The sequence below is a fragment of the Solanum lycopersicum genome, chromosome 8, assembly GCF_036512215.1.
Source record: "Solanum lycopersicum chromosome 8, SLM_r2.1".
Lineage (NCBI taxonomy): Eukaryota > Viridiplantae > Streptophyta > Magnoliopsida > Solanales > Solanaceae > Solanum > Solanum lycopersicum.
In genome coordinates, this window is record NC_090807.1 from 63,293,223 (window position 1) to 63,395,288 (window position 102,066).

The 102,066-nt window shown below is 33.2% G+C and overlaps 14 protein-coding genes across 39 annotated transcripts in view; 6 read left to right on the plus strand and 8 right to left on the minus strand.

Moving 5' to 3' along the window:
- The window catches only part of LOC101261945 (two-component response regulator-like APRR2), a 5,727-nt gene extending 3,014 nt beyond the window's left edge, over window positions 1-2,713 (minus strand). Inside the window, exons 1-8 of one of the 2 annotated variants that reach the window (NM_001317085.1) lie at window positions 2,615-2,713; window positions 2,142-2,172; window positions 1,864-2,061; window positions 1,022-1,101; window positions 838-904; window positions 494-540; window positions 343-420; window positions 1-245 (exon numbers count right to left, since the gene is read on the minus strand). The exon at window positions 1-245 is cut by the window's left edge and continues 307 nt beyond it. In NM_001317085.1, the coding sequence (NP_001304014.1) occupies window positions 1-245; window positions 343-420; window positions 494-540; window positions 838-904; window positions 1,022-1,101; window positions 1,864-1,993 (647 nt within the window). In that variant the 5' untranslated portion in view covers window positions 1,994-2,061; window positions 2,142-2,172; window positions 2,615-2,713. The remainder of the gene's footprint in view (window positions 246-342; window positions 421-493; window positions 541-837; window positions 905-1,021; window positions 1,102-1,863; window positions 2,062-2,141; window positions 2,173-2,614) is intronic. The other variant, NM_001279317.2, reaches the window with a different exon arrangement.
- A 17,470-nt stretch (window positions 2,714-20,183) lies between these two features.
- Window positions 20,184-27,595, minus strand: LOC101261439 (probable methyltransferase PMT14). Of its 2 annotated transcripts, none has more exons than XM_004245821.5 (7): window positions 27,232-27,595; window positions 25,451-26,130; window positions 24,480-24,690; window positions 22,652-22,934; window positions 21,130-21,516; window positions 20,930-21,007; window positions 20,184-20,774 (listed from the first exon to the last, which is right to left on the minus strand). In XM_004245821.5, exons 2-7 carry the CDS (start codon window positions 26,099-26,101, stop codon window positions 20,534-20,536), a joined length of 1,851 nt encoding a protein of 616 aa, XP_004245869.1. In that variant the 5' UTR covers window positions 26,102-26,130; window positions 27,232-27,595; the 3' UTR covers window positions 20,184-20,533. The 2 variants fall into 2 exon arrangements, with proteins under 2 accessions (XP_004245869.1, XP_019070799.1); XM_019215254.3 differs by having other exon boundaries at window positions 27,462-27,587.
- A 2,874-nt stretch (window positions 27,596-30,469) lies between these two features.
- LOC101261143 (uncharacterized) lies at window positions 30,470-35,394 on the minus strand. Its single transcript, XM_004245820.5, has 9 exons — window positions 34,843-35,394; window positions 33,885-34,012; window positions 33,718-33,789; window positions 33,395-33,540; window positions 33,188-33,302; window positions 33,029-33,109; window positions 31,608-31,745; window positions 31,336-31,423; window positions 30,470-30,834 (listed from the first exon to the last, which is right to left on the minus strand). The coding sequence occupies exons 1-9, from the start codon at window positions 35,135-35,137 to the stop codon at window positions 30,701-30,703; spliced, it is 1,197 nt and encodes a 398-aa protein (XP_004245868.1). The 5' UTR covers window positions 35,138-35,394; the 3' UTR covers window positions 30,470-30,700.
- Window positions 35,395-37,454: 2,060 nt separating this feature from the next.
- LOC101260847 (vacuolar protein sorting-associated protein 55 homolog) lies at window positions 37,455-40,605 on the plus strand. Its single transcript, XM_010327247.4, has 5 exons — window positions 37,455-37,690; window positions 39,301-39,433; window positions 39,537-39,576; window positions 39,970-40,054; window positions 40,145-40,605. Exons 2-5 carry the CDS (start codon window positions 39,335-39,337, stop codon window positions 40,335-40,337), a joined length of 417 nt encoding a protein of 138 aa, XP_010325549.1. The 5' UTR covers window positions 37,455-37,690; window positions 39,301-39,334; the 3' UTR covers window positions 40,338-40,605.
- Window positions 40,606-41,318: 713 nt separating this feature from the next.
- Window positions 41,319-47,967, plus strand: LOC101260254 (phosphoacetylglucosamine mutase). The gene is made up of 9 exons (XM_004245817.5): window positions 41,319-41,738; window positions 42,389-42,651; window positions 43,922-44,041; window positions 44,439-44,581; window positions 44,661-44,903; window positions 45,556-45,974; window positions 46,056-46,231; window positions 47,115-47,211; window positions 47,583-47,967. Exons 1-9 carry the CDS (start codon window positions 41,678-41,680, stop codon window positions 47,735-47,737), a joined length of 1,677 nt encoding a protein of 558 aa, XP_004245865.1. The 5' UTR covers window positions 41,319-41,677; the 3' UTR covers window positions 47,738-47,967.
- A 1,661-nt stretch (window positions 47,968-49,628) lies between these two features.
- On the minus strand, window positions 49,629-50,176 carry LOC101260559 (uncharacterized). The gene has a single exon (XM_010327246.4). It carries the CDS (start codon window positions 50,076-50,078, stop codon window positions 49,770-49,772), a length of 309 nt encoding a protein of 102 aa, XP_010325548.1. The 5' UTR covers window positions 50,079-50,176; the 3' UTR covers window positions 49,629-49,769.
- Window positions 50,177-52,576: 2,400 nt separating this feature from the next.
- On the minus strand, window positions 52,577-55,922 carry LOC101259963 (transcription factor MAMYB). The gene has a single exon (XM_004245816.5). The coding sequence runs from the start codon at window positions 53,793-53,795 to the stop codon at window positions 52,836-52,838; it is 960 nt and encodes a 319-aa protein (XP_004245864.1). The 5' UTR covers window positions 53,796-55,922; the 3' UTR covers window positions 52,577-52,835.
- Window positions 55,923-56,106: 184 nt separating this feature from the next.
- LOC101259471 (UMP-CMP kinase 3) lies at window positions 56,107-61,276 on the minus strand. Of its 3 annotated transcripts, none has more exons than XM_004245814.4 (8): window positions 60,952-61,276; window positions 59,667-59,691; window positions 58,964-59,018; window positions 57,716-57,833; window positions 57,330-57,486; window positions 57,148-57,228; window positions 56,839-56,946; window positions 56,107-56,512 (listed from the first exon to the last, which is right to left on the minus strand). In XM_004245814.4, the coding sequence occupies exons 2-8, from the start codon at window positions 59,679-59,681 to the stop codon at window positions 56,396-56,398; spliced, it is 651 nt and encodes a 216-aa protein (XP_004245862.1). In that variant the 5' UTR covers window positions 59,682-59,691; window positions 60,952-61,276; the 3' UTR covers window positions 56,107-56,395. The 3 variants fall into 3 exon arrangements, with proteins under 3 accessions (XP_004245862.1, XP_010325547.1, XP_004245863.1); XM_010327245.4 differs by having other exon boundaries at window positions 59,667-59,721; window positions 60,952-61,231; XM_004245815.5 differs by having other exon boundaries at window positions 59,667-59,725; window positions 60,952-61,225.
- A 726-nt stretch (window positions 61,277-62,002) lies between these two features.
- LOC101259183 (SUPPRESSOR OF ABI3-5) lies at window positions 62,003-74,313 on the plus strand. Of its 18 annotated transcripts, none has more exons than XM_069288574.1 (18): window positions 62,067-62,198; window positions 63,043-63,124; window positions 63,713-63,847; window positions 64,047-64,087; window positions 64,323-64,532; window positions 64,644-65,064; window positions 65,147-65,218; window positions 65,334-65,426; window positions 65,504-65,583; window positions 66,278-66,431; window positions 66,887-66,971; window positions 67,532-67,623; window positions 67,706-67,774; window positions 69,613-69,783; window positions 71,048-71,231; window positions 71,840-72,787; window positions 73,085-73,266; window positions 73,919-74,313. In XM_069288574.1, the coding sequence occupies exons 3-18, from the start codon at window positions 63,800-63,802 to the stop codon at window positions 74,099-74,101; spliced, it is 3,033 nt and encodes a 1,010-aa protein (XP_069144675.1). In that variant the 5' UTR covers window positions 62,067-62,198; window positions 63,043-63,124; window positions 63,713-63,799; the 3' UTR covers window positions 74,102-74,313. The 18 variants fall into 18 exon arrangements, with proteins under 18 accessions (XP_010325541.1, XP_019070786.1, XP_004245861.1 ...); XM_069288577.1 differs by having other exon boundaries at window positions 64,347-64,532; XM_004245813.4 differs by lacking the exon at window positions 63,043-63,124 and having other exon boundaries at window positions 62,005-62,198.
- Window positions 74,314-74,784: 471 nt separating this feature from the next.
- LOC101259567 (pentatricopeptide repeat-containing protein At3g29230-like) lies at window positions 74,785-79,682 on the plus strand. The gene is made up of 2 exons (XM_004246132.5): window positions 74,785-79,157; window positions 79,277-79,682. The coding sequence occupies exon 1, from the start codon at window positions 74,849-74,851 to the stop codon at window positions 76,766-76,768; it is 1,920 nt and encodes a 639-aa protein (XP_004246180.1). The 5' UTR covers window positions 74,785-74,848; the 3' UTR covers window positions 76,769-79,157; window positions 79,277-79,682.
- LOC101258887 (expansin-like B1) lies at window positions 77,943-79,443 on the minus strand. The gene is made up of 5 exons (XM_004245812.5): window positions 79,245-79,443; window positions 79,028-79,134; window positions 78,740-78,921; window positions 78,460-78,592; window positions 77,943-78,291 (listed from the first exon to the last, which is right to left on the minus strand). Exons 1-5 carry the CDS (start codon window positions 79,384-79,386, stop codon window positions 78,088-78,090), a joined length of 768 nt encoding a protein of 255 aa, XP_004245860.1. The 5' UTR covers window positions 79,387-79,443; the 3' UTR covers window positions 77,943-78,087.
- A 6,196-nt stretch (window positions 79,683-85,878) lies between the features above and the next one.
- Window positions 85,879-89,209, plus strand: LOC101259278 (F-box/LRR-repeat protein At3g03360-like). 3 transcript variants are annotated; one of them, XM_010327238.4, is made up of 3 exons: window positions 85,879-86,866; window positions 87,369-87,536; window positions 88,724-89,209. In XM_010327238.4, exons 1-3 carry the CDS (start codon window positions 86,099-86,101, stop codon window positions 89,009-89,011), a joined length of 1,224 nt encoding a protein of 407 aa, XP_010325540.1. In that variant the 5' UTR covers window positions 85,879-86,098; the 3' UTR covers window positions 89,012-89,209. The 3 variants fall into 3 exon arrangements, with proteins under 3 accessions (XP_010325540.1, XP_025888178.1, XP_004246179.2); XM_004246131.5 differs by having other exon boundaries at window positions 85,917-86,866; window positions 87,369-87,520; XM_026032393.2 differs by lacking the exon at window positions 87,369-87,536 and having other exon boundaries at window positions 85,906-86,866.
- A 1,482-nt stretch (window positions 89,210-90,691) lies between these two features.
- LOC101258396 (haloacid dehalogenase-like hydrolase domain-containing protein Sgpp) lies at window positions 90,692-94,111 on the plus strand. 3 transcript variants are annotated; one of them, XM_004245811.5, is made up of 5 exons: window positions 90,692-90,845; window positions 92,854-92,965; window positions 93,107-93,258; window positions 93,374-93,635; window positions 93,717-94,111. In XM_004245811.5, the coding sequence occupies exons 1-5, from the start codon at window positions 90,811-90,813 to the stop codon at window positions 93,906-93,908; spliced, it is 753 nt and encodes a 250-aa protein (XP_004245859.1). In that variant the 5' UTR covers window positions 90,692-90,810; the 3' UTR covers window positions 93,909-94,111. The 3 variants fall into 3 exon arrangements, with proteins under 3 accessions (XP_004245859.1, XP_069144684.1, XP_069144685.1); XM_069288583.1 differs by having other exon boundaries at window positions 90,698-90,845; window positions 92,851-92,965; XM_069288584.1 differs by having other exon boundaries at window positions 90,803-91,141.
- Window positions 94,112-94,271: 160 nt separating this feature from the next.
- On the minus strand, window positions 94,272-100,747 carry LOC101258089 (phragmoplastin DRP1E). Its single transcript, XM_004245810.4, has 15 exons — window positions 100,426-100,747; window positions 100,209-100,272; window positions 99,151-99,258; window positions 98,823-98,924; window positions 98,250-98,300; window positions 98,100-98,161; window positions 97,806-97,896; window positions 97,624-97,688; window positions 96,460-96,654; window positions 96,242-96,361; window positions 96,088-96,158; window positions 95,524-95,749; window positions 95,168-95,218; window positions 94,731-95,099; window positions 94,272-94,562 (listed from the first exon to the last, which is right to left on the minus strand). The coding sequence occupies exons 1-15, from the start codon at window positions 100,552-100,554 to the stop codon at window positions 94,434-94,436; spliced, it is 1,833 nt and encodes a 610-aa protein (XP_004245858.1). The 5' UTR covers window positions 100,555-100,747; the 3' UTR covers window positions 94,272-94,433.
- Between the last annotated feature and the right edge of the window lie 1,319 nt (window positions 100,748-102,066).

A 102,066-nucleotide genomic window follows, 5' to 3' on the forward strand; every position in this document is an offset into this window, starting at 1 on the left:
TCATGGCAGTCACCATCATCGACGGATCGCACTCCTTGTTTCAATTGTGGGGTTGAGGGAGCAGGGTATTTATCACAGCCCGATGACTGTTCAGTATTGCTTTCCGCTACTGCAGTGGGAGGTTCTGTTCCATTTGAACTTTTGTCATCTGCTTCACCCATTTCTAGTTGTAACTGCAGCATCGAGAGGACAGAATCTTTTACCGGCTCAAGTGATTTGGACACATCCTTTCTAGTATTGAATGCCTGTTGCAACCAAATAAGATCAGGATTTCCTTTTCATATTATAGGAATACTGATTTGAAAGAACATAAGCTTATTGACTGAAGTCTCCGTTAGAAACCTTGTGAACTACATGCTGCCATATATTTTTGAGTTTATCATCTGACAATGGTTTCTGAAGGAACTCAACTGCGCCTAGCTGCAAAATATCGAACCACATTATTACCAGAAACAATTAGCATCAAATGAAAATATGAGCCCCAAGATCTCACCGCAATACATTTCATCATGGTACTAAGAGAATGTATATTTGATGTCACTGCACGAAGTAAACGAAGCTCTCTTAGACATGTTTAGCATTTAAAACATAGAAGACCACTTATTAAACGGTTCTTAACACAAACAAAAGGAATGAATGAAACCAAAGATCTAACTAGATAAAGCAAGGATTCATTTCCATCCAAACAAAGTTGGAACACAGGAAGTTCTTTTTTATGTTACAAGTTCAAAGACTTAAATATTCTAGCAATTCTAACTCCGCCAATGTTATCATATCTGCTTAAACCAAGTCTAGTTGCAATCGCATCACTTATTTTTTCGTATGTTTAGCACTCACTTATAGTTGGTAGATCTTTGGCACTTTCAAGAAACCGTAGAACCCCATCACTGTTGCCTGCACTTACCTGTGCCAATTAACAGACAAATTCATCAAGTTAGAATAACCTTTCGACCTGTGCTCATATTTTATTGATCGACTACTGTTATAGCTGCAGAAAGAACCCCAAAAATGAAACTAGTACCTCCACAATGGCAACATGAAAGCCCTCGGATTTGCTTGAGATTGCAGTCAAAGCTTCGCTCTCGTTGCAGAACGAGTAGACTGCAATTACATGGTGTGTTATAACACATGAAAACAATAATGACCTTTCGTGAAGATTCACGAAATGAAACAAATTCAAGACCTCTACAAGTGATGCAACAAATTTGTGACCAAAAAAACAAGCTAAGGACTGAGCAAAATGTCACCCTAATCATATATTAATAAGTTTGAAGCTTCAAAAGAACTACTTATATTCTGCTAGTCACATTACTTACAAAAGTGATTCCGAGCATTCAACAACCAGTAATTACCCCAAATTTTGAAACAACATACATAGATACTCCGTCCGTTTCAAAAAGAATGATTCTTTCTTTTATGACATCTTAATTTTCAACTTTTTCACATGATAATTGGTATGTTTAAGACTACAAGATAAAAGATCATTTTGATACATTTAACATAAGAGTTCTTTATTGTCTTAAACTCTGTATCAAGTCATACCAGCCAAACAAATTGAAACAAGTATAAACTTGCAAGAACCATAAAAAGAAAGTTGAAATTCTATACTGTAAAAGAGTATCTCTGCAGCACACCAAGAAAAAGTAAAAGTATGAATCTTGAATTACTTAAATGCTTTTCATCTTAAAATAGAACTATTTCCCCTTGGTAGTAAATGTAAAGTTCTTTCCACATATAAGGAGAAATCAACAAAGAAACAGACCAAGCAATGCACAATTAACTTGCAAAACCAAAACAAGGAACATAGAGGGTTAAACACTAGGTGCGAGTAAGTATTTTTCGACTATTTTACAACTACTTTACCTATGTAGTCCATTTTCTCAAGCCTTGATTTCATCTCAGCAGCAGAGTTGCTATCTTCATCAAGAAGTAGGACTTTAAGCCCCTTTGGGAAATCTTTCCAACCCAATAATTCATTCTCAATGCAAATCATTTCTAAAAAGGCATCCTTTTTAGTCCCTCCAACTCGGTCACTTTTTAATCAGTCATTAACTATTCAATCTGCACACCCAAAAATGAATTCCCCTCAGACATTAAAACAATATAATCCATGGTCTGCAGAGGGTAGAATGTACGCATACCTTGAACTAAAGAGGTTGTTTCCGATTTATGCTAAAAAAAAAACAATCTTTAGAAAAAAAATGTCATAGAATCAACAGAAAACCTAAAAAATACAAAATCATCTTCTTTTTCCAACAAACCTTATAAAGCTTGAATCTTTAACATCACATAACAAAAAAGGGAAGAGGTAAAGACTGTATTTTTATCTTAAAATAAGAAGAAGAAGAAAAAAAACATAAAAGCAACAAAAAATGAAAAACAGAAAACCCCATGTGAGAGATCTTCAACATATTAACACCAAAATGTGAAAACACCAACATCACAATTTCAAGAAAACCTTTAGTTTTCAAAATTAGGTGAAGAAAAAGCACAAGCAAGAAAGTTGTTAACTTTGTTCTTGTTCTAGATGCATGAACATGTAAAGAAGAATCACAGTGATACATGTAATGCATGTAAATTCAATAATAAATTAGTATATATTTTATATGTATACCCTGTATCTCTTGGGAAATGAAGAAGACTTAGCTCATCTGTTCTTGTTTTTTTTTCTTCTTTTAAGGGTCGTTTGTTGATTATAGTTAGGTGGGTCGAATGAAACAAGATAAAAGGGAAGGGGGGGTCAGGTAAGGGGTTTAGGGGAGACAGTGAGACTGTTGAAAACAGAGATAAGCAGAATTCAAGAAGAGAGAGGTTATTGGGGAAAAATAAATAGACTTATAATGTCGAATCAGGATCAACTAGGAGGCCGTGGAGTTCAACGTGCTTTTTAATTTGGTCTTACATGATATATATGTACGATAATTTTAATACACGAAAGTAGACATACGTCTTCTATCAGATAATACGTTTTTCATTTGATATCCTATATGTGTTATGTCACGTAAATTGTAGCTTGCAGGGCGTAGATATCAGCACAAGATACATTGATGTATAATGCTAATATACATCAATTTTTTATATTATTTTTCATATAGTGTTTTTAAATATTTTTATTTTCAATGATATTTCTCGTAACATAGCCACATATCTAATAAAATATTTTTATTTTTGTAATTTTTAATTTTTAAATACGAGGGTTTGTGACTGACCAACGTACGGACTACTCTACCACGTATATACAACATAGTTGGAAAGAATTTCTTCAAATGCCTACTTTTAGTTACTTTCTTTTACTTTTATAGAAAGTGAGATCATTATTTGCTAATCAGCCTTACTATTCTAATCATTCACTTTGTATAAGAATAATAATAGTACCTTACTATTTAAATTATGTCACAAAAATAACTATCTTAAAATCTAAGGAAAAGATTCACCCTTTTTTGTTCCCTTTTCACTCTATTTTTTTCGCTATATATAACTTTTGATCGATGATTAATCTAAATTTTAATAAAAAAAATTACTACAATTCATCAATAAAAAAAGGTATTTAGTTTTTTTTTATAGATGGTGTTGTATTGTCCATCCGAATTTTTATATTGACAGCATTACTATAAAATAAAATACTTTAATTTTTTTTATAGATTATGTCGTATTGTCCATCAGAATTTTTAAATTGACAGCATTACTATAAAAAAATATTTAGCTTTTTTTTATGGATTGTGTCGTATTGTTCATCAGAATTTTTAAATTAACATGTTAAGAGCTTTTTGCTAAAATCATTTCTCGACTATGACTCAAATTTAATGTACATTTTTATACTATCTAAAAAAATATATTCTTCAGATTATTTCTGTTAAGAAACTAATTGAACCAATAAAAAAAATTAATTGTTCATCATGTCTTAGCCACCACAACAAGATCAAAGTTACCTAAAAAGAATATGGATATGCATAGGAAATTAATCTTTCATACTCAATTAAATTTGTGTATCTTAGTTTATAGGTTTTTTGTATTATCAAGTAAATTGACTTGCAACAATGCACAAGTTTTAAAATATTTATATAGTAGGTCCCGATGGTAGAAAGATTATGTAAAAATTTATTTTACAATGTAATTCGCATTTTCTATAATGTATAGAAATATTCAAAATTTAGTGAAATTTACGTAGCTATTTAGTTATGAAAAAAATTTAATCACTTGAACCTTTTGAAGTTGGAGTGTATTCGACCATTAAAGAATATTTAAAATTTGAATATGATCAGACACTCAATTTCTAAAAATTAGAAAAATCACTCAACTTGACTAGTTGATCATGTGTACAAATATTCATTCGATTTTGACACATTCTTTTGTTAGTGCCGTGAGTTTCTTAAAAAAAATAGACAAAATAATAAATCTTGCAATTTTTTAGATAATATAAGGATTTTTTTTGTTCACTTAAGCAACACTACGATGTATTCTAGGTTTAAGTCATACTTGAGAGATAATTTTAACTAAAAACTTACATATATGTCGTCAAGCATCTCTCGAAAAAAAATATACTATCTTCATTCATTGTACGTGTTCTTTATTATAATTTTCATTTTCAATAGTTAAGGCTTGAAAATTTTAATTAACGATGAAAGAATCATATTTATCGTGTTTGACTTGGTGGTACCGTTTTTCTCGATAATGCAACGCAATCAACTTATTACCATCGAATCAAACTTTTGCATTTATTCTTTTTGCTTTTTATCATTTATGGAGAACATGATTTTCTTTTCTAAATCTCTTAAAACGACATATGTAGAGTTTTATTTTTTTTTTTAAAAAAAAAAAAATTCATGGAGGGAAGGTAAAGTAGAAAAAAAAGTTGTGGTTAAATTCCTTTTCTAAAAGATAGAATGGATCTTATCCTTCATACATATTCCCCTCCCCGCTCTAGTCACGTATAGTTTAGGATGGTCAATCGAACAGTCTTTATAAAAAATTATGAGATATATATATATATATATATATATATATATATATATATATATATATATATATATATATATATATATATATATATATATAATAGTCAATCGAACAGTCTTTATAAAAAAACTATAAGATATATATATATGTACACATACATTAATCTTGGATGTTCTTAACAAAATTTCTAGCTCAACTTAAAATATATGATTATCGAAATTTTAAATCTAAAACGTCTTAACAATTTTCTGAAATTTAAGTGGGAAGTGGAATTTCTGAAGAAATTTTAGGATACGTTGGAAAAAGTTATTTGAATAAGAAAATAAAACTTTTTAACAGCCTATTAGTTGGAAAGTTGTTATATATTGTATTGTATTGTGATATTAGTTTAAATAATAATATTTATTTTAATTGTTATTTAAATTTAATTGTGGCAAATTGTTAAATTCATCATTATATAACAATAAAAAATTTCAAGTAATATTAAAGTGATCGCGCTGTTACCTGTTTTAATTAATCTTTGTTTGTAATCTAATAACTTTATTTTATTCTTTGATCTACCTTTCTAGTTTCTATATGATTACTATACTTTGTATCATATTTTTTTCCTAAGTTTTTCTTTTAAAATTATTAATTTACATTATATAACGGTGAAAAAAGATACTGTAATAACCATATATAATGTTACTAGTTTCACTCAAAAACTCACAAAAATAAATTACAAAAAATTTAATGACCTATCTTATTTTTGTTAAAAAAAAATTAGTTTCTCTTATAAATTTAATTAATATACTATCATCAACATAAAAAAAATTTATATAGCATCGAATCATATTTACCAATATACAAATAACACCTATCTTATTTTTGTTATTAAAATTAATGTATACGACTAGTGCTGATAAGCAAAACTGGATAAGAATAGAAAATTAATTAATGAAAAAAATATTATCGAATTCACGAGCTCACTATGACTGACACCTTTTTCTCACGTGAATTTTTTTACTAATTTCAGCATTAATCCAATTTATTTATTTATTTATTTTAATAAAAATTCAGTTTCACAAATGTACAATAAAATCTATGTAACATAAAAAAGGTAATAAAAACATCGTCCTTTTTTTAAAAAAAATTAAATGCAAAAAAAATTAAAAAATTAAATATTGATGGCTCCTTATCATGAATGAGTCAGATGGCAAAGTTAGCATTAATTTGAAGTGTCGATGTCATGTACAAGGTTTACGTGATCATATTATTTAAAGATTATAAAATTTTAAATTTGTGTTAATTTTGATTAGTCGAGTTATAATCTAGCACTTGATTTATTATGAATTTAAGTTTTACTAACTTGAGATTAAACGGAATTGAAATAGAAAATAATATTGTGTCTGGTTATATTTTTTTCGATGTATTATTGCTCCGAAATAAGAAAAAATGGACCTTTGATCAACAACTCGAAATATTAGGTAGTTAGTTTGAACATTTGAATAGTACACAAAAAAAAAACGACTCGTTAGTAGAAATAATGTTTTTTTTAGCCATTTTGCTAGTTGGATGGCATTTTAAAGCCAAAAATCACATTACAACGAGGATATTTAGAGTAAAACATAACCAAGAGTATATTTAAAATAGTTTAAGAATAGTTTTAATTTTACGCTCCTACGAAATTTAATGGTAAATTTATTCTTTTTTCCTTATAAAAAATATCTCTACAGTTTCTCATTGAAAAATAAAGATATATTTGAGTCGATTTTAGTAGGAATATGTTTAAACCCTATTATTAGAGAGAGATAAATTCGAACCATTTAACAAACTTAGAGACAAATTTGAATTTTTCTTCTCTTTTAAATAAATGAAACTATGAAAGTGTGCTTTACATGTAGAATATGGTTCAATATAAAATTATACATGGTGGAAGAATTCATTATATTACCCTACTTATCACACTAAAATTCAAATTTTATAATTTTAAATTAAAATTTTTATCAAATTTATTATTTTTTAAATTTTATTATCTTAAATATATTACGTGAAAAAATAAATTTAATGAATTACTAAAAAAAGAAAAAAATATTCTTTTTTAAATAGATAAAGAAGTCAAAAAACTCGAAAATAAATCAGCTAGTAATACATTCCCTATCAATTGAAGTCAATCTCCTCTCTCACTTTTTCAAGGTTTAGGTGGGCACATAGCATGATATAAATTAAAGATATGATTGCGTGAGGATAAATATTACATTGCGCTATATATTTTTGAAAAAATTCGGAGATTAGGTTAGTTCTGCTCGAAAGAATATAAATAAAACTATGCAAGAAAAAGAGCTTACATATCATACACGAAAGAGAGAAAATAAAGCTATTAACATATTCATCTTAATTAAAATGCGAAAATTATCAACATGAGTTACAATACTATGAAAAATATAACTCTTTCACTTTTAATCAATAAGTCTCTACCGATTCAGATATTGATTCTTAATTTTTATTAAAAAATAATATAACCTATATAAGACTGCATAAAAATACTACAAACTAAAAGGCTAATAATTTTTTTTTTTTAAAGATTCCCCTTTTGTTGAAAAGATGTAATTCCACAAAGCCAAAACAATATCAATGCAAACAAAAAAGAGAGAATTAATTTTTGATATGCTAATCAAAGTTAGGTAGGGAAAAGTTATCTAAGTAATTATGTCTACCACCTTTGACATATATTAAAAAGTATACTCATCATGATGACCTTTTTGCTTTTATATTTATAAATTCACTTTTGATTTATGATCTTAATAAAAATAGCTATAAAAGTTATGTTTGTCAATCGAATAAATAATTTTTAATTAGTTACGATCAACATTCACTTAAGCAATATGGTAAGCACACCACAATGTACATGTTTAACAATGACTATTTTAATTAAAAATAAAATAATTGATGAACTACTAATTAAGTTATTTAATGGAACATTATGCACCTTAGATAATTCTTGTATTATTATTTTGATTTTTCACTTTGAATCTTGTAATACATGAAATTTTATTCTTTATGATTAAAATTATGTGAATATTTATCAATTTATCAAAATGTACTTAATATATTCATCATATCGACGTAATTTTTTTTAATTATATCTTTAATATTAAAGAGTAATTGAATTAAATTTTGAGAAGTAGAAAATATCACGTAACTAATTAGTTAGAGTTGAGTTTTAAAAAATAAAATATTATCGAATCTAACACATGAGTATTGTGTAAGCATCACAATCACATAAACACACAAATTTCAAACTTGACCAAGAGTTGAGAAGGACAGAGAGAAGTAAACATACAAATGTAACAAATTAAATGTACAAAACATGGAGAATCACGAGACGTAAGTTTCACAGAACTAAAATTCAATCGATACGTAAATTTATCTAGTCTCACCAAATAAATTATGTCCCTATATATACTACATGCCCCAATATCCATCATATACAACAAATTTTAAAGCGATATAATAGAAATTACAATTACAATAAAATATGAAGAAACATAATTATATTGATAAATATTGCGGATACAATCTTGTTCTTCCCTTGATTCTACTCTCCTAAAATTCATTCATGATTCGAGGGCTGTTAGTGACATATTTCTCGAATTAGGATTAATTTTACCTTTATATGAATATTCCATTAATTCGTAGAATATTCGAGATGTTGATCTTTAAAAATACTCAATAGTTTATCGGATATTTTGAGATGCATTTTAAGGTAATTTAGTACCCTTTATATAGGCATGAAGAAGAGTTTAGGATTGACTAGCCTCCAAGAATACAAATTGTAATTGAACACATCTTCTAGAGTTTCAATTCGAATTGAACACGTCTTACAAAATCTCACAAAATTTCAATGTCTACAAATATCCGGCTTGTTAGAGTATAGACTCGATGAAACTCAAAGACGAGGCTCGAAGTACTTATTACTCCACCTTTGCAATTTCAGATTTTAAAATTTGATTTATGAGAGAAGAGATGAAGGACAGATTTGGTCTCATTGGGCGTGCCAATTTGTTTGCACCAAATTCTAAAGAGACAGAAAAGAAATTATAATCACAATAAAATATGAAGAAACATAACTATATAAATCTAATCTCTTAAGATTTATCTATGATTCGAGGTCGTTAATGACATATTTCTCAAATTAGGATAATTTAAGAGATTTATCTATGATTCGAGAATCATTAATGACGTATTTCTCAAATTAGGATGATTTAATTTGACATCTATATGAATGCTCCATGAATTTGTGGAATATTCAAAATATTGATCTTTGAAAATATCCAATAATTTAAGGGATATTTTTAGATGTCTTTTAAGGAAATTCTGTACCCTTTATATAGGCATAAATAAGGATTTATAATTGAATAGCCTCCAAAAATCTTAATTAAAATTGAACAAACCTTCTAAAATCTCAATTCAAATTGAATACGTTTTGTAAAATCTCACGACATTTCAATATCTTTACATATGTTTTTCAAAATATGTTTTTCCCCAAAATTATTGCCTTCTTGTGAAACTAAGCACTGTTCTTTTTTTGGGGAACTTTTAATTAAAGGCTGACAATTTTTGGAAGCATAGTCTTTGAATTAAAGTTATGTACTTTAGGATTAGTTAGTAAACGTTTTTTGTCTAATAAAAATATGTTATTACGTTATTAATGGTTCAATTGAACTAAATCTTAATTCAAATGTTTAAATAGATTTACATACAAATTCAAAGAATACTAAATATTTTATCACTTTAGATGTGTAATATAGTTAGATTAACTCTAGTTTGTAATATCATTATTCTATAAATTTTGATATGTCCACATATATTCAGATACTTTCAAATACATGTTTCTCGACATATATAGAATCAAAATTAGATCTAATTTTTTTCTATGTAGGCAGAGCCACCTTACAATTAGAGGGTTCATTCGAATCTTCTTTGACATTAAATTATATGATTTATAAATTATTAAAATAATTTTTTTATAGATGTCAAATTCCTTTCAGCTATTTCGTGTATTTATTTTTTCAGATTTTGTACCCCTTTATTGAAAATCCCGACTCTGCCACTGATTGTATCCAAATAGATTCACATGTATCTAGGATATTTAATTAACCTCATCTTTCCCCTATCTCGCTCGTCACTATCTTGATATTTCAAATACATGATAGATACAAATCACACTCGATATACGCCATAGAAGAAAAATTACTTATTCTATTACGTACGTTAAAACAAAAGAACATGTACCATCGTTGAGCTTTCAATTAACTTTCCCTTTTCTTAGTTTTGGGTGTGAAATAAAATTTATATTCAAGAATCAAATTTGGAAATATTCTACCGACAATTTGTCTTTCATTTTTATAATGTTTAAATCTCCTGTATTAGTTTTTTTTAGCAATTGAATTCTTAAATTTTAACGCAAAATTGTAAATTTATGCATTAAAAATTGTTAAAATTATAATGAATAATGGATATGAACCCTTTATTGTTAAAATACAACAAATTCAATGCATAAAATCATAAAATAAATTCGTAAAAAATTTAAATTCAGAAAATCAATAATTTTACCCAATTCATTTTGTTTATATTTTTAATTTAAAGTGGTAATGGAATCCCTTAAATCTTTGTCACCTAATCTTTAATCTCATCTAGTCATTTAAACAAACATTTTAAAGCAAACTTAATCATTTTCAAGGATTTTGTCAAACAATTATTTTCAATGTTTAAATAATAATCATCTCAAATCTACCTTGTTGGCTAATTAACATGGAGTACTATAATTATGTATTAATCCATTTATGTCTATACATCTAGCTAATCCTTATCTAGTGATAATTACTTGGCTAATAACTAATTTCATGTTAATTGTGATTTGTGTGTATGATCAATAAGTGGCCACGTTAAAGTTTTTTTGTACATAGGAATTAGGTAAAAAATAAACTCATTACAATAATTGAAAACTAATTCATCAATCACTAATCAAACGCGTGTGTTCTTTTTTGACGTGTTTGATCAAACTTTTGAAAATTCAATTTTTTATACCTTAAAGCATTTTCTCAGAGATTTTTAAAGTTTTTAATGAATTTAAAAAGTATTTTTGAGCAATAACATAAGTAGTACTATTTTTGTTTGATGGAGAGGAATTTCAAATTTATGTTTTTTTCCTAGAACAAAGGCAAAAATACATATCTTGTTCAAATATTTGTATTTTCCTAATTACTATCTCTATTAATTTAACTCATATACCTCGAAAATATATTTAGTAGTAACACTCGATTGACTTACTTCACGTATTCTTTAGTATTAATTTTATTGATTTGTATAAATCCCGGATATATATAATTTTATTGTTGATAGTATAAATTTAAATTTTTTTATATAATTACCATATAATTATTTGTATATGATTTATGAAAAAATCATAATAAATTACAATTAATGTTTGTAGATTGACAAGTGAAAATATAGAAACACAATTCTGAAAATTTTTTAATGTATAAATTCAAATTTGCATAAATTTACCTATTGAATATTCACAAGAAAAATATACAAACGGGTAGAAATATACAACCACAACTTCTATAGCAAACAAAATTATACCTATAAATCACAACTATCGAAACTATAATTGTAAAACCTTATTATATCTATTATGTTTGCTATGTCTGAAATTCTCTCTTTCATTTTTATTTTTCTATTATATATTATTTTATAATATGTTAAAACTTAAAAAAGATTCAATTCAGTGAGAGATTAATTATCAAATTAGATGAGTCACGAAAGACAATATTGTCTATAATTGGTGTCTAATCATGTTTTAAGGGGTGGAACTGTGAGATGAGATCTTTAATGTTTATAATTTTCTCACTACTAAAAAAATAAACGAAAGCAAAATCTTCAATAATTTGCGAATAAATTCAAATTAACCATCAATAATAAAGATTTTTTTTTTTGAATAACACGAAATTATATTAGCCGAGATAATTTTTAAATTTGATTACTCTTTCTTTGTTCTTTCTCGAGTGAAGTGACGACTTACACTAAGCCCCGCTTCCTTGAGCTCTAGCTACATCTACCAGCACTATATTTTTTAAAAAATAATTGTCAAATTTCATATTCTGAACGTATATTTATGTCTGCAACTTAGGTATCAAATTCAACGACATGCGTTCTATAGGTCTACATTTTTTATTTACGTCCCTAAAAGTTTACAATTGTTCCATCCTAAAAATCGTCCTAAAAAAACACATTTATAAACATCGATAATTATATATGTATGCCAGAGGGGTTTACCCATTATTGACAAGTATAAGCACATGGTTTTCTCAGTTAATTAATACTCCCTCCGTCCGCAATTATTTGTATTTTAAAAGGGAGTAGCATTCAAGTAGTAATTGTACTTTAAAGACAATTATAATGCTTGAAGGTTTTCTGCAAAAAGGAGTTTGTGTTACCATTAATCTTAATAGAAATAATAAAATGTAATTATATTATAATAAAATATATTTTCTTCGTTTTAAAAAGAATGTCTCTATTTTCTTTTTAGTTTATTTGAAAAGAATGATTTCTTTTCTTTTTTGGCAACACTTTAACTTTAACTTTCGACTTGACATGTTTATGACCACAAGATCAAAGGACATTTTGGTACATTTGACATAACTTTAATTTAAAACCACAAAATTAAAAAGTGTTTCTTTTTTTCTTTAACTCTGTTCTAAGTCAAACTAGGTCATCCTTTTATCCATTTTAAAACGGAGGGAGTAATATATATAGTTAACCATTTTCTTGATTTGGATAAGATGTGTAGTCACTCTGATTAATCAGTGATTAAAGTTGATTTATTATCTTGACTTTTCTTTTCTTTCTTCTTTTTTAGATTTTGAAAATTCAACTAAATTGTTATTAGGGATGACATAATAAAAAAGCAAATTAGTTGAGCTCAATTAATAAAATTGAAGTAATCATAAATTGGAGTTGTTAAAGAATGACAAAAGTACCATATCAGTGGTTAATAAGATAGATGGACTTCTTATAAGGCTTAGGCAATTCTTCTTTCTTTGAGCTAACTTTTGGGGTGTGAATTAGGCCTAAGACCTAATTTTACATGGTATCATAGCAGGACCCATTTCACCTGATGTTGGATTGCCTATGCACCATATGCTAAGCACTGGGCGTGAGGTAGGTGTTAAAGAATGACAAAGGTTCAACATCGGTGATTAATGAGATGAGCGGGACTCCATATAAGGCTTGGACAATTCTCTACCCTTTGAGTTAACTTTTGGGGTGTAAGTTAGGTCTAAGACCTAATTCCAGAGATGTTAAGAATGACAAAAGTCTCACATCGGTGGTTAATGAGATAGGTGGACTCCTTATAAGATTTGGGGTGTGAGTTAGGCCTAAGACATAATTTCACATGGTATCAGAGTAGGATCCGTCTCACCCGATATTTGGACCCCCAAAATCAAAATTGTCCACGCACCAGATGCTAAGCATTGGGCGTGTTAAAGAATGATAAAAGTCTCACATCGGTGGTTATAATAAGATGGGTGGACTTCTTATAAGGTTTGGACAATCCTCCTCCTTTTGAGCTAGTTTTTGGAGTGTGAATTAGGCGTAAGACCTAATTTCAACAGGAGTATATTTCCTTTTAATTTCCTCACCAAAATGTATCAATTTTAAAAATGGGTTCATGGCACACCCATAATAGTGTATTTATACGGGTAAATTTCATAAATTTCACTATTTTCGATTCTAATTATTAGGATCTACTTTGTATATTATATTTTGAGCTCGAGATACATGTATCATTATCTACTTCTATTTATCAAGATTTAGTTTTGAAAATTTGGGGCATGCAAACATCTATTGACATAATTAAGAAAGTGAGAGATGGTGGATATATATGCCTGTTAATATAAAAGGTATATATATTCAAGTTATTGCTATATATTTTGAAATGTTATTTTTTTAGAAAAATAAACACAATTATATTCATCTTCCAAAAAGACACCAAATGTTATTTTCAAAATGTTATTATTTTCTCTATCGTGAGGATTCAGTGGAAGCCCCACTATTTTAAAAGACTTAAATCTTTGTCTCCATTTTTATAGAACTTTATATTTATTCCATTACTTTCATAAATGACATTTCAAATATCTTATCAACAACTAACCAATATAATATAAATTGTACTATGTGCAAATTTATCGAACACGTATAATATGTCGCATTTATTGATTTGATATAAATAATATATTAAGTGTAAATTCAATTGTTTTACGTAGTCATGAATCATGATAGTGCATATATACTTCTTTCGTTTTAATTTATTTTATGTTATTTTTTTAGTTCATTTTATTTATTTTTTTCGTGTCTGATTAATTACTTCCTAACTTAATATAATAATAGTTAAATTACACCTAATGGCGGAGCCATATATATTCGAGAGGGTGTAAATCAACACCCCCTTTTTTTACTTTTCACCCAGTACTTGGAGTCCATTTTGGAGCTCGAATTTATAATTTCAACTAAGTACGGATCAATCTCTGCAGGGCCCATTCAGGAGTGACATTCTCAAGTTCCAATAAGATTTTTTCCATACACACAGCTCGAATACGAGACCTCTGTAAAGGGTGAAACACTCTCACCAATGCACCACAAGTCCCCAACCTACGCTGGTCACCCCTTTGTTACAATGTAGCTTAATATTGACACTTTTTGTCTTATAAGCTATTTTACTTTGTAATATTGAAATTTCGGCTCCACTACTACATAAAAGATTCCTATATTATCAATGTGCGTTCGTAAATTAAGTACTTGTAGGATCCAATATTACCAACAAATAGAAAGAGCAATTTATGTAGGGTTTATTGGTTTGATTTGGTGTTGTTCGGTTGACCTCATTACTCAGGAGGGGTGAAATTCATAAATAGTTACTTTTTAGTTCTTGTAATTAAAATTTTAATTTTTTATAGGTGAAATTTTAAGATCTTGACGATAATTATTTATGGACCCTATTTTGGTTGTTCACTTTTTATTTTGTTTTATGTGGTATAGTTTGACAGGATATAGTTTTTTAAAAAATATAGAAAGAGTTTGTAGTGTTTCAAAACTAATCCTTAAAATAAATAATTTTTCATGAATAAAATATTAATATTGTTTAAATATTAATAAATAAAAAGATGTGTTTTTTTCTAAGACCGACTAAAAAATATGTTATATAAATTAGAATAGAAAGAGTATAAAATTTGATTTTGTATAGTAACAAAAGAAAAGATTAAAACTATAATTACATGCGTGTGCGTGTATATATATATATATATATATATATATATATAGTTATAATTATAGTTATAGTTATAGTTATAGTTAAGTTTCAAAACAATTAAAAACCAATTGAATTAGTTAAATTATATTTATTTAATAAAATTGATTTAAATCGAACCAAAACACCTCTAGTCAAGAATGTTATGGTATTTTAAAAATCAAAACAATTAAAACTCAATTAAATTAGTTAAATTTTCACTTAATAAAACCGATTCAAATTAAATCACGAACCTTTGTCAAAATTGTGATTTTTGAGTAAGGGTCCAAAAGAGTGAAAGATAGACACTGTTATAGCAACATGTGAGATGAGTCATGAAAGGACACATTTTCACTCTTATTTTGGTGTCTTATACTTAATAATGCATACAAAAGAAAAAGTGTGTTGGGGAGGGGGGTTGTGGGGGGGGGGGGGTATGTTTTTTTAAAAAAAAAAAAAAATCAATTTCCACATTATTGTCTAGGATAACACATGATGGTGTTTCTCTGTTTTGTTATAATAATAGTTTTTTTAACTATTAAAGGAATTTTTCTACTTCTTTTTTTCCTAGCTATTTGGGTTGTGAAAATGACATAACATACATATATAGAGAGTATCAAATCACTTCATACTAACATGGAAAAAGAATAATATAATTCTCTTCAATCATTTATAACCTATTTAATTATAAGGTACCCCAAACATAAATGAGGATTTGTTGTATTATATAGAACTAGTGAAATATTTATATTTAGGTTAGTGTAGGATATATATAAAAAATATTGTTATTTCTCTTCAATTGTGATATGGTTTTTTACTTTTTTAAACATATAAAATAAGAATTTCTTTTTATATCTTTTTATTAAGTGTAAACTATCATATTTATATAGTAAAATAAAATATCGTCGTGGTGAAGTAAACGAAGTAAGAGGTCATATTTTGAAATGACAATGTATTTATATCGCATTGAAAATATTCTTTTACGTTTTAATTTTCTCTGTCTTTTGTATGAGTACTAATTTTTTATACAAATTTTAATTACGTAAAGAAAATCTCTGATTTTTTAATTGTATTTTTATTAATACATTTATTTATCATAATTTGTCAAACACTAATTAAATATTTATAAGAATTATGAAAAACGATACGTACTAACAGTTATGAATAATATTCAAGATTAGAAGGTACAAATAAGATGAAGAGATATAAGTTATAAATCATTTAATTGTACAATTTTATTAGACATTAAATGCATAAATAATTACGTATTGATTCTATTTGTAAAATAAATAAATGAAAATAAAGAAAAAAAAGGAACAAAAAAATATAATAATCGGTGACTGCATAGGAATTATAAATACATATCAAACAACGAAGAATAATGACAAAAATAGATTGTTACATACTTATAAAAAAATGGTATTATGAAATTTATATCTTACTTTTCAATCACTTTTCTGTAAGTATAATAAAAATGAAACTTCTAATAATCATAATTTTAAGATAGCGGCTTTCGTCATCGTTAGAATCCTTGCTGTTAAAATGAAATAGTTATATTAATTGTGCTTCATAACAAAAAAAAAATAGAATGGTAAATGACCAAATAATTAGCATTGACAATACATGTAAGTAAATTATTTATACAAATCAAAATTTTAAAAATTCTAACAAAAGTATATAATTAATTTACTAATACAAGTCAAAGTAAAAATAATCTCTAATTATGCTTCATTTTTTCTCCTTCTACCATTTTCCTTCGCAAGTAGATGTCACCATATTTTGCTTCATATATCAAACTCTTCATCATATGCTAACAATTTAATTAAGAAAATTATATGAATATATAAAATATCATATATCAATTAAATTAACTATATCAAAAAACAATTAAACTATATGTAATATATGAGTATATTATTTTTTTCAATAGTACTAAACTAAATAATAATCATCTCTTAAAATCTAACAATTATGTAATCAAATTACATTATATCTCGAAAACTAACTATTAGAAAAAACAATTGCATACTAACAATACATTTAAATGTGAATTTTCATGAAATTTAATATGAATTTATAGGCAAAATAGAGGAATATCATAAACTTACAAATTTATGTTTGGAGGTTATCAACATAAAAATATGAGGATTATGAAGATTATTAAAAGTAAAAATTAAGAGGTGTAAGTCATGTGTTATAACTCCTTCTGAATAAATCAAATAATAAAGAGAAAAATACAAAAAAATACAAAAAATATTATCATTTATGATTAGCGCTGAGAAAAAAAAATATAAAAATGAAGGAAAAAAGGTTTGAAATATATTTGATCTTTGACCGAAATTGTTGTAACAATCCCAAATTTTGAGCGGGACCTATTATCCGCTTGTACTATTTAATAGTGTACTTTAAAGATATATAAGTGCACAGCTGGACAAGTTACTATTTACAATGATATAATATTTATGATGTCCAGGTGAGCACTTATATATCTTTAAAATATATTATTAAATAGTTAAGTGGGGAAGGATTGGAATTGTTTCAGTAATTTTGATCAAAGTTCGAAATATTTGATAATAGAATAATTCATAAAATATTTATTAATTTTAAGTATTTATTTGTATAATTCACAAAACCCTTCAATGACCTCTAATGACCAAGCTCTCTCGCCTTCAAAAGCGAAGACCAAAAGAATCGTCAGGTTATATATTGAAGATACATTTGAAGAACGAACACATATTTAATTCTAAAGTTCTTTCTTAATCTTAACCCATTTGTTGTTCAATTACTGCTGAATGATCAAAAACAACATTTTAATTAGAGCGAAAAATAGCCATCCTCGCTAAATTAACCTAAATCTCAATTATGATTTAAATAAAATTTTACCAAAATAAAATTTTTATTCTATGTAAATGAATTTCATTCTGCATCTTATTATAGGGTTAACTAGTGAAATTGAAGTGTTCTTTTTTTTTCAAATGATAACATAATTGAAAAAATAGGCAAATGTCCTAATATGGGAATAATTAGATGGGGAAAATTGTATGGTTGTCTACCACTTAGAGTAGAAAAGATAAAACCTTTTTTGGCCAACATTAAATCTTAGCATAATGTACAAATAATATTTAGGTCAAAATAAAGATAGTGATGAATCATAGTTTTAATTGAATATTTATTGATTTCTCTTACATCCTTTTTTTTTGTTGTTGGTTGGTTAGGTAGGTACAAAAGTACAGTGACATTCACATAGAACAGCACATAGTTTTGAGTTGTGATTATTAATTGTTGTACTGCTTTATTTTACTCCACAAATTTTATCACAAAAAGAAAAAAGAAACTCACCGATTGTTCTATTATTTTATTGCTTGATGTCTGAAATTTATTAACTCGATTAACTTAACTTTACTTGAATAGATTATTTTTCTCGGGTCCTATGCTAAGAAATTTCATTGAATATATTGTCGTTGTTGCTGCTCAAGTATGCCACTAAGGTGAACGTCCTGATCAAAACGTTATGTATTTTTAGAGTTCGAACTCAAAAGTTTTAGTAAAAGCATAAAAATATTTGATTTACTAATATACGTCTTAAAATATTTTGATACCTTCTTTTAGTATGTTCAGAAATCTTAATATTTTTAAATTCCAACTCTTTTTTAATTAATTTTACAACGCAAAACCACTTTTACGCTACTAAAAATTTCATATTGTAAATGTGTTTCTCTAATCCTACATGTCAATTCATATTTTTCCTTAGAAGGATATACACTTTTACACATAATAGTCTCGCTTTCTAGTCAATTAATCCAACTAATCTTTTGATTAGGAAAAACATATGTCATAAGTGAACGATGACATATGTTTTCTAATCACAATAACGAGGTTGGTCCATCTTTTAGTAGACTAAACTGACTAGGAGAAACATGTGTCATAAGTGAACGATGACATGAATTTTGACATGAATTTTCTAATTACTACGAGGTTGGTCCATCTTTTAGTAGACTAAATTCACGTACATAAACATATAAGAAATAATTTCGTTCTTCAAGTGGAAGATCCGCTAATTATACGACTAAGAGAAAAGGTGTCATGTTAGAATTGGATATACAACTAAGAGAAAACATGTCATGTTATTAAAATTAAATATATGATTAAGAAAAAATAAATCATGTTAGAATTAAATAGTCAAATGAATTCTCTGATCACCACAACGAGCCTGGTCCCATAAGAAAAAATATATCATGTTAGAATTAAATAGTCAAATGTATTCTCTGATCACCACAGCGAGCCTGGTCCCAAATTTAGTAGACTAAAGGGTGACAAAAGTTGGAACTACTTTTTTTAGTAAGCATCTGTAATTGGATAATCAACGAATAATCACAAAAACAATATAATTAGTGTAGTCCCACAAAATAATATCGGGGGAAAGTAAAATATACGCATACCTTACTCTTACCTCAGAGTCAGAGATACATAGATTGTTCCCAATAGACCTCGAGTTGAGAAGAAACAGTCTAAAAAGAATCGGAAAAATGTACAATACCTCCCTAGAGTATGACGGAAATTCAAGAGACACTTTAACTAAACTAAGATCCTATTGCCTCCTAAACCCATTCTTCTTGGTAATTATGTGCACCTTTATGGCTTCCGTGGCATCTCAGTTGCATGGAGTAACGGAGTGTGCCACGAAAGACAAAAGATGTACAAAATAATATAAAAAATAAATTCAGGACCTTAATTTAGTTAAGATGTTTCTCTGAAATTTCGATCATACTCTAGGAGGTACTTGTGCATATTCCCAAAAAGAATCACCAGAAGTGAAAGCATAACAAAGCATATTAAGTCATAAAACAAAATAATACGATAGTCGGGGCACAAGAATCAATGGAAAACAACACAAAAGAACAAGAAAAGTTTAAATAAATTAAATTACCAAGATTAAAAAAAAAAATAGGGATTACAATTGTTCAAAATTCAACTCTGTAATTAGTGGAAACAACTATTAAATTTGCTCCCAAACATACATATCACTCTAATGAACTCTTGCTTTGCTTCATTATTTGGAGAAAAAAGATCTCCAAAAATCACACATTAAAGGAAAAATAACTAAAATTGCTCTACATGGGAACTTGCACTACTTGTTGTATGCCATATTTGAGAAGAAAAAAAACCTTCATATCTCTGCCTGGAGATCTTACCTTCCCAATTCAGAATTCTCAGGTTTCTCTCGATGTAATCGAATATTGGCATCACTCAATCGTCATTTGGCGTGCTTTGGTCTTCATCGCCTTCAACGAAATATTGTTTGACAGCAACAAAGATTTTCTCAGGTACCAAGGGTCCATCTTCATGATCTAATAATTTAGTGTCCCATCTCAAGCCCGCGGCGATTTTCCTAACCTTGTTCAAGACTTCAACTCCATCTCGAAGAATGACCGCGCCTTCAGGACGCAGAACACGGTCCATTTCTAGGAGAATATCTTCAAATTCACACCTAATCCACAATCATATAGCTTTAATAATCAGTATCAATTTTTTCTAATCTTTTCTGTGCAATATATCCCGACTAGTAGATAGTAGCTATAGATGCCTCCATTTATAAAAATGCGAGCATAGATCCATTTCTCTAAAGAGTTTAAGAACACTTACTTGTCCTGGTACAGAGTGAACAAGCGATTAGCATGAAGAAGGTCATACGTTCTCGGGTATGTAGAGAAGCCTTCACACCTGCAAGGAGAAAAAATTCGAGATTATTCCATGTATCAGGAACAATAATCATGGAAACTAGCAAAATGTTTTATCATTTACAAATAAAATATAGTTGATAAGAAACCATTAGCGATACATACCAGTCATGGTATATGCCAATTAAGCCCCTCTCGTATACGACACCAAGAGTGTTTTCAGCAATAGTTGGCACAACGTTCATCACCCACAGTTTAGGAGAGTCTAGTGCTGCTGCAAATCCTCCAAGTCCGGCATTCATGTCCATTATGTTGTGGTATCTAGTGGTGCCAAGTAGGCTAATGCTCCTCTTGTAAGAAGTGACGTGTTTCTTCCAAAGCTTATTATCCTCTTCATAAGATTCAACTGTTACCCCAGAAACCAAGTCATTAGCTATACGTGGGGGAACTGCAAAAAGCCTAGCAGGAAACTTCTTCAATTCTCCTCCAGCTACTTCATCAGAATTCTTCACGTCGGGGTAGGGGGTTATGCATGCATCCATTTTCTTATACCTGAATCACCAATTTATACAAAGTGGAAAGAAAAACACAAATTAGGACTCGGACAATTGGATAACAATCTAGCATTCAATATTTATGGTGATAACCCAAAGGACCCATGGTAATGCTATAGTCATGAAACACAGGAAAAACCAAGTCACAGATAGGCATGAAATATTTTCTCCAATACTTGTCATGACTCATGAGTGGCTCTCGCCTTTTTCATTTTTGCAACCTGCGTTCCATCTTATGCTCTAATTAGCTCTGATTTAACACATAAGTTAACAAGTGAAAGGAAAAGACCCACCAATAATTGTACATCTTTACTAATGTTGTTGGTTGAATACTATTACCTGAATTTTGTCAAAGGAAAAAGTCACATCAAAGTTCATAGGGAGGCACTTACCCTTGAAAACATATAAATCGCATAGTGAGAAGTGTTTATTTGCTTGGTGAAAGACAAATTAAAAATCGTAAGACCTCTTATACTGGCTGGTCGTTTATCAACAGGCTACTTTTATGCAGTGCCTCAACAGACATCAATATACTGACTTTCAAACAGGTCTTGTAAAATCTACAAGCTAGAAGGATAAAAGGGGTTGCACAGTTGCTACAGAAACCAACTATTTTCTCTATATCAACCTACTGTATAAGTGCAGCATGGTCCCTGAAAACGTAATCGAGTTAATACCTAAATAAAAACTCTTGCAAAGGCGCGCTTAAGCCATGAAAGCGAGGCTCAAAATGTGTTGAGCGTTTCACTTTGCTAAATGCACGCCTCAGTCCTCATCAAAGTTTTAAGGCATACTTTTACTTGCCAATGAGAATCTTCTGAAGAGGCACCACTAATCAATTGATGTTTCACTTTATTGTTACAAATATTCAATTTCTTTGTTCATATATTTGTCATCCATGCTTATAATTATTAGTCTTGGTGTAAATATATATCTGTAGTTTTTCTCCCTTTGTGCCTTTTTCCAATAAAGCTCACGCCCAACAAACCTTAGAGCTTTTTTGCACTTTTTGCTTTTAACAACACTTATAAATTGCATGAGTTGCAACTCTTGTGAGGAAACACAATGAAACTAGAAAGATTAACAGTTTGCAGTATAAATAAAGTAATTTGACAAGTTGTCTAGTAACTCACCAGACATTATCAGCATCCTTTGTTTGACATATGTTGGCGGATGCTCTTCTGCATGACTTTCCATTTATGTTTTTCCTCCATATAGCCACATCACCTTTTTCGTACTTCTTCTCCCAGCAAAGAAGCTCAGCATGCTCTTCGATCCTTCTTTGCTCGGCTCTACAATTCTCCTTGGTCCTGTTCCAGACTCTGTGATAGGTCTTCCAATTGAGTGGAGGACCAGACAGTATCCAGTATCCACCAGGTCTCAGAACTCGATCAACTTCCATCATGTACATACCCTCTGCACATACAAGACAATTATCAGCAAGCTAGAAATTCACCATTTAAAGTTAAAAGTCAAAGTCGTTAACGACAATTTCAATTTTCTTAAACTGAAGTAACAGTCACTACTTACAATTATTACTTGAAAAGTACATCACCTAATTTTATTCAATACATGATTTCAAAAGGGTCTTCCTCTACACATAGGAACTTACTGTTATACTGGAAATCTATTGCTCTATAGGCTGTTTCCATTTTTCATTTTTTTTTAAAAAAATGATATAAATTTATGCTACAGGCTCATTCCAGAACCCAAATCTCTGTCAAATCTTATCCTTGTGATTTGATCTTAAGGTACACCGTTTTGCTCTTCTCTTATTTGAAAAATCCAATGGTATTAAATGACTCCTTTCCAAAGGTGTGGTTTATAGAACTTGCAATGCTCCGGACAGCACTTGAAGAACAATACAAAGGGCAAGTACAACATGAAAAACATTTAATGGAGTGCGGAAGTTTTAGAAAGGTTCTTCGTCCATCACCAACTCTTTACAGTATTTACCAACGGTAATCCTCTTAAATGGTTAATTCCCCCTTAACAATTATGTACCAAAGCAGGTTGAAGTTTTAAATTGGATCTTGCAAGTACCTCCCATTGTAACGTCTCTGTGTTTATTACTCTTTAAGCCCTTAAAACTGTTAAAGTTGAACTCATATTTCAATTTATGCATTCAGAGATAAATAACGTTTCTGCATTTTATCTGTATCATATAGGAACCACAAATTTATAAATACAGACCAAAGAATTTGACATCATTTGGGCAAATGAAATATACTACACCAAACAATACCGTCCAAAACATCGCAGCAACATCAAAACTGCACTGTTTAAGAACTTAGAAGGCAAAGGCTTTTCCTTTGAATAAATAAACAGTTTCATTAATATACACCAAGATGATGATACTTTAGAGTTAGTTGACAAAGGCTTATCTGCCATACGGCAATCAACACATAGTTCTTTTCTGAAATTCTTTAGTAATGTCCTCAGCCTGTTTCCATCTCAAGTTTGGCAGTTAACACTCTGTAATTACTCAAGCTTAGCTCAGAGCAGTGACCAAATATCACAAAGATGCCATATGGATGAAGAACTCTACCTTCAAATATCTCACATAATCAAATAGTCAACAGGTTTTGGAAAGTAGAAAAATGATGTCCGTCAAAAGATATGCCACTAGCTCAAATATATAATTCAAAAGAAAAAAAAGGAAATCCAAATTTTTACTGGTGACTGGATAATATTTATCTAAGTTGGAAAAGAAATGCAGTCCCTATTAAAGGTGACATAATATATTCAATATCGAGTAGAAATGCCCATTATGGAGTCAAACATACTTCCAGAGTCATCAGCACCTATACAGTTGCCATTTTTTTTCTTTTTTCCTGATAAGTACTGTTTCCAAAAGGTTCATAGATCTTAAATCAGTCTTACAGAAAAGATAACAAGATCAAAAAATGGCCAACAACAGAAAATTCGGTAAGATTGTTAATTTATAGCTTGTGGATATACCTTTTGATGCCCAGGGAATCAGACACCGAGAACAATGAGACATGTCAAATGATCTTGATGGGAATGGAAGGCTTATGGAACCAAGAACTCCAATAACAGCAGGTACACCTCGCTCCAAAGCAAATTGCACTTGTGCTTCATGATTGTCCTTAGGTGCAAATGACATCGCCAGAATATTCCTCTTCAGCAAGTAAGCACCCCAGCTAGCAACCTTATCATCATGATGTGAATGCAACAAGTTTTCAGAATCCAAGAAAACAGACCACTATGCAAATGCATGATACTTAATGGAAAATTACAAGAACTAATGCCTTTTCCTGTAGAATATATTTAATTAAAATAAGAAAAGGGGGAACCAATTGCAATAGTATCCTTCCAAGCAACTTATCAGGGAGAAAAGTATTCTCACAGGAAGAAGCATTTAGATAATCAATTCAATTACCGTAGTGATTAAAGCATCCCATTGTCTTTCAATAGTGTAACTATTATAAAAAGCACTCTTACAAGTAAATGTGAACTAGTCAAGTATTGATATATTAATAGAGGTTTTGAAAGATGTGTCAGAGGGGCCTTAGAAATGCAGTTTTTGCTCATTCATGAAACGTGTTCAACATGTTTGTGAAACTTGTTTAGACATGAATCAGGTAAATTCTCCCTTATCCGTATATAAAATGTAACTGCCGAGAATAATCAGCATCATGGAGATGGCTTTCTTAATAGAAGTAAACAGTAAAAAATGAATTTAACGTTAGAGTGGAGGTATCTGCAGCTACAACTGATACAACAGATAAGATATTGAATGACTCCACACACTAGAAGCATTTTTGTAATATATCCCAGTAGCTTCCCCTCTGTAGACTTCCAAATTATACCTCACAGTTTCTAGAACTCACACTTCTCCAGCTTGTCCCAGCTCTAAGCTGGTAGAAGTTCAAAAAGGGAAAGGAGGAGAATAGAAAAAGAAAACATACCCCACAACCAGTGTCAAGAGCAGTTCGTATCATGCCACTTCCAATTGGAACCACGGAAGCAAGTTCATCAATATATGCATCTGCTCCTCTAGGGAACATTGTACCTCCTCCCGGAAATTTGAAAACGTTTCCCTGAAACTGCACCCAGTTCTGGACTGCCTTCTCAACTGTCAAGTGTTTGTAAGGAACATTAGCATAGTAGGCATAATCACGGCTTTTGGGCCATGGAAATGGAGTTGTGTATCCTTTGGGTGCTAGAATCAGACAACGAAGCTTTTCATCATCTGGAGGGCAATGCCTTTCTCTATATATCATATCTTCCCTTGGGAATTTCATAGCTCGGTCTTGTTCATGGCAGGGAGTATAGTCAGTGTATTTAGCTTCACATGATTTGAATCTTTTAACTGTTAGTTCTGAAGTTTCAACCGTTTCCACATAATTATGGTGTGACTCAAAATCCAGAGTGGTTTGTGGAAAAACATTGCAGTCAGCAGTTTGCTCAGTCACTTGTAGTGCTAATTTATCTCCCTTTCCGGATCCACTTTTCTGCCAAATTCCTATTAGATAACAGAAACAACAAAGACCAATTACAATTAATATAGAGATCGGTCGCCGTGTTCTGTTGATTGGTCCATGATACTTGGACGCCATTATGTGCTTGCGGCAACACCAGAAGCTCCCTGTAGCATAAAAAAATTAGAATCTCGAGCAATTGCCAGGATACAAAACTTTTCTTCTAAAAATTAAGTTGCATATAATCATCTCAAGCCAGCAAACAGTAGCTTCATATCCACAAGGGCTCATGATACAGGCAGCTCATTGGTTCTTGACAGTAAAACAGTAACAGTTTAACTAAAATTCTCAAAGGATGCAGACACAAGCAGACCTGATATATTCTAATTGCACAAATGGAGGAATTCATCCTAGGTATTCACAGATGTTCAAGATTTAATCTTTACTAAATACATGCCTCTTTAACTTCCTAGCTTTACTTCCTAAGCATGACAACAGTTGGGTGGGATGACTTCTCAGACTGAAGTCAGAGATCTCATCAAAGAGCTTCACAGAATAATACATAACCACGAAACCAACTTCTGATTGAAAACCAAAAAGCGCGAAATAAAGGAAAATTTACAAAAATCTCTTGACAAAAACTAACAATTGAGGAGACAAAACAGTTAGTGCATCAAGTGATCAGCAGATACAAATAATTAACTAAGTTCTGTTATGTCTAAAATAAGAAATGACCAGTCACAGATCTTGGATAAGCATTGCTCTACAAAGTTAAAGAAAACAAAAAGGGTAGACAAAATGATCAATTAACAATAACTCAGAGCCTTCATACTAGGACATAGATCTTCATTAACATGTCACTTACTACATATAACAGTTCCCTTGGGATGAATACTCAGCCCAACATATCATCAAACAAACTACATCACCCTAATTCTGACAATCTTCAAAAACTACAAAAAAAATAATCAGAAATAGCGCAAATCTAACAACTTAAAAGATTAAACAGAAAGTGCATCTAGTAACTAACAAATTAACAAAATGAAAACAAGAATCACAAATACCTAATCTCACTTAAATAAACCCTTTTCAGACAAAAGCACACCCATAAATTCAAGAAAATCAATGGTTACACTAAAAAGATTAAAACTTTATCAAACACCCAAGAAACTGAAACTATAAACTTTAGATCAGCACTACACAAATCCCCAAAAAGAAACTTGCAGCAAATCCCAAAATTGAAAAAGATCAAGACTTTAGCTGATTACCAAGTGAGAAATCTGAAGTGAAGGTTCCTCAGTCCTCACTAGACAAGTGAGAGATCTGAAACTAAGGGGGTTTTAACAGAAGAGAAGCACCCTCCACATACTATGCTATAAATGCACTGTTTCTTGAAAAAGATAGAATTTTTTTTTAAAAAAAATCAGTGGGGTTGAATCAATCGAGTAGATCAGTAGAAGTAATAGTCAAAGAGAAGAAATGGGTATTTGGCAATTACACTGATTGAGCAGTAAAAATGAAAGATTCACCCGACAGACTCCCAACACCAGTAGAATTAAGAACGCGTTAGACTCTTGTTCTGTTTCTTTTTTTTTTTTAATACTTAGGAATTGAACTGTCAGCCAAGTGGATGATTACAAAGGAACCGAGTTTGTTTTTTTAAAATAAAAATTTTATTTTTTCCACTTTCTCTTTTCTATTTTATGTGACACACTTTAATCTAAACACTGAATTTAAGAAATAAATGAAGATTTTAATCGGTTTATCAAATTGGGATTCACTTTTCTCTCTTCTCATAAATGTATTAGAATACAATTTAAAAAGTAAGACCAACAAGGATAAAAAAGAAATTATATCTTTAAATACTTGTTATATAAGGAAATGTGATATTCTTTTTGAGACTGATCAAAAAGAAAATGGTGTCACATAAAATGAGACAGGAGGAAATAATTAAAAAAAACGTTTTAAAAGTAAATTGTTTACTAAATATAAAATGTGTCTTTTTTTAGACTAACTAAAAAGAAAAAAATGTCATATAAATTTTTTTAAAAATAAAATATTATACCAATAAAATACACCTTATTTGATTAAAGCTAGATCATTTTGAATTTTTAGAAAATAATTTACCTTAGTTTAAAGGATAATTTCAATTCACTATAATAATTAGATAAATATATATATTCAAAACTAATTCATTATAATATTTTAATTTCGCATAATTCAATAATAATTTTAATTATTTTTCAGACTTCTATTCACCTATGAACACAAGAAATTGATAACCTCATTTTCAATTTAGTAAATAAAACTTTTGGTAAGTTATTTTAACTTGGTAACACAATTATTATACATAATATATACTTTAGGTTATTCAAGTAATTTTCGATGAATTAATAACTCAAGATACAAGTGTGTGTATGTATATATATATATATATATATATATATATATATATATATATAATTTTTATTTTTATTTTTAAAAAAGGTACGTATTGGCATGTTAGTCTACATCGTACCAAATCTAATTTTTCAAAAGATCTACTAATTAATGTCATTTTATTCATAAATAAACTAACGTGATAGGAGCATAACAAAGAATTTAGATCCATAAGTTTTTAGATCTGTCAAAATTTTATTTATTTGGTATATGGCCGACAACAATTAAATGTTTATCTCTAAAAATGGAATATTAGATCCTATGCAGATAATTTTAATAATAACTTGTTGATGCTTAATTGTTTTTTATATTAAAAAAAAAATGTTGATGTTTTACTACTAAATTAGGTAAATTTGTAATTAAAAATACAATCATAGATTTAAAAGTTATAAAAAAAATAGTTTTTTTAATATCTACGACACATCATGTTTCATTAATTTCAGTATTCTAATTTTTTCACTTAGCTTAAATTCGAAATTATGACACTTTTAGGTTAAAAAAGCTAGCTGCTACATAGCTTTATTATTAATCTAATACATTATTTTAATCCACCAGCTTTAAGCAACTATAAAGATATATCAAGATCAGTTCATTTAATTGCATTAAGTGTATCAAAAATAATAATTAAATTTAGATGCACCATAAAAGGACTCATGAAATTCATATGGAAGTATATAAGGTTAAAATTATTTTTTACATGTAAAACATATACCAATTCTCTTTTCTTTTCTATATTTGTTTATATATATATATATAGTCTAAATTTTTTAATAAAGAATCTGACTCCGCAATTTAAAGTAAGCTTTAAAAGAGAGAAAAAAAATCATAATAAAGACACTTACTTAGTAGGTGTTTGGTCATGTGATACCATGATATCGCGATATGGTATTGTGAGATAAAATCAGCATTTGAACATGTCATTTTACGCTGATTCTATCTCATGATTTCATATCATGAGATGTGATACCATTTTCTCCAAAATCATCATATGGAATCATATGGGAATACCATATCATGATTTGAGTTATTTTAGTATAAAAATTGATTTACGAGTTTATATTTTGTTAAAACGACACTAACCACTTATTTCACATGGAAATAAAATTTATGATTACTTTATTACTTTTTAAAATTTATTATTCTTACCGACATAAAATTTATTATTCTCACTAACATATAGTCATTATAACTCACACTTCACGACTGTTGAGTAATAATATCTTGAAAAGCCCGTGAAAGGTGTTTCATTTTTACTCAAATATATTAATGAAACAATTACTTAAGTGAGAATAAATAACTTTATAATAATTTATTATATGATTTTATGATTTTTTTTGTTTATTTGATAATATTGAATAAATAATTGAGTCTATTTTAATAATTTTAGAACTTATGAAATTTTTATGTTTATAACAAAATATTAAAATTCCATATTACATATTCAAACAAACCTTTAATTTACCTCATAATTCATATTATAATATCATATCATATCATATTATGATATTATATCGAATGGTATAAGTGTTGTTGGGAGATAGATCTGAACGTGACATACTATCAAGTGTGCCATTACATAAATGGCAGTCACATTCTGCCGACACTACTCCATTACAAAAAGTCATTATTTTAGTATATATTTTTCACTTCGATTTAATGGTTGAAATCAATCAATCGTTACTCAAAAATCTCAAATTTCAAATTTCAGCTTTAAATATAAATAAAGAATTGTTAAAAGTGTTACCTCAAAAATAAGTCATACAATGTGTGAATTAAGCGTCACCACAGATATCGAACACCTGATTGATTCTAGAATTCAATTATAGAACTCTATGAAAGTAGAGATAATTGAGAAACAAAATGGACTGAAGACCAAAGCATACATAATTTATTTTGAGTCTTATTTTCTTGTCATGTCAAGTGGGGTTGAACCCAATCTAAAACCACACTAATTCTTGAGCTAGCTGGCATAATTGTCCATCAAAGTCAAGGTCCATTATGTGAAGTCCATGAGGAGAACTATCATAGTATCTAATCATAAATCAAACACAATGTGATACAGAAATGTGACAGAAAGAAAGCACATTTAAAGGACAATGAAGCTTCCACATGAATTGTGTTATTGACAAAATTCTTGTGTTTTCTGATGCAGACAAGACTAATAATTAGATTAACAAGGCTATTCTGAGATGTGTATCATGTACCTAAGTGCGTGACACTGGGAACTGCATTTTGCCAGATGAATGGTACTACTATACAACAATCTAAAAACACGCGGCACAATTGTAGGATAAAAGCTCAGCATTTCACAGGCTCCTTGGCCTTCCATGGCCAGTTTCTTTGCTGAGTAGAGAGATTTGTATGTTGACCTGATGCTAGCCTGATTTCCTTGGCCTTCTTCCTCTTGCCCGAAGAGCTTAAAGAACCCTCAACTAGAAAAACAGAAAGACTAGAGTTCGTCAGTTTCCACTTTGAGGTATTGAGAGCCAAAATTCTTAAGGAAGACGTGAAAATAAATTTTCTACTAAAAATCAGATTAAACTTCACAACATCACAAGTAGTGTACACAGTTCAGCCATGAAAAACATGTTTCTTGATAACTAACTCCGACTTTTAAACAGGAAACAAGTATCGTCTCTAAGGGACATACATAGGACTGTAGGAGCAAAAGTTACACATATGTGTTTCAATCAACATGGACATTATCAACATGAAATTGTGTTACCTTTTGTTGCATGCATAAAGTTTTAATGCAAATGATAATGTGTGGTGGCAAGACTCAAACACAAGACCTTTGCATGTTTTGTTACCATGATAAAGAAATGGATTTTAGGCCTAACTCAACCCCAAAATCTAACTCATGAGGTAGGATTCGATCGACTGCAACAACAACTGTTTAACTCAAGATGAAGGTGGAAAAATGTCTTCCATACCTTGCCACTCCCAGACCACCTTACATTCACCTTTTACCATCTTTGGATATCTCTCTAGACGAGAATCTTCTTGAACCAGCTGCTCAACCTACAAAATATAGAGTAGTAATGTTGTAAAAGATAGAACCTTACAGTATTTTCTTCTTTTTTCTCAATCAAGAACGTTACGCTAAAGCATTCCAACTAGGCATAGGTAAAGTATGACGCATAGTACCATCCCTAAACCAAAAAAATGCAGGAGAAAAACCACAAGAGAAGTGGGACATGAGCACCTTTTTCCATAACATTGGATCTTTTCTTTCCTTGGGCGATAGAAGATGATCACGTAACAATGATGCCACCACCCAAGGTTCATGCTCGCCAGTCATACTTCTTGCACTCATTGCCTTCTCTTCAAGAACATCACAAGCCTATCATATCAAGAGAGATCAACAAATCCGAGAATCAACCCAACTGGCAAAAAATAAGACTAGTGACTTACATATCATGCAACTTGGGATGAACAGACTGTTTTTCTTAAATTTATCAGTTTTACTACTTTTTTTAAAAAAAAAAAACTTTTTTCCTTTAAAGCACTCTAAGTCCCTATCTAAAGAGTTTCCACTCTGTCATAAATTCATTCTCTTGTTATGTTCGTGACGTCTACTTGATCAACTTCCATATAAAACTCAGAAAGATCATTCTACTATTTGAGGCCTAACCATCTGAACTAGGGTGAATCACGAACCAGCTCAAAACTTGGGAATTTTGGGCGATCAAGAATGAATGCCTCCCGGGCTCAAGCTTAAAGAGACAAAATTAAAAGATCTAAACCTAATACTGTAACTTAGTGTACTAGGTAAGAAGAAGTTTTAAAAGAAGCGTTATCATTATTCTTTATTAGTGTGTTCCTCAGACAACTTGAGCACACATCAACTAATACCAGGCAGATTGTCCAGTTCACAAGCATAGGTTGTCAAGACAATACTGCCCGCATGGTTGGAGAAAATAGCCTAACACCAACTACTTAGTTGGGTTTCAAACCTAGATCTTCAATTGCTACTCCCATGCCTCAACACAGGACGATCATCCTTAGAGATGAAGCATTGTCATTTTATAACAAGTATAAAGAGTGCAGGTTCCTTAAATATTACACACGCTTCTTTTATCCTCTAAATATCACATGAATCATGAGGAAATGTATATAATAATGCATTTAACATCACAGCAGAATCGCAAGCATGCTTAAATTAATGGGGAGGCGGATATATAGTTAGTAGTAGTGAAACTTCATCTACAAATTCATGTATGCCTTATATTAACTATACTAAGAGAATATTATTTAACTAGATCAAAAAGCAATTTCCTTAAGTATCTATCTTATCAAAGGTGTGACATTATTTGACTAAATTAATGGGCGTCGAGGTAAGCTTTGAAGTACTAAAGCAGAAGAAAAATAATAGATGCTCAAAGGTGTAAGATGAGAGAACATTAAGAGGTCAGGGTTAATATTTACAACTGTATGAGAGGCTTATAATTGTTACCTAAGGCACATTTTCCCCTTAACCCTATAAGTGTAGGTCTATTGACTCAGTTATATTTAAAGGAGGTGAATTCTAGCATATTCAAACAGTATAGCCAGTACTAAATTGACGCTGAAAGTAAACAATGTCACAGGATAGATTTTCCAAGGAAAGAAAACGATGTTACAAACCTCATTATATATATGTTCCGCTTTAACTGACAAGTGGTACCTCCGACGGAGTTTTAACAATGTGAAAACGCATCCCAGTAGCTGTAAAACCCAATATTGTCAACAAGGTTTAGACAGTCATAACATAAGCTTTCAAAGGCTGCTCTTACTGTGGAGTACCAATGCACAAGCTGGAACCAATAACAAAGCATGCTCAAGAATCCAGCGCTGGATGCGACAGGAAACTGGTGTATAATGTAGGACCAGCAAAGGTGGACACTTCAGCTCTTCAATTCTAGACAAGGTGAAAAAACATTAATGAAAAAGAATATGATATACTTTCATCTGCTTTCTATAAGTCACGGTTAATAAACCTGCAGAGCATACCCATGATCATTCAGTCTTGTCTCTAAAACCTTGCGAAGTGCCTCCATTGCTCTTTTCATGGCATGAGCATAAACAGCCTCGTTCAATCCATACTCATCCATTATTTTAGATTCATTCACCTTCTCCCACAATTGGTTACCTTGAACCTAAAAGGCAAGCGTCAAACTTAAGGGAAATGTTACTGCAGTAGCTTTATAATATTAATACCTATCCAAAAAGTAGCTTTATACAAAGTTATTTGGGGATTTCTCTTTTTGAGTTTGTGCATGTTAAGTGTGTGCATGATTGATAGAGAGAGAGTACACAAGATTAAAAAAACGCACCCAAATAGTGCCAGTGCCAGTGCATGAATATTGAGCATGTTCTTCACAAAGGAGACCTTCTACTAACTTTGACTGCACATATAATTACATTATAGTATAAGCATTCAAAACCCAAAATTTAATCAACACTAAAATGTAATAACCAAAACTAAGTAGGTGTGACTCACAAGCTTTTTAGCTGTTTCGTTTATATTTGAATCTTCAACACACAAGTTCCCAAGCCTCCGGTAGCCATGAGCACACTCTAATTTGCCTTCACGACATACTCCATTAAGTGGACAAGGCTCACAGAGGTCTATACCCAAGAGAAACCATTAGAACACAACACAGCTATTGATATCAAAGAACAATGAAAAAGTTGGAAGTAAGTTAAGATGCCAGCACTGTAGAACATAGTGTTCCACAGTTCCATTTCTAAAAATGAAGAGGATCACACGATTTTGAGATGTTCTGAGAACATGAAAATGCAAACAGAAACACAAAGAAATAACATATAGTAAACCACATCACTGATTAGGAATTCGCTACCAGTGTTCCACATAAAATTACAAAAGAAGCTAACATCTAGCCACATTTTTGTTGAACTAGAATACTAAACTTAACCTGAGGAATTTACCCTTCTATACTAGTTATTACCCTGGTACAGATACAAGACTGACCAACATATATTCTAAATAGATATGCTCATAACTCATAAGCCAATTCCATCATTCTGAGTAATAAGCTTTTTAAAGCAAGAGTAAGTCATGAGCCAATCGAAAAACAGCCAGTTCAGTAATTAGTTTTTTCCCTGATTAAACTCTTATGAATTATGCTCCTCAATTTGAGAATTAGGTAAACTCGTGTAATATAAAGAGCAAAAGCTTCCTCCTTTCTTAGTCTCCAAACGATTTAATGCTCCTGACTCTAAAACTTCCTTATTTAGCATATGACATAAGATAACATTAACATAGTTGTAAAAAAATCAATATGACATCGAAAACTTTACACTGAAAAGTTCAAATTTGATAAACTCAAATGGTCAAATCTGTGAAAATTGTACAAGGAAGTACAGTAATTGTTAAAATCAGGCTTCACCCTAACTTATTGAGAGGAAAAAACAGACTGTGAACAAGATGAACTTACCGGTGAGAGAATCGTCGAAACCGGAATTACTGTCGCAAAAAGGTTTAGGTTGGCTATTGAGATAGGTGAAAACATAGTTGCAGGAAAATGCGACGGCGGAGGCAACGACGACGACGGCGATGAGCCTTGAAAACTCTGATTTAGAGGAAGGGAATAAGTTTGAGGAAGGTTGTAAAGGAATACTTCTGGATGATGTAGAAGGACGAGAAGCAGAAGAAGAAGAGGAAGTTTTGTTTTTGGTGGGTTTAGGGTTAGGGCTTTGAGAAGATGGTCGTGTTCGAGGACTGGAAGCCATTGATGAACACAACTCAAAGTTTAAACATTAGGGTTAGATTGCCCTTAAAAATAGTTTTTGCAAATCGACGAAAATATTCGAGACAGGGTGAGAGTGATTACAGTTAAAAAAAAAGGAAAATGAGATGGAGATATTAAGATGCTCATGATTTCGTGTGAGAGATTGGATAGTATGGTGTAACTTCGTATTGTTTGAAATATAATTTTAAATAAGAAAGAGTTAAAGATTTGTATTAAAATAAAAGATTAATAAATAGTGGAGTTCGATTTATGTCTTATTCTGTAAAGATTTAAGTTTGAGTCGTAGTGTTAGTCGTAAATCCTTGTACGTTTAAAACTTTTATGATACATTGTGTTTTGATTACTATACTATTTTGCGGTAGATTTTTTTAGACTTTGTTATGCTTTCTTTAGTTGAGTTTGATGAACTTAAGTTAATAGTTTCGCAAAAAATGACTTCTCTGTGTTCATGAAATAATAGTAAAGTGTTTGTACAATATTCTTTTTAGGCATAATACATAAATCTGTCCTTTAACTTTGCTTCAAATTATATTTATGTCCTTCAACTTTGTATGCGTACAAATAGACACTTAAATTTGTATAAAGTTAAATAAATAGACACACATTATTTTTTGTCCTACGTGTATTGTGTCATGTAGGACTCATGTGTTTATTTATGTAAAATTTGGATTGTTAAAATGCATGTTTGTGCATTATAAAAATTTAAAATTAAAGTTAAAATTTGAAGTCAAGTTTAGGATCCAATATATGTATTATGCCTCCTTTTTATGTGATTATATAATCATAAATTCAATCTATAATTATTAATTTCTTCACATAACAATAAAGTTAAAAGGGAAAAGGGTCTGATATACCTTTCAATTTTGTCATTTAAAGCGGATACAACCCCTCGTTATGAAAGTGGTTCATATATGTCCTTACCGTTATACAAACGGCTCACATATACCCATGCCGTTACAAAATGGCTCACATATACCCTTCATTTAAAGGAAGTTAAAAAAATTAGTTTTAAATTTATATCTATATTAATTTTTTTTAAAAATTATTTAGGGGTATATATGATTCTTCTATCAAAGTTTAAGGTATATTTTAACTTTTTTAATACATAAATTATTTTTTGATTTCTTTTATTATAATTATTTGAGTTTTTTATGCTTATTTTGTTTTTTTCTTTCATTTCCTTGTTTAAAGAAAAAAAAGTTAAACTATATTTTTTGTCAATATTGTAATTTGATTTTTGTATTCGAAGAAAAAGATTTGGTCATCTACAATAAATTTTACAAGAATATTAGTGAAACATAAATAAATTTGATTATCAAAACAATAATTCTAAATTAGTCATTGAAACAAAAAAAAGTCAAAAAAATATGTTTGACGAGGATTAAATTTACTCATATGGAATTATATATTATAGAAAAAATTAATAAAAAGTTAAATTAAAATTATCTTTTTTTTCATTTTCGTTAGAGAAAAAAGGTATATGTGAGTCATTTGTTTATAAGTAGAGGTATATATGAGACATTTTCATAACAAGGGGTATATCAGCTCCAAATGACAAAGTTGAGGGATATATCAGATTCTTTTCCAAGTTAAAATATGACCATTTTTACGTTAATTTAACAATATGTTATCTACAAATCATCATATTAGGAGTCATGGCTAATTTTAAATAATAATATGTAGGAGTGTGATAAAAAAGAAATGGTTGTATATCTGAATGACAAGTCTATATTATTTGTTATTAGTAGGTAACTACTTGCATATATCAAATATATTAGTTTTTTTTAATTTCTTATTTGGTGTTTTATATTTTGTTATAATTAAGTTGTTTGTTCAATTTATCTTTTATTTGAGATTAGAATTTTCTATATTAATATAATTTCATGCTTCAATTATGTGTTTATTATGAATCAATTCATGTTTTTACTCTATTTTCATTATAGAAATACAATATATTAGGATTCATTATTCAAACTTGAGATTTTTAAGAGGAAGAAATATTGATTGTCAATTATTATGTTTAATATATTAAATTATTAATATTTATCTTAATTTAAATTTTGTATTTTTATTCATTTATTTGTAGATTATTAAAATATTAACTCGTGCTCATATTTTTAATTCACTTTAATTAATACTTAAAATTTTAAAAATAATCATAAATACTTTCATAATTTATAGATTATCAAAATTTAAAAATATTAATTTGTGTTTATATTTTTAATTAACTTTATTTTAATATTTTAAATTGTGAAAATAATTATAAATATTTTCATAATTGAACTAATTTTATTTATATAGTAATATAAAAGAAGTCATGCAATATGAGATTCAAATTTAGTTGAGACTTACGAGATTCAAATTTAATCGAGGCTTCGGATAGTAGTAGGATATCAAACAACCCTCGATTTTCTCAGCTTCTCCTACATCTTTGTCGCGATTCTCCGGCGAAAACTCCAGTTGAATCTTGATCATCCAAGCAGCCGCTCGGCGATCGGAATCCTAAACTATTCCGAAAGTTCATCGGTGATCGGTATCCCCAAATCTCATCATTTTGTATTTAAATTTATTGTAATTAATTAGCTCTATATTTTTCAGAATATAAGTGATGGCTAATTATTGAATATTTATGGGAACTATTATGAACAGGACTCGAAGTTCTAGGGTTGAAATTGAGGGTTAGCTAGCCTATAACTAATTTATCTGCCAAAGTTTAAGTCTTTTTTCATTGATTCACCAGGCTATAGGTTCTTTTACTATTTTCTTTGTTAGATTGCCTTAAATATGGTCGAATTCCTTGGAGGAAATGGAAGTAGCCAGTGGAAAAAAAGCTGATGTGGGTGAAAGCTAACCCGGATTTCACCATAATCAAAAATAAAAATAAAAATGATCCATGAATCAAATGTTCATCAAGCATCAATGCGGAAATATGGTATTAATGCATATATGAAGTGATTTTACAGAAAAGTTTAGTTCTCGCTCTTGTTGATTTTAAAGTCTAGATAAAAGCCGAAATCTTTTTTGAGGTTCTGAATCCTAGGATTTAATACTAGAATAACAAGATCCTCTCTTTTGGTCTTTGGATGTCAAAGTAGGATCATGAGAGCCTAAAGTATATTTTGACATTTTTGCATTTACATGTCAATGAAGTATGTCTAAATCTGAGTATATGCTAAATATAACCCAAGGAAATAGCTCACATTGCCTAAAATCTGAGTTAGATAGCATATGTATTCCAAGTCAAGTTTATTGTTGTCGCTGTCTAAATTATACGGGCCCTACTCAAGTTGAAAAATAACGAGTAGGTTATGTACTAAATTTATACTTTTACCTAGAATCATAACCGAGGTTGTTCCTGTCTACCATGAAGTCCTTGGTAAATGGCAATTTGATGCTTTCAAGCACGTTGTTCGTGCTTGATTTCCGAATTGAGTGTGTTGAAAAAGAGAAGGGGATTCTCTGAGATGGTAAACTATATAACATTCTTGGATATCCACTGATGCAGCAATTATAATTTATCATGGACAACCTTGTCATATTTTAAAGAACTTCCCAACTTTTTGAAATGGTAGGTTACATTAATATGCATGCTATTAAGAAGTCTGGGAAAAACATCTTCATTTTTAGAGCATATAGAGAGAAATCATGTATTGCTCGTACACTCTTCTCTATTTAGCTCTCACTAATTAGTCTGTTGCAAAATAAACTACTAGTTGTACTTATATCCCCTGTTTCCTTTCTTGAAATAAACCAAAACTACTTGTTATATCGTATTTGATCATCTGCTGCTGATGCCTAGTCTGGTCATAAGCTTTTGATGTATTTATTTGCACTAAATTCTGTTCCAGTCCATTACAGAGTAATATGCTTCCTTGTTCGTGCTTTACTGAAGCAACTTGTGGAGTTTTTGACTTTCTAGGAAACCTGGATAAGGCAACAGTGAGGACTGTGGTCATCAATAATAATTTATTATACACATCATATGGTCTGACAATCCTTATTTTGAAACTGGCTTAATACACCCTTATTTAGCTTAGCTCTTTGTCCTATTGTTTCCTCTTAATTGCTCAATTTATTTATTACACTCATCATATGGTCTGGAAATTCTTATTTTGATAACTGGGCTTTAAATCTGCACTGCAGCGGTGCAGCCATTCTAGTGTATGATTTGGGCAAGATGGCGGACATGCCAGGTTATTTCAGAACATGCTTTCAGACAGGAAGGCTTGCTTGTTTGGCAATGTTAGTGTCTGGAGGGATTGTATTGCAAATACTGGTCCGCCCCATTGTCATTTCATATCCTACGAATTATAGGAACTTTTTCTGTATCTCGTTGTAATCATTTTTCGTGATTTGACTTTCCTTTTATGGTTTTGTAGGCATGTGCTTTGTATAATAACTGGTGGCCAATGTTGACAGGTGGGTTAAAAGCATAAATCTTGAATTAAATAGAAAATCATATCATGTGTGCTCGATCATCCCTTTGCTCTTACTCCCAGTCACCCCCTTGTACAAATTTAAACTAGATTTTTCATTTACTCTTACTTCCGGTCATCCCCTTGGGCAAAATTAGAAAACTCAGTGCTAATGTATCCATAAAAGGATTCAATTGTGTTAGAAAGATTTTTACTGTTTTTTAAGTTGGGTTATTTATTACAATTACATAATTTTGTGCTAGTCTTGGAGACCATGAATATTTAGAAGGCATAAAATGTGTTTTCTCATATTGACAAATCTTTTGTTATATTTGAGATTGTCGGAAATGCTTAATCTATCACGGATCCTGACTGTTGTTGGTATTTCTTGCTGTAGTTATAATGTATGTCACTCTGCCTATGCCTTTGGTGTTCTTTGCTGGTTCAGATACTTCCAGTCTCTACACCGAATCTGGAAGCTGGTGAGCCTTGTTTTCTTATGCGCATAATACTATGATACTTATTCTCAAGCATCAGGCCTCATATTTGATTTCAAACGACATGTATAACAGTTGGCTAAATGCAACTAAGTTCTTGACTGGAGCATCCACCGTTGGCAGCATTGCAATTCCGATCATCTTAAAACATGCTGGTGTTATTGGTTGGGGAGCCATGGCATTGGAGCTTTCATCCTTTTTCGTTTTTGTACTGTCCATCTTGTGTTATCTTGGGATGAACGAAGACGATGGCTACAGTATGTTCTGATATTGGCATTCTGCTTCCTGCTTTGTTTGTGTTCAACAGAATATCGAGCCTCAACTTTGCATACTCGGCGACCATGCCTCTTGTTGTTATGTTTTGTAGATAGAAACATTGTTATCTGTAAATTCTTGGCTGTCATAAGTCAAACATATCCCATGCGTGCTGTGCTGCATTTGATTATTTATATTTCTTGCAGGATGAATTCATTTTTATTGATTGAAATTTCATTTGTGTAATTGGAGAATAAAAGAAATGTCCCAATTTGTGAGAAGCATTTCATGATTAAACAGAACTTATTGATGCTATAATTCAACTAAATATAGTCCATACTAGTAAACAACCTTCACAGCATTTTGTTTTCGAAAAATTGAAAAGTTTCAAGGCGGAACGAGTTCATAGTAAAGAAAGACTCGGCATTCAGGCTAACCACCCGTTGGTGTAGTAGGTAGTGCGTTTAGCACGCCTCGATTAAACAAATAACTCTGAAACAAACAAAGCACGCCTCGTTTAAACAAATGACTCTGAAACAAACAAGAAGGTGAGACAGGACTCCTACTTACTTTTGGGGAGAAATTCTAGATATCTTAAACACCGGATCTTCGGAAGGATTCTTATTTGATAGGAGGGCATAGGCATTAGAGGATTTGATTCCACTTACATCAGTGCATGTAATACGAAATCATAAAGAAAGTTTGACTAGGATAAGTGAAAATATATCATGTGACCTTTTAAACAAGTGAGTCTACCTAAAAGTATCTACAACTTTCAACTCATTCCTTTTCTTCACTTTTAACCGTCTATTATTTTATAAATAGATTTCGATTTTTCCTGTCACTTTTAATAAATACGGAAAAAATAAAAAAAATTATATTTTATTTTTAGTATTAAATTAATTATTCATTCTTCAAATAAGGATATTATAGTAAAATAATTATATCAACCAACAAGAATTATAGTAAAGTACTAAGTACTCTTTCCTCATCCGAAGTCTTGAATTCGATTTTCTCTGAATATGGAATCGCCTATGTCAATTCAAATGCGATAATTAAAATAAACTATCCTCTTTAAGCAAACGTTTTTCTTTAATTAAATATCTCGATTCAACTTCAAACATGCCAACTGAAAATAAAGCTTCCTCTTCAAGTAAACATTGTCCTTAATTAAATGTCTCGGTTCGAGTTTGCCAAATTCAAATGTGAGTAAAAGAGTAAAAGGCATAATCACAAAATAAAAGGAGCAAATAAAAGAATAGCAAACTAGAAAGAAGTATAAACTCCATTGAAGACAGAGTGTTCTCTGGTTGAAGCTCAATTCAATTTTCCAGAACCAAAAAGAGCAAAAAGATGAACGAAAAGCAGCAATCACTTCTCCTCGAATCCGCCGCTCGTTTTCCTCCTCCCAAAGGTATTATTATTATAATGATTCACACATTGAATTTTCCGAGATCTCCTTCAAAAACTCCAATATTGTTATTCCCAATTTGACTTCTTTTTTTAAAAATCATTAGTTTATATAATAAGCGTTAGCTAATTTGGAATTGAGGCGTAATTGATTGATTGTTGACTGATTTCATATTGAATTTATGAATCAAATGGGACCAAGTGGGTGTAGAAATGCAAATGATTCATAAAAAAACAGACCCAACTAGTTTTGGATCGAGATGTAGTTGATTGATTGTTGATATGTATTCTAGGAAAATGTATGAGCTAAATGAATCCAAGAAGGTGTAGAAATGGAAATGATGCATAAAAAAAGAGATCCAACTAGTTTTGGATCGAGATGTCGATGAGTTGTTGATTGGTTTTCTTGTAAAATGTATCAGCTTAAATGAGTTCAAGTGAGTGTAGAAATGTAAAATGATTCATAAAAGTACAGACTCAACTAGTTTTGTATCGAGATGTAGTTGATTGGTTTTCTTGGACAATGTATGAGCCAAATGAGTCCAATTGGGTATAGAAAAGCAAATGATTCATAAAAAAACAGACTCAACTAGTTTTGGATTGAGATGTGGTTGATTGATTGTTGATTTGTTTTCTTGGAAAATGTATGAACAGGGGTGAAGCTATCGTACGGGACAGCTGGGTTTCGAGCTGATGCATCGTTGTTGGAATCAACGGTGTTCAGAGTGGGGATATTGGCGGCGTTAAGGTCGTTAAAGACTGGATCAGTTATAGGTTTGATGATCACTGCATCCCACAATCAAATATCAGACAATGGAGTCAAAGTGGCTGATCCAAGTGGTGGAATGTTGACTCAGGATTGGGAGCCTTTTGCTGATGCCATTGCTAATGCCCCTGATCCCCGTTCCCTCCTTCAGGTTCCAATGTTTTCTTTTTTAACATACATACACCAGTTTTGTGGTTTTAAAACTTTTTGAAAAATGGAAAAGAAAAAACTACAATCATTTTTCTTATATACTTATAATCATTCGAGTGGAAAAAATGTATGTTAATTTGATAAATCTGGATACTTTTGAAGGTTCCTATGATTATGAAATGGGCTGGAATAGAGCACAACGGGTACAAGTAGTTTGCAATTGAGGCATTATCTATGGTTACTGTTATAGTATACTGTTTAGGAAAAAGTGGATTACTTTACAAAAATTAAGATGGCTGCTGGAAATAAGGCTAGATAGAGGGATTGAGAGATATGGAAAATTGTTGGGTGAAAGTGTTGCTGAGAAAGGAAAGAAGGGGAAAATTCAACTGAAAGAGAAGAAAGAGATAATAAAATGAAGTTAGAATCTTTCGAATAAATTCTTGATTAAACTAATGGACAGAAGAGCCGAGTAGAGAAACTTTGAGTTGCTACAGGTGCAGTGGTCGAGAAGTTCAATACTTTCTTTATCGAGAAAATTTCCTTGCTTGTACATCTCTTTTGTTCAAGGTAGGGTTGGTGTTCAGACTTCTTCTAAATCAGTACTCATATGCCATGGCGTTGCATAATGGGCATTGGGCACAACTCATTTAAGTAGTTTAAGTTAGTGAAGTATATTATCACTATAGGGAAAAACTCATGTTCTCTCAGCCCCTTAATGATCACAACTTCCTATGATGGGTGATGGGGTGTATTAGTTCGATGGTTATCCTTTCACCTCTTCTGATAATCTTCTTAAAGTCATAGCTAGCACATGCCACTTGAACAAAAGTAGAAGAACAGAAACGAGAAAATAAGTATTCTTAGAGTATAACTGGCAAGATGAAACAAATGTTGGACATTTCTTGTAATTGGTTTTTGTAATTTTTCTATTGGTTGAACTTCCCATAATTAGTATTGAGAAGGTGGAAAGAGGGTTCCTTTTTCTAGATTATTGGAAGTTCAACATTATTATAATGTGATTCTGGACTGTTGCTATTGATTGAGACTCCAATATGTAGTTATAGTTGCACTGCATGACTGAGTTACTTTGGTGCTTATAATGATTTTTAGTGATGATGATAAAGTAGTTTGACATTTGCACAGCTCATAAAAATTTGATGTTATCTTCTCTGTTTTGCGCTTCTTCCTGTAGTCCATTGCATCAAGTAATGGATTAGTATTCTGTCAATTAGCTAGGTTCTGATTCATAATATCTTGTCTGGAAACAGCTAATAACTGAATTTGCAAAGGAAGAAGATATTGGCTTTGAAGGAAGACAACCACCGGAGGTGTTATTAGGAAGAGACACAAGGCCTAGTGGAGAGCCTCTTCTTGACGCTGCCAAACAAGTATGTCTTTTGTGTAGCTTCCATGGGCTTTGTTCACTTTTCTTTAGTCAGTCTATCTGCTTTACTGCAGTTAAATTGAGGTGGAACACAGACTGCTATAGGCTCTGGCCTCGTGCATCATATTGTTATGCACTCAGTTATTTTCTTATTAAATTTATCTGGTGGCTGGCTAGATGATTCTGTAGAAAAAAAAAATTTTGGCCTATTTCTGTTCTCTGTGTTAGGTTTGATATTTCTCCTCCTTCTTTTCCTTGTCTTTTAATGATTATGCCTCCTGTTGGCCTTCCATTTTATGCATAAACTTGCAGAATACAACTGCCAAAAGAGCTTTAAGTTAGATAGAACAATATGATTTACAATTCAGTTGTACTTATCAGTACTAAATATCAATTGAAAGGGAATAACTTCAATTGTTGGAGCAATTGGAACTGACATGGGAGTAGTTACAACACCACAACTGCATTGGATGGTTCGAGCAAGAAATAGAGGCCTGGAGGCATCTGAATCTAGTTATTTTCATCAACTTTCAAGCTCTTTCAGGTCAGTTTGAGTCGACTGTTTATTGAAGCCTTTAAATTTAGTTGATACGTTTTGATAGAAATGCTACCAACTTCTATAGGTGTTTGATGGATTTGAAGCCTGAGGGAATCAGGAAAAATGGTGATGATAATGCATTGGTGGTGGACGGGGCAGATGGTGTTGGTGGTGAAAAGCTTGAACATTTCAAGAAGATGTTGACTGGGTTGTGCATTGAAGTTCGTAACCGGGGAGAAGGTATGCTTAATGAAGGTGTTGGTGCTGACTATGTGCAAAAAGAGAAGGTTGCTCCACGTGGATTTGGTCCTGCTGATGCTGGCTTAAGGTGACACATCTTGTTATTCTTTTATAGAATAACTTTTGTTGAACAATGTCTAATCACCGTGTTTGGCTATCTAGTGAGCCTAGTTCTGTTTAACTGTAACATGGCAATCACTAATTTAATTTTCATTTGGATGGAAGTTGAGTAATATGAACCTATTTTACCTATCCAAGAATATAGGAGTAGTGTGGACCTACTGTCTAGATACAAACCAGAAAGAGGAAATCTGAATACATCCTATGTGATTTCTCCCACTGGTGAGTGGTGACGATGATTTGGTTTAACTTGTTTTCATCATATGGATTTGTTAAGATCCTTTTTATACCTATGTTGTTGCACTTCTGTTGCCTTCCTTGGCCTTATTTAGGATGCTATGTTTGCATAGGAGTTGCTAACCTGATAAGGCCTCTTAGATTGCACTCTGTTGCAATTTCCAACTCGATGGAAATTCGATTCCAAGAAACACAACATTTAGGAAGATCTTCATTAAGAAGATTCTTATCTTATACTCATATCTAGTCACAGTGGATACAGGTTATGGTTAGCATCATTTGTTTTTATGGTAATCTTACTGTTTCTCCAATACTTGTTAAAATCCTCATTTTCCATAGTAGAGAAGCGGAAATTGATTACTTTAATGCTCCTAGTGGTTCAGGTGTGCCAGTTTGGACGGGGATGCTGATCGACTAGTCTATTTTTCAGTTATATTGAATGAAAGTAACAAGATTGAACTCGTTGATGGAGACAAGATATTGTCTTTGTATGCCTTATTTATCAAGGAGCAATTAAGTATTTTGAACGATGGTGAAAGCAACAAAAATAATGACTCTTACCAAGCACATTTAGGTGTTGTACAGACAGCTTATGCGAATGGAGCATCAACTGATTACCTTAAAGAGATGGGTCTAGAAGTTGTGCTTACTCCAACAGGAGTCAAATACTTGCATGAACAAGCTGCTGAATTTGATATTGGCATATATTTTGAGGCGAATGGGCATGGAACTATCTTGTTTTCAGAAGCTTATCTATGCCGGCTGGAGTCTACTCACAAGACACTTTTATCAACATCAGAAGGTCTGAGCCAATCTCCTTTGTTACTGTGATGGCCCTTAACTACCTTTATCTAAACACCTATTTTATCTTAACTTATTTTAGGTTCAGCAAAACAGAAGGCTGCTTCAAGACTTTTGGCTGTCAGTCAGTTGATTAATCAGGCCGTGGGAGATGCTTTAAGTGGACTTCTTCTAGTGGAGGTTATCTTGCAATACATGGGATGGTCCATATGTAGATGGAATGAGCTTTATCATGATCTACCTAGCAGACAATTAAAGGTCATTCTTCTACCTTTGCATTCGAGTTACAAGAATTCAAATCCATCATTAGGGACTTCAATTACTGTTTTAATACCGTTGATATTCTGATTGCTGTTGTTCCTATTGGCATAGATCCATAGACTTAGAAATTCGCTGTTGTTCTCTGTCGACTAGCATGATGGTGCAGTACTACTGATTACTAATCAGCGTGTGGCGAACTGCCCATAAACAAACACTGGATTCCAATGTTGATGAGACTTCTGTATCAGATATTTAGTTGTGTAGTATAACATATTAATTTTGTTTTGGCTTCAAGTATAGTTTTCTTTTCTCTCATGTCCCTTGTTCAGATCATGAGGTATGCACAAGACATGTGAATTCTTTGAAAACAGTTGCAGAATTACCCTCATTTTGTTCATGGCTAATGGATTGAACCCCATATGTTTCATTTTCTTAATAGAAATAGAAATAGTCATTAATGCAATAAATGAGTAAACAGTCAATTCACTGTTTTAACTTATCTATCATCCACTTGGGCTAAATCAAAAGCTAAGGAGAGAGTAAAGAAAGAAGGTTAAAATACAGAACTAATAGCTAAAAAGAAGGGTAAGAAGAACACATAAATTCAGCTAATCCAGTAGCTCAAGTGCATTTCATCACATTCAGAAATAAATAAACCAATAGACACAGGTTAGGCTGTGATTAGGCAGTGATGTCTCAAAACTATAAAGTTTCTCTTTTTTCCACCCGTTCCTCATCAATTCATAATTGTTGGGAGGGACTCGGGGTGGGACATGCACTATCCGTTGTATGTGAGCTTGAATGGGTCTGTTTGTAGGTAGTTCATCTTATTATAAGGAAATTTCACTTTGAAAGTATTCCAAGATCCTCGTATTTTCAGGTAAAGGTTGGCGACAGAACTGCAGTTGTCACAGCTAATGCAGAGACTGTGGCTGTTCAGCCTGTTGGTATTCAAGAAGCCATTAATGCTGAAATAGGTAATTCACATCAACTTACTTACCATGGTGAATTACAAATTTGTGATTAGTTTTTGTTCTAATAGAAGGAGATGTAAGTGTGTCTCCCCCTTGCTTCCCCCACTCGTGGTGGTAGCAGGAATGTTTAGTTTCTATGTTTTCCAGTTGCAGCCTCCATAAACAAATGTTGAACTTCAATTTTCAGCCAAGAAAAGTTAAAAAGAACCCACAACTTGTCTAGCTGCTTATTTCTTATGGCCCCCTATATACATCCATTGCTTAATCATGTGTTACAAGTGCCTTATCTTGATCAAATATGTCAACATGTGCAAATTTTTGTCATTGAATACTCTCTAATAAGCTATTAAACCTGTATTTCTTAATTTATCCAGCAAAATATCCCCGAGGACGATGTTTCATTAGACCTTCTGGGACTGAGGATGTTGTAAGAGTATATGCTGAAGCAACCACCCAGGATGCTGCAGATGCACTAGCCTCTTCAGTTGCAAGACTTGTGGATCAGTATCTCGGTTCTGGCTCTGCTTGATTGAACTCACTAACAAAATCGTACTCCGAATTTTGATAATATTTTAACTGCTTTTTAACAGATAAAATGCTGAACTATCTGATAAAAGATCATCGTTTTCTATCTGCTTTGGGTGTTAGTGAGATAAGGTTTATGGTCCTCGACCTCTCTCTTGTAGAGTTATTGAAAAATATTTGGAAACATATTCTAGTTAATAATTATATGCATTTTTTTAAAAATACTTTTGATAATCATTGCATCTTCATTTTTATGTATGTTGCTCAGATTTTGTATTTACATTTTCCATTTCTAATTGAATTTATGTTGCTTAGATTTTGTATTTACATTTTCATTCTAATTGTTTATGACACAAAACAACTTACAGTATAGGTCTAGCATTCGAGAAAACTCAGAGGTGCAGTACCTGGTTTTTCAATTACACCTTGTAACACTTGCAATATGAATCTGCCTACTACCAAGGCAAATAATAACCTTATAAACATCAATTCAAACTATACAGACACAAGCATCAAGAGAAGACACAACAGTAAACACTAATTCTTTCCCTTCTTTCTATTTCTCAAAACACACAGTTAGAGGAGGCTTTCCCAGTCTAATGGTGTCCAAAAAGCACCAATCTTATCGATAGTGCATCGATAAAGTACACCCACAAATGAAACTACATATCATGTGTTTTCAATTTTACCAGATGTGAAACAATATTCGCCCCTTCATAGTGGAGCTGTCTTGGATAACCTATTTCTTACCAGTCAATCTTCTAAGGGAAGGAGAAGATTAATGACCATTTGTACCTAAATGGTTCTGAAGAGTCACTAAAATTGTATGTTTTATAGTAACACATCAATAACCAAACCATTCAAGCATATGCAGAACACAGGAAAACAATGAGATATAGGAAGTTATTCGCCAGACTTAAAACTTACAGCAAAAAGAACCTCTTGCAAAACCATGACAACCTTGGAAAGCTTCAATTCCGTTGCAAAATACCTTTTTAGAGTATTTTGTAGAGTTATTATCACGTTTACAACAGAAAATTTGCAAAATCTTAGCACTGGAAAAAGTATCTTGAGACTTCACAAACACTAACCATGAAAAATACTCAATCGGCAAGCAACAAGAATAGCTATAAACTTGTAAGGATGCATCAAAATAGAACACATTTGCACCTGACTGCACCCACATTTCTTCGTCTAACCGTCAAAAGAAACTTCGCCATACTTCTTCAAACAATACAGACAGGAAAGAAGAGGATACCCTTTTGTTTACAGATTAGAAAGATCTCTTTTTTCTTGATTCTTAAGAACACAACGGACCGTTGCCCGTCAAATCAAACAAACAAAGAAGGTGACCCCGTTGTGTTCTTATCTTTCCAGGTTCACAACTCATTTCCTTCAATTACTACAGACCTATTAAACTAATCACAGACTTTCCACAGAGACTGTCCATTGAAATTGCTTATAAGATCATAGTGCTATAAAATTGAAACAAGTTGGCATTTGTCTTCTCCTTCAGTTCTTCCTAGTCATAGGATCATAGCTAACACACATTAATAGCCTCAATAAGAATATCAACCATGCCTAAGTTATAACAACATATCCATATACTCGGAGTCTAGGGAGTGTAGAGTCTACGTAGTCGTTACCCCTACCTAGAGGTAGAGAGGTTGTTTCGAATAGACCCTCGCTTTCAAGCTTTCAACTATGCTTCAAGCCTCCAATTAACCAACATAAATCAATTACCATCAATCCCTAACTAATCGGGATGGGCTGGATAAATCATGCTCTTAAAGCTTTAAGGGAAACAAAAATTCAGAATAGCAACCACACAAACTTAAAAACAAAAACATAAAAATGCATCCAAAAGCTATTATCAAGAACATGAAACCAGTAAATTCCCAACTAAATTAGGGTTTTTTCATTACGTCATGTTCAGTAAATTACACTAAATTCAGCAAAAAAGAGAACCTTTTTAACTCAAAATCACAAATCTTCCTCACAAGTTCCATACGAACTCTTTCCTTTGCTTACCCCAATCAGAAAACCACTCGAAATTGAGGAGCATCCGACCCACTCGCCGGCATAAGCTCCCAACGGCAAGGCTCGAGCTCGTCAGAAACAGGACAATACCCGGCAAGTGTGACCTTATCAACAGAAGCAGCCACAGACCCAAATTCGAAAACGGTTATGTCGGTCGGCGGTGGGTTGGGCCTGGAAACCTCAACAGCTCCGTTCATGCCGGGAACCTCCGGCTTGTCGGAAGAGATTTGGGGTTTCGGGTCGGGTTTTTGGGTTGTTTTAGGGGTTTCATTTTTGTCGCCTTTCCACCATGACAGAATCCCCATGGCTATTTCGCTGCTTACACACTGTAGTGCGGATAATCGGATTTCCTCTATATTTAAATTGTGATACCCTCGATAGTTTTTATGTTTAGTGCTTTCGTTTCTCGTTTAATCAAACTCGATATCTTTAATTTATAAAAAAAAATTATGAATGGTATAAAGATCTATTTTTGTTGGATTGATCTAGTGGGTTGAATTTTATGGTTGAGTTAATATCATTTATTGAATTAATTCGTAAATTAAATGCTTGATAATTTAATGTTCAGATCAAGATAATATAATTTTTCTAATAAGAATTAATATCCATGTGACATGATATTTTTTTTAGAGGTGAATAAAGTTGCACCTTTCAACTTTAGATACCATAATGAAAATTTCACCATTCGACAAGCTACAATTTTTGTTTAGATAATCATACTAAATCATTAAAGATTAAGAAATTCATATTAATTAACTAAAAGTGCTTATATCCCGCAAACTACATTGATATTGATATGTGAGTTAAACTTATGTCTCATATTAATTAATTGAAAGTGCTTATATCCCGTGTTAATTATCTAAAGACGGGGTAGATGAATGAGTCATGCTTAGAAAATTATGTCATGTCAATTTTTAATTATTTGAAGATGTATAATTTCGTTTTTTAAACATTATCTAACGACGATTGCAATTGATAAAATTTGAAAGAATTGAATACTCAAAAGTTATGTTACATAGAATGACTCTTTATGATGTCGTATAAAATGCCAATCGACAGAAGCAATTACTCATTATTTTTATTATAATCACATGACACACCACTCTTCTTATTACGAAGAGTGTATGAAAATGCTTTTTTGTTGCTATATACTGAAATTTAAAGTAAAGACAATCTCACAAAGAACAAACTTAACATTGTATTTTTGTAAATCTAAAAAATTAATTTGATATGATTCGATCCGATCGACTTTTTAAAAACCATAATCACCCTTTAAATAAACCTTCTTTCTTCACTAGGATAAATAAAAATCCACATTTTCTCCTTCCCCTCCCTCAAGATCAGCAAACGACTAGATTCTCCAAACAACTGATCAAATGCTCCACCTATGAGCAACAAAATAGAAATGATATTGTCGTTAATCTATTGGAAACCACCTCTCTACCTCCACGAGGCAGAGGTAAGGTCTACGTACATCTTATCCTCCTTGAACTCCACTTATGTCACTGTCTTTTCATGGAGCATTATTTTTCATCAACTTTATGGATATTTTTTAAAATACTTTTTTGATACATGAGATTTTTAAGTCCTTTTCAAACCTGTAGAATCATGAACTGAATCATTGCTCAGTCAATGTATGTGAAAACATTCGTACTGGAAATATAGGTTAATTGCTTTAAAACAGAGAATTGCTAAAAGCTTCTCTACATGTTCCTAAATACTATTGAGAATTTAAAAGAGTTGGAGAAGGAATGCAGATCAAAAGAGAGAGGCTAGATTGTTGTTGTAACGCACATATATAGCCAATGGAAGACCGGTGACCCTGGTTGGGGGGCCAGAGGAGGAAGAAAGGAAATTGAGAACGGATTTTACCAGCAAACACTACTATAATTGTGCTTTATTAAGGGATGCAATGCCTACGTCTAAAATAAGAGGAATGCTAGGACTTTTGAGCAAAGGTTCAACATGAACTTTGCTCAACATGACTGTTCCTTTCAATGTCGGAGACCATGCCAGCTTGAACACACCACAACTAATCTATGACAGCCTGCAGCAACCCACAAGCATAGTCAGGTCAACTTTCCCCAACTATGGCAGCATAGACGGCTCACTGGGTGTCATAGTTGGGGGTCAAATGACTCAAACCTAAGGTCTTCAGGTTGTTATTTACAAAATCTCAATTACACATCAGCCCCTTAGTTACAAATTTCAACAAGATGATCTATACCTAGCCTAATCAGGTAGCACAAGCAATTCTATCTCCTACGTTTGAACACTTGAGTTTTTCATACAGACCATTACAAAAAAAAAAAAAATTACCATACAAAGTACAAATTATCATTTTTACCAACTTTTGATAAAATGTCCATATATTCATTTGATAAGGAGTGACATTGCCTATGCATTCTTATTATCAAGTTAATCTTGTGGCCGGTAGATCGATAGCCAAGTTAATATATCCGCTAAATAGCTCCGATCTTCCTTTTGCCACAAAATCCTGCTGCTAGAGCTAATCAAGAAAGTTAAAGTAACACTTATTTTCTGCATCAAGCTGAGTCGCTTACTATCCTATACTGCATAATGATTGCACAGCAGACTTAATTCTAGCTAATAGCAAGAAAAAAAATTGAAAGAGTGATATTGTAACATTTAACAATTTGAAGCATCAAAGCATTTTGATTCCAGCCATCACAAAGTGTCAAGATCAAAGATTTGACATTAAACGTCAAGAGATTATCTTTAGCGAACTGCAACTCAAAATTTGGAAGGACAATTCCATGCTTAGCATACGGCATACGCACTGTGAGCACAATCTCCACAAAGTGGAAATGCATTTATTCATATAAATCATTGTCAAGTTACAGATTTCATAGAACATAACTTCAAAACTTTTTAACTGAACAACTGGTCGACTTACAATTTCTTCCTCAACAAATCACAATGTCAATTAATGAAGTAGTGATTTCGAACAAATAAGTAAGTATTGTATATCGTAAAATATGTTACCTCAACATAGCTGAAAATTTTCCTATGAGATTTGAATCAATAACTGATCTTTATGCCTAAGCTTCAGCATTAGCAGACTTAGAGCTTCTAAAATCCTTCTTCAACTCAGCCATTCTTTTCATACAAGCTGCTTTGTTCTTCCCAGGCACAGCAGCTGCTATTTTCTCCCACCTCATTGCCACTTCCTTTGGAAATGTCTTCAATGCATTAAGCAAAGCTAAATCCTCCCCACTACTCCATCCACTCTCCACCGCCTTTTTCGCCTCCACATTTTCGAAATCAGCCTCATTTCCACCCTCAGCTCTCTTATCAACTGTTTTCCTGTCCTTCAAAAACCTCTGATAGGAATCCCCATCACTCATTTTCTTCTCACCCAATTCTTTAGATTTCTTAATCACACTTTCCACTTTGTATCTCCCGTTAAACCCATCTGCTATCGCCTCCCACCGCCCCGGTTTCCCCACTGGATGCTTCCCCGTCATCTTCCTCAGCAACTCCTCATCCCCTTCATTCCACACACCATCCCCCACTTTTTTCTCCAGATTCGCAACCGACCCATTACTATTCTTCGAATTTGCCACCGACCCATTAGTTTTCTCCGGTTTTAGATCATAATTGGTAGCTAACACAGGCTCAAAGTCAACATTTTTCTTGGTGGGTCTGTTAGATCTTCTGTTTGATTTTTTCGTATCGGGTTCGGTATCAGAAAGATCATCTTTAGGCAGGTCTTGAATGGGTTCTCCGAGTCCGACCCGGATATCACCACCTGTGACAGAAGAAGGAGCAAACGGTCCGACAAGGAGGGAAAGAGAGATCCATAAGAAGATGGATCCGAAGGGTTCAAAAGAGAAATAGAGGATCGAAAGAGCGAAGAAAAGAACAGCAAGAGAGATGGAGATGATGATTCCGGGTCGGTATAGAGAACGGGTTTGGGTTTCCGGATCGGAATTGGATTGCTGCAATGGCTTTGATTGGAAGAGAAATCTGGGTTTGGCGTCTTCGTCTAAGAACTCCATTGACAAACGAAAGGTCAGTGCCTGAAAGCTTAATTTTTTCTTATTTTACAAAACTTATACTATGTGATAAAATTGAGAAAAATGCAAAAATTGATCCTTTATGTTTGTAGTAAGTTAAAAGTGATCCTTTAATAGATCGAAGAAGTATCGAGAGACGGGAAGAGTGATTGTTCAAGACATGATATATCTTCAGCTTATAGATAATGTGATTGTAGATAACAAGTTATGAAGGTTGCATGTTAGGGCAGAAAGTTAGTAGATAGCACAGGGTTGTTGTTCTTGGTTTTTCGAGTGTTACTGTTATTGTACTAGTTTTATTATTGTAGTAGTTCTTATTTTTCATACCTATCATTATTTGTTGTTAATCGTGTTTCAAATATCGCACTATTTTCTTATTCTTGTTCCTTTCTGGTAGATTTTACATTGTTTTTCTTGTTGGTTGTTATATTTTCAACATTGTTTTCTTTTTCTTTGTACTTGAATTTGTTGTTATTAATCGAACATCTTTGAAAAACAATCTATCTACCTCGACAAGGTAATGATATGATTCGTCTATATTCTACCATCTTCGAATCGTGCTTATGGAATTTCACGCTAAGGAAACCTTTTCAATACATGAGAAGCGCAGTGTCTGCGAAGATATTGTTCGACTACGATATGGAGCTTTTTTAACGAGCATATCAGTGGATTAGCCAGAACCAAAACGAGTACTAAGTACATATGTCGTCTGCTATTCAAGTAACTTTCTGAACTCTGGGTCTCACTGAAATGACGACAGAAATGCCTTTTTGTTATTGTCAAATTTATTTTTTATTTTTGTTAACATATAACAAACTCTAGTTGTTATCATAGTTAGTGAGATGTGAAGATCAACATGAACTTGAGGTGCATTTCATATATATCTTTTTATATAAATGCATGAAAGCAAGATCGCAACATACCATACTTTAACAATAAGTATCATATTAAATTAAGTAAAAATTCATGTATATGTTTTACAAGTCACACTCTTAATCTTTAAACGTACATAATTTGACTCTTATAAAAATAATTAGATAAAACATCTTCCTTAATTTTGTGTTTTACTCCTAATTTCTGCTTAGGCAACAAAAATAAAAATCACAAACACCACAATTACAGCTTCGAGGAAAGCATAAATTGCAGGCGCAACCCCCCAAATTAAGCAATAGCAAATTTCTGCCCCCCATCTTCTCTTTTGATGAAACATCTTCTCTCTTAACTTTTAAACTTGACACATTGGGTACTAAAACTGGTGAATTTCTAGCACTTTTAGTACTATTAACATTGCAACAAATTGGAGAAATGGTAATCAATATTACCAACGTAATTGCTGTATAATTAGGAGATGAAATCCCTGTTGCCATGGCTTAGAGAATAGTTAATCACTTAAGTATAACCTCTAATGATACGATTTGTGTAGTGATTAATGTGTCCTAAGCAAAGGTTTATATAGTGTTAGGAGAGAGCCTTAATAATTCAAGAATAAAAAATTGAAGGGCCAAAATTGTTTTCTTGTGTTTATTTTTTACAATATAAGTATTAATCAAGGATTTAGAGGTTTAATATTTTGGAGAGTGAAGCCAAAATATAAAGACAAGTAATTGAAGATGAATAAATTGGCAAGCCGGATCATAGCATCTTAATTATTTGCTATATATAACCGGAGGCGGATTTAGAATATAAGTACACATGAGTATTTTCGATATAAAATATAAATTTATTTGTAAAAAATAAAGACTCGTGAAAGTTATAACAAAAAAATAAACATGAATCCATAAAATTTAAATCTTGAATCTGTCTTTGCCTGTTATAATCTCACTAGAATCTCCCCTATACAATTTCAATTAACATTGAATATTCTCTTTATATAATACCATCAAAAAACAAAAACAAAATTTGACTTAGTACTCATTTGCTTAGAGTAATTTGTCACATTATTTATTAGTAACTAACTACTTCTGTTTTATGTTTTTTCAATTTCTTGACATTTTCTCTTATAAATATAGTGACATGCACATACATCGACTATTTTATCAATTACTCACAACAATCTTACACTAGTACATGAGAAACATAGAAATTTGGAACTATCACGTAAAAAATTACAAAAAAGTTGTCAAAAAAGAAAGGGACATTCTTTAAACGAACAAACAATAGCACGAATATATTACCAAGTCAAGTTGAAAACCTTTTGGTATTTTGAGGAACAGATATACATGAAGATAATTTTAAATAACAATATGTCATTTGAAATTTCCAACAGAGATCACAAGTGATTGTAACACATATATTACTACTTAAATTCACAACACACTATGCCTTTGCATTTCATTCATTAACAAGAAACATGTAGATATCATACGATACATAGTTTAGCTTATATACACTTGCGATATAGTTTTCCACACAATCAAATCCCCAGAAAGACGATTGGCCTCCAGCCGTCAATAATAATGGATTCATAGCCACGACATGACTTATTGCAACAAGTTCAAACACACGGATAGTATCTATAAGGTAAATCTCGCGCATTAGTAAAAATATTTGTGAATTACCAAGCTTTGAAGACAATCATCCATTCAAAGTATCAAGCATTTGCACTTGTGTTTACTTGGTGGCATCTTGTTATCTTTTCCTGGTGAGAAAATAACTTTGATGGATTCAAAAACCTCATCAATAGATTTTCCAGCATCAACCTGATATGTTCAGACACAAGGAAGAGGTTATTACTAAAACAACAGGTGGATGTGTCCTGGATTTAAACTTTACGAATTCAATTCTTAACGTTGAACTATTGTATTTTTAAGATTTATAAGTTCACAAGTACTATGTGTGACAAATATACAATTTTAAACATATAAATTTATGCTCTGCATTGAGTTGAAAGTATTGGGTTCAGATGAACTCGATGCTAAAATGTTGCACTCACCTCCGACTAAAATCGTTACATGTTATACCGATTCAATATCTACGTCCACCACCCTACTCAACAATAGAAGAAGATTATAGAGTAGTGTTTTACCTTCCTAATTTTCCCCTTTGATTCATAGTATTCAATTGTAGGGAGAGTTGACTCCACGAAAACTTTCAATCGCTTCCTTATTGTCTCGATGTTATCATCCTCTCTTCCCTGCATAGTTACTCTGAATTAAGTTAAAAAAAAGGTCCTTGATGTAAGTGTTAAATCGATGTACCCTAATACTATGTTCCTCGACTCTTCAAAAATTCTGTCAGGTGCATGTTGGATCCTCCAAAAGTAGTGCATTTTTGGAGGGTCCGACACGGGTGGGGCAGCATTTTGGAGAGCCTGAACAACAAAGGATAAAAATACCTCATTTCTTGATAGCAAGCGCTTCTCCATTTCGTCTTGTGGACAATCTAAATAAAGGACAAACTCAGGCTCCATTTTTGTCTACAAAGAAATCCGAAACGATAGTTATTTCAAATTATACAAGCAAAATCAGGGTGCTACTGACTTACACTAGAAACAGTTGAACAAAAAATTAAACTTACAAGATCCTCAAATGCTTTAACATTCTCTTCATCCCGGGGGAAGCCGTCGATGAGGAATTTGTCATTATCAATTCCCTGCATGGCTTGTTGAAGAAGCCTCACTGTTACATCCGACGGAACAAGCTTTCCCTCCTTCATAATTTTCTGAACCATATGGCTGAAATAAAGCGAACGAAAGAAATAAAGACAGCGTTGTGACATAACATTCTTACTTAACAGAACTGTAAGCCTACAAAGTGGATATAATCCAAGTAACGGCATAGAGGATATCTTTGATGAAACTAATTGCATTGTATATACTCTAGGAGCATATAAGTTAACATACTAGGGTAACAACTACGAATTTATCGAGAATTAAAAACGGTTACTGAATAACGTAACATTACCCAGTTTCAGAACCAGAACTGGTTTCTTGACGTAGAATCTCGCCAACGCTAAGATGAGTGTATCCAAATTGTTGTGCTATTCTTTTGCATTGTGTTCCTTTACCACTCCCCGGACCACCTGTAACATAAAGCATCCCAATGTGAAAATAAGGAAAGGAGGAAGTTATGTTTCTAAAAAAATAGAGATAAAGAGAAATATCACATGATATAAGCCACAAGCAAGAGAATCCATAACACTTCTATGACGTCTGTCCCTTGCGATCTTATTAAGTACTCCTTATGCTTAGGAATGTACGTATAATGTATTAGTTAGCATTGTATTAACGACTTACAAGGTTGATCATGCAAAGGTGTAAAGCACACTGAAGCAAGTTCAAGAGAAGGTTTGGAACGAGACTTCATCTATTAAGAAGTTCTTCAAGAACTTAGTTTCTAGTTTGTTCAACCTATACACTGTTAAAAGACATTGTCTAAATAGACCACTGTTCATCGTTGTAATTTCCTATAGCTGATCAAGTGCTTGAATATACCTTTAACACGCTTAAACGTGTCTATCATGCATACAACTAAAATTCTGAGACACAAGACCACACTAGTCCTGCCTCTTTATTCATTATGAGTTTTTATAGCAGAATGCATATCTGTAGCCCTCAAGTTCAGTCCCCCGAAGTTTGAAATAACACAAACCTGCCTTATATTTGACTTTTATAAAACTGTAACTAAAGACTAGAATGAACCTCCACTATTACCACATGTAAATTCTACCCTCTCGCGATCTAAACTAAGACCATTTGATAACCATCAATGAACAATGTTTCTTGTTTCATTTTGGGCGAAACTGGATGTGAAATCCAGATGACTATACTGATCATAAGTCAATGGTGTTTACAGAAACCATAAACACACTCAACTTTTATATTCAGCTATCATTTTAAAATTAAACAGAGGAAAGCTATAAGAACAAAAAGGTAAAGAGAAAACACAGCAAAATGTGGCTTTTCCTTCCTTTACGCTGGTGGTCGGATATGCAAGGCATGGAAGCCGCAGAAATGGTATGTCACTTCCAATTTTTACCACCTTCCACCGTGACCAAATAAGATATTATGTATAAACACCAGTTAAAACTAGATGCATTTTTCATGATAAAACAGGAACACAAGATGCAGTTTTAATTTCATCTAAAGAGATAACTGCAGTAGATGTAATTACAACAGGTAGTGCAAGTAAAAGAATTACGGAAGTCCCAACCTATAACAAAAACAATCTTGACCTTCTTCTGCTTTGCGGAGCCTGTATCACCTTCCTGCAAAAACGAGATACCGATCAAATGATCAAAAGAGTATTAAATGGTTTAATTCAAAAAATAAGAAAACTACCAGCTCGAGACAATATTAGCTTAATTGGCAAGACTCATAAATGACTATCACATTAACAATAGAATGATGTCTATGTTATACAAACCCAGGACTATTACTCAACAAACTTTGAATATCTGAGCTGGGAAAGTTCGTGTTAAACGAGACTACGAACCAGGACATGCCTTACCATGAAGAGTTCATGTGCACTCAGCAGTGAGAGTGACATAGCATATGAGGAATTATCACTAGAATCTTTGTTTGTAAGATTACAAGTACGATTTGTATATTTGGACACAAGCCTCAAATGTTGTTGACTTCAGTGGTGAAACAAGTTTAAGAAACATTCTCTTTATTAACCAAAATAATTTTTCTTTTTTCAAATCTCTAATCTAAAAACAAAAGAGTATTCATTAATCTGTGTTGTACCAAATCAATTACGATGATAAACAGTACACTTCTTGATCTCAACCTTCACAAAGCATATTAACCAATTACTTGAAGGACAATGAAAACAAACTTGAAAAAATAAATTAAGACGATACGGATAACTATAATAGAATCGAAATCAGAAACACCAAAAGATTCTTTCTCACCTTGTGTAAATCCATCTTGGATTGCCTGCACAAAGAATATGTTTAGTTCCTGCAGCTACCTTGTTCACAAATAGAAAAACAATAATGAAACTTCCTGCTAGAAAAGTTTAAAATAACAGTACTATAACCAATTAACTTTAGCCCAAACCTTGACATTTCCCTCTGTCTCAAATTATCTGTTATGATTGCTAAAAACATTCTGTCTCAAATTATTTATCATTTTAGAAGTTTATTATTTCCTTCATTTTATTCTCAATACTCCCTCCGTCCGAAAATGTTTGTCATGTTGCGCTTATCGAAAGTCAATATCACTAATTTTCAAAGGTAAATTAGACCACATTAATTCGATATTTTAAACAAAAAGATATATTCTAAAACTATATGAAAAGTACTATAAATTACAATTTTTTGCATATTAATATGATGAAAAAATGCTTCTTAAAATGTTAGTCAAAATTTTTATAGTTTGACTCTAAAAATAGAAACCATGACAAACAATACCGAACGAAAGGAGTAACTACAAACACCTCATTTGAGTTGTAGAACTTTGACTAATAAGGTGTTTGTAGTTTTAAAGAATAATTACTATTGAGAACAAAATGGGGAAATTGTTATTTGTCTTAAACTTCTATTAATGTTTTAAAAATAAAGGACGGATAAAATAGTCAAAAACCAATTCTAATCATTCTCTTCCTTCGTATTCCTCCCGAATGAGCTAAGAGAATCTTATTTATTCTCTTTAGTTTTCTTAATTGAAGAAATAATTGGAAAATAAAATAGCAAGAACAAAACTCCGTCCGTCCGTTATTGTTTGTCATAATTTCTATTTTTAAAGTCAAACTATAAAAACATCAAATTAACATCCACTTCAAATCGCAATCTATAGTACTTTACATATAGTTTTAGAATATCTAATTATTTTGTTTAATATATCAAATAATTGTGATCTAATTTAATTTTGAAAATTAATCAAACTTGACTTCCGAAAAGCACGATATAACAAAGTATTGAATTGCCTTATTTTTTTCTTTCTATAATCCCGTATTCATAAACTCAAAATTCTAACTCCAACTCTACCTGAATTCACCAACAATTCTTACAAAGCTAAAAACATCATACAGAATACAGATCAAATCAATTGCTCAATCATCATACAACAAAATTTCCCCTTTTTTCAACTCCCATCAAAATTTCCAAGAACTATACCTTTACAAAACAAAAAAGTTCACAACTTTGTATACAAAAAAATTTTTTAAAAAAATGTTTGAGTGAGAAAGGAAAATACCTGACTTGCACAATATTGCAAATTTGTTTAGAAAGTTGCAGAAGTAGAACAAAACTTATATATACTATAATTTATTTATGATAATAAATAAAGACCAGAGAGAATGGGAATATAATTCTCAGTTTCTGATGTTACAAGTGTCACTTTTGTGGATTTGGTCTCTTTTGATTCCAATAGAAAAAAAAAAGGAACTTTTTTTAATTTGGTTGTCGAAGAAAATCAATTCGTTTTGGGTGGAGAATATGGAAAGTTCTAGTGTAAATTGCTTAGATGTGACTTTACTATATAACCAAAAAATAAATAAAAATATAGCGGTCAACATGTCAGCTTTAATTATGTGCTTAAAATCGTAAATTTATTAAGGATGAAAATAATTTGATTTTAAAATATTTAAAAAATAATTTTATTCTAATGCGAAGTGATTGTAGTCACATAAATATTAGTATGAAAATCAATTTAATTTGAAAAATTATAACATCTAAGAATCTGGAGTGAATTTAGGGAAAAATAGAGAATAAGACAAGTAAATGTGTGTATATAAAAGTAATTTTTCCTTGTATATATTGCAAGAGAGTTTATGAGAGGGAGGAGAGATGTAAATTGTACATGTATATAATTGTATATAACTATATATTATACAGATACATTTGTATAAATGACAAGCGAGACAGAAGAGAGAGGAGAGACACGATCGAGATTGAGAAAGGGAGGAAAAACGCGAGCGAGATTGAGAGAGCGAGGAGAGATGCAAGTTAGAGAGGGCAGAGAGTGAGACAGAGATGAATTGTATATGTATATAGATTAAAAAATTGTATATTATATTATGTATTTGTATATCGTGGCGGATTATACATATACAAACATAACTAATTATACAAACTCAAAATCAACCACGTAATTAATGTATAATGGTAGTCGCGAGTGATAATTATACCAAATGATAACTATAATGAGTAATTAAATAATATAAGTTTGCTTAACCGTGTAATTTTCCCTTAAATGGATGCATTATTTGTGGACTTAAATATTGGGCTTTGTGGATTTCGAACCCATGAGCCTAAACTTCTTGTGGGAGACCCGAATACACCTGCAATTTCGGACCCAATTTCACGTTAAAGCATAATTTTGTTTTTCTATCGAGTTTCACATTTGGACCGAACAGCTTTTTACATCGGCGGCGAAAGCTTTGCTCCATTAGCATCTCAATCTCCGGCGAATTATCGGCGATCATATTTAAAAACTGAGTTGTAAGATCTCCTCCATCTTCCGTACTCTCTATATATTGATTCTCACCACTATGTCTTTCCCCAAAACTAAACCCTAATCCCTCTCCTAAAAAAATGTCAATGGTACTATTGTGAATTGTTTTTCAATGTTTATTGATTTTAATTTTGATTTATCACTGTATTAATTAAGCTTCACATCCAAAATTATTGCTTTTTGGGTGATATTTACAAGTTAATTGTAGTTTAATGTGTTTGTTTTGAGCTTCAAAGTTTTTGGAAACTATTTTTTTAGGTCCTAGTACCTAATTTTGAAATGAGATAATCAACTTTTGGATTGAAAACGACAAAGGAAAATTTAAAAAAGCAATCTTTTTGAATACCAAGATCATTATTTAAGGAGATGTTCACATTTTCACCATATTTTACCTGTACATGGTGTTATGTAACTTTTCTTTTGATTTGGTTTCAATTTTTATCAGCGTTGTTGCAATTCATATTAATTTGTAGTTCTCTGATGTGAGAGATTGAAATGTTTGTATAGAGTAATGGTCCATATTCACTGGTTTGTGCCACTAAAAATTTGTTTGTTTCTTTTGGACCTCACCCTTTCTGCTCATTTTACTGATTAACTCTTGTGTTCCTCTCAGCATAACCCGAGCATAGATGCGAGTTTGCACCTGTTTTATCATCTAGATTGACTGCTGAAACAACATGAAAGTTGCAAAGCAATTCATGTAGAATAGTGATGTGCAATCAACAATTTTAATGTTCTCTTACACTATAATAGAACTCTTTTTATTTTTTTGATATGAACAACTACCTCCATGGATCACTGCCTTGACTCTACCTTATATGCTATGGTCAGACGGGGTATATGTGGAGATGCTGACATATGTACATGTGTCCATCTATTCCCATGAGGACTTATAGTCAAGACGAAGCATGAGGTCTCTTCTTGTCCTTTCAGCATTCTGGTGCATAACATACTATTCTCATATTAGACTAAGTATGCTTTGAAGATAGAGTTACCAGTTTGGGCTCCACATATCAATTTTTACATTACCTGCTGAGCTTATAATTGATATTGTTGGAGCACAGCAGGATCTGTATTTTGAAATATCGTATATTTTGTAGATTTTTCTAATTGACTGTGGTATAGTGGTTTGACCCATAAAATTGCACATCACCAGCGACTTTTCACAGATGGACATTACTATCTTTGTGTTTCTGTTGCTAGTAATTTTTTGATGTGGTGGTGTACTTTGTAGTGAAATTATCATGTGACTTCCTAATTTTGAACAACCAAAAACCATTATCTTTCTCCTAGAGATTAGTATCTCTTCAGGTTCAGATGTTATTCAGTAACATTATATCTGATGATTCCTACATGAAGATCTTAGTTGTACGTTACAATGTTTCAAGAGTTGTTCTGGGGAGATTTTGATTTTGAGGAGTCCAGTAAAGGGGAGGCCGAATCATGACGATTGTTTCCTGGTTCATGATGGCTTGACTATCTGTTTGTGCATGCATTACAGGAAAGCCTTACAGTCATCTTGCAGCTGATACTTCAAAAAAGAACATCAAGAGTTCTGCAGGAATAACACCGGTGGCTCTTGCAAGAAATGGATCCTGGTCGATATGGCCCCCATCAAGGATGGGAAAATAACAGCGTAATTGTGGTTCCTTTCTTAATCACATAATGGATGATATACAAGAAACTAGGGTCATGTGATTGTCCAAAACTTTTTCCGGCATCTCTTAAAGAACAATGAATGAAAGCCATGGGAGAGTGAGGATGTGGAATGGTTTGCCTAAACTTCCATCCATGATTTTAACTTGCTGACACAACTTATTCTCTTGAATCCACAGGCTTTGGAGGGTTATAGAGGAGTTCACGAGCCAGATTTCCGGTGAGTGTTATCATTTTTCACCAAAAGGGTAATCAAATTGCTTGATGGTAAATTTATTTCCCTGAGATTTTAAATAATATTTAACTTGTCACCTTGATAGCATGAAAACATTTAACAGAAATATTCTAAATCTATTAATGTACTCAGCTTATTATGCTGGTACTTGAATCTTCATTTCTTCCATTATTTCTTTGCCTTTTTTCCTATTTGCCTTTGCCTCATAGTTTTCTGGCAGGGCTGGTGGTTCTTTTGATGATAGGAGGTTTCTAGACGATAGATTTTCAAGGGATGGTGTTTATCCCCGGGGTGCCTATCACCGTGATATACTGGATGGAGAGCACTACCCTCATCCACCAGCAGCAGTTGGACACTGGCCTCAGACAAGGAGGAGAAGTTATGAAGAAGTGTACCCTGTGGAGAGGGATTCCAGGAGGCATGAGAAGCCGTACGTTGATTCATATCATGAAATTCGTGAAGCTGATAAGTATCATGAGATTAACACATCCAGAGATGGTTATCACAGTTTTGACAACTACCCTGATGCTGGATTTAACAGGCCTGCTAGGTACGTGGGACGGGAGCATGACGACCCATATGATGATTATGACTACAAACATCGTATGGCTCACCCCAACAGAGAGGATAGCCGTGAAAGAGACTATGAGTACAGTAGATATAGTTATGACTCAGACTATGAACGTGGCAGTAGGAGAGATGATAACTGGAGACGACGTGAATCCCACGAGCGTGAACGTGACAAAGAATCAAGTCGTGAGAGGGATCCGAGTCCATATAGAAGGCATGAGCGTTCACGGTCACGTTCTCGTGGTCATGATGATCGGCTGAGGTCAAGATCTCCTCGAAGTCGAAGTCATAGTCGCAGCCACAGAGAGGACAGTTATGATGACGGCCGATACGATAGAAGTGAGAGACGAAGAGATCGTGATGATAAAAGATACCATGACAATTATTCTGTGGTATGTTTCCTGTTTCTTATGTTGCACTTCCCATTTGCTTTTATGTTTGGAGGGGCTCATGGCTTCTGTTATTTTAATGCAGGCTCCTTCAGCGACTGTTGTTGTCAAAGGCCTTTCACAAAAAACTACTGAAGAAGATTTGTATCAAATCCTTGTACTGTCTACTACTCTCTTGTTCTCACTCAACTTCCCACGTTCTACTTGTCACCCACCCATTTAGCTGTATTTGTGCTCATCAAATTTCTCCCATGGCTATGTTTTTTTTTTAGGCTGAGTGGGGTCCCTTACGCCATGTTCGTGTGATCAAAGAGCGAAATTCTGGCATTTCTCGTGGATTTGCTTTTATTGATTTCCCTTCGGTGGTATAAATTAATTACATGCAAAAGTTGCCTTTTCCGTTTTATTATAGCACATAATTGAACTTAGCCCTGTGAAATAGGATGCGGCCCAAGCAATGATGGACAAACTTGGGGATGAGGGTCTAGTTGTGGATGGTAGGAAGCTTTTTTTTGAGTACAGGTAAATATAATTTTGTTGCATTTGAGGCACTAATTAGTTATCTTCGTGATCATTGCCAGTTTATGTTTTGTGAGATTGTCTGTGATGCCAATGTTTGATGCACCAATTGGTAGGGTCAATTGAGTCAATTTTTTTTATGCTTTCTTGAACCATCATTTCGTTGTGATAGGACCACTCTATGTTACCTTTAGACTACTTTTTTTTTTCTTTCTCAGTGCATGCATCTCTGGCATTTCCTTTCATGGTATATCTGTCATAGGCCGCCCTCCATTTTGCGTTTAACCATAGAATTTTGTCTCTGTCTGGAGACTAGGGAAGGAAATGGAGTAAGGGAGAACAGAAAATGTTTCTCTTCCTTTGTGAAAGTAAGAGAAAGTAAAGAAGAGCATGATATATCCACTGGGCCCCGTTCAACTTCTCCTGAATTTTTCTTTATACTTATTCCCTGATCAATCAGGACTGTAATTAATATTTCTTCAATTTTTTTTTAAACTGGTAAATGTGTTAATATTCTGCAACTTAGCTTCCTCTGTTATTTTTTATCTTTTATTTTCTGCAATTTCTGTTTTTGTAGTAGTAGAGGTACCATGTATTGCGCCAGTTTTTGATTTTACTATTGGCATTTCTGCTTATAATATGAATAAATGGCACTTCAAAGTTTTAACTGACTGAACTTCTCTTTGTTGCTTGGCAGTAGCAAGCCAACTGGAGGCCCCGGTGGGCCCGGTGGTCTAGACAATGCTTCAAGATCTAACCATGGTCACCACCGAAGCATGACTGTTCCATCCGATTGGATGTGTACCATCTGTGGATGTGTGAATTTTGCACGGCGGACATCTTGCTTTCAGGTTCTTATTTATTACCCTATATTTATAGTAATGTACCTTGCTATTTGATAATCTATGTTGATAAAAGCCCTTCATTACCTTCAAGTTCTATTTTATAAGGGGAAGAAGATAAGTTATTATTTATGAAACAAGCAAAACTTTAGTTATGTAACTTGCTTCGACTTTGGTTGAATTCACAATTATCCAAGACACGCACACAATTCAGCACTCGGACTCAAAGGACTCTCAAAGAGTAATAGAATAAGTTGGTTACTTTTCGTCTTCATTATTTCGTTCTTTGGTAGTGTTGTTCTTATTTTACTCTACACCAATCAGACAGTTTTTTATCTGCAGTTCGAGGAATATCCTGTCTGGTTTGTTTGAGATACATAATATCGTTCTAATGCACACAAATTTCTCCATGACCTGATCTTGTGATTGCCCCGAGTGATCCTTTTTCCCCCTCTTTGGAACAGTGTAATGAGCCAAGAACAGATGATGCTCCTCCAGCAGACATGGCATCATCCAACTCTAGCTCTCTAGGGAGGAGAGGTGAAGCAGGTAACTTATGTATGCTAGGTTCAGTTTTTATCTAGGGTTTATTTGGAACATCCAAGTATGGAATAGATTGGACCCGACTTGGTTGTAAGTAATTTATATCCAGCATAAACTAATCTGCTTTTGGTCCTTTTTCTTAAAATATAAAAGTCACATAGGATTTCAACTAATCTTGGTTTGGCATGTTATTACTTATTTGGATTTTATATTATTACCACCTTTATACCTGTTTCTCTTCCCATTTCTCTTTTTTCAAAAAATATGTAGGGAAGAGAAAAATTGGGAAGAGAAATATGTATAAAGGTGTTACTACATTTGGGTAAGGAGAACCAAAATATGGTTTCAGTACTACAAACTTTTAGGCCTTATTCTTTGGACCAAATCCGACTTATGGCCGTTGTGGGGTACTTTTTTGATTCCGGAAATAACGACCAGGTTCTTGCCAAACTAGGATTTTAAAATAAAACTGGGGTTGCTTTTCCCTCTTAATTCAGATCCCCAATTCCCCAAATGGGGAGCTTAATTAGCACATTTGGAGTGATTATAATTTGATACATTGTCAGGTCCCACACATGTCTTGGTTGTCCGTGGATTAGATGAAAATGCAGACGAGGAGATGCTTCGTTATGAATTTTCCAAACATGCTCCTATTAAGGTGAATTTTTTCCTGCCATCTTTGCTGTTCATGTGTGTTCCTATCTCCCTATTGAGCTGTCTAACAACTTTAATTTGTGCAGGATCTTCGTCTTGTCAGAGACAAGTTCACTCACGTGTCAAGGGGATTTGCTTTTGTGCACTTCTATTCGGTGCGTGTAGTTTTGGTTGTTATTAAAGCAATTAAAGATTCATCTATGGAACAAAATATCACTAGGAGTGGGCATTCTTCTTTTTGATCGCCATGGGAAAATTTATATTAATATCTATTTTGAGAAGTTCAAGTGAAGTACTTTTTGTGTAGATCATGTTGGTGATTAGGAAGATAAATTCCATTTTTTTTTTGGGAGAAGACAAATTACCGCCTAAACTTGTTATGTCCCTTGTCCCGGAAAATCACTTAAACACCTAAAAACGATACTAAGACCCCAATAAAATGACTCAAGTAGATTCAGTCCGGGCCGAGCTTTTTGCACATACATGAACAGACACATGTCACTTGTATTTTTTGTTTTTTCAGTTTTCTCCTTTTTCTTGTAACGCCCTCCTTCCCCTGCCTCTATGTCATTTCTTCATTTATACAAATCCCACATCACTCGTCCAAGCTTCTTTTTTCCCCTGTTCTGTCTATTTTCCATCTAAACCAACCCAAACCCATCCACCTACCACCGTTACTTCCTTTTTTTCTGTCACCTTTTCACTGTGGTTACCTTTCCTCCTTTAAGAGCTTCCGTATGTGCCAATGTATCCTCCATTGAATACGCTGGGTAAAATGATCCATACTTTTTTTCCCCTCCCTTTCTAAGGCTAAGGTGTTTTCAACCGGGTCATCTCTTTTTTCTATATATGCTGGGAAAATGCAGTTTATTTTAAGAGGAAGTTGGGTGTGTGATGACCAGAAAAAGAGTTCTGAAATGCTAAGAGAACAGCAAATACAAAAATGATCGAAAATCCAGTCATGCCACCAGCTCTTAGTCGATATCTGCTGCTCCTCTGTTGGTGATAATCTTTCATATGCGAGATTGACAGAACATTTAATGATGTAGGGAATTGCGCATAATCTGATTCTGATGAATGACAAACTCTCATCAGTAGTGTTTTGTAATGAAGTATCATGGTGGACAAAACTGTATGCTTCTGATGAGAAAATAACAGTACAAAGCATAAGCAAGACCATGGGAAACTCTATCTTGATATTTAATTATAGAGGGTAAGCAAAACATGGCAAGAGAGAAGAGACAAGCAGCTCCTTGTACTTTTGTTTTGTTTCTTTTTTAAGCGTCTCTGAAGTGTTCCTAAGATGCTAGTGGACTTTTTATGTTAAGACTTTTGAAAAGTCTTGAATACAACTTATGTAGTGAAACTAGGAAAAATTGGCGGTTGCTTGGACTGGTATTTTTGTGGAAAAATAGGTGCTCATTGATGGGTATGTTGGACAGGTGGTTAGTGTGAGAAAACAGCGTGATTGGGGGTAGAAGAAAGAGCAGTAAAATACATAAAAACACTTATCGTTGCACGTGCATGTAAGGAAAAAGAAAAATACGCATTGGCCGAAAAAGTTCTTCTAACCTGTCTAAAATGTTCTTCACGAATATAAGAGGAGGTGAGTGCTTTAGGGGGTGGTTGTAGTATCACTTTGAACAAGACGAGCAAGGGGAACAAAGTTTAGGTGTGGAAGTGGTTTCTTGGGCTAAATTTAGGGAGTTATTACATATTTTCCCAATTTTTTCTGTATTTTTTTGTGTGCAAGGTTTTCATTCACATAAGGGAACAACCTACTAGGTTATTTCATGTTTCTCATCATGTTGTATCTTGTGATTGTCATGTATAATGTCTTGCTATTTCCTGCATTGCTTAGAGGCTTGCGGTATTAGGATATTTAGTCTTTCTTTGTTAATGAGCAAATTTGATGAAGTGGGTACTAGGAACTTTACTCCTTTGCTGGGGTAAAGAATATTTATCTTAATTGTGCTATTTTCATGTGATTCAGGTGGAGGAAGCTTCTAAAGCTCTTGAAGCAACAAATGGGACAACTTTAGAGAAGAATGGGCAGCTTCTTAGAGTTGCGTATGCAAAAAGTATCCTAGGACCAGGATCTGGTACTTCTCAGGCTAGCAGTCTTGCTGCTGCTGCTATTGAAGCAGCAACTTTTTCTCAACAGGTTTCCTTCCCCTTCAACTTGGCTATAGCGTTGTTCTTTGTAATAATCCTGAGAGCAGGTTCTCGTAGATACCTTTGTAGGATGGAGATAATGTTTTTCTTCATAATGGTTAGATGCAGTGTTACAAAAGGCGAGCGCCTCCTCGCCTTTGGCGAGAGGCGAAGCGAGGCGATGGGTCCTCGCCATTCTCTACTGAGGCGAGGCGAGATCAAAATGGCGAGGTGTGGCGACACAATGGCGACAGAAACGGCGCCGCCTTTTTAATTAAAAATATTTGACTTAACAATATTAGTCAAAATTAGGTTTTTTTTATACTTTTGAAATTTCTGCTTTCTCCATTGCTACTCTCTCTCTCTCGATTGACTCTCTTCTCGGCTTCTCCATCGCTGTCTCTTCTCCCTCGCTGTCTCTTCTCCCTCGCTCTCTTCTCCAGTTTCTCGGCTTCTCCATCGCTGAATATTTGCTAATATGTGTTATTGCTATTAAGATTTTGGATAAAATATGCAATTAAATATTTAAAATTTTTGGTATTAATTGGCGCCTTTATTCAAAAAGGCAAGCGCCTCGCCGCTCGCCTCGCCGCGTGGCGAGGCAGGCCCTTGTCGCCTTTTGTCGCCTCTCGCCGTCCACAACACTGGTTAGATGGATATAATCTTGATCAAGTTATTTGAGTTTGAATGGGTGAATGCGTTTTGTATATACTTCTTCGTAGCGCAAGCTGATTAAATCACATCTAATGCGACTGATCAGAGTTAATCATTCAAATAAATTAAGATATTGCACCATTTCCCAAATTTCTAAGCTTCGTTCATCCATTGCTCAAATGATTGTATTTGTGTTTTTGGTACTTTCTCCATGTCAGTTAATTTACTGTTCTTCTACTTAATTTCGTTCATTAAGATAATGGGCTGTGCTTCCTCCTTGGTGTGGGTGGGATATTGTTTGGAATAGATGGAAGTAAAATCTGCCTACTCTTGTTTTATCCATGGATACAACGGTTTCTGTTTTTAGTTTGTTCTCTTTAGTAGCAAGGCGGGGGTGAGACAGGGAACTGTTGCTACAAAGAAAGAGCTTTGAGTGTCCTAGGCGTTGTTTAGTATGCAGCTTCGGTTTACATTGGTTGGATGTAGACAGCTGGTCATCTTTCAATATTGGACTGTAAAATGTTGATGCTTTAATTGATGCATGTGGCACATTTATAATTGTCCGAGACATGAAGGTTAAGTGACATGTATGTCTAATTATTTCTCCTCCATGCTTTTAGTATGATGCTGTTGGATGGGCACCAAAAGAGTATAATCCTGATGATAAACTGTCCACTGGTGGACAAGAACACAGTGGAGAAGTTGCTGGTCAAAATTCTGCTCCACAATCAGGATTTGTCTGGGATGAAGCCTCTGGCTATTATTATGATGCGACTTCTGGTTTCTATTATGATGGAAATACAGGTTTATTTTCATTTTATGCTAAAGCATCATCCACGTTGTATTGTATGTAGACCGGGTCTGGTTAAGCACACTTCACTAGCTTATGATATTTAACTAAAACGAAATGGTAGACACTTTGTCATCTCACTTTTTGTGCCTGTTGGGTGCCATGGGCTTCTGTCACAGTCTTAAGTGATATTCCACAGGTTCATTTAGTAGATAAAATGCAGATCTCGATGTCCATCAAGTCGACTCCCGAGAATGTAAAAAGTTGGTTTCCACGCACCTAAATTCAACTAAGTTTTAGAGTAAAATTCATGTCCCCAATTTCAACTCCGAAATACTCTTTTTCAACTTCAACTTAAAATACACTTCTTTTTATTTCAACTTCAACCAAATATTGTTGAAAGACATTGTTTATTGAGCCGATTTTTATGTGATGTATTGTTGCAATTATATTTATAATATTCGGAGCTATCTTACTGTTTCTGCTTCATCTTTCATTGATTCTCGCTATTCTCAAGTCAGAATATGTCTTGGGGGCTGAATTATGTAATAAGATAAAACATCTTATTTAGTTACAGGTGTAGGTAAAAGATGACACTATCACAATTACTGTTGTTATGCAGGATTGTATTATGACGGTAACAATGGAATCTGGTATACTTATGATCAGAAAACTCAGCAATATTTACCCTGCACGAATCAGAATGAAAACAAACCAGCAGCTGGACAAACTGAAACTGCCAAGTCATCTGATGGCTCAAATACTAAGAAAGTCATTATATCTGCACCAGCTTCCACAATTGCTGGTGAGAAGGCTGCCTCACTGCCGGATGCTATTCAGGCTGCTGCCTCTGCAGCAATAGCTGCTGAAAAGAAAGAGAAGGAGAAGGCAAAAGAGATAAAACTTGCATCAAAAAGCAGCATCCTTGCAAATAAGAAGAAAATGAGTAATGTATTGTCAATGTGGAAGCAAAGAAGTCACGAAGGTCAAGCCCCCCGTGTGGCTCTTGAAGACAGCCAAACAGTGGGTGAAGACAGATCTAACTCAGTAGGTCCAGTTGTAAAGACTAAGTTAAAAGCTGAGCCCTTGACAACTAGAGAGAATCCTACTGCCTGTTCAGGACTTGTAGGAAGCTCAAATTTTCAATCTGTGAGTTCCGAGACTCAGGATAGGCCTAGGTCTCTTACTAACAGCTCTGGGGGCACTCTGAAGGGCGTCATAAGAGGTTCTGGTTTAGGAGTGGTGAAATCGGGTACTCTATATACAGGATCATCTGGAAGTGCATCCACGTCACACACCATGCCACCAACCTCAGGTCCAACTTCATTAATAAATGCAGATGCCTCTGCAGCACCCTTTAGGACAGATGCATCGGCTTTGGGTTCTTATACACCCCCAGTACCAGCTGGTAGTAAAAGAAGGTTCTCAGAGATGCCATCACAGCCTCCTCCATCTATTAAGGAACAGTCTCAGTCTACAACTGCATACCGAGATCGTGCTGCTGAGCGGAGGAGCTTATATGGTTCATCTTCAGCTTTTGGAGATGATGCATCAGAGCATGGAGATTCAAGTAAGATTTTATAGAACATTTTGAGCAAAAGCCACTTGTTTTGAAATCTTCTCAGCTTTGTATCTCTCCTCTCTTCCTCTCTTCTCCTGGTTTCAAATGCATTATGGGTTTCGTAAGTGTGTATCTTTGTTGCTATCATAGGATGTAATTCCGTAGTCGAAAACTTTTCCGTAGACCAAGACCTTGCTTAGTTGGATAACTTCAAAAATTGAAGATTCCAACGGTGGTTGCTAAATTTGTTTGGATTTGTATTAACTTGTTAGAAAATTTGTTTTCTATTATTGCTTGGGCTTCAAGATCGGGACTCAACATTCAGAAGAGGTGTTTTTGATCCAACTCCTTTCCCCCCTGGTGTTGGAGGTGGACGTAGTGCAGAGGCGAATAGTCAGAGCTTTGAGGTTATCACGGCTGACAGGGCTATAGACGAGAGTAACGTGGGCAATCGTATGCTTCGCAACATGGGATGGCAGGAGGGCTTGGTATCATTTCTTACCCTAAAACTTTCAAAGACTTCCTTTCTATATTATTATCACAGGACAATGTTGTCAATAAGCTTTTATTTCACAAGCTCAATCCCAAGCAATTTTAGTCTGCTTGGCTTTATGGATCCTCAAATGTCTCCATTCAAGATCATCTCACTCCAATATTATATGAAATAAAATTTACAAATACAACAAAAAACACCAGAAGTTCTCGACGAGCCTATATATCTCTTACGAGGCCAAGATTATCCTAGAAAACATGCTATCATGTCTAAGAGCCTATAGTAAACTGCTTAACATATCTAAAACTTAGCTACTTCTAATTTATTTTTGAAAAAAATCTAAAACGTGGTATTTCTTCCCTTGTGCCCCATATATAGATCCCAACTAATAAGCTTATATTGGTTTTACCAACTCTTAAAAAAGGTTATATTGATTGCATCAGTCTGGTCTTGCTGAGTTTTGTTTATCATGGTGTACAATGTTTATTTCTCAAAAAGATGGGGGACGTCGCATTTTGTCTGTCCTTGTATAAGTTTGTGATTCCCCCAGGCTGTAACGTGGCAATTTGGTATTCTTTCTCGTAATGTGAAGCCTGACTGTATTTTTGGGATTTTCCTTTTGGTGTCTTTTATTGTTATGAATTCAGGGATTGGGGAAGGACGGAAGTGGTATGGTGGAGCCAGTCCAAGCTCAAAGCACTGGACATAGAGCCGGACTGGGAAGTCAGCAGTCCAAGAAGGTGGACCCAAACCTTGAAGCACAGTCAGGTGACAGTTACAAGACTCTCATTCAAAAAAAGGCTATTGCTAGGTTCAGAGAGATGTCATAAATGGAGAAGAAATTTATAATTACCATACCAGGATCGGGACTGGAGATGGCGGTTAGAAATTGTTCTTCGTTTAGGCTAGTTAGGTATTTTGTTGATTTCTTTTTTAGTTTTTCGTTGTGCCGTTAGATTCAATAACTATTCGAAAATGTGATGTATGAGACTTCATAGTTATTTCTGCATTTGCCCTGTGAATCCAACAGAATGTTTTTGGAGTCTGGATGTCTCACTCGTGTACCTGTTTTGCAATGTAAAAAGCTTGTCATTGCCATGTTTAGTTCGACAAGTGTTATAAGCTATTCTGATTTGTTCAATATCAGGAAATTTACGCGTATAAATAAACATGTACTAGTTAATATAGTTATAGTTTCCTTTAATTACAATTCTGGCCTATATTTAGCTATAATTATGCAGCTCAGCTTTTTAGTTTTGTATAATTCGAAATTTGTACAATATAATTTGTATTTCTTTTGTAAAATTCGTATAATATAATTGTACAAATGTTTACACTTTCGATGTTTGTAGTTGTATATATTTTTTATTTTGAGTTTATTAAAAAATAAATAAATTTTACAGATTGTATTCGCGAATTTTAAATGAGATAGCTTACATTGTAGCTACAACTGTAAATACGCAAATTATAGCTATGAAATATAATTAAGTTTATTAAGGTGGTTATTTGCGAAGCTGATATATTCAACAAGGACTGGATATTTCGTCAGGGTTCTGTAATATTTGCGGGGAGAAAAAATGGCGGTTAGATTCAAACATATGAAGCAGTATGTCTCCCTTTCTTCAGAATACGTTAACAAGTTCATCAAAACCCAAATTAACCTTTCAAAACCCACTCCAAAACTCTGGTCTGATCATGATGATGTTCAATCTTTTGACCCATACAACAATGGTGTACATAGTACATTGACATTGAGCCACCCCATTTTGCGAATTTTAGATTCTTGCACCCCGAAATTGAGACAATTTAATCAAGTTCATGCGCAGCTCATTGTTTCAGGTATCTTTCAACACCCTTTAGCTGCAGGTAGAGTTATGATGAAGCTCTGTTCTTCACAATCCACTTTTCCTCATGCTGTAAAGATTTTTGAGAATCTTGAATACCCTGATGCTTTTATTTGTAATACAGTTATGAAATGTTATGTGAATTTCGATGACCCGGAAAAGGGTTTGGTGTTTTATTCTGATCAGATGGTTAAAAATGGGATCTTTCAGAATCATTATACGTTTCCTATATTGGTTAAGGCTTGTGCTGATTTGGGTAGGGTGAGAGAAGGGGAAATGGTTCATGCCAATGTAGTGAAATGTGGGTTTGAGTTGGATTTATATACTAGGAATGTTTTGATTCATATGTATTCAGTGTGTTGTCGTATTCATGATGCAAGGAAGGTGTTTGATTTAAGTTCTGACTCAGATTTGGTGACTTGGAACACAATGATTGACGGGTACGTGAAAAATGGAGAAGTGAATCTTGCGCGTTATGTTTTTGATGTAATGCCTGAAAGGGATGTTTTTAGCTGGAATTCCATGTTATCTGGATATGTGGGGATCGGAGATATGGAGGCTGCAAAGTTGCTGTTCCAGGAGATGCCTTTGAGGGATACTGTTTCTTGGAATTGTTTGCTTGATGGATATTCTAGGTCTGGAAATGTAGTAGCTGCCCATGCTCTGTTTGATCAGATGGAAAATCGGAATGTAGTTTCTTGGACTACTTTAATGGCTCTTTATGTGCGGTTGAAGGACTATACAGGATGTTTGGGATTGTTTGATATAATGATGCAAGGAAGAGATATTCAGCCAAATGAGGCTATCCTCATGAGTGTTTTGACTGCTTGTGCACATTTAGGGAGACTTGATCGAGGAAAGTGGATACATTCCTATATAAGGTACAGTGGGAGGATTAAGCCTGACATGTTGCTTTCGACTGCCCTATTGACAATGTATGCTAAGTGCGGTGAGATGGATTTGGCGAAGGAGGTATTTGCTGGGATGCCAGAGAAAAGTGTTGTCTCGTGGAACTCTATGATCATGGGTTATGGAACCCACGGGTACGGCGAGGAAGCACTTGAAACATTCTTGGAGATGGAAAAAAGTGGAGTGAGGCCTAATGGTGCTACATTCATTTGTGTTTTAAGTGCATGTACTCATTCAGGGATGGTATTAGAAGGATGGTGGTATTTTGATGTGATGACTAGAGTTTATAGAATAGAGCCTAAGGTTGAGCACTACGGCTGCATGATTGATCTTCTTGGGCGGGCTGGTTTGATGAGAGATTCTGAAGACCTCATCAAGAATATGCCTATGGACTCCGGACCTGCATTATGGGGAGCTTTGCTTTCAGCTTGCAAGACCCACTCAAATCTGGAACTTGGTGAGATCGTTGCCAAGAGATTAATTGAGAGGGATCCAGAGGATATTGGATCCTATGTGCTTTTATCCAACATATATGCTGCACAAGAGAGATGGGATGATGTGGAGCAGGTAAGAAAAATAATGGTTGTAAAAGGGATTAGAAAGGAAGCAGGATCTAGCCTAGTTCAATTTGCAAACTCAGACATGTCGTGTTATCCAGAAAATATTTCAGTTCACAAGAGAATTATGATGTCTTCCATGTTGAGTGAGATGGAAGCTCAGATCAAATGTCAGAGTGAAACGTGATGGAATGGAGGAACTTGAATGTAATGGAATCCTTTGCAGAAGCAACAACAGGGACATGGATGCAAAAAGAGATATAGTCAATTGAGGACATCAAACTCGCGGAGCAAAACTACAACTTTTGAGCTAAGACTATGTTTCTTTGCACATTCTGGTACAGCAGAAAATCAAGCATAGTGCAGCAATTACATTATGCTTGTTTGACTGTCTACAACCGACCTGCAACATTTGTGGTGGGACGATGACTGACAAATGGAATAGAGAAAGTGAACATCATTGATGTGGAATTCTTGAAAGTTAAGAATTTTAAATTGGCTGAGATATCCTCAGGTTGAAGAAAAAACCACTAGTGGACAACTTACATATTGCAGTGAAATCTCAAAGTTGGCAGGAAAGGCATCTGAATAAGCTGAGTACTCTTAAGATTTCCTACTTCGGTTTCCTTTTTTCCATAATATCTCAGAAGATTCTTCAGTTTGAGATAGGTGATGGATTCTAAACACATATCTGTCTTCCATTGTATCTGTTTGTCTGTAACAACCACAGCTACCATGAATTAATGTTCCATTTTTAGAGGTTAATTTCGGTGGCTATATTCAGCATGTGCTTTTAATAGATGTGCAGAAATTTGTAGTTTAATCTAATGCAAGCAATATTTTAAGTTTGAATGATCAGATTTGTGATCTAATTGAAGAACTTTGGTTTACACATGAAATAATATACTGTAGCAGTTAAACATAAACATATTTTTATTATCAGAGTAATCCCTCTGTACCATTTATGTGAGATTCTTTTCTTTTTAGTCTGTTCCAAAAAGAAAAATCCTGACATCTTTCTATACTTAGGAAAAGGTCAACTTAAACTTCCAATTTTATGCTTAATAACATAGTCTCTAGCCACAAAATTGCCATGACACATTTAAGACCACAAGTTCCAAAAAACTTGCTTTTTTTTTTTCATAAACTCTGTTGCCAGTCACAATTTAGTACTTCAAAGAACGTCTGTGTACCTATTGAATTTGGATAGTCAGATGCTGTTCAGGAAGATTATGGCCTCAAAGGTGTGAGTATCTGAGGTGAGGTAAACCCATGCACAACTTGAATAATAGATGTAGAAAAGTTTTGTATTCTTACATCAGTCATGAATCTATATGAAAAAACTGCTTTTGAAGATAAACTTTATACGTTGAAATACATAATCGAGTCAGGATAGTTTTTTATTATATAAACTAGCAGTAAAAGCTAGCGCAGAGTAACACTATCAAAGAGCCAATAAACTTGTTCAGTAAAATTCAAATCAAATAGCAACAGAGTCCTTTGTGTTTATGCATCCGCTTGTATTCCTGAGTCGTATGTGTCACCAGCTTTCCAGTTTTCAGGTATATTATTGACAGGATCAACCCATGTCTCATCTTCATCATCAACACTCAATAGCATTCTGATTTGCAGAGGTCCCCTTGGAGGTGAAGTAGTAGTCCACACTGCTCCACGTGTCCTATCCAGCAGCTTACATACAAAATTTTGTGTCTGCATATTGAAAAGAAGGTAGTATTCAAAACATTGAAACATAGGACAATTTGGATGAAGTAGTCTTAACTTCTCCTATTGTCCTTTATCGACTTCATGTAGAAACTTTTCTGTGTGGATTCTGAAAGATGAAACAGATGTTAGGTTCTTGCGAGGTAGCAGTTATACCTCACATAGTTGCACAGCTGTAATATCCTTTTTGCCTTGTTGATACCATATCACAAAAGCCAAGTAATGAGGATTGTCGCTGCTCTCTTCAATCTTGATTGTAATATTTTTGTCCGGGTAGGTGCATGAGACCCTGTTCAATGGAGAAATTGGCAAATTGCTTATTGGTAACTTATGTTGTACTCAATTAATTGATATCCAATGATCCATGTTTGCTTATATACTTTGAATATTTACAGGCCTAGCTATAAATTAACTTCAACTGGGAGATACATCTTACCTTCTGTATTCAATATCCACCACACCAAGTGGCAATATAGAAGCAGCAGCATCTGTTGTCTGAGCCATGCGAGCAAAGGCTCGCTGACTTAGAATAAAGTCTGTGCGATCACCTGCACCTTGGTCTGTTACAACTACAGTCACTCCTTTATCAGAACAGTAGTTACTGTCGGTGCATCTCACCTAGCAAAACAAGGTAAAGTCGGGAATGACATCTTACACGTGAAAATCTTGGCTAGTTATTATCTATTTATCGACTACATAATTTTTCTTCCTTTTTATTCATTACCTGGTAGCATGCACCACATCCTAGACCATTTCGATAGAGTTCTGATGCTGCTGAGACATCTCCACCATTGATTGTTGCTCCAAAAGTACCAAATCCACAACTCCCAGCTGCATGCAACCAAACAGAAGAGGTTATTCTACGAGAAAACTTTAAACTTTCCACATTTTACGCACACGTTAATATGTTATTTGTCAACTATGCATGACAAGAATCTCACTTTCTGTTCCTTTTTCTTCTGAATTTGGATAGTGGGCTGCACGAGAACGAGTGAAACAATCCGGGCATGTTTGAGAGTTCCCCAGAGTTTGCATGAAGATAAAAGATGCTACAAAGACAGAGACAACTTGAAGAGGAGCCATTTGGATTGAAGATCACAAGAAAGGGTAATTAAGCAAAAGAGAACAAGTTGGTGTTGCAGGGAACTGAAATGGTGTTCGAGTATTTATAGTGAACTGAAAGCAGCAAATAAACCTCCACATGGGTAAAACTTAACTATGACTTTTGACATTCTATTCAACTTCAAATTTGAATGCAGGGAATTCTGCCTTTACTTTCCCAAGCAACCTTTTTGGACCTTGCATCACTTGTTTTTAGATAATATAGGGAGTCACTTTCTCACTTTATTAAATAAATATTTTGTTCTTCTTTAATCTCTCAGTTCAATGTGTTCCTTGCCAACCTTCAACTGCTTAGTTTAGTATTTGTGTTAATATTCCCTAATCCTTCCGTCCTAATTTATGTGATCCTTTTTGATTGGGCGCGGAGTTTCAGAACGTACGTATTGCGGGTTACCTCATCTGTGTGGTTTGCGAGCTATTACGTAGGAGCGGGGGTTTTACCATGTACGCACCCAAAGGGTAGAGGCTGCGGGTTTCTCCTGTCATCAGGAAAAAAAAACAAGTTTAACATATTTGTGTGTTCATAAATCATCTTATTAAGGGTAAAATGATAAGGTTAAAGTTAAATATTTACTAAATATAGGAATTTGTCATTCACTTTGGGACTAACTAAAAAAGAAAGAGTGTCACATATAACTTAACTGGTGATGAAGAATTACTAATTGTTAACTAAAAAAGAAAGAGTGTCACATAAAACTTAACTAGTGATGAAGAATTACTGAGATTTTGTTTGCTCTTTCCGTTTTAATTTATGTGTCACCATTTTGACTGAGAGTGGTGTTTAAGAAGACAAGAAAAAAAACCTCTGAAACTTGTGATCTAGGGCAAACTTTAGCCATTCGTGTGATTATACATTATCTAATTCAAGGTAAGATGAAAATTTGAAGATTATGTTATTCATAAATATAAAAAGTGATATTTTTTTGTGACAGATTAACGAAAAGTGTTAAAAATCGTGATAGAGTTGGTAGTTATTTCTTCTTCCTTCATGAAGTGGCCCCTTTCTTGATAAGAATAACCTTGAAACTAATATCTTAGTGGTCTAAACCAACTTGTGTGATACTGACTCCTCCATCTGCCCCTTTTCTGAACTTACTCACACTAACTCTGTGTTTATACGAAGTTAAATTAGTTTACCGTAGTTTATTGATTAAATAGATGTGAGACTGTCATATTTATCAACTATGGTTAAGTGAATAAGTGATAAAAGTGTATGTAATGTCATGCATTTATTGAATTGATGAAAATATCAAGTGTAAAGTAAGTGTTTTCCGGTTTGATATGGATGTATGAAGAATATAGCTTTTGACTTTGCAGGACAAATTTCATTAGGAATTTGCTTGTTGTAGAAATACAATCTGGGGACAAGTTAGGTGCTTTTGCACAATAGAATCTAAGGTCCTACTAACTGTTTGCTCGAAATTTCCAAAAGATGTGTTAAAAAGTCACAAGGAATAGAAAAAAGAAGGAATCTGAATAGCTTGCTAGTTGCCAAATTTGGGTAAAGAACTGAGAACAGATGAATATCAATAAAGTTGAACCTAAGCGTAACTGGTAAAGTTATTGTCACGTGACCAAGAGGTCATGAGTTTGAGTTGTGGAAACAATTTCCTGTAGATTCCTGCCTACAATAGACCCTTTTGATTCAAGTCCTTTCCCTTTTGGTTGCTACTTGTCAAATATGGTTAAAGAAAACAACATTAGCCAGGTGGAGGTCACTGGGTTCACGTGAATCTATGCCCCCTCCTAAAATCATATATAGTAGTATTATATATATTTTAAAAATATTTAAATATAGATATGTAAATCTATAACTGAAGTATCATACCGTGCGATTATATGGTTGGGTGCACCTTTCTAAAATTGGGCGACGCCTCTCGAAGTGGTTTGCATAGGTAAAAATAATTTTGGACCTATAATTGTAAAATATTAATAACTTATAGTGATAAAAACGTAAATGTTAAACTGATCAAATTTATATCTTAGATCCACCTTTTCGTAATAGTGCCCCCCATCATCTCAAATCCTGGAGACCGAGTCATGTCGAGGGAGCAAGTACCTTGTAACAACACATCATGTATGACATGAAATCCACTGAAGGATTTTGACCTTACAATGTTTGCTACTACTCTATTATTCTTGAACCTTGACAAGTTCATTTCACAATATTCTGCTTTGGATAGAAATCACCCCACTTGAACACTAAAAATTTGTAACTGGTTGTCTCGTTCACTTGGATTTGACCTCTTGATACATGAACTTAGTGCTAATTGCCTCAACTTCAAGACAATATTTTCGTTGGGGGAATTCAAAATATAAAGAAACGAATAACTTAAAAGATCAACGAGATTCAATATATATATGTAAAATAATAATGAGAAACAATTTGAAAGAATCGAGTTGACTGATAGAATTACTGGGTTTAAAGCTTTTTTTATTGGATTGAACGTGTTCATTCATTTTGACTGTTTAAGCGAATTTTCGCATACTTATTTCTACTCTACCTTCTCAAAGTTCATTCTTCGGAGAACTCCATTTAAATAATTTTGGTGGATGCTTTACAATCTATTTCCTTTATGATTTCATTCTGAATCATATAAAGACAATTTCTATTTGTGCAAGTATATTACGATTAAGAAGCATTTATCTCTCGTATATATTTACTATATATACAGTATAATTTTTCGTTGAAGGAACTAAGTGGCCTTTAATATTCATGTTAGGTTTCTAATGAGCCTAAACTTTTGCTCCGTAAAGCCCATGCAAGGCTGGAAACACCTCCAAAGAGTTTTTTTTTTTCATACTCATAATTTGAAATTTTTAATTAATGATGAAATGACGTTATCCATCTTATTGCAATCTTTGTTGATTCTATTTAAGAATGTAATGGGATCGTGATGATCAATCATTTTTTTTAATTATTAAAGACCTTAAATTTGAATCCGAAAAATCAATTTCACAATTAATAGTTATTGGGGTTGAGATCACTTCTTTCTCTCTAGAGTGAATTGTTTTCAAAACAAAATATGAAAAAGTAAATAATAATGTGATATGCTATCATTTATTGAGTTCGTTGAAATTCTAACCGTTCAATTGTCAGTATTGAAAATATTTGTTGGGAATGATATTTCTTCTTCTCTACTGAGTACATCATTTTAACAAAAAAAAAAGAAAAGTAAATGATAGTGTGGTCTGCAATTATTTATTAAATTCGTTTAAATTTTGTTGTTTTTCTAATATTATGAAAAAAAATATCCAAATCTAAATAATTACAAGAAATTTAAATTGTTTAAAAAATCATAATTTTTTATTAGACTCAAAACTTATTTATCCTACATTTTCTTTTAAAATTTTGTTTCTTGTTTCAGGTATATTCCTCGAATGTGAGGGCCTAAACATGTCCAGGGTTGGAAATATTTGTATATTCTACATAATTATACCATAAAGGTTGCTTACATAAAAAAATGTGGGAAAAAACTCAAATATGTTTTAACATTTATGTCATTTATTAATAGTTAGAGTTTATTCGTGCATTTATGGTGACACAATGTGAAAATTCATGTTATTTTTTAATGACAATTTAAATAATAATGATAAAAATATACGTATTATTAATCTCTTCACTAATAAAAAAAAAAATATATGCATTATCAAATTCTTTAGTAATACCTCAAATAATAAAAAGATGCACATGTTTTTGATCTCTTCACTAACAACTCAAATAATTAGAAATTGCAGATGGTATCAATTTCTTCACTAACTCAAATAATCAAAAAATACAGGTATCATCAATCTCTTTGGTCTTTACTAACAACTCAAATAATTAAAATATACGCGCGTTATTGATCTCTTCACCAACAATTCAAATAATTAGAAAATACACGTGTTATCAATCTCTTCACTAACAACTCAAATAATCAGAATATACATGTGTTATAATCTTTTCACTAATAACTCAAATAATTATAAAAATACACCTTGTTATCACTCTTTTCCCTAACAACTCTAATCAATAAAAATACTCATGCTATCAATCTTTTCATTAGCAACTCAAATAATATACCAATTTCTTCACTTACAACTCAACTAATCAGAAAATACATGTTTATTAATTTCTTCACTAACAACTTATTAATCTCTTCACTAACAAGTCAAATATAATAAAATACACGTGTTATCAATCTCTTCACTAACAACTCAAATAATCAAAAAACACATGTGCTCTTCAATAATAATTCAAATAGTAAGAAGATATACACATTATCAGTCTCTTCACTAACAACTCAAATACACATATTATTAATCTCTTCACTAACAATTCAAATACATGTTGTTATCAATCTCTTTCCTAACAAGCTAAACAAATTAAAGAAAAATACACGTGCTATAGATCTCTTTGCTAACAACTCAAATAAATAGATTATGCATATATAATTTGACCTGACCCACCTACTTCCCTATAAGATCCAATTAAGTTCATTTCTCTCGATTTATCATGATCCCAAACCCCTAACCCTCAAATTAGTTCATCATTTCTTCACTGGCAAACAAAATCATGGCGATTGGAGGTCGACTCAGTAATTTGCCTAAGTCAATTTTAGTTCATATTCTTTCTATGTTGTTGGACGGTAAAGATGTTATGAGAAATAGTGCATTATCAAAGCGATGTCGATTTCTTTGGAGGCTTTTTCCAATATGAGTGAATCTCAGCTTCCTTAAAGATACTTATTTCAGTCTCTCTGAGAGTGGGGAATTGAAGATTCTTGATTTCGTGAATTCCACTCATAAAGAGCTTTTATATTGGAGGTCTGGCCAGAAAATCATAAAATTCAACGTGGTTGCTGATTTTTCTATTCCGCAGAGGTTCGATAAAGATGTTGATTTTGTTTAGATTAGTAGTCTCACATAGGCAAAAATATAGGAGAGATGTTGGGTATTTAAGTAAGTAAATATTACCAACTAGTGACACGTTTTAAATTCGTGTGGACCTAGGCCAGAGCAGACAATATTACTAGCGGATTGTGTTGTTACATGTACAATTTGAGTATAGTCGAATTCTTGTCACGACAATGTTTATGTCATTCGTAGAGGTTATTGTGAATACAATATTCTAAATTTCTTGTAGGTTTCAGCCTTCAACCCTTAGACTTGGCATGCATGCAATTGAATGACTTGATTCCCAAAGGATGAAGGAAAACTTCTAGTGTACCCAGTTGCAGGTCATACACTATATCTTGCACCTGAACTACCCATAGTCGTCTATTTACGGGCTTGCACTCAATAGTCAATCAATTCGTTTTTCCGCTTTCTATCGCACGCTTCAACTATTTGTTTATATAGTGTGTGAAGTCTAACTAATGGAAAGTGCCTATGAATGAGTTCCAAGAAAGCGGCCGTTCACGTCAGGAATAGAGGCCGTTAAGGATGTACTTGCTTTTCCTTTTTTTCGTCGAGATTGGGTTGGTGTGAAGTGTACCGCTTGTCTAGCCTATGCTTTGCAAGCCTACATAGGGTACAAGATCGAAAAGAATGCATTGGATGGATGCCCGGGCATTGAAGAAGCAAGCTCACTCTCATTCCAGGAATCAGAGGAAGGCATTCTGTCCGGTAATGAAGTTCGAAGTTTCCGGCTTGCTTTCTCTCTTCTCTTGCAGTTGGCAGTCTCAGTGTCTTTGTTGTGTTTGCATGTATCACTAGTAGTCTTCAATGCTTCCGTTGTTCACTTTGTAATGTTGTGTTTAGTTGTGTGGCTGGTCTATGTGTGTGTAAGCTTCCTATATATATATATATATATATATATATATATATATATATATATATATATATATTCCTTACTTGAATGTTAATTAACTCCTAACTTGAACATTAAATTACTATAATATTTCTAACTTAGGTTGTGATTTTTTTGATAAGTAATAACTTTTTTCAAAGGGTTGTAATTTTTTGATGAGTTGTGAATTTTCTAAAGAGTTGTTATTTTTTTTTTAATAAATTGTGATTTTTCTAAAGATTTGTGACTTCTCGAAAAGGTCATGACTTTTCACATAAGACACTAGAAACATTTGCATTTGTATAACAAGCAAAAGAGACGAGCGAGACTGTCACCAAACGAGAGTAGCGAGCGAGATTCCACCAAGGAGAATGGCGAAAATAGCTATAGAGTACAATTAAATCAAAGTATATTTATAACATTTAATTTGAATTAATAGTTTGCTATTATATATAATTTTTCCTACTTCGAATGTTGTGTTGCCTGATCTGTTGGGCCCACAAGTATGTTTTAGCGGTTAACTCGATCGAATATGACATCGGATGTCGGTTGCACCTCTCTATTTTGGGACACGACAATACCAATATGATTTCAAGAGTCAATTAAATATATGTGCGTACTTAAATATATTATTTTTATGATTTATATTATTTCAATATAGGTTTCAAATGGAGTATAAATCCATTTAAATTTGAACCCGCCCTACACCTACAGTGTTCATTCCTTTCAATCCGCCATAAATCCAAAACCCTAACCTTCAAATTAGTTCTTCATTTCTCCAATGGCGAAAGAAGACCGACTCAGTGATTTGCCAGACTCAATTCTAGTTCACATTCTCTCTATGATATGTGAAAACACTAAAGATAGTAAAAAATTAGTGAGAAGCAGTGTATTATCTAAGCGATGGCAGTTTCTTTGGATGTCTGTTCCAGTACAGTATCACTTCATGTCAGATTCCCTAATCGGGAAAAGCATGTTGTTGATTACTTAAATTCCATCCGTAGGGATCTTCATTATTGGAGGTGTTGTCACAAAATCAGAAAATTTAGTGTATTTTACGATACTTGCGACCCACAGAGAGTTGCTAAAGATGTCGATTTGTGTTTTTATTTTGCAAGTAAACTAGCAAATGTCGAACATTTTCAGTTTATATCTGATGGTGGATATGTGTTTCCTCAGTTTGCATATAAGAATACGTCCTGGAGAAAGTTGGATATTGAGTCATGTATGGAATTGAAACCCTTAGCTGATGTGAAATGGAGTGGTATAGTTTCTCTTTCAATTGGATGCACATATTTGACAGATGGGTCCATGGAAAAGATATTATCTGGTTGCCCTAACTTGGAGTGCTTGCAATTGGATCATTTTTGGGGATTTCATCGTCTGGAAATCAGCAACGTGAAGTCGAGAGAATTGATCATAGACAACTTAGAAACTGATGAATGTGATGTATGGCTTGATATAATAGCCCCATATATCCAAAATTTGAAAATTTTGGAATCTTGCCGTGGGATATACTTGAGAAATGTGGCTTCGCTTGTTACTGTGGTCTTTAATTTTGAATTTGAAGAGGAAGAACCATTGCAGAGAAAGGAGTCTACCTGTTTGAAGGAACTTTTTCAAAGCGTTGCCCATGTCGAGAAGCTTGAATTAGGTCCCTGGTGCATCCAGGTTTATTCCTATGTATTAGTTTATTAACATTAATTGTGTTAAAAGTTCCACATCAGTCCTAACTTAGACAAACCTCCCGCTTTTGGGGTGTGACTTGTGAGTGAGGCCTAAGACCTAATTTAATATGGTATCAGTACCAGACCCATCCCGTTTTGTTGTTCACCGATGTTGGGCCCCCATTTAGAAGTGTTCATGCTCTATTGAGGTCTGGGTATTGGGGAATGTTAAGAAGTGTCACATCGGTAAAGGGATGAGAATTCAGTCACTTGGACAAACCTCACCTCATGAGCTAACTTTTAGGTGTGAGTTGGGCCTAAGAACTAATTTAACGAATTGTGACATTATTTAGGATAATCTAATGAATAATTTGGTGAGTACTCAATAATTACATTCTTGTTGCAAAGTTGCAATTTGGTGTTCAACAATTTGAATGTCATTACTAAGTATGCAGCATTTCCTTGTTTTGATATATTCTCATTAATTTCTGTCTATGGTTTATAAGTACTTGTCCATAATGGAATTGGAAGGGTGGCAGCCTCCACCATCAAGCTGGAAATTCTTGCAGCTTCACGTGCATTTGAAACAATTAGATTTCCCCGGAATTTGCTGTTTTCTACAGAGTTCATCAGATCTTGAGACTTTAGTCATTGATGGGTACGAAAAATCAAGAGTAAGATCCCTTTGGACTTTATTTTTGTTACTTGATGTTATCAATATCAAATAACTATTAGTGAAAGAAGACGACGATATATATCTACATATTTCTGATATCCAGTACACTAGGAAAGGAATCATAAAACTTAATGAAAAGACACCTTCGTGAATCGTGATATACTTCATAGATAATGTTAAAAGGTTACAAGAAGGGGGGATTTGACTGATGAGAAGATTTGTAAGTACTTGTGAACTATACAAAGCTTCTAAATTTGTGGAGACTTATTTGCTCCCTTGGGCGTTGTTTCCGTAAGAACTTGAAAAAGCGAGGAGTTTTCTCAACTAACATGTGTGCTCACAAAAAGATCCAATTGGGAAGGGAGCTGCCATTTATCAACTCTTCTTTGCGTCCAATAGGTGCCTGTATCCACCAACTAAAGAATCAGCCACACTGTTGGCTTCTCTATAATAGTGTGTCTCCTCGATTATGAGTCAACTCTTTATGCTTTTCAATAATAGGTTCGTATTGGCAAGAAGGTTTTGCAACTTGCTTGACAACATTCACACTAAGTTAAGAGTTGGCTTTTCTATAATAGTGTCACCTCGACTTATGAGTCAACTCATTATGGTTTTCAATAATATGTTCATATTGGCAAGAAAGTTTTGCAACTTGCTTGACAACATTCACAATAAGTTAAGAGTTGGCTTCCACCCAAATTTTTCTAATACGATGTTCAAGACACCATTTTAGCCCATAGGAAAGTGCAAATGCTTCAGTCATATCTTTTGATCAAATTTTGCTTTTCTGTTCTCAAAAGTGTGTGGATTTCTCTTTGTTAAATCTGCGTGCTTATTATTCCTTTTTCTTGTAAGATGTTCAGAAGAACTTTCTTGTTCTCTCAGTTTATTTTCTTTCATAAAACAGTTCCGCTTGTGTTGCTTTGATTCATGTTGTCACTATCAAAATAGACTCTATGAGTAAACTTCTTGCAGTTGTTGGCAAATGACGTTTAACAAGTGATCAGATGTTTTGAACATATTTTTATGTTTGCATGTACCACATTGTAACATTTGCAAAGTACTGAGTTCCTTTAATTTAAAAATTATCACCTTTTTACTTTATCCAGAATCAACTCCTTGGCTTCCTCCGGCTTCTATCTAAGGATAATAAAATTGGTTAATATAGCGGATTCTTTCCTACAGGACCTGCTGTTAAAGTACACAAATAAGGATGAACAGACAAGGAGGTTTGAGACACATGATTTTAACTGCTCATTTCCACATTTGAAGACCATCAAGATCCTCAACTTTTCTGGATCTGCGATGCCATTGGTGAAATATTTGCTCAAGCATGCAACAGTGCTAGAGAAGTTCATCATTGCTGCCAAACGCAAATGGGGTGGTGTGTCCTCGGATTATGTCAAAATGGAACAGGAGCTCATGAGCTTTCCAAGATCCTCTCCGCAAGTATCAGTTATCTTTTCTTATTGATAACCTTGGACCCTTATCGTTTGTTTTAATCTCAGCATACTTAACATCTGTTAGTTTATGTTTGAAACTGGCTTGAGTTGATAGACAAGGCTTGGATTGCACTTGTCAGTGTGTTCATTCTAAATGTTTTGTGATTTCAGTTCATACTGCTGAATCCTGATCATGCCTTTATACTGAAAATTTAAGTTTTGAGAATCATTTGCATTGTTCCTGCCCAACTCCTGGCCCTGTTTTCACCTCTGTTTTGAATCGAATGGCTGCCCAAGAAGATGTTTCTTCCAGGCATAAAGAGTGTGTCGAAGGTGTACACAATAGCTCTGAGATTGTAATGTCAAACTAGGGTATATTATAAGCTCTAAGTTGATATTACTAGGTTTTATTATTTTTGCAAGCTCGTATGTTTTGCATATTGTACAGACTAGGTTGTTTTTTATTACTAACTGCTTTAACAGACTCGTTGAACTTAGTGGCCTCGTCGTTGTAGAGAGAGATCTCGTTCTTCTGTAACTCTTTTTTCGTTGTAGAGAGAGATCTCGTTCTTCTTTAACTCTTTTTTTAAAGAACATTTCTTTTCCATTCCAAGCCAAAAGGACTCATTTGTCTCTAATTTCAATATGTTTATTGTATTCCTATATATCACATTTCATCTCTTTATTACAACATGATTTTATTATAACGATCAAGTTTTTTAAATTAATTTTCATGTTTTGTTATTGTAATTTTCATAATTTTTTATTATTAGAGACTTCATATTAAAATGATTTTTCACTAGGTAAACTAGTATTTAAGCAGAATCGAGTATGATAACAAAATAACTTTTAGTAGAACATTCATGTAGTGTGACAGTGATAGAATTGTAAATGAAAGAGTGTTGTTTTAAGTATTTATAAAATTATTTTTTACATGGATATTTTAGAATATGTTTAATCATATATTTGCCTTTTTTATTTTTCCTTTTATTATTCTTATCTTAAAGTCTTTCGAACAATCAAACTTTCTACGTTTTGCTGAACTTATTAGGATCCAACTTATTATTATTTATTTATAAAAAAAAATCATAATTTATTGCAGGAAAATATTTTATCTATAAGCTCAAATTCTTGAATCATACTTCAAGTTTTATCTATTTTATTGTTCTAATTTTATTTATTTTCTTGTTTATTTGTAAGGTATAATTCAAATTAAACTACACCGAAAACCATTATAACAAACAAATCCTAATTAAGAAAATAATTACTAATTAAATATAAATAATCGAGCAAAGGACATAAATCACATACTTTTTAAGGCAAAATGACCATTTGTCCCTTATAAGTTTATAATTACAGAAATTCTTCAAACTGATACAGTAATATAAGCGCTGATACATTTATTTGATGCGCAAGATATATTAATTGTTAAATAAGATACATTATATTTTATATACGATACACTAATCCCATGTACATTTTATACATGATATACTAATCTAATGCGCGAGATACATTAATTTAATGTGCTGATATATTAATCTGAGGCGTGAAAAATAAAGAAATTTAAAAGTTTATAAAATTAATAAGAAATAATACACTAATTTAATGCGCGAAATACATTAATTTGATATATTAATATGTTAATTTGATGCGTAAAAAATAAAAAAATTAAAAATTTATAAAACTATAAGAGATAATGGTAATAACGTACGCTATTACCTTTATTGGAACGCTACACTATTCTGATTCTTTAGTAGATTCTCTTTTTTTCTTAAATTACCTCAATTATTTATACCACATTTTCCCTTATTTGATTAGCATTGCAAGATGACGGCTGCTAATGGGGAAAATCCGACAGAAAGGTGAATTCTAATCTATTTTTAGCTTTTACTTGTCAAGATTTGATCTGGGGTCTGATCTGTATTTGTTGATTGGTATAAGAAAAGAGAGTTTTCTTTTTGTTGCATTTTCCCCTTTCAGTTATGTAGAAAGGTGAAATTTTTTAATCCATTTTTAGCTTATATTTGGTGGATGAATTTGAGTATTTGGCTAGATTTGATCTGGGGTCTGATTTGTTGATGCGTTTCTACTGATTGGATTAGAATGAGAGCTTCTTGTTGCATTTTCTCCTTTCTGCAGGGGAAGTTCTAGTAGAAAGGTGAAATTTTTAATTCCAGTTTTAGCTTGTATTTGGTAGATAAATTCGAAAATTTGATCAAGATTTGATCTGGGGTCTGATCTGTTGATGCGTTTTTACTGATTGGAATAAGAATGAGAGTTTCTTGTTGCATTTTCTCCTCTCTGCATAGGAAAGTTTATGTAGAAAGGTGCAATTTTTAATCCATTTTTAGCTTATATTTTTTGGTGAATAAATTTGAATATTTGGCTAGATTTGATATGGGGTTTGATTTTATTGATTCATTCTTACTGATTGGTAAAGTAAAAAGTGTCTTGTTGTGTTTTCCTCTTTCTGCAGGGTACTCTTTTGTAAAAAAGTTGAATTTTTAGTTCCATTTTTAGCTTCTATTTGGTGAATAAATTTGAATGTTTTGGCAAGGTTTGATCTGGGGTCTGATTTCTTGATGCATTTTGTTGATTGAACAAGAATCCGGGGTTCTGCAGTTCCGCTTTGTATCTTTTGATTTTTCATGAATATGCTTAAGCTCCCACATGTTTGGAGTCTTTATGACGTGAGCTAAGTTGTTTTGATGACTTCCTTGCAAATTATTGATACAGTACATATATATTTCCATATTTAGAAAATTTTCATCTGTTACTTCAAACTTGTGAGATTCTTTAATCTGATTTGTGATCCAAACAATTGATCTCAATCTCTTTGTTTTGATATCTTGATGTGTGTATCTGATAGTTGTAAATGAAAAATGTAAAAATGTGTTCCTTTGGCTAAGCAGATCTGTATCTTCCTTTTGCCACTGGTGTTCTTGTTTTGTTTTCTCTCATTCAAAACTCAATCTTCTCACTTAGTTTTCTATTGATCAATTTGGATCTGTTAGCAAATAAATATGAAGGGGAATGGGTTCTGTTATAACTTCGGTTCTGTTATAACTTCATTTAGTTTGAAATTTCTTTCGTTCATATGATGTGCTTTCTGTTTTTTCCGGACTGGTATACGATGAGCTTCGTCGTGACTATTGGACCTGGGGTTATAACACAATTTGAGCTTTTTACAGTCTATTCTCACTTTGTATTCTCTGACTGAATGTTTCTAAAATCTATAGTCCTTTTGCAATGCCTAAAAACTGTACTTCACATCAATGGCAATTTAAGTTTGTATGGTGTATGAGAAAATGTCTGGTCCAGACTCATACGTAAAAGAAAAATGATCACTGGATAATTCCTAATTGAACTTGAGATGGATTTTGTGCTAAAACAGTTCCTGGTATAGCCCCTATTGAATAGAAATCACAATCCTTCCTAGAAAGCGCAGCGACTTAGTGCACATTTAACTTGCTTTTTCTCAAAATATGATTTTCATTATACCTTTGAGATACGGTTATCATCAATGCTTCATGCTTATCATTATGTCATGGTCCTCGTAAAATGTTCAGGAAAGACACGTACTAGTGTTTAATATATTATTCTTTGAGAATGTATCAGAGACGGTTCGAAATTTAGAACCAATGTTCTGAAAGGGTATGGATGTTTTTCAAATTGTTTTTTGAAGTACACGTATGGTTCTAACTCAAGAAAGTTGGTGTCATTTCACCAAATGTGTTACATGTAGATTTGTCCATGGAATGTATAGCGCTACGTTGCGTTCTGTTTAATATATACACCAAATTGTGTTTTGAGATTGTTGTGTTTTGAAGACGGAAAGCAAAGCTAAACTACTATATTTTCTCTTAGCAGTTCATCTCTAGCGACACTTGCTCCCCTTCAAGCAGTTCTATTTGATGTAGACGGAACTTTATGTGATTCAGATCCTCTTCACTACTATGCCTTCCGTGAAATGCTTCTAGAGGTACCAACAATCAATTACTTTTCCTTTAGAGGAAAGTCATTCTTATATGTTTTGACTTGTGAAATGCTCCCCCTGTGGATTCTGGAATATGTCAAAATCATTTCTCATAAGTCATAACTGCTGGCGATTTGTGTTCTGCAGATAGGCTACAATCAGGGTGTGCCAGTTGATGAGGAGTGGTTTATCAAGACTATTGCTGGGAAACACAACGATGATATTGCTTCTGCCCTTTTTCCTGATGATCAGGAACGGGGTCTTAAATTTTGTGATGAAAAGGAAGCTATGTTTAGAAGGTTTGAAACAACTCCCTGCATATGAAGCTTGTGTATTTCAATTGACCTTGTGTTACTAAAACCATATGTTCATTTTCAATCCTCCAGTCTCATAGCTGTTTTCTGTGCAATATAGGTTGGTGAAAGAACAGTTGAAACCTATAGATGGTTTGTACAAGGTGAAGAAATGGATTGAAGATCGTGGACTGAAACGGGCTGCAGTTACCAATGCACCTAGACTAAACGCTGAACTGATAATAGAAATACTTGGCCTAAAGGATTTCTTTGATGTAGTTATTATCGGAAGTGAGTGTGAGCGTGCAAAACCATCTCCTGACCCTTACTTGAAGGCCCTTGAACTGCTTAAGGTGTCTAAGGAGCACACGTTCATATTTGAGGTCTGATTTCTTTATTGACCGCGTTTTTCATGTACTTCTCTTCACAACCAATAGAACTCATAATCTGTCATCTATCGTTAGGATTCTGCTTCCGGAATAAAAGCTGGGGTTGCAGCTGGGATGCCTGTTGTTGGGTTGGCAACTCGAAATCCACCTCACATACTAATGGAAGCAAAACCTGCTTTTCTTATTAAAGATTATGAAGATTCGAAGCTATGGGCAGCTCTAGAGGAAATAGACAAAAAGTCAGGTGCCACAACAACTACTGTCTGAGACGTTCACATACTAGGTGAAAGATCTGTTATTGTTGTTGAGTTAATTGAACTTTTGCTTCATTGAAACCTTGTATTTTTTTTCATAAAAGAGGGAAATGGTACTATCATTATTTTTCTTCCGTATAATCGGATGTACTAGTTTCCAACAGTTGATATTGATCTAAAGAATATATAAAAGCATGGTGATTTTTCATTTCTTCATACCTGTTGATGCTTCTGGTCTTTGGTTCTTATTCTTTTCCATTGCAAATCTAGGGCATAAGATGCATAAGCAAGTGTTAATCTCAGGCTGTACAAGTATCTTTTGTTGCCTTGGTGTCATAATTCATAAAACAGACAATTGAATCAAACAGAATTCGCATACTGCCAATGGTGAAAGATGAGCATTCCTTCAAAATTCGAAAAAGGTAATAATGTATCTTAGTTTAAATCCATCATAAGATAAAATGGCTTTGAAAAGCCTAGGTTTAGAGCAAAAGGAACATTTTCTAATTAGTTTGCAGACTATATATACCCTATCACATTATTTTCCCCATAATGTTGAATCTATTTCGGCTCTAGCAGACTTGTAAAGCTCAAGCCTTCTTGAACATTTCTGCCTCCTCTCCATCAAGACTGGATCTTCATCCAGTAACTGGGAGAGTCTATGACCCTACAAGAAGTGGGAAAAAATCGTTTTAAGTATCATCTCCATTAATAAGCTTTCATCTAATGGCATGTTCACGAGTTTCGTGAATAGATCAACTATTGGTTTCATTAAGGTTGTTAAGCATATGGATATCTAATCTCTGGAGGGTATTAAGTAGGACAAGTGAAATACCTCCTTTTTGCCCAGTTGCGTATAGAAATGATCAAGTAAACAACGCTTAGCTTCCCGAACTTGACAATAAACCACAGCCTTTGGTATTGTATTCCTTAAGGTATCAGACACCATCCCAACATATGAGGAAATGTTTGAGCCTATCCTGCGCAAGTGCCCCTCTGTGTAACGGTCAGCAGATGAAGAAATTGGGCTTCCACCCTTATCTGCATCTTGTGGAAGTTTCCGGAAAAAGTCAACGGTAAGGTATGAAGATTCCATCTCCACCATCCGCAGAACAGTCTTCTTGCTGTCACTGCGAAAACGCTCTAATGCTTCAATTGCAGCGGAAGCTATCTCTGCTTGAAGAGTTGGATAGCGTCTCAGTTCCTGCATCAAAAATATTGATTTCATCATTTGCCATTACATCATAAAGTAGTAAAGGGCTGGGATCATACCTGAGTTTCCCCTATTGACTTCTTCACCAGCTCCTTCAAGATGAAGTGGACCTGCATAGTCGATTCATGAAGTTAAGTTGAAATGAGCAGTTTCAACAATTGGTTCGTCTTTTTAGTGGGGAAGAGAGGGAGATGAAAATATTGTGCACTCTCAAATTAGAGCAGCTATTGAACTACTGGTACTCCCTAGCCCATGCAAAATAGAGAATAGTTCTCTGGATGACACTCTCTACTCTCTGTGGGGGCCAGTGTCATAAAAAGATCTTCTTAACGGCTTAACCATAGCCACGTCAAGTAATATGACAAAAATCACATCCACGGGATAAAAGCATGAAAAGGTGCAAGCAAGTACTTACTGCATCCACTGAGGCTTCAGCAGGACCCCTGAAATAATTAAGAGCACCATCGATAAGCCGTCTATAACCTTGCTCTGGTGCTATTAAATGAGGTTGATAGCCATCTGCCTCTGAGACAACCTTCCTAACATTTTGCATCGCGAGATGATGATCCAGTGGAAGTTTTCTTAAAGCAGCAGGGAGCTGGTGGTCAAAAACCCCATAAATGCGATCTCCTCCTGGCCGCCTACATAAGCATAAGTGGAAGGCCAAGCATAAGGAACTTATAACAAAAACAAGTTCAACTTAACATCATTGCAAGGCAATGAAATATATGTCCTTGGTTCTTAAGACACTGCGCCTGAAATCACAGAATATGTCCCCGACTCCTCGTTAATGTGACAGATATTAAATGGACAGTACTTGACATATGAATGAAAGCAAACATTATGGTTTCCCTTTACATGACAAATAACAGTTGTGGTTGTGAAGACAAAAGCAAAATACAGCAATGTTCAAATCAACAAGATTTTCCTTCTGTCTTCTTACAATTCACATTATTTAAAGAAAAACGTATATTCTTACCCTCCTTCAAGATGCTCCTTGAAAATCCTATCAAAAGCACGGCATAGCTCTAATATGGAATACAACTGTGCCTGTCAATTTAAGCAAAACTAGTAAAGATATTGAATCAAGCACAAAACATATTTTCAGAAAAGGAAAAGCTTATTATCCTTACACTTGCATCAATAGCAACGGGTCTTCCAAGATAATTCATTTCTGCTTCAAGCTCATCGATGCTTGAATTGATCAAAGACAAGATGGCTGGTACACGGGCCTTGATCACAGACTCTAGATGCTGGGAAAATAAATATTTGGTATTAGCATCGTATAACGAATATCAATTACAAGAATTAGAAATAAATCTTTCTTGAGCAGCTTTGGTAGACTGCATACTTTTGAGAGCAGTTTTGCCAGATACTCTGAACCCATTCTATTGGCCAAATGTCCATAGTCAGGACTTGTAGCAAAAAATTCACGCTCCTTGCGCCTAGCAACAACCATATCAACGTTTTTATTAATATCAGCCTGTGAACGATTGACAAGTCCAACCCAAGGATGTTGTAACCGATAAGATCTTCCTTCCAGAACCTTCATCACATAAATTGAAAAGTAAACAAAAGAGGAATGTCAGTATAATAGAATACAGCCCCCAAAAAGTAGCAATTATCCGCAATTGATGAAAAGACTAGCCACAGCAAAGGTAACATATAACTACTGCTGATTAATGACACAGAATTTTGAGCTTATTCACTATTCATAAAGAAAACCTGGTGAATGTTGCACAATCTTCTTAAGGGAACAACCCACGATTTATGTTTCAACTTCTGTTTCCTTTTCATTTGTTTTGAGAAATCTAGCAATCAATTCTGATTCTTTCTTTTTGTCTAGATTTTTTTCTGATCAAGATGTATAGATCTTGTTCATGGATTAACGAAAATGTGCACAAGCTCATTTGCCTGTGCATCCTGCAATAATTTACGGCATCGAAAGGGCATGAATGCCTTATCTACAAACAACCATTCATCAGTACCTATTTACACCAATTTTGAACTCCAGCATCGTATAACTTAATAGAAAGTTCTTGTCCGCCAATATACAGTCTCACAATGGTAGCCTGTAGCAAGGTATTCTTATACATCAACATATGACAAAAATAGTTATACGCTTATCCTAGAACATGCACTGTGTGCAGACATAAATCTCACAGTTGAGCAATATTAGCACTTCCAAAGAAACTCATAATACCCAAATTCAAAGTAGTGATGGATGTTGCAGATGACCTATGGAAGAATCAGCATGAAACACACTTTTAAGAAGAGTTCAGTGTTTTCTGTACATTTAGAAGATTTATTAGGTACAAACAGACTTTTAAGAAGAGTACAGTTTTTTTTTTTGTAAATTTAGAAGATTTATTAGGTATAAGCCTGCGTATTATAAACCGCTCATCGTTAACGATGTAGCAGGAATTAAAAGATGCTGATTAATACAGACAAATATAACTCCTCTTCAACAAGGATAAACCAATGGTTAGGTAGAAAGCAGAAAAGGTATACTTACATCCAATGCATTTGTTCCCTTGTCCATCAAATCAAGCTTTGTCAACACACCAATTGTACGTTCACCTGCATGGAAGTAACTAAGTTCGCCAGTGATCCTCAAAGTATTTTGCAAATGCAGGAGAAAGAGCAAAGAAAAATTAAGCAAGTGATATTATGTCTGAGAAGACTTGAAAGTATTACCAGCTGGGTCAACTTCTCTAGCAATCTTTATTGCATCAGATGTTGCAACATCCTGATTGGCTGGGGTAATAGCTAAAAGAATACAGTTTGGCTGCAATGCAAGAATCGAAGTTTTGTTAGTCAGTTCCTAAATATGTCTAGGGAAAAATTTATAAACTAAGCAATATCATCAAAGTGTAAAACTTCAGTGTGGCAGGATCATAATTCTCTAAGTTCTAATTTATCATCTCTAAGAGGCTACACAGTTACATTTTGCTACTCAACAAAGACATGCTCTGCCTCTCAGCATATTACCTTCTCAACATATGCGCGAACCATATCTTCAATTTCCTGAACTATACTTTCAGGCTGTCCCTCTGTCAACAACCACAGTTGCATTGAGAAAAATAGATTAAGAAATATGTATTCATGGAAGACCAATAACATGAGAATGAAGAAACATACCAACAGCAACCTTTGTTAAGCCTGGTAAATCTACCAATGTCAAATTGACAACTGCAATGAAAATCCAAGATGAGTTATCTGATTGAATTGAACAAATAGCCAAATCAGAATATATTGAGTCATATATAAACCACCAAGAATCTATCTCAACCATTGAGTATAAAGCTCAAAAAATGAAGCAATTACACTATCCTCCTAAAATCTACGACGGCTTAGAACATGTTAATATTAAGTTCACATAAAATAACTTTGTTTTTTTGTTTTGTTTTGTCTTTTAGCACTATATGAACAATAGGTAATAAACACACACAACCTGGGGCAATACAAATGTTACTAGAAATTTGCACAAATGATAATGCACAGGATACAAAGTAGTACTAAACTAAAGAATTTCATGGCATTCAATTAGGGATTTTTATATTTTGAAAGCACAGAAAAATGCAACATAATGGTCATATGTATGATATAAATAATGCAATCCCATCATTTACCCGTCTTACCACAGATACACTGCTAAATCCACAACAAAAGCCAACACATAGTAAATAAAAGTTAACATAAGTTAAAACGTACCATTTGGAGAGTAAATACTGAGATTAATAGGAAGAGGAGAAATCTGTTTAGTCTTGCCAGTCACCCTGTCAGTTTCTTGCTGGATCTCTGATCTTACCATAGCTTCAGTACGAAGAAATGTACAAAGTGTCAAAATCATATCAAAGGCATAAATACAGCATTGTTTTAAATGATAGTACACAAAAGATTCAATTCCAAAATGGATATGGTAATGGACTAACAGTACTGCAGAAGAAATATGACAACGTAATCTGGATAGCGTAATAATAAAGCAGAAAAGCTATACAGAAAATCTGCATTGTGGCACAACTTTGAACCAGCAACATACCAAAATCTAGGAACTTCTTATTTCCAGTGTGAAGAAACTGTGCATAGTCTTGTTGACCTGGCTCAATCTTGTAAAGTTGCAAAACCAGTGGCCTTCTCGTTACAATTCCTGCCGCAAAACAAATGTTGCTATGTGAAAACAGAACAAAGGGGAGGGGAGGGACAGAGTATAAATATTGTAGTTCATAACTTTATTTTCAAATAAATTACATATCTTTTATTCTACTAGCAGTAGAATTTTAAGGTGTGTTTCTACAATAATTCCAATGTGGCATGCTGAAAATTGTAAGTATCAATTTTGCAATATGTCTAAAATAGTGAAGTGGAACAGTTGAAGGTCAAAGACAAAGGAAAAGAAATATAATTTTATTTTTTTTAAATAGATATTTAGTATCAATGTCATTGTGATAAGAAAGCTTAACTCGAGCAAATCATGATAATACCAACTCCAATCATTAAGTCAAAAGGTCTAAAACTAACTATAGTCTATAAAAGTTGGCATTTTTTCTATCTTATCAATTAATTGTCACATTTTCTCTCAAATTAAGTGCTACTGGGAGTGTGAGCATGTGAGCTGCAGTCCAATTAGAAAGACTTCTTTTTTCTCTAACTAAAGTAACACCTTATTTTAGTCTGTCTTCTCAATCTGCACGTGTTAATAAAAGCATTTACTGGGTTACCAACTATCAACTACTCATTTCTTTCTTCTTCTTAATGAAATAAAAAGATCTCTTCTTTATATATTTTGCTGGAATCAGACCAAACCTGTTCTAAAGCAGATGAATTCATTTTATTTTCTGGAAAAAAAATCAGATTTTTTATTTTCTGAAAAAAAAAATCAGATTTTTAAGTTTTTGGTATTCTGTTCCAGTGTTTGATCTATGCATGCCCTCAAAATGTCAATCAACATCACGAAGCCTCACGATGACAGGATTTTCATCACCGTTCCTGATTTAAATTATTGTGAAAAATCTCCAATTGAGAAACTACAGTCTAAAACACTGAAAATTCACACCAGAGTGAACCCTACGAATACAATTCGTAGAATTAAACCATTACCTGATCCTCTAGGTAGAAAATCCCGGCTGACGATGCTCTCCAACACTGAAGACTTCCCGGAACTCTACAAAAACACCATAATTCAGTCAAATCACTTCAAAAAAACACGTAAACAACGCGAAATTAACCATCATGACTAATCACAAACACCGATCAAACAAATTACAGATATAAAACAAAAACAAACGCACAAAAAAGAGGTGTAGATAAACCGTACCTGTCCACCGAGAACGACGATTGTAGGAAGAGCATCCCAAAGAGTAGGCAAAGTTCGATCATCTCCGTAATCACCTAGAAGCGTACAAGCCCTCTGTATTTTGTTCACAAGGCCAATGACGCCTTCCATTTCACTGAAAAACCTAACCCTACCGGTTTCACGATGCCGGAGATTCCTATCGACGGCGGATGCGGCGACGAATGAGAGGAGAATGAGCACAAAAAATGTGAAGTAAATAACTGAATCTATTTTTATATTATTATTTTTTGACTTGGTAGAGTGGAGTGAACTGTGAAGTGAAGAGTTGTGTGTGTAACGTGTTGGTGTTCAAGTTAGTGCGCCACGTGGGGTAGTCCTTTTATAGTTTCGTTTCAGTTCATGGGGTCCCCAAAATATTTTTTAAAATTTTGACTATGGGCGGGATATTGTATTTATAATTTTTTGTTTTATCGATGTTTGGATATATGACATGAATTTATAATTTTTGAATTGGTGTTTTGTTTGTAATTTGGGATCGTAATTTTAAATATATATTTATAAAAAGAAAATTGAATTTTACAAAATAAATTCATTTTTTGTGAGAAAAAATTATAAAAAGAACAACAGATTAATACTAGGGAAAATTGTATATAATAGCAAACTAACAACCTAAATTAAATGGAATAGCTAGGGTTTGAGTTAATTGTACTCCATAGCAAACATTAGCTAAAATTTGCCAGCGTCTCTCTCCCAAAAATCTCGCTCGCCACTCTCCATTCTCGCTTTATACACAGAAGTGTATAATTCTGTTTCTGTTTTGTATAAAGCGAGAGAAAATTGTATATACACATGCAAAAATGTATATCTTCGTGTTATACACTTAATTATACAATTTACAAACATTTTACTTCAAATACTGCAAAGAAAAAGGCCAACGAATTATACAATTGCGAATTATACAATTGTAGTGAAATACAATTTTCTCTAGCTTTATACAACAGAAATGTATATATTGTGTTTCTATTTTTGTATAAAGCGAGAAAAACATATATCTTCTTGCTATACACTTATAATTATGCAATATACATACATTATAATTCGATTCAACTGTATGCAAAACAAATTATACAATTGCAGCGAAATAGGCCAGCGAATTATACAATTTAGGCCAGCGAATTATACAATTGTATATGTATAGCAAATTATACAGTTTTATGTTTGCTATGGAGCGCAATTATGCAAAATTTGCTATAGCATACAAATATGAATTTTTTGTTTGCTATATGTGAAAGTTGACCTTAATACTATTGATGAAATTATGTTTTATTATTGTGTTGTCTTAATTTTGGTATCTTGTTTAAGAACATTGTTATGCTCTTATAAGTTTATATAATAATAGTAGAATACTTTTGATAATTTTCATGTGTATTTATACGACTTAAGAAATCTAAATTGTATAACCTAACAAAACTTCTAATTCTTATTAGTTTGATTTTGTATGGCATCTTCAAATGAATTCTAAATTTCATTCGAGAAATTCAAACTAAGACAACATATTGTAACGTTAGTATCTAAGAAAATGATTTATTGTTTTTATTAAACACGTCCAGTAAAAAGTTTGAAAAAAAAATTATGTGTAATTCCAATCATTATTGTAAAGAT

What these genes read in the sequence shown, in the direction of transcription:
- LOC101261439 (XM_004245821.5), bottom strand. Translation starts at nt 26,101, where the DNA reads ATGGCGTCCAAGTATCATGGACCAATCAACAGAACACGGCGACCGATC. An exon ending in GATTCCCTGGGCATCAAAAG is followed by an intron (nt 22,935 to 24,479) that starts GTATATCCACAA and finishes TTGTATGTGCAG; the next exon opens with AGGGTATGTACATGATGGAA. An exon ending in AAGGATGCTGATAATGTCTG is followed by an intron (nt 21,517 to 22,651) that starts GTGAGTTACTAG and finishes TTGGTGATTCAG; the next exon opens with GTATAAGAAAATGGATGCAT.
- LOC101261143 (XM_004245820.5), bottom strand. Translation starts at nt 35,137, where the DNA reads ATGGCTTCCAGTCCTCGAACACGACCATCTTCTCAAAGCCCTAACCCT. An exon ending in ACGAAACAGCTAAAAAGCTT is followed by an intron (nt 33,790 to 33,884) that starts GTGAGTCACACC and finishes TTATATGTGCAG; the next exon opens with TCAAAGTTAGTAGAAGGTCT. An exon ending in CTGGCACTGGCACTATTTGG is followed by an intron (nt 33,541 to 33,717) that starts GTGCGTTTTTTT and finishes CTTGCCTTTTAG; the next exon opens with GTTCAAGGTAACCAATTGTG.
- LOC101260847 (XM_010327247.4), top strand. Translation starts at nt 39,335, where the DNA reads ATGGCGGACATGCCAGGTTATTTCAGAACATGCTTTCAGACAGGAAGG. An exon ending in GGATTGTATTGCAAATACTG is followed by an intron (nt 39,434 to 39,536) that starts GTCCGCCCCATT and finishes ATGGTTTTGTAG; the next exon opens with GCATGTGCTTTGTATAATAA. An exon ending in TACACCGAATCTGGAAGCTG is followed by an intron (nt 40,055 to 40,144) that starts GTGAGCCTTGTT and finishes CATGTATAACAG; the next exon opens with TTGGCTAAATGCAACTAAGT.
- LOC101260254 (XM_004245817.5), top strand. Translation starts at nt 41,678, where the DNA reads ATGAACGAAAAGCAGCAATCACTTCTCCTCGAATCCGCCGCTCGTTTT. An exon ending in CCTGCTGATGCTGGCTTAAG is followed by an intron (nt 44,904 to 45,555) that starts GTGACACATCTT and finishes CTAGTGGTTCAG; the next exon opens with GTGTGCCAGTTTGGACGGGG. An exon ending in TACCTAGCAGACAATTAAAG is followed by an intron (nt 46,232 to 47,114) that starts GTCATTCTTCTA and finishes TCGTATTTTCAG; the next exon opens with GTAAAGGTTGGCGACAGAAC.
- LOC101260559 (XM_010327246.4), bottom strand. Translation starts at nt 50,078, where the DNA reads ATGGGGATTCTGTCATGGTGGAAAGGCGACAAAAATGAAACCCCTAAA.
- LOC101259963 (XM_004245816.5), bottom strand. Translation starts at nt 53,795, where the DNA reads ATGGAGTTCTTAGACGAAGACGCCAAACCCAGATTTCTCTTCCAATCA.
- LOC101259471 (XM_004245814.4), bottom strand. An exon ending in AGTTCTGGTTCTGAAACTGG is followed by an intron (nt 57,487 to 57,715) that starts GTAATGTTACGT and finishes GCTTTATTTCAG; the next exon opens with CCATATGGTTCAGAAAATTA. An exon ending in CAAAGGGGAAAATTAGGAAG is followed by an intron (nt 56,513 to 56,838) that starts GTAAAACACTAC and finishes TGAACATATCAG; the next exon opens with GTTGATGCTGGAAAATCTAT.
- LOC101259183 (XM_010327239.4), top strand. Translation starts at nt 63,800, where the DNA reads ATGGATCCTGGTCGATATGGCCCCCATCAAGGATGGGAAAATAACAGC. An exon ending in CTTTTGTGCACTTCTATTCG is followed by an intron (nt 67,775 to 69,612) that starts GTGCGTGTAGTT and finishes CATGTGATTCAG; the next exon opens with GTGGAGGAAGCTTCTAAAGC. An exon ending in CAGCAACTTTTTCTCAACAG is followed by an intron (nt 69,784 to 71,047) that starts GTTTCCTTCCCC and finishes CCATGCTTTTAG; the next exon opens with TATGATGCTGTTGGATGGGC.
- LOC101259567 (XM_004246132.5), top strand. Translation starts at nt 74,849, where the DNA reads ATGGCGGTTAGATTCAAACATATGAAGCAGTATGTCTCCCTTTCTTCA.
- LOC101258887 (XM_004245812.5), bottom strand. Translation starts at nt 79,386, where the DNA reads ATGGCTCCTCTTCAAGTTGTCTCTGTCTTTGTAGCATCTTTTATCTTC. An exon ending in GATGTGGTGCATGCTACCAG is followed by an intron (nt 78,922 to 79,027) that starts GTAATGAATAAA and finishes TTGTTTTGCTAG; the next exon opens with GTGAGATGCACCGACAGTAA. An exon ending in GTGGATATTGAATACAGAAG is followed by an intron (nt 78,593 to 78,739) that starts GTAAGATGTATC and finishes TCCATTGAACAG; the next exon opens with GGTCTCATGCACCTACCCGG.
- LOC101259278 (XM_010327238.4), top strand. Translation starts at nt 86,099, where the DNA reads ATGGCAGTTTCTTTGGATGTCTGTTCCAGTACAGTATCACTTCATGTC. An exon ending in TAGGTCCCTGGTGCATCCAG is followed by an intron (nt 86,867 to 87,368) that starts GTTTATTCCTAT and finishes ATGGTTTATAAG; the next exon opens with TACTTGTCCATAATGGAATT. An exon ending in ATGGGTACGAAAAATCAAGA is followed by an intron (nt 87,537 to 88,723) that starts GTAAGATCCCTT and finishes TCTTTCCTACAG; the next exon opens with GACCTGCTGTTAAAGTACAC.
- LOC101258396 (XM_069288583.1), top strand. Translation starts at nt 90,811, where the DNA reads ATGACGGCTGCTAATGGGGAAAATCCGACAGAAAG. An exon ending in GGGGAAAATCCGACAGAAAG is followed by an intron (nt 90,846 to 92,850) that starts GTGAATTCTAAT and finishes ATTTTCTCTTAG; the next exon opens with CAGTTCATCTCTAGCGACAC. An exon ending in AAGGAAGCTATGTTTAGAAG is followed by an intron (nt 93,259 to 93,373) that starts GTTTGAAACAAC and finishes TGTGCAATATAG; the next exon opens with GTTGGTGAAAGAACAGTTGA.
- LOC101258089 (XM_004245810.4), bottom strand. Translation starts at nt 100,554, where the DNA reads ATGGAAGGCGTCATTGGCCTTGTGAACAAAATACAGAGGGCTTGTACG. An exon ending in CTTAACAAAGGTTGCTGTTG is followed by an intron (nt 98,162 to 98,249) that starts GTATGTTTCTTC and finishes GGTTGTTGACAG; the next exon opens with AGGGACAGCCTGAAAGTATA. An exon ending in TGGCAAAACTGCTCTCAAAA is followed by an intron (nt 96,362 to 96,459) that starts GTATGCAGTCTA and finishes TTATTTTCCCAG; the next exon opens with CATCTAGAGTCTGTGATCAA.